Genomic DNA, 121896 nt, shown 5'->3' with positions numbered 1-121896 from the left:
GCTTCAACTCTTCTGGGAAGACTGTCCACAAGGTTGAGGAGAGTGTTTATAGGAATTTTTGACCATTCTTCCAAAAGCGCATTGGTGAGGTCACACACTGATGTTGGTCGAGAAGGCCTGGCTCTCAGTCTCCGCTCTAATTCATCCCAAAGGTGTTCTATCGGGTTCAGGTCAGGACTCTGTGCAGGCCAGTCAAGCTCATCCACACCAGACTCTGTCATCCATGTCTTTATGGACCTTGCTTTGTGCACTGGTGCACAGTCATGTTGGAAGAGGAAGGGGCCCGCTCCAAACTGTTCCCACAAGGTTGGGAGCATGGAATTGTCCAAAATGTTTTGGTATCCTGAAGCATTCAAAGTTCCTTTCACTGGAACTAAGGGGCCAAGCCCAGCTCCTGAAAAACAACCCCACACCATAATTCCTCCTCCACCAAATTTCACAGTCGGCACAATGCAGTCTGAAATGTACCGTTCTCCTGGCAACCTCCAAACCCAGACTCGTCCATCAGATTGCCAGATGGAAAAGCGTGATTCATCACTCCAGAGAACGCGTCTCCACTGCTCTAGAGGCCAGTGGCGGCGTGCTTTACACCATTGCATCCGACGCTTTGCATTGCACTTGGTGATGTGTGGCTTGGCTGCAGCTGCTCGGCCATGGAAACCCATTCCATGAAGCTCTCTGCGTACTGTACTTGGGCTAATCTGAAGGTCACATGAAGTTTGTAGCTCTGTAGCAATTGACTGTGCAGAAAGTCGGCGACCTCTTTGCACTTTGCGCTTCAGCATCCGCTGACCCCTCTCTGTCACTTTACGTGGCCTACCACTTCGTGGCTGAGTTGCTGTTGTTCCCAAACGCTTCCATTTTGTTATAATAGAGCTGACAGTTGACTGTGGAATATTTAGGAGCGAGGAAATTTCACGACTGGATTTGTTGCACAGGTGGCATCCTATGACAGTTCCACGCTGGAATTCACTGAGCTCCTGAGAGCGGCCCATTCTTTCACAAATGTCTTGTTTCACAGTCTGCATGCCTGAGTGCTTGATTTTATACACCTGTGGCCAGGCCAAGTGATTAGGACACCTGATTCTGAACATTTGAATGGGTGAGCGAATACTTTTGGTAATATAGTGTATGTGGAGGTGTTGTTATGCTGCTACTAGGCAGTTGCTGTGGTGTTCCTGATAGTTGCTTAGGCATTGCTAGGTGGTTGTTATGGTATCTGGGGGTGTTGCTATGTGGTTGCTAGTGTGTTTGATTGCCTGGATGTATTGGCAGCAGTGCTAGTGGCCCTTGAGACAGATCAGGAGAAGTACAGATAGTGGGGCAGATAACTGCATTTTTTCATGGAAATTGTTCAAATGTGGTTACAAGCGCCAAAATTTGCACAATTACTCAATGGATATTGCTCTTTCAATAAAAAACATTAGCCATCGCAGAAACCCCTCATAACAGCCACAGCAGCCATTTTAATTTCTTCCATAGCCAAATTATATGTTTTGCAAAATATCGCCTGAACAAAACATCATAACACATAAAGGATGATGTCTACACATATTTTGATGGGCAACGATTACAGTGATACCATTGACAACATCAGTGAATGCCTCTTGACAGCCATGGTGGCCATTTTGCCTTCTGCCATAACTGAATTATGTATTTTGCCTCATATCTCTTGAACCAAACATAATAAATTAGAAGTGGTGATGTCTACTCCCATGTTTTGATGGTCAAGGATAACAGTGATACCATATACAACACCATAAACTATTCAGATCAATACATAATTCTACTGGTGGGGTCTAATGATGCGGGATGGAATTCCTAAAATTATTTAAAAGCCTACATTTTTTCTAAGGAATTTAAATAGAAAAAAAAAGTATTTTTTTTTTTTTTTTTTTAAAGAAATTGGATTTATTTTGCCTTGTATGTCCCGATCACATTGGAATGCCTTGAATTGATGTACTGTTTCTTGTAAAAAAAAAAAAAAAAAAAGGGCGTTTCTCTTTTGGAGGCGATTGTATGAGAAAGTCTGAGGTAAGATTTGTCTTACTTTTAGATAGCCTAATAATTCATGTTTAGGGGCCCTGAGTGATGGTAGGAAGCTCCACAGTGCTCAAAAATCTCAGCTGGCTGCCATCCTTGAGTCTCTTGTCAAAGTCTATGACACTGAACCAGATGTACAAACTGTCATTATTGATGGCTCAGCACTGGTCAACAGTTTGCCTCCACAGAGCTCAAAGACATTTGACGACTACGCCTTATTTGAGTTTCTCCCAAACACAGAGGCGTACTCTGTTAAACACAACATAACAGAACTTCCTTAGAAATGATGACAACAAAACTGAGCTGTTCCACTTCCTTGCTGACAAAGTTGCACAAACCGTAATAACAAATGTGCTTATAGTGACCAAAGAGGATCAAGTTGTGAGCAACCAGTCCATCAGCCTAGATGAAGTAAGTCCATGTATAAACCTCATGGTCAAAGCAAGCCAGACAGACATCAGACATCCTTGTTATAGCAGTCAGTGCTCTGACAGTTCTTCAGGAGGTAGGTCTACAACAAATGTGGATTGCTTTTGGCCAAGGAGTGAATGTAAGGTGGATCCCTGTACATGACCTCTATCAACATATTGCAAGGCAAAGGAGTAGAGGACTCCTCTTCTTTCATGCCTTCACAGGCTGTGATGTTGTTTCAGCCTTCCGTGGTAAAGGGAAGAAGACTGCTTGGCAAACATGGAATGTATTCGATGAGGCCTCTGAAGTCTTCAGCAAACTCAGCCACCATCCTCCAAGAACTGATGACAGTGACCTGAAGATTATAGAAAAGTTTGTAGTCCTGATGTATGACAGATCCAGTGACGCAGCCAGAGTTGATGATGCCAGGTTGGACTTGTTTGCCAGGAAACAAAGGCCATATGAAGTCATTCCTCCCACTCAAGCAGCATTGCTACAGCATGTGAAGCGTTCAGTCTGCCAGGCAGGCTGCATTTGGAGTCAGGCCACTGTATGCCAACCAGACATAGAGAGTCCTTAAAAGTGGGGATGGACCAAGAAGGGTGATCTGTGGCAGATCGTATGGACCGAGCTATCACCAACTGCAGAGAGTTGTCAGCAGCTGACCAAATGTGGACGCAAGGCGGAATGCAGAGGAAGATGCAAATGCTACCAGTTTGGTCTTACCTGTACAGCACTTTGCAGCTGTAAATGCCAAGACTAGAAACTTTGGCCTTAAGGAATATATATCCTCATATTCACATATTTAATGTCTTAAAAACAAAACAAAACAAACAAAAAAAAAAAACAGAAAACCTCCCGTTACTTCAGTACATTTCATAATAAAGTTTTTTTTTTCACGTTTTATGCTGTTTTTTTCACATTATTCACTAGTAATGGCAGCAAAAGACTTTCAATAATCCAGAGATATATGTATCTGATGTTCCTACAGTGACAAAAATGGGTTATACTAGTAAAAACATATTGAAATTTGTCCCATAGGCAAAATTTTGTGGCAACATATGTGTTTCCAATGGTGGAATTGGCGGCCATCTTGAAAAATGGTGGCCATTTTTAAAATCTAAGTGGCTAACGTTATTTTTCATATTAATGGCCTAAACATAAACATAAACATACCAAATTTGGTGCTTATATCCACTTTTGAACGATTGTTACCATCTGCCCCGCTAAGATCCGTGTGTGTATCTCTGTGTCAGGCCCCTCTCAACATCCCGCCATTACTTTGTAGTGCATACTAAAATCAACATTTTAACTGGATTTGCAAAAAATGTGTATGTTGGATAGCTTAGAAAATTTACATTCCACTTCTCCTCCACGAGACGCACTATGAGGAACTATGAGAAATCAGTAAGTTGGGTTGCTTATAAAAGTAGTAGCACACTTCTCGGAATCACACCGCACGTTTTTCATGTCATTCTGAAATTTGTCCGGTTTACACAAACACATAAGCACACACGCGGGATGCCACTTCTGTCAGCTGAGAACGGGAAACTGAGGCAGTTTCGCACGGCCTCACCAAAATTGTACAATAGAAGATTGGAAAAACGTTGCCTTGTCTGATGAGTCTCGATTTTGGCTGTAAAATTTGGATGTAAAGTTAGAATTTAGTGTAAACAACATGAAGGCATGGATCAATTCTGCCTTGTATCAACAGTTCAGGCCGCAGCTGCTGCTGCTGCTGCTGCTGCTGGTGTAATAGTGTGGGGGAAATTTTCTTGGCACACTTTGGGCCCCTTGGTACCAACTGGGCATTGTTAAATGCCACCTGAGTATTGTTGCTGACCATGATAACCATGATAACATGCCATGTCACAAAGCTCAAATCAGCTTAAACTGGTGTCTTCAACATGGCGAGGCGCTCTATCTGTCTATCTATATGTACATTGTGTAAGTTTGGTGGAGGAGGCATACTGCTCTGGGCTTGTTTTTCTGGGGTTGGCCTCGGCCCCTTAGTTCCACTGAAGGGAAATCTTAATGCTTCAGCTTACCAAGAAATTTTGGACAATTCCAATTTCCAACTTTGTGGGAACAGTCTGGGGAAGGCTCTTTTCTGTTCCAGCATGACTGTGCCCCAGTGCACAAAGCAAGCTCCATAAAGGCATGGCTGGGTGAATTTGGTGTGGAAGAACTTGACTGGCCCCCACAGAGCCCTGACCTCAACCCCATCCAACACCTTTGGGAAGAACTAGAACAGAGATTGTGAGCCAGGCTGTCTTGTCCAACATCAGTGTCTGACCTCAAATGCTCTTCTGGATGAAGGGGCAAAAATTTAAAAAGTTCCCACAGACACACTCCAAAATCAACTCCATATTGATGCCTATGGATTTAGAATGGGATGTAGGTGGTCGGTGGAGGATGTAGGGGGCCCAATGCTTTTGTCTATGTGTGTGTGTGTGTGTGTGTGTGTCCAGAATTGTTGTCCAGGAGTACCAGAACAAATTTGTACTGGAATTGTTACAGTCTCTTCTTGGTTGTCAATTTTATTGTTTTGACAAGCTGTTTTTGTTTTGCTACTTAAGCTCTATGGTGGAGTCAAGGGAGTAGTGCACTTATTTTATGATGACATCATGGAAAGTTATCTAATTTGTGTAGAAATCCTGACAAAACCTGAAATGCAATGGCATTATCTGTGTCTTGTGGGGTAATCTGTGGCTCTTTTGCAAAAGTTAGAGTGAAAATACACTTTTAAAAACAGCCTTTGGTGCTGTAGTCTGCATTTCTGGGTCTTTTGTTATTCCTAGTGTTAATAATGTGGCGCCAGATTGAGACAATTCCCATCTAAAACAGTAAACTCAGGTTTTGGAGTGAGTTGCTTCTTAGTCGATTGAACATCCAGTCACACGGAGAGGAATGCCAATTTCTTCACTGACAGGAGTGTCAAGAGACAACAGAAATGTGCAGCCCCTAGAAACGCTGCATTTTGAGTAAGGGGTGCAGCTCTAGCTTTTTCCTGACTGGAAAAACTTGCTTTCTTGCTGTGGGAATTTTCCTTCCCACCTATAAAAGCTTGCTGCTAGGTTCTACAAGTTGAAACACATTCTCTGGGGATTGTTGAAAGGTGTTTTGGGGTTATGGAGGAAATCAATAACCACAGTAGAACAGGACAATGCGAGATGAAGACAGATGGGTGCACAATATAAGCATAACAGAATTGCAAATAGATATGTAAATGTACTGATCTTGTTATAGAGTAAATCACATTTTGTGGGCCTACATGTAAACACTTAACCCTCCTGTTATGTTCAGATTTTACTAACATCCCTTATGTTTGGGGTCAATTTGACCCCAGCAGTTTAAACCTCAACAAAATTATTATAATCAAAATTGTTACCAAAGTTTATGTGTCAGGTACTTTATGTTTCTTTGTTGACTACCTAAATAGTCCTTTAAATAAAACATAACTCCCCCCCACCCCCACTTATACATCCAGTATTCCTATTACGCGACTATGGAAAAATATGCAAATCACCATAAAATCTCACTGATTGACCTAAAATTGGAAAGAAATATCTTTTTGGTGTTTTAATGGCTATCTATTATTTCTAAGAACAGATTTTTGTTATTTATAACATTTGGAAAGAAAATCAATTTCTATTATCAAGGATAGTAACATGTCTTATGTTCGGGGTCAATTTGACCCCAGGAAAAAGAAACACAACTTCTGAGTGAGTAACCCAATGTAGGCCTGCAAATGGGTCACATCCAAGTCTTTCCAGCTGTCCCCACACACACCTCCCCTATAAGTTTGTCATCACAAGTATATCCCCACCTGATGGTGTTACAAAGGGCTCAAATGCTGATTTTATGTCTTGGACATGGCTGACAGCTTATCTGCTGGAGCCTGGAACCATTTTGATGACATTAGCAGCACTGAGTCTACCCTGTTGTTCATGTGGGAGAGGGACCATGATACCTCTCCATTTTTGGAAGGTAACGTGTCTGCTGGTGGTTGAGAGACAACAGGAGGGTCAGAACTGAGGGTTTCATTCTCATCAGAGGATGCCTCATAACCAGGGTCCTCCTCAACATGATCCTCTGTCTCAGACACATTCTCCTCTGTGTCACTTTCACTGTCAAAGAGCTTTGACAAAACCTCACTGGCAGAAAACCTTTGCTTTGCGTTCATATTCAACTGAGAGAGAGCATAAAGTGAGTAAGAAGAGAAATGATTTAGAAGGCTGCTGTGCAAGCTTCTATATGTTTGCTCCCCCCCTCATGTGGTGGGAACTATCAATGTCCTCGTAGGAACCATATTTCCCCACCCTCACAGCATGGGAAATATTGAAGTTCTTGTAGGTATTATGTTTTCCCCTCCCCAATATCTCCCCCCATATCCACCCATGTCAGTGGTTCCCGTACTACTTCAGGTATGGTTATGTTAGGTTAGGGCCCTAAAGCAGAGGGAAGTTTTTTGAAGATTATCACATTGCATGTTACAGTGACCTCATTTTCATCCAAAACAACCAAAAAAAATTGTGTAAAACGGTGTTTTAAACAGCTAAAACAGCCTGGGGTCAAATTGACCCCAAACACCACCGATGCGTACAAAGTGTGTACAGGACACTGAAAACATATCATCATGTGAATTTCATGCTTACCCGGTAGTATCCATTAAATTAGGAAAAGTCATAAAATATGAAGCAAAAAAAATGATGTTAAGTATGTATTTAGAGACGTTAAAAACTGAATGGGGTCAAATTGACCCCAAACATAACAGGAGGGTTAATCACTGAACTCCTGCAGCATCATGAATTGATAATAGATGCTATTGTCAGAATATGAGGGCTGAATGAGATTTTATCCAAACTCATGACACTAAGTACTTTTATAAGTGAGGCATGACAATGACTTCTAGGCTGCTGTATGGCAAGGTTACCTGAAATAGAAAAGTGTTCCTAATGTAATGTAATTTTTGGAATTTTATTTCATGTCCAAAGAGTGTATGATTTTTCTTGTTTATTCACCAAGTGAGTATATTGGTAAAAAAGCTGAAAAAGATAAGTCAGATTAGGGTTATATTTCCCCCACTGCTCAGGGTTCAGTGTCTAAGTCCTGAAACACTGGCCATGAATACAAGTGCTTTCCAGTTTGCTTCTCTGTTGTAAATACTATTTTGTCAAACTTTATATGACATAAAAATGTACAGTTTTTTTTTTTCTAGGGTGTTTTTGTTTTTGTTTTTGTTTTGAGGCCTTTATGATGTTGGACTAGCTGACTCATTTCACAAATTTGGCCCATTTGACTCCTCTGGAATTGTTAGTGGCCTCAAGATACTATAAAAAAAAAAAATCATAAAACTGACCGCTGGCATTCACCTAAATATGACTCATCCAGCTGCCTTGGGAATAGTCGTTTAGTTTGTTCACAGTTGATTTGATGTCTCTCATGACTGTCAAGACCAGTGTTTATTATGGAAGACAGATTGTGAAACAGTTCATTTTAATGTTAGTGTCACCACCACAAAATAAACTCCCTCGTGAGCTGAAACTTTATTTTTGTCTCTTGCTCATGAACAATGTTGGGGAGTCATCTCTGAAAAAGTTTTATCCAAACTTTCCTTTATCTTGCATCATGCCTAATCTTAGTTTATCTGAAATGATATTCACAAATTGTCTCATTCTCAAATTGAAATTCTTTGCAAGATATTTTTCTTTCTTCAGCTGAATACACTAAAAGCCCAACTACACCCTCTAATCAAATAACTCAGTCAGCCAGGCCTGGAATCTGTTGACACACAATTGTTAGAAAGGGTTCATTCATGGGTAACCTGCTCTACTCACTATTCAACATGGTTTATGGCTCAAGGGGGAGATCACAGATTTAAAAACGGTCATGACACATATAGACATATATAGTGCTGTGGAAATATTACCAAGTTGTTGCCGTGCTTTAAACCCCGAGCGCTGCTCTGATATGCAAAAAATCAGTGGCCTGTTGCTTCAGTAAATCTGGATTTAAAAAAAAAAAAAAAAAGACAGGGTGTCATGAATAGTAACTACGGAATAATTAAATTGTAGCGTAATTCATCGTCTATACTGATTTCTGGAGCAAAAAGGAATTTCACTGTGTGCCAAGTGACATAAGCAGCGGGGAATTTTCGGTGAGCGCAATGATATTCCGAGTCATGCGGTCGCAGGTTTGCGTCTGCGGGCTGTTTTACTACGACTGATCGCGTAATCCAGCCAATCCCTACTGGCTCTCGGAACTATCTGTTCTCTAATTCATACTTTCAAAACATTTACGCGTGTAGTTGTGGGCTGAGTCCAGGCGCGTTGCATCACTGAGAGTCATAAAAAACCCAGTCCCGGCTCACCGGCAGAAAAGCAACACCTCACACTGTGGGAGACAAAAGCCCGAGGATCCTCACCCACTTGGACAAGCCATCGACCAAAGCCATGGAGATCTATCCCTCCAAAGACATGAAGAGGCCGAGATCAGTGTTTTGCAGCATAAAGGTAGGCATCCGTGTTTGTGAATGAATTAATGCAGCCTTGGGTGAAGTGCAGAAATTTAATCTGTAGAAGATTCTGTAGCCTAATCTCATGCTGAGACATGCAACACTTTGCTGCATTGTTTATGTAACCACGTGAATGAGGCTTCTTTTCACGACATTGCATAATTTTGCAGACATGAGTGATGATGGAGTATTAGTTCAATCATGTTAAGAACTAGGCTTACTATGAACTGTCAGTTCACAGATATGCGCTTTCTCAGAAAATCCTCACAGCCCCCTCCTGCAAGCGCTCCTGATTAACTTTATTAAGCTTCACCGCAGAGTAACAGGTATCTAACATAATGCCAAGTGTGTAGTCAAACCACAGCTTAAAAAGTTCCTCCAGGTCAGATTTAATTGATCGTTTTTAGTTTACATAATGTGCTCTCTCAAATGGGCTGACAACACAAACACAGCACACAGCATTACAAACCTTCCTTAAATAATCTAATTTTCCTGAGGTAACCTGTTAAAAAAAAAAAAAAAAAAAAAAAAAAAAAAAAAGGTTATGGTGAAACATGCATTCACTATCTTTTACATCAAATGATAAATGTCATTATTATCTTTTATATTACCTTACATAATAAGTTGTAATTGTGTGTATAACTGTCCAAATTCCATTTACAGCTGATTGCTGTTGCACCATCCTGTCACTAAACAGCTTTTAATGTACTTCAAATATTTAAAATTTAAGTTTATCATCTGTTTAATGCTAATTGTACTTTCTTCAATTGATAGTGCACTTTACTTAGATAAAATACAGGACAAATGAAGGCTTTCTCTGACTTTTATTGATTTTTTTTTTTTTTTTTTTTTTGGCATGAAATGAGTCCTTTGTAGTGACTGCTGCAATTTTTACATAACTTACAACAAGATCCAGCACTAATATTGGTATATTTTGAAATTGCAGTTCAAAGATTCCAGTGAAGGACAAACACTGACAGCATCGAGGGCCAAATGGGGCAGTTAGTGCGTCAGTACTATGGCTGTCATGACTTGTGATTGGGACAAACACCGGTTGAAGGGGAATGAGTAATCCTTTTTTATACTGATGTTTGCAAGTTGCTTTCAAACCTCAGCGAAAAAAAAGCCTTGCCGTCTCTCCTGGCAACTATGTTGTGTGAATGAAATATGACCCATTAACATACACACACTTAATTTTGCTTTGGTTGTGCGATTGTTTCAAGAACCATCTAAGTCCAGGGGGGAAACACTAATGGTTATGTGAATCTTTATATTGTCACCTATATCTGTTTGAGTGCTGGCTGCTCTGCCCCTCTCTGCGCTTTGCATCATCATTTTAATGCTCATATTTTGGATGCAAAACAGTCACAAATTAATGGTAAAGACATCATCTGAAGTATGTTAATGGATGTATGTCTTGTTCAGCTTGAGTGCCGTTTACAGTGAGCCAACATGTCTGCATATAGCACAATGCAGATTTAATTTTAAGATAATGTACTGTGCACCTTTTCTGGCAGCTCCAGATCAGCTCAATCAAGCTTTTCTCACATTGGTGATGTGGAGAGGCAGAGGAAGACCAAATCAACAAAACTGTCTTCCAACCTTTTTTTTTTTCATCCTCTGCATGTTTGTTCAATTATGTTGCTTCAGACTGACAGTTATGGACTTTTACACTGGCTCTGATAATACGCGTAACACTAGAACTGTGATTACTCTTGGCCTGTCACATAGAAATTGCAACAAAGAAAATTGGCACGGCTGCTTTTTTCACATGAAACTAAATCACTCTGCAGTCCAAGTGCCAGCAGGTCAACAAAGCTTTCATTGGAAAGTAATCATGACCATCCATCTTTTTCCTGACGCTAGAACATGCTGTTCAGCGATCTGTTTTTGTGTTTATTTAGTTTCATTGGGTCATTCTGTTTTCACAACTTTGAACTTATCTACTGTAGGCTACACCTAGGTTGCACGTGGGAAGGTGTGCCACTGAATTCTCTTAAGGAATTTGCTCTGTCACCGTCCTGCTGACAGCCACGCCACATGTTTCTTCATGGGTGCTTGCCCTAATGCAACAGCATAAACAGTGGTTACGCGCTGTGTTTTTGGTGAATGTTCAAAGGCGGTGTCATGCTGCAGTCCGCTCAGATCTGCCCTCACCTCGGTTTACTTCATGTTTGTTTTCACTTCTTCAAAGCACCTGAGATTTCTCAGAGCATTTTGACACAACCGTTCTATGCAAGTTCATGTCGTTTCATTGTCTCATTTATTTCTTTATTTCTTTATTTATTGATGGGTTGCATTTCACCATAATAAGAGACGAGGATCCTTGGCCCTGAGAGGTCATTTTTTAGGCCTTTGATCATGATGCCATTGTGTCCTAGAGCGTTTTATGTTCTCTCCACAAGGAAGGAAGTTATTCTGTGGCTATAAGTGGCTTCTTTCAAGTATATTGAGAGACTCACTGCAGAATTTTGTCCCCCGTTTTTTACAGAAAGGGTCAGAGTTTTAATTTTATGTCGCAAAAACAACTTCCTCATGGAAATCCATGGCTGTCCAGCCCAATGGCTCCAGCACGTGTCCTTGAAATAAAAGCACTTTAATTTTAAGTCTGGACTTCCCTTAATTCTTACCTCGCAGCAGGTCAGAGGGCTGGAACAACAATGTCCGGAGAGACGGAGGGGAGAGTGTTTATGAGGCGTGAGGATGTCCATGAGCCACAAAGAATCCAAATCGTTGCAAAGTTTAGTTTGAAATATGATGGTTCATTGACAAACTTGTCTGCTGTTACAAACAACAAATGTGTGTTAAATCACTTATATGGACAGTGAAGATAAACAATGAGACCAGCGTATTTTTTTGGAACCATGTCTAGCTTGTCAGAAGTCCCCTGCTGAGGTCTTGATGACATCTCTGGGTGTTGGCCCAGTGTTTTTATTTTGTCATATAAGGCGTAGTGGAGTGGCCAGCATCATGAAGATGTTATCAGAAAGATGATATACTGAACTTTCCAAAACTTGTTCAGGATTTCTCTTGGGCACAATTTCTCACATCAGTATCTCAAATTTGAACTTTGTGTGACATTCCTGTATGAAGAATCACTGACCTAGTTTACTTTGTCATTAAGATCAGACGGATAAAGGTGCACTCCGCTTGTTCCATTTTCTTATCTTAAGGTTAAATCCACGCTAATGGATTATGTGCTTCTTAATCGATTTCATTGTCGCAATGTTAAAGCCAGGCTGTAAAAAGCCCACAGAGCTCTGAAACATGATATTTATGTGATCCCTTTTCTTAGAACTGTAAAATAAAAACATTTTACTGGAGCCAGTTTCTCAGGAGGCTAAACTGGATATCAGCTCAAGCCATGGCTGTGAAAGAGAAGGGGTTTCTATATGAACTGATAGCTGTTTGTTGTAATCTAAAGAGTAAACAAAGAGCTTGTTTGCCTGCCTGAGCAAACAGGCCCCCTTGAAACATTTCGATAATTGAAGCCCATTTGATTCAAAATGAGGATGAAATACTAGCAATGCTGTAAAAGCGTCTATTGTGTGTGCTAACAACCCATAAAGCCAAGCTTTAATAGGAGCATTAACTGTTCCAGAGTCGAGTGGAGAGTTCATTCTCCCTCAGCCTGCCTGGCAGCCGCTAAATAACAGGGCGCTATGATTTACTGCTCGTATTTTCATAGCAAACTCACACCAAATCTCAACGTGTATCTTCATGCATTCGTCCTGTGGAGTGGCTGAATCCATTTGAAGTTTATCAAACAAATGACTCTGTCCATCTGTCAACACACACAGAGGTTATTCTCCTTCAGTCAGCTGGGAACCCGTCCAGTGGCTGACTTTGATCTTTGCATGTCTCTGGGTGTCAGAGAAAAGCCTCAGAGGCAAAATTACATAATAAAATGAAAACATAAATTTCTTGGAGCTAAGTAAGTGGGGCAACAATGACCTCATGCCGAATCGTACATTTCCATACTGTTTATCAACAATCTACACTCAAAATGATTTCAGCTAGCCCTAAAAGCACACAAGAATTACTAACTTGCATTAATGTGTACATTTCGCTTGTGGACAGTGACACCTCAGAGACATCTTTTCAAACACAAAGAATTATTTTGAATCTGTTCCTCTGCATGTGTGGAGCCAAAATACTGTAGTAATGTCAACTTTTCAAGCTGTCTTGTGAATTACCAGTTAAAAGCAGCATGACAGACACACAGCATACAGCATACACTGGTGACAGGTATTTTTGCTGGAAATGGCAGGTATCTGATTAAAAGAAAACAGGCCTATATTCTGGGTAACAAGACATATAATGAGCTCAAGGTGGCCCTATTTATATTTTAGAGACTCTCTCAGTGTAAATGTGTTTGCCTTTTATGGCCACTGCAGCAAAATCCACAGTAGTTTAAATGTAGCCAGGGAAACTAAATGAAGTAAGGCACAGGGCGCTTAGCTCCCATCCCCTCAGAGATTTCATATTTCTGTAACACTCATTTTCATCTTGTCTGCTAGTGCTTTATTTTCTCCTGGAGATTATCTGACACTCAGTCTGTACTCCCCCCCTCCAGCTCTTTGTTCTGTGCCATGGCCTCCTGCAGCTCTCCCAGCTGCTGTACAGCTCCTACTTCAAGAGCACCATCACCACGATTGAGAGGCGCTTCGGCCTCAACAGCTACTCCTCAGGAACCATTTCCTCTCTCCACGAGGTAGGAGCCAAGCATAACATAGCCTCACAGCTTAAAGTCGTGATGGATTTATTTCAGTGGTACTGATGACAAAGAAGGAACTGCCAAACAATCAATCTATCACAATCATATTTCCTGACAATGCATGTGGGACGTGTGCGTTTTGGAACAGTTTTGTTTCTGATAACGGGTGAAAGGCAGCCAAGAAATAACGAAAGAATGTGTACTCTAGTGGGCTGTAGGCTGAATATCACTGATAAGTCACTGTTTCCGAGTGTTTTCAGCTTTCAAGTGTGCATGGCCATAGTGCGCTTTGTTTGCATTTCAGTACAGTTGCACTCGTATTTGATATCTGAAACCTGTCTAGAAAGGATCAGATTTTACAGAAACGACTGTCCAAACTTGGCTGGGAAATGTTGGTTGTGTATCTGTTGTAGCTCTATTTAAACCTGTTTGTATTTCTTATTGCCTCCTAATTGCTTTATTGATCATGAGTTTGAATATGAGTCATGGTTGGATTTTGTGGAGACTATATTGATTTTCAATTGCAGTGCAAGCCTGACTATATCCATATCTGGTTTTGAATATAAAGTATCAATACTAGCAGACTCAGAGACCTGTTAATGCTGTTCCAGTGTGACCGGATCATAGAAGTCGCACTGAAATGACGTACTGTAGGTTTGCCTTAGAAACTGTGATGGCTCTCTGTCCTGTTTGAAACACGAATCTGTGTGTGTGTCTCAGGTTGGAAACACCGTGCTGATCGTGTTTGTGAGTTACTTTGGAAGTCGGGTTCACCGACCGCGACTCATTGGAATTGGAGGACTGCTGATGTCCATCAGTGCCATGATCCTGTCCTTACCTCACTTTTTATCCGAGCCCTATGAATATGACTCTGTTTTACACGGTAAGTCAAAATTTCAACCAAGCCCTGCATATAAGCAGTGTTGGGGAGGTTATTTTTTAAATATAACATGTTACAGACTGCTAGCTACCGTAATAAAATGTTATATCACTATTTTAATTACTTCATGAAATTAATTTAACTGATTACATTTGATTTATTTTTGAATTACTTTTAAACAAAATTTTTTGTCTGTAAACAAGCTTTACACTGTGCAGTAACATTAGGGCCCTTTTATGAAGGAAAATATTGTTGAGTTTACAGCAATGAAAGGTGTTCTTGTCCAATGACAAGGCCACCAGCCATGGCAGACTTGTTGCTCAGAGCAATGAGCATCGATTTGACTGGCAGATGAGAGGTGGTGCAAATTTGAACAAGATAACCAATCAAAAACAATGCTCCAAACTGGAGCACATACTGCCAAATGAATGGAGCCTGTCTGGACGAAGAGACGCTTGTACCCTTGACAGAGCTGCACACAGATTTGTCCCAACAGATTTGCTGGACCATGCTCTCCAGAAATCTGCCAAAAGAGGGCATTCCTGCACAGTGAAAAGATGCAAAGCAACAGAGGAAATGTTATATTCTGTTTATATGCAACCCCTTTGTAATCACCAACATTTTGATTAATAACTACAATTTAATTACATTTTTCTCAGTAAATGTGATGGATTACAAATGCATTTATTTTGTAATTTAATTTCCTGTAACTAGTCACTACCCAACACTGCATATAAGGCAGTGGTGTACAGTGCTAGTCTGTGTTCACTGGCACTGCTGTGACAGTTAATGTAACTCAGTCCAGAGCAGAAGACTCGTGAATATACAAATATGTCACTACAATTTATGAGACTCTACACTAAGATGTGTCCAGAAATGGTTCAGTAGCATCCAAGCGGAGTCATACCAGTGTCTGCTGTTTGGCTCGCTGTGCTGCAGAGCAGAGGGACGCACAGGGGTTTGGATTCTTAAGAAAGCCTGCAGGTGCTCTCCAGCTGAACCCCTGCATAAATAAGATGGAAATTCGTAATCTCTATGCACTTGAAGAAAAATAAAGAGCTTATGATGATCTCCGGGGCATTTAATTTGTTTAAACATTCTCCCCCTTCCTTCCTAAATTTTGCCCTGAGATAAAGTACCTTGGCCTCATACAGAGTGCCGGTGAAGGGTCACAGAAACCTCAGGAAATTAAAGTAGTTTGCCCATCTGCATTCACTGCCTTGTCATTAGTCTGTCCCTGTCTGTTGTTCTTATCCTCATGTGCCCTGTGGTGCAGATCGCCACGACATTTGCAACCTGCAGGTGAACTCAAGTACCCCAGAGTCCTGTGGCCGTGATGAGACCAAGCGTCTGGCAGACACCAATACGCTGTGGCTGCTCATGGCCAGCGCTCAGCTGCTCTTCGGCGTGGGATCTGTGCCTATCCAGCCATTTGGGATTTCCTACGTGGATGATTTTGCTGGGCCTGGCAACTCCCCTCTTTACATAGGTGAATGGCCTGTAGTACAGTGGAGGATTGATTCGTTTAGATAAACAAATCTCAATCCAGAACAAAATCCAACCAGTACAGCCTTGGCGCTGTACTGGTTGATTCTGCAGGCCAGCATGTAGATAAGAAATAGTGAGGGAATACATGGATTGATTGAGGAATAGTGAAATCTAAGTGATGTATATGTTCACTTTAGCTTTTTGTTTGTGGTGCTAAGTCTTATTAGTTCTAGTAAGATACTGCAAAGAAATCTTTGATTGAGCAAGCTGCTTTTAGATATGTTAAACATTTATTTTTGAGAAAGGGCCAAGTTATGTAAGATTTTCTTCTTCTTGCTCCTTTCCATTCATGATGTGTTGATTGATTCAGTATCACTAAGATGAGAAAATTGTTTTGCCTTGAAATGTACACTGAAATGATTAAAATCTCTGAGTGAAGGGAATGAATGAAAAAGGCTGACAATATCCTGGTGAGATGCGCATTATAAGTATCTGCCTGGGACATAATGGAAAAGTTCAACAGTATTTCATAACTGCTGCAAATGCGGTCCTTTGCCTCACAGCCGTTCTTTGTCATCCACAGCCATTCTCTTTGCAATATCTGTGTTTGGGCCTGCCTTTGGCTACCTGCTGGGTTCAGTCATGTTGAGGATATACGTCGACGTGGACAGAACTGGCTTAGGTAATGGTTTTAAAGTCTATAAAGCTGTTGTAAAGGTGTTGATAGCCCTATTAAAGCAGAATGAATGGCACTGTGCTATGTATGAGCCCACTGGTGCCTCAGTATTCGCTCTCTGTCTTGCAGTGGCCAACCAAGAGCTGAGCCCCAGGGATCCCCGTTGGGTGGGGGCCTGGTGGATGGGCCTGCTCATCTCATCCGGCAGCCTGGCTCTAACCTCCATCCCCTATTTCTTCTTCCCCCGTAGGATGCCTATGGAAGGCCATGTAAGTCACACAGAGATTTTCCAATAGATAACAGCTCCATTTTTTACTAATAAACATTCATTGTTGATTACATGGAACATATAGTCAATATCTGAGGGAAATGTAGTTGTAGACTTTATCTCTCGTATTTTACTGACATCTACTGGCTTTAATCAGCATTGCATAGGTTTGGTTTTCCTGCCTTGCTCACTCAAGGCACTCAACCTAAGGTATGCATTATATTATGAGATGTTGTAATGTTACAAATCCAAATAATCCTACTCCCCTTTCAAACAGGCTGTGAAAGCTTGTAAACACAAGTTAAGATAAAATCAGTGACTCAAGGAGATCTCACTGCCTTCATTTTTAAAATAAAGTGTTTTGGCCCACCCAGTTGTGACCAGGAATTGACCTGGCAGTACTATGTTAATAACGGGGATGTGAATTTCTCCATGTGTGACCAATGTCAATTCTGTGTCAGTATGAATCCATTACATGAAAGATACTGTGGTGGAAACTTGGACTCTCCATACTTATTTTTATATTTTCATATGTCATTTATATTAATTCACATTACAAACTCACACAAGATAATTGTATGACTTGTTTCTAAGGATAATGCAGGTGCAGGTTAGGTGAATTGGAGAAGCTAAATTGCCCCTAGGTATGACTGTGTGTGTGAATGTCAGTGTTTGTCTGACTGCCCTGCGATGGACTGGTGACCTGTCCAGGGTGTTTCCTTGTCTTCGCCCTATGAGCGCTGGGATAGGCTCCAGCACCCCCCCGGGACCCTAGTGAGGATAAGCGGTTTAGAAGATGAATGAATGAATAATTCGTATTGTCCGCTGATAGGAAAGTTATGACCTGAAAAAGGGATGAAGCCACATATATTTGTATGCATTTATTCTGTCATGATCAGTCTGTAGGCCCCTCTCTGTGACCTCTGGGCCTGCTAGGAGCAAATTGTGAGCATTTCTCCATTTAGGCAACTTGAGGACACAATATGCCTTCAATGGACATGTGTTTAATGGAAATGTGTTTAACTAACTAACAAACATGAAATAGGGCTGATACCTCCAACAAGAGAGGGAGGAGAGCATCCTTTGATCACCTCAAGGACTCTATATGATTGTATGAGTTTTTCATTTGATCTGATGCGATTCCATTTGACTCCATGAAGAGCAATGAGGCATTACTTTTTTGTTAACATAGCTGACATAGTAGGTGATGATAATGTAGTTGTTAATGTTGGGAAATCAACGTTGACAAGTTTGACAGATGAGCCAGCCCTCCCAGGTCAAAACTCACCAGTTTCCACCGAGTCCCGCATGTTTGAGTTGGTGGAGCTGCACTGCATAGCTGACCTGACCTCCCCAGTTTGAACCAGATAATCATTACATTCTTGCTTGCTCTTGTTTTGGTTATGGTAACATTTTTGCAAAGTGAAAGATAAAAACATTTAATGCTGAAACAATGAGTTGATTAAATTAATCAGTTATTATTGTGATGTTTTATTGTTCATTTTAGTTGAAGAATTACTTGCTGCGCTCCACTTATGTCATTCTAAAATGAAAACTTACCTGAACCTTTTTTTGGCAGCTGGTCAGACTGAGGAAGCAATCCAAATTAATCGACAGTGAAAATATTTGTTAGCTGCAGCCCTAAAATTACTCATGAGTTCTTGCTCTCTGCAGTAATTAATGTCTTATTTTGTAGGTGATTGTGGTTGAAACGGATGCAGATGAAGACTTGAAGAAGCCAGAGACCTCTTTACTTGATTTCCTGAAGAGTGAGTTTATTATATTCAGACTGGTGGGCAAATATAGGACCTGACACTGATTTATAACAGTGGCACTGGCTGTAATAATTTATAAACCTTAAATTTAATCTGATTTGATCATGTTAGGTTACACCCTCTTTACACTAATCTATACTCTTATGGTGATTTGATGCTACAGTTGTATGATGTTGACAATACAGCGGGAGGATTTTCTGAAATTGTGTCGGTATCAGTAAAATAATCAGACCATTTTGTGTCTGTGTATCTCTCTGATCAGTGTTCCCAAGAATGTTTGTCCAGCTGCTGTTGAGCCCTTTCTTCCTGATGCTGGTCCTGGCTCAGTGCTGCTTCTCCTCAGTGATGGCAGGACTTGCTACCTTCCTTAATAAGTTCCTTGAGCGCCAGTATAGCGCTTCAGCCGCCTACAGCAGCCTGCTTATTGGTAAGCAGAAGCACAAAGAGCTCTTTTAACACACCACTGTTGGCCCCATTCATTTTTTTTCTTTGCCATTACCATCAGCTGTTAAATAAGGCAAGAAATAGTACACAGTTTTATTTTAAAACATTTTAATGGACACTGTAGAGGCAAATAAGCACTCATTATGAAATAGTCTATTAAAATCATTTATTGGGTACGCTGGAAGGTTTTATCCCAGCCATGGCCGCTTGCCAAAGAATAAACATTTAAGTTTGCTCTGTCATGTTTCCCCAAGCTGCAATGTTATTTGCATTTATACAAACTTTTAGAAAGTTAGTTCTTTTTCTTCAACTACTGTGGCAATTTCCCCTCTGCAGCACCTGGCAGACGGCACCAGTCATTTCTGTGTGCGAAATTGCTGATGAGCTGATGTTAATTAGCCAAATACTTAATGGGAATCCCCAAGCTGAAAGAATACTGCAACTAAATGCAAAATTGCTTTGCCATAGAGACTCATTTCTTCTTGGAAAGGATGTATAAGAGTAGTTTTGGAAGTGTGTAGAATCTAATACAATCCAACGCAACTGCTCTGCTATTAAGGTCACTTTAATGCTGCCTATAATGCTCAGGTTTTCTTTTTGTCACAGTAATAGAGGTGTTCATTCAGTTCTATGTTTGGCATTGAGCTCATAGTTAGTGGTGCTGTTGTACTGGACTTCATTTTATTTAGAGGTGTTTCCACTATTCTGTCCCCCCTCATGTATATAAATATGGAGGACCAAAAATTAGAAACACTTCAATATAATGTTGTCCAGTGCAAGACCTCTGCAAACTACAAGCTCCATAATAAAATTAAATTTACACATTCTCCATAATGTCAACAAAAACTGAACATTATGAACTTTCTTAAAAGGTAGACTTTATGGTAGAGCTGTTGCACTGAACAGATTGAACATATGTGTCATATATGTTAGATATATTTGTCCATATATGAAAATGTACTTAATTTGAATGTTGCCTATAAGGACATTTATTATGGACATATATACCATGTAGGGACATTTCCTATTTGTCCATATTGTCACTGTCTGATGAAAACACTTATTTCCAATTTTGGTCTTTTTTTGTTGTTGTTGTTGTTGTTGTTGTTGTTGTTTTTGTTTCTGTTTAATTTAATCTTTTACCCTCTCCTCTATGGGTTGAGAGGATTCTACAACCTTTTTTCATTGGACGGCGACAATATATTACATTTCTGTATGGAACTGAATGTATGGTCAGCAGGAGCAAAGGTGTGTCCTGGCTGCAATAACTTTGTTTACAAACCAATGATAAAAGTTGTCTGTGAGGATTCTCAGTCATCCAGGCCAAGGTTATCCAAGGAGAGCTGAATCGAGGGCAGCTGGACTTGTTTGTAGATCTGCAAAGATCTGTGGCTCCCTACAAAGATCTACAAACAAGTCCAGCTGCCCCCGATTTAACTCTCCTTGGAGACTGGTAGAAGTTCCTACATCAGTTGTTATCATGCCACAGACATCGCAACTTAAGTTGACAAAAAAGTTATTTTATAAGAAAGAGATTTTCATATGCCCCTTCTTTCCTTCTACACAAGCAAAACAACTGAATAATGAGCATGTGAAGCCCATCTTGAGATCTCAGAGGGCTACGAGATCTATAACACCATCTGTGCTTTGGGTTGACTGCGCCCTCTGTTGTTCTCAGGTGCTGTGAACTTGCCATCCGTCGCAGTTGGAATGCTGCTTGGTGGGGTGATCATGAAGAAGAGAGGTCTTTCCCTGAAAGCCATTCCCCGCTTCTCTGTTGCCATGCTAACCTGCTCCACCCTCCTCTGTATACCTCTGTTCTTCATCGGCTGTCCCACCCAGAAGGTTTCAGAGGTCAATCATTACCAAATTGGACAGTATGGGTGAGTGAGAAGGGAGAACGCCTTGCATATTCATATTTTTTATATTATCATGCTTTCATGGAAGTAGCACTATTTCTCAGTAGATAGAGCCTTTGCGTACGCCTGCTGTAACAAATTGGGTGATTGGTTTGAGTGCTGGACCAGAAACACTGTTGCTGTACTTGTCTACTTTCCTCTGAAAATTCTGGCTGCTGATACATAAACAGTTCCAGAGATAATAGAGCTGAACTCGAAATTTTCACAGAGTAAATTTATTTTGGCTGACAGACCTATTAGCTGCAGCTGTCCAATTCTCAGGGCTATCCGTTGCCTAATGACTTGATAACACCTTAAAAAAGATGCCAGTAGATCATGCACACATTGGAGCTCTGATTATTTTTTATCTATGAAACAATATAATGAGGAGCTATTATTCCACTGTTCCACCACCAGATTTATGACTCAGGTGAAACTCATTATCAAGTACTTTTAAACTGAGCAACTATCGTAAGACTTTTTATTTGCTTTCAGTTCTCTTTAAAATGGAATTTTCTGTATAGGTCTGTATACACAGTCAGCTGAATTATGAGAAACTGAATTTTTGTAATGTTAGAAAAACATATTGGACAAAAGTCTTTTGACTGGCTCAGTGCCACTGGCAGACACAAAGTACTCAGATGTTGTCATTTCAAAAGCAAAGAGATGCTAATGAAACACAGACTACACAAACAGTAGTTCTGAACTTCAGCCCCTGCTCCTTGTCTTTGTTTGGATTTACTGCCTCCCCACAGCTCTGTGGCCATGTGTTACTCCAATTGCTCCTGTCCTGCCAGTGCCTTCAACCCAGTGTGTGGCTCCGATGGAATAGAGTACATTTCTCCTTGTCATGCAGGCTGCACCAACTTCACAAGAGACCCCAACAACACCTACAGGGTTCAGGTTGGTGTCCATAGCTTTTAGTGTTCACTTCAGGCTTGTAGCTACCACTTTTATCTTGAGGGACCTACAACATGCACAAGAATTATCTCAAAGGTACACTTTGCAAAACTGCAGATGGTTGATTTAAGTGAGGACCCCTCAGGCTCAACTGACAAAAAATAAGCACATCATATACAGTATGGACCATCACATAATCTATGCAAAGCATGCTTATGCAAATGCAGAGGGGGTTGCATCACTAAATGTGCAGCTGGAAATTTGTACTGCAATGCCACTTGTTTCAGCTTGGGGCACTTGTTTCACTAAATGAAAATTGCTATTAAAGAGCAACTGCATTAACAAAAGGCAATGGTGGTAGACTGGCAGAATTAATTCTTACCATGTATTTTTGCAAAACATTTTGGCGTCAGCAGGCCATCATGCAAAGCACACATTCCTCCACTGTGGCCATTTTCAAATCTCTTTTCCAGGATTGTGTTGCCTTCGCTTCCCCTGTCTGGAAAAAAATATGTATAACCTGAGACTGGACCTATGGGAGTTGATCTGTGTGTATTTACTATATAAGCAAACAGCTTGTACGGGTCAAGCTTGCATTTGTGTATGCCTGCCTTTGCATAGACTATGCCATCAGCTAATCAGTTGCTACGGTTACCAGAGTTACCTGAGTTTAAATGTTTAAATGTACAGAAAAGCAACTAAAAAGAGACAAAGAAAGAATAGTCAAGGAGAGTTTCTTTTCCTGAAAGCAAATCTGCAGGCCTCTCTGCAGATTATCATTGAGTAGCCTCCACTGCACAGGAGGTCAGAGCAGGCAGAGAAAATGCTGTGCTACTAACACAACGTGGCTGGTTCATAATCAATGTCCGATCAATGCCTAATTACCCACAGGGCATATAGGAGGTGTTTTAACAGGGACAGAACTGCAATACTTTAAATGTGTTGGAGCTTGTGTATAATCAACTAGCAGCTAGAGTATTAGTCAGTTTGAGTCAGCATGTGAGCCTGCTATACAATGTGTTGTGCAGTCACAGACAGCAGTGGCTACAGCAAGCTTAATGGATTAATCCTCAGCAATCTCAGACTAATTATTTTCCCTTGCTTGCAGACTCTGAGACACAGGAAATGTTAAAGGTTAGACCCAAGAGGCAAGTAATTTGCAGCAGGGGTTCTTTTCTGGGGAAATGCCATAGGGCAGGTTGGCTAAACAAGTTGCACTACAGTGCTCAGCCCTGTGCTGGTGGTTTATTCAAACTCACTGTAATTGTTGACAAAGACAGGTAGCTCAGGGAAATGAGTCCCTGTGATGGAGGAGGCTAACAGGGTCAGGTTTTAGAGTATCGATGCCAGTTCCCAGCTTTGGTGGAGTGTTTGGCATGCTGCTGTTTGCTCCTGACAACTGGGGCAAATGGATAATGAGTTTTAAAAGACAGCGGCTGCTCGTAAACTTATGTTTTCCAGTGATTGTGGCTGATCTGAGCTTGAGCCCCTATAGTCACACACTAACTCACCGCCTGTATCTAAACATAATGAGTTCTTTGGCGAGTAATAAGGAATGGGGAGAGAGTGGCTTCCCAGATCCTGAGTGGCCTCTGTGTTCAGACGAGAAGACAAGATAAGACAAGAAGTTTATTTATACAACATTGTCTAGTTCCTGCATGCTGTAAGTCCATCAGGGTCCTGCAGTTTCGCTTAGACTTGGTTTGGATGTTCACGCAGTTTGCTTAGAAAGTTCCTGCAAGATTTATCTTACGGGCACATAAATACAGCTATGTCAGAATGTTTGTAAAACAATACTCTCTCCTGTTTTATGTTGGACCAAACCTGTTACTTAAAAAACCTGCTGACACACTTACACCTCAGTCCCCAGCCCAGACATCACTAGCCTTGACTCAAAGGATTAGATTATTGCTGTAAATGGAAATAAAATCTTTTCAAGTCTTACATTGTTGTTTCATAGTATATATGGTTCTTTCTTCTTTCATTTTTAATATCCAAATGTGTTTTGAACTTTTGTTAAATGTCATTACTCACAAGTATTTTGAGTGACGTGTTTCAAAGAAAACACGTGGTAAAACACAAAAGTAAAATATGTGCGGTTTATTTTTACAGGCAATAGCAATGTATTTACATTCTGTCATCTTACTGTAGAAACAGTCGTATACCAGCTGCTAGTTTCAAGTAAAATAGGCGCAATAAAAAAGTGAAACACAACTGCCATTCATTTTACAGATAACAGCACTGTATTTACTTTGTTCTCTCTGTCCAACAGTCATACACCAGCTGCAGGTGTCTGTCTGGCGGCCAGAGTCAGGCCCACCCAGGTTCTTGTCCAAACAGTTGTCCTCAATTTCTTCTCCCGTTCATGTTCATCCTCTCGCTGGCAGGCCTGATTGCCAGCCTCACCCACAACCCCATATATATGATGGTTCTCAGGTAAGAGATTAGGAAATCTATCATAGAGTATGTCCAAATGAACAAGAATGACATGATAGACATGACAGAATTGTTGTTCTAGATGATTAGCATCTTTGTTTGCCATCCAACCCAAACACCAACCTTGTTGAATCTTTTAATCTTTTTCGATCTGTGCTTGTGTCTGCACATATTAAGCAACATTCCCTTGGCTTATCGTCTTCTGGGCTTGGCCAACATAATGTTAAAGATGTTTGGGTCCAACCACAAATCTGCTGTACTCAGTGCATTTTTGCCTCAATCTCCCCTACCCTGTGTGCACCTCTTTCCTGTTTTTAACTCTATCACTCCTAAGAAACTATCAGAGGCTTTTATGACTGCTGCCTTGCCATTAACAGCTGCAGATGTGTAATAAAACACGGAGGAGCTGGTCTCATTTTTTTTTTAATAGTACCTACCAGACTGTTTTTGACACTGTTGTCCTTATAAAGTTGTGAAGCCAAACAGAAAGATACACAAAAAGTTCATAAATGAGAACATGAGGTCCTTAAAGAGGAGGTGAGGGAGAATAAACTGAAAACGGATTACTTGTCCTTTGTGACATTTTGGAAAATCTTATGAGCAAATATCAGAGGGTGATTAAAGATGCTAGAGCAGCTTTCTTCACTGATCTCATATTCAAGAAGTGCAATAATTCAAGGGTGCTGTTCAATGCAATATTCTTTGTCATCAACGCCTCCCCCAGTCGTACGTTAGTGGCCCCAGAGAACAGCAAAGACTTTACCAGACAAAATGGGCAAATTAAGATTTGAGATCGCTCCCTCTGAGCGTCTCATATTTGTTAATATATATAATATTCTATGTAGCTTTAATTGTTCTGTTTTGTTTTTCTTTCATCTCTCCCCCCTTGGCTTTTGTTCCAACAAAATTCCTGCATGACGTCTTTGATATAGCTGGTGCTAGGCAAGTTATTGATATTGATATTGATCTGTAGCTCTCTCTTACCTGCCACTTCCATTCCCCTTCCATTTTTAATTAAACTTGCTGTGATTCAACTCTTCATTAAAAAAGAGAAAGCTGGCTTAGCACTACCTGTGAACATGTTGGTGAATGAAAACATAGCAATGACAAATAAATCCAAGAATTTATTTATTTATCTATTTATTTATTTGGATCGCCATTGGCTCCTACTCTTACAGCAACTACTCTTCCCAGGGTCCACACAAAATAATACAAAACATTCTATCATAATTACGGACAGACGACTATAACAACAAAATTAGAAAGAATAAACTCTTAACTGGAGATAATGCAAGGTGTCCCTCCACATAATCCTTTATTTCATTCAAGGGTCAGTAAATCATAATTAAGCAATCAAGATTTCAATTTGGAAAAACAATTATCCTTCAATTCCCATGCTTTTATTGTTTATTTTGAAAGTTATGATCTTCAGGTTATCCGGCCTGGTATCAAAATGTGCTCATTTGTGTGAAACACTGCAAGTATAGATCTGAGAGAATTTTTTGAGCCATTTTCTGGCAGTGTCTTTTCTGGCAAGTATTTTAGCAAAACACGGAACAAGGATAAATTGACCTTTTCTCTAAAAAACAATGAAAAATCAGAGCTGAAAAAAAAAAAAAAAACTTCCCAGGAAAGCCAGCCCCTTTAAACTCAAGGCAAATATCCTATAATTGATAGATCTGCAATTACACATCTACAATTAGGTTAGCAATAAAGAAAATGATTTGCACCACATTACTGTCAATCAATGATGAAAAACAGCAGCAGGGCAGGTGAGGTGAGGAGAGGCAGGAATTCACCTTGTCTGACTGTCAGCCTGACTACGAGAGCAGACACTCTGGATAGATTGCTTAACACAACACGGCACTCAGCAGTGACAACTTCGAAAGGAAAAACCCTGACTCATTTTGGCAAGTTGAAACATTATGGTTGAACTTATCAAATCTGTTGCCAGAGAATTGTACAAGGGCTGCTGAGGACTTTAACCCCCACCCCCCCAATTGATGAACTGATTCTCTCATTCTGACCATTGCTTTCACTGGAACCTGACAGTGTCTTTTCTAAAAGCAATAAACAACAAACAAACCAGTGTCCAGTGTCAACATAATGAAAGGCAACTGGGCTATTTCTTGTTTGTTTGCTTTTAGTTGCCTCGGGAAAAAATCAGGTTACTCGCACAGGCATGTCAAATATGTGCAGTTCAGCAACAACGTGAAACCTGAAAACCATGACGTCCTCTAAGAACCAGGCGTAGATCCCTTCAATCACACCAATTACAGGAATACGTCCAAGCTCGTTTCCAAACTTTTCATCTGGGTTTTAAAGAAAGTTGCTTCAGCTCAACTATCTTTTATTAGTCCAAGTAACATTTTCAAACATTTCATTTCTGGTTGTACAGCAAAGCATAGAGAGGCCTCCTCATTAAAGTAACCAGTGGCCTTGTTTTAGCTGCAGATTTGGGTGAGAGTTCAGTTTTAATCCTTTTAGATCTTAGTGCAGCTTTCTACACAGTCGACTATGCATTTTAATTGACTGCCTCGTTTTCTGGGTAGGTAGTGTTCACATTTTAGCCCCAGTGGAAAACCATTGTCCGGTGACAGGCTTTCATTTGGTCATATCTTTCACCAGCACAATATTTATTTCCTTTGCTGATGATCTACAGACATATCTGGTTCTGAAACCTAGTGACCCGACTGGCTGAGCCGCTCTTACAGAATGCAGTGGTCAAAAATAGCTGGGGGTCACCAAATTTTCTGAGCTAATATATTAACAACACCCCTTATTTTAATCACAAATAATCATTTTTCAGTGTAATGAGTATTATTTATGTTAACAAGATAAATAGGCACTAAACACAGCATATTCTCTACACACAGTATGGCTGCACTTCACCTCCAAGCTATAAAGAAGGAAACATTCCAGTTATCTAAAGCTGTTTTATGCTTTAGATAACTGGAATGTACCTGCTAGCATGAGAGCTAGCGCAGGCTTTGCTGCACTCAGCTGTTGTTTCAGAACCACGGACAGCGCCGATTGTTGGGTGTAGTCATTCATTCCTCCTGGCGACGGGTCGTGGGCGGTGTATTGCAGGCTACCGAAACATTGTTGTTGCAATATCGCAGACATGTCGAGAAGTCCCAGGTTGTTGTAATCCACTTGATACAGTTGTTGTGCAAGTAGTGGGTTGGCAACTCATGCTTGTTACCCACTTACCGTTTGGAATTTATTTAAAAATTTAACTGATTCATCATGACCCCAAGCTAGTTCATAGGCCCTTAAACCTCGATAAGCCTGTGTGCAGCCTCAAACCCTCAGGCAGGACCTTTCTAACTTGAAGGCCAAGTTGAGCAACCTGCCTGAGGAGTTCAGGCAAGTCACCTTTTAAATCACTGAAATGCATTTTTGCTGTTGTTCTTATTGCCTATTTTGTTCTTGGATATTGTGGATATTGTTCTTGATTTAATGTACTTCTTGAGTGCAACGTTTGCTTTTATTTTACTGTTAAAGGACAGATAAACAGATTTCATTAACCCTATTATTAGTTGTAGTAGTGGCAGTAGAAATTGTAGTATTTGGAGGATTCACAGTTTTACAGATAATAACACCATTAGTTGGGTCTGTTGTCAATCACTGTCTCCTGCGACAGAGGCTACTATCACTGTGTGTTTTTGTTACCGAGATATTTGGCGGGTGTTTTGTGCAAATTCAGCACTGACTGAAGTCCTCCAGTGTCTGAAAATGTCCCTTTTGTTTGAAATATAAATTGCTATCAAGAATGGCATAAACCATTGAATGACACTGACAAGTATTCTCTTTAAAGTGTCAATTTTTTTTCTCCTCATTTCAGAACTGTTCCCTATGAAGAGAAGTCATTTGCTATAGGAGTGCAGTTTTTACTCATGAGAGTGCTTGGTAAGTGAATACTCAAATACTGTGTGTGTGTGTGTGTGTGTGTGTGTGTGTGTGTTTGTGTGTGTGTGTGTGTGAGTGTGTGAGTGTGTGGTGCTGTGCTTATACCTTACTATTACACAACCTTGCTTGTCATTCAAATCATTTCACCCATTTTAACATGGTTTCCTTTGAACAAAATGTTAGGGCGCCCTCTAGCGATTCTAGCTGGTAGGAAACCTGCTGTGATCACAGGTTGTATCCTTAAATCGCTCTCTCTCTCTCTCTCTCCTCTCTCTCTCTCTCTCTCTCTCTCTGGCCAGCCTGGCTACCAGCCCCTGCTCTCTTTGGGATGGCCATTGACACGTCGTGCATCTGGTGGAGGCATATGTGCGGCAAGAAGTTAAGCTGTGGATACTATGACAACGACTTTTTGAGGAACCGGTCAGAAAACTTAAGAATAAGCACCACGGACACATAACTTTGCCATTCAGTGTATCTGTATCGCCTCTGACACTAACACTGACTCTGTTGTCTGGCTTCTGTAGGTACTTGGGCTTACAGGTTGGCTTTAAAGTCATGGGGATTGTCCTCCTAGCGATGCTGGGCTGGAAGGTGCAGCGGACAAAGGAGTACAACCTGGAGAAGAGACCAGACGGACTCCTGTGACCCTGCAATCTCTCGACACGTCCTCTTGATCTGAGCTCCTCTATTTCTTAGTGCTTTCTTGAGGTGTTTAAGTGTCAGTCCACATTTTTGAAGAACTGTGTTGCTGGGCAAATATGTATCAGTGAAGTGGAAAAGCCACGGTCAAGACTTGCCTACTCTGACCTCAGCTCACAGGACAAGCACCCTACCTGGGGCTTCACTGGCTGGAGTAGGGATATGAATTTTCCATTTTTTTTTTTGATGCATTTCATCAAATGCCCTGAAAGTTAAGATGAGAATTAACTTTGGCAACACAAACCACTCTTTACAAGTCGAGACAGGGCTGGAATCAGCTAAACCTTCCTGTGTGGTACCTCACAAAAATTTGACTATGTCTAGTGGGCATGATTAAAAGACAGTGAAAAGCTATCACACACAGGATAATGCCTTTGGTTACTAATTGTTTGTTCCTCTGCCAGAAATCTACCTATGCAGGTTTCTTGTTGCAGTGGGAACATAGCTAACTCTAGCTTAATATTTAAGTATATTTTTTTAGGTGTTTGTCTCATACAGTGAGGCATAAGTGGCAACATTATTACCTGTTTGATATGTTAAACACTGTTAATCACATATTATATGACACTTGATTTAATCATTATTCAGTGGATTTACAAATATCAAAGACACTGTTACTCGTAAATGAACTGAGTTACATGCAGTATATCCAATATGCTACCATGGTTCTCAGTTCTGATGTGTAGCCTACCATCCAGTTATCTGGTTACTATTACAATGCAGTAAATGAATGTGTAAATATTACAGGACAATAAAAAAGTTTCAGGCTTTTATTAATTTCTGTCAGTCTCAGTCTCCATACAGAAAATAATACCTGTACCTCAAAACATGCTTGGAGATGGTTTAGATGTCGAAAAATATCCAAAAATGTATTTGAGCGTGTATATCTATCTATCTGTCTATCTATCTATCTATCTATCTATCTATCTATCTGTTGTTAGTCTTTTTAACTTTGGAAAAGGACTTCAGCTGAAAAATGATTGACAGTTTATGGCTATGGCAAAAGAGCTTGGTGAATTCGTCCTCTTTGAGTATTATCGCCAAACTGCAGCTAAAGTGAAACTCTCTAGGAAGGCAGTACAACACACATACATTTTTTCTCTACCCAAGGCATTTTCACTCAAAGCAAAGCCAGGCAGACCATAGTGACCACACCGTCTGAAAACCAGCGAGCCTATATCACGCATGGCATGACATAGATTCATGACAAAAAGAGGTAAAAAAAAACAAAACAAAAAAAAAACAACTTCTCTGTTCAAGACTGGTACAAAGTCATGTCCATCTCTTCTGACTGAACGTTGTGTATAGAGGAGGATTCATTTTCCAGATGAGCAGTGAGGGTATAAACCAGGACTATTTGCAGGAAGAGCAAGAGCTGACATGCATGGCTCTCTTCACAGTGACCAGACCTCATTCCCACTGAACATCTTTAGGATCACAGGATAAAGGCGGAACATAACCTATTATGTTTCATTAACTTTGGTACGCTCCAGAAGGAAATATTGAGAACTATCAAGTTCAGAAAAAAAAAAAAAAATAGAATTGATGCTAGTCTGAATGCAAGCTGCTATTAAGACAAACTATACCGTAGACATACCAAATACTGAGAAATTTTGAATTTCAGTAGGTACTAGTCTTCCTTAGATTCAGAATCAGATTTAGAAACCCTTTTATTGCTTTGTCACAGTTGTTCAATTGCTCAACACACAGTCAGGAAAGAGAAGTAAATAGCTATGTAGTCAAAAGGTATTACAGAAAATTATGCAAATCCAGTATGTACAATAGTACAAAAATGGAAAAACATGCAAAGTAGAGTAACAGTATTTTAACAGTAAGATTAAGCATAATGTACAAAAATTAACCATAATGTGCAAGAATGAAGAAGTGTAATGTGGGTCAACAGTAATGAACTTAAGAGGACGTAAGTAAAAAAAAAAGACAAGTATTTAAATTGATGGTGTGTATGTGGTGCAAAAATGAAAATGTGCAATGCAAATTAGATGAACAGAATTTAAGTAAACCATAAAAGGCAAAGGTAGCTGAGTGAAAAATGTAATGTGGGTCAACAGTAAATTAAAAGTAGTTTAACAGAGTCCTAATGGGGATGTGCAGATGTAAGTGATTTACAGTCATTTAAAAGCAACTTAGCAGGAATGGCAGTAGTTGTGGATGTTGTAAAAATGTTAAAATTCAGCAGAAACAGGAAGAATTGTACAACTGGATGGCCACATGAAGGAGGGACCTCCTGTGGTGTTCAGTGGAGCACTTAGTTGTTCTGAGTTAGTGGCTGAACATGCTCCTCTGGCCAACCAGATCACTGTGTAGAGGGTGGGAGGTGTTGTCCATGATGGAGAGGAGTTTTGACAACATCCCCTTCTCCGTGACAACATGCAGAGGGTCTAGCTCCATTGCCAGGACTGAGCAAGCCTTCTGAATCAGTTTGTTCAGTCTATTGGTTTCAGCCACCCTCAGGCTACTATCCCAGCAGACCACAGCATAGAGAATGGCGCCGGCCACCACTGACTCATAAAACATCCGCAGCATGGTTCCACAGACGCTGAGTGACCGGGGCCTACACATGAAAAAAGAGCCGGCTCTGGCCCTTCTTGTAGTCCGTTGCCGGCTCCTTTGTTTTGCTGATGTAGAGCCGCAGGTAAGCTCTGGCAGTAAGCTGAGGTTAATTAAAGTAGAGCTGGAGTATGACACACAGCTGGGGGTGCAGGCTTTGAGCACCCTTAGGCTGGTGCGGTCAGGGAGTGCAGCCTTTGCCGGGGGAGTCTACTCGGCACCCTCCTCACCTGGTCAGGAGACGGTCAGCAGACTGGAGGTGTCGTTGTTGCTGTGTGGCTGTTGATCAGAGTGGTCAGTGTGAGGCTGCATGTCAAATCTGTTGAAGAAACAGGTCAGCTCATTGGCTCTGTCGATGCTCCTATCAACTGGTTGACTGCTGGCCTTATAAACTGTGATGGTCCTCATGCCTCTCCGGTGTCCTCCTCCTGCAGCTTCCATCTAAAGGCCTCCTTTCTGTCTCTAATCTTCACTGACAGCTGTTCCTGGACCCTCTTTGCTGCCTCCCTGTCCCCTGACCTGAACGTCCTCTTCTTCTTGTTCAGGAAAGATTTGATGTCCTTGGTGATCCAGGGCTTGTTGTTGGGAGACAGAGGTGTCCACAGAGAAGTTGATGCACTCAGTCAAACAGTCTGTCAGTCCATCTATCTCCTCACCATAAGGCATGAGAAAAACATCCCAGTCTGCGCATTGAAAGCAGTCTTGTAGAGTGGCATATGTCTCCTCAGACCACCCCCCCCACCTGTAAATGGGCTGAAAGTGGACCAGGTTATGGCGCTGTTTAGGCCTCTTTAACATTTATCATAAAGCAGGTCCATGATCCTGCTTTCTCTGGTGTGAAAGTAGGGAGAGTCCTCTTCAGTGTCAAGTGACTGAACTCCCTGGAGATCATGAGGCATACTAGTGTAAAGTAAGTAGGCCTAATCCTGCTTGAGAAATATCACCTGGCTCATTTATTTATTTTTAGCATTTTTTAAGCACCAGTGAGGAAACAAAACACTTCTTCGTTTTGGACCCCACTGTTTATGTGTTTGTACTATCTTCTTATTTGTTTGTTGTTTTTGTCTGTTGTATTCTGGGTCTCTCACCCACCACACCTGCCTCAACACAGGTTAGCCATTCAAACTGATATCAATGTGTTTATTTATCAGGGGTAGGATATAAAAAAAAAATGGATGAAAGGCAGCTGTAGTAGCCCACATTTTTTCCTTCTCCTCTCCTCTCATCCTGGTTTCACATGACGTCATATTATAGAACGGGTAACAGTATTACAGGGAACGAGGAGAGGCCGCGCATGCGCAGAAGCCATCGGAGAAAAAAAAAAAAAGAGAGAGAGCAAGCCCTCGCGGTGCAGCAGTATTCCCATCACGAGGAGCCGGCTGAACGGGGAAGAGACATCTTCGCCTTTTCCATCCAGCATCTTCATCCTCCAGAACCGAACTAGTGGAAGCTCACAAACACACCGGACCAGCCTGTCGTCAGAGATACACAACCACCCCCCGAAATGTCTGTGGGTAGTGACTTTGGGAACCCTTTAAGAAAATTCAAACTCGTCTTTCTGGGGGAGCAAAGTGGTAAGTCATGCTCAATCCTCCAGAGAAGTTCCTGTTGGGCGATGTGAACCCGTTGCACCTGCTGCGTAGCTAATTAGCAAGTTAATGTCAGAGAGACGGACATTTTTTGAAGCGTCTTATGTTTGTATTCGAGTTGCTGTCTTTGAAATGGGAGGAAAAATAATCTCCCCCGTATTGTAAGAGATGAGAAGTTGAAACATGTGTGCGTGTGCGCGCGCGTGCCGGGGGTAAGGGTGGAGGTGGTTTTGGTGGTGGTGGTGGTGGTGGGGGGGTGATTTTAATCAAATTATTAGGCTGTAGCACAGTGGGCTGTCTATTGTGGGCTTAAGATTTACAGTGAAAATGCTATTGCACTTACCTCTACCTTAACCCTTACCAATGTATAAGCTGGTTATTGATAGTTTGAAACAAGCCGGGTTTATTTCGCTTGTGAGGCACATAGTTGTGAGCATTTATGCGCATTATAATAGCAAATAATTTAAAAAAAAAAAATGGTGTTCATAATACATACGCCTATTTTTTGAACATATGTGGGTCTGAAGGGTATGCATCCTGTCACAGCTGTGGTGGTGTCGTGCATCTTTGTGTGGAAGAAATAAGTTGGTAAATATCCCTGTGTGTTGAGACACACCCAGGTTTCAGTGGCGATGAGATAACTTGTGTGGCTGCAGTCTCTGCCCTGGTATTGTTTCCTCCTGCCTGCCGAGGCTGACGAACTTATCTGTTTTTTTTTTTTTCTGCATGCTGACCTGCTCTATGAAATAATGTTTTTTTGTGTGTGTAGTATCTACTTCGCTATAGTGTGTTAACATAACACGAAATGAACGTTTGTGTGACATCCCGAGCAGCCTCATCTATGATTTATCACTGATTTATCTCTGCCTCCATCCCAAGCTTTTACTCGCCCACACCCTGAGACAGGCAAAGCTTCTCTTTTTCTTTGCACCAAAATTGTTTACAGTAAGCCTCTAAAGATTACACTGAACTGGGTGCTGCTGATTATGAGATGTGATGAGAAATTTTAAGGTTTACTTTGTCTTTTCTTTCACACTGATGAATAAGCCAAAATGCTATTCCTGGTCTTCTTCAAGCCCATCAGCAGTGAGTGTGTCTGGGGCACTTACATTAACCTTTAATCATCAGTCATGGCCCAGTCCTTAAGTAGTTCCTATTGATCTTGTCCAGTATTGGGGATGCTGTGTTACACAGTATAGTGTCCCAGTTATACACACGTACCACTGTAATTAATGATGTGCCTAATTTGGAGACTTCATGCACATTTGATAACATTCAGTTGAAAAGCGGTAAATCATTGACTATATTAAAGCTGTTATTCCCAAGTTCATAAACGTGCTTTCTTTACAATAGGCTTCCTTGAAATCTAAATATGATAGGAATTACTTTGTCTAATTCAAATGTGCCTTAACATCTACTATAATATGTCAGCTCATGGATTATCTGTGAAGTATTACAACTGCTTGACAATGTCTGAATTGAATTTAAGGGCATCCTGACCGTGCTTGCCGTCCATTGAGGATGCAGTACAGTACCCTTTGTTATTTTGGGCATGGTACATTTGAACATAAAAAGTTATAAAACGCAATGTGGTGGTTCAGATCAGTTTTTGTGGTCTAAAAAACTTGGCACTTTTCGCTTTCTTTGGTTCACAGTGAGGTGTGTCCATTGTTACATCTCTCTGTGTAATACATGTACACACAGGCAGGCTGCAAGTCTGCTAGGTGTCTGTACTCAAGGGTTATTATGCGATATTAAGTACCAAGCAACAAGCCAAATGGGATTTGGGCTCATAAACATAATATCAGGGTGTGTACTCTATTCACCAGACCACTGAGCTGGCTGAGTCTTTGCCACGGTACATACAGTATTATTGAAACATGGCAAACAGAGACATCAACTGTTGCCTGTTTGTATATTTTCATTACAGGGAAAAAAGAAAAAAAACATGAAAAGGTGTTATAGACTTAAGAACTAAATATTAGAAACCAATGAAGAGGTTAACACATTGATCTGATTGCTGGTATGTAATGTTTTTGAGTGCATTGTGTGCCATTTCAAGTGATGTTGTGGTGTCTTGCTAGCCCTTCTGATTTATACGTTAAATTCCAACATTCACCTCTTTTCTTGATGAGATTATGGTGAACGACTGGTGCTACGTCCTGTGGCTTGACATATGAGCTACAGCCACACCTGTGGGAGGGACTTAACAGTATAACTTGTGTTTTTATTGCATTTCCTTGAGAGATACATTGATGTAAGTAAGAGTTTACACAAGTACACACAAGGAATTTTTGGACGTACTTTAGTTGTGCATTCATTTAGCAGCAGCTCACACTTTCTTTCTCACTCGATGACAGTTCTTCACTCGGTCACCATTGTTCTTCGGCTGTGTGCTCTGGCAATTTTAATTGTGTCAAGATTGTTGGAAATGTGGCAGCTACATGGTGTTTGATATCTGGATGAATTACTGACACTGGTGTGTCATATGTGCACATAAACTGATTGCAGCTGACAGTGGGTCTGAATTATTGATGAAGAAAATTTCTTATCAAACAAGTAATGGGCCGCTGATTTCCTGAATTAGACTGATGGAGGAACATCTCTCTTCTTCTCTGTCAGCAGATTGAACCCATTTGTTATTAATATCTGGGAGGTATTTTCTTTGCAGATTCCTACATTGGCAAAGTAATTTTGGTAATTATCAATAGCCGTCTATCTATCTATCTATCTGTCTGTCTGTCTGTCTGTCTGTCTGTCTGTCTGTCTGTCTGTACATCACCATGTACACAATTCTACATTTCCCATAATTGCAACTGCATGATAATTGATGTGATATTTCATCAGTGAAAATTAAAATTTGGCAGACCGGGGTGTTCCTATTAGTCCTGGAGGTTTGGAGGTTTTTGGAAACTGAGATGGCTGGCCCTCTATCTGCAGTCTTTGGTGCTGTTCCAGTAAAATTGTCTGGGTCGTTGTTGAACCACTGAGCCACTGGAGACCCTAAGGTGAAATAAAGTCTGTGGTTGAGAGGTCCCTACCAGTCTGGAGGAGCTAAGCGTACAGCAGAGAGCCTGTGCCTGTTATCACGCTCAGCACAGCCCAGTGCAAAGGGACTTTATTTTTCAGCTAGTGCTCATCCAGACAGTGTTCCAGCCTCCTGTTTGATTGGGTCCTCTCCGATGAAACTGTGTCTCTCTGACATGTCCTCTATAATTGCAGCTGGTGCCCAGGCAGGCGTGAATCCCGTCAAGTCTGCCAGTATCATTTATTAATGTACATGACTGGACTGAAGTATGTCAGGAGCAGGGGCATGAGTTAGCAGGCTGCTGAGACAGGCTGCATGTTTTGCTTGATGAAGGCTTCATATGTTGAGTAAAGACCCACTGGTAATGGTGGGAATGCTGGGAAACCACAGAGAGCTGGTAAATTTTCATTTTGTACAAAAACTGTAAAAACTGCTCTTTAATGAAATCCATTTTGACCTTTTAAAGTTGTAAGCAAGGTGTTTCTTTCAAGATTCAGACATTTTTTTTCTCTTAAAAATGACTGTAGTAGTATAAGACATTGTAATAATAACTAACTAACTATAATAGGAATTCACCCTGTTAAGCATTGTAAGCAAATATTTAACGTTAACTGGAAATGATGAGGATTACACAACATTTTGGTCAGTAATCTGTTTGAGCCGTGTTGCACAGCAGTAAGATTGATCGTTATTTCAACCATGTATCAGTACAGTATATTGCATGTATTGTGAATGTACATTTTGGCAATGTACAAGCTGGCTTTGTGTCATGCCAAGTATCACAGTAAATATGAGAGGTGGAACTTCTTTGTGTCAGACAACATGAAGTTGAATGAAGTGCTTTTTTCCAAAAAGTTAGTTTTCTATAGCCTTTCACAACTGCACTTTGATTTCATTTTCATTGTTCACTACACCAGGCAGAAACCGTGTCCCAAAAGCCTACTACATGCTCATTCTTACCAAGTTTTGAGTGTGTAGGTGTTCACACTGTAGCAGCATGAAAATGAAAATACAAAGAATGTCAAAGTACAGACTCAATTGGCTCAGTATTTTGAAGGGGCAGTCACTGCACACTATTGTCCCATAATGCAGTGCACTGCTGAAAGGGAGGAGCTCCTCAGGGGGCAACAGCAAAATGAGAAGTTCCTGAAAACCAAAAATAACCTGGGATATCTTTTGAGATGCTTTTTTGGGGTACTTGTGCACTAGCTTGTTTTAAAATTATAGGTTGGAAGGTAAGTAAAAATTGGTGGAGGATATTGCATTTCTGTGATACTAATCCAAGGAGATGAGTATTCCCTGTGTGCTGTTAAGTAGATATTTTGTAGTGTTTTTTTAGGACACAGGGAGAGTCTGGGCACTGTTTAGTTCAAACCATTTAGAAAAGGGGTGGCATCAACAGGTGCTGACAGAAAGTCATAGCAGGTGATTGGATCAAGCATCTGTCTATCATTAGCTAAATCATCCAATCCCACAAACAAACCACTGTTGTAGTATGAGAGCAGAGCACTGATGCTAAGCAAACAGCAGCAACTGTGAATGTGTACAAACATATTGGTAAACATATTGCTGTTTTGTAAGGAAAATCTACACTGATGTCTTGTTTGTGTTTTTTTTTTTTTTTTTTAATGATACAATGAATTATAACCTCTTGCTGTCATTACCAGCTAAAGCAATGGCTGTAAAAGGGGCTCTGATTGGCTTCCAGTAATGCTTTGGTGGTGTGCGGTCAGATGGTTTTACTAGTCAAATCAAAATGAACAGGCGACATCACCCTGCTGGTCAGGTTAGGTCTTCCCTTTAAAGCTGTCATATTTGAAATTTAGTACCATTGAATCACAAGACAGATTCTGTGCTTCCATTTTGGGTTTGTCTTCTGGAAGAGTAGTAAGGTCATACATTTCTTGGCACCAAGGTTAATAGCCAGTCTTGAGCACAAGACATTTAACTTGTGAGGGCTGGTTGTTTGGATATGAATTAAGCCTCTGACATGAATTCAGCCTAGCAATAAGCTGAAGCTCAAAACTTTCCACCAAGGGAGATTTCCACTGAAAATCAAATTTTAGTCTAGTACCAGGCTTAATCTGTGTCCAGGCAACCAGCCCATGGTGTTTGCACAGAAGTGACATAAGGTGTTTCCTTCTCTAAACTTGTATACGATGGATATCTGGCATGATATTCTTTTCTTTCTTAGGTATTCTGAGGTAAAAGAATCAACTAATGTCAGTGATGTGGGAGCTCCAGATAAAGTGAGTGGAAGTTTAACCTTTCATGCAGGCAGAATGTTAAATGAGCTGTCAGGAAGTCTCTCCTCCTGGATGCTTCTTTGGGCGCCCTCTACACTGCCTGTACAAAGGAGGCTTGCTATAGATTTCCTGGACAAAGCCGAGGGCTTTAAGCTGGCAAATCAGCTGTTTTCAAGTCTGTGTGCCCACGCTCACTGCGGAAGCAATATTTTGCCAGCTCTAGCCTCTGAGCAATCAACCGGGTTATTGTTAGAGCACCGCAGATTACTAGTGCTCTGCATTTTCTTATTTATTGGGTCATAAATGTTTTGCCATAGTGAAGTTTTGAAGAGGGCAGTACTGCATGGTACTTTCTAAAAGCCAATTGTTTGGAGGTAATCCCCTGTTGCATGCTTCATTTCACCTCAGACAAACAAATGGGAATACATTTGGTAGATGCATCAGCATGTCTGCCATGAGATTCTGCTCGCTGAATCTAGATACTATCTTCCATTTTTCACTGCATAGAGATTGCCATCACATGAAATAGCGCTGGCTTCAAAATAATGCTGAATCACCGGACAAATATGCTATAAAGTAGGTTTTGGTTGGTTGTCTAGTGCATCAATCATTGTGTCTCCAGGCAACGGCTTTCTGAGCAAATGAAACTCTGGGTTTTGGCTTGGCTGGACACGGAGCAACTGACACATTCCTCCCTGAGTCCATAAACCACAGATACAGCTCCTACATATTTATTCAGTGATGTAGCACTCCCCGCTAATGCTCCAACTTTTCAATTGAAATTGTATATTGTAAATCAGCATTTAAAAGCAATTGCTAAAACCCTAATGCAAAAAATAAAATACAGTATATCAATATTCTAGACAGGTAACTAATGCACAAATAAATTAATCCAAGTAAGGACTGTAATTTGATTGTCTAAACTTTTTGCAGGTGGTTTAGGAAAATCAAATTCTAGGCTAGTTTGTAATTGATGTAATTGCATTTGTGAATATGTGTGGCTTTAGGCTTGCCTAGGCAAAGACACGTCAAGTTTGATTTGAAGCCGATGGTGAAAAACTGCTTCTGGAACTTGATGTAGACAGTGTGCACACATTATGCATGCACCCATTTCCACACACAGTTTGAGATAAATATTCAATGATGGGAATATTTTACCAGCGTGAATCAGAGGGGATTTGAGATGAAAAAGGTTGAGAACTGCTTTCTTAGCAGTGCTGCGATTTTAATATCAGGCATAAATGTAGAAAAATTGTAATGGCGTTGCATCTGGACATAATCCAGATGTAGTTTATGTCCGGTTTAGAGTTTGCCTCAGTGATGCATGAGCCTTGTGATCCTTTTGGTGCTCTTCTGCCTCAAGTGATACATGCATTTATTGTTGGCTGTAGTCCAAACATATTGATGAGACAAGTAGGTGGCTGGATGTGAAACTGGTGTGTAGGACAGGGTATAGAGAACTGACTCTGAGTTTGAACTGGTTCCAAATTAACAAATTCATTAAGATCCGCAACTTTTGGTTCTGCTTATTGGTTTGTGTAACAAATTTGGTTGTGCATGTTTGCTGTAGATGGCACCTGCTGAGTGTACAGGACATGTGCTTGCAGTGTTGGCGTGCAGAGCAAATCAAGCCTCCATAGCTAGTGTTGATGGTTAAAGCTCAGGTAAACAGAGGTGAAAATAGGCTGGTACTATTCACCACTTTCTACCACTAAAAGATTCGGTGCTAGTGCACAGTATGAGGAACTGCCTGCCAACAGTCCCCTGCAGCCTCAACATGTGATTGCATTTCCAGCAAGAAAACACATCTACCAGGTCAACAAAACTAACAGCAAGCTAGGCTACTTATTTCTACTAATTGCTTATCTAGGGTTCCAGTGTTTTTGCCGAGAATAGACCTGTTTGTTTTTAATCCATGACGGAGATTAGCTGTGTATTTTTATGATTGCAAATAGAATTGCTGTAAATTCTGTATGAATTCTGGATCTAACAGTAGTTATGTTATGTGTGTGTAATTTGTTTCATTATTATTTATTTCATTTATTTATTTCAAGATTTATTCACACTCACGAATACTAAACTATTTGAGACGATGGGAACATCTTGTGAATCCCTTTTTAGGGTTGGTTGATCCTCAGATAACTACATAACTTCAATAACTTAATTACGTACCTAACAGACTTTGATGTTTCAGACTGTTAGGTTTCTTTTCTTCTATTTTTGTTAATTTATCTTTAAACCACCTTGTATTTTCAGCCAACAGTATCACATCCCTCTGAACCTTCTTCCTCTCATCTGTAGCTGTGTTGCTATTCTTCTTTGAAGATTAGCCTTTTGTAATGGGATATAGTTTAGTTATCCCTCATTCTTTTCATTTGCCCAGTTTTACTCTTCTTCTCTCTTGCATTTTAATGAGACTCACATGCATGTTTGTTTTGTCTTATCTGTTCCAGCTCCCTGAACCTCTAAATAATGGCTTGTTAATCTGGATTGTGCCTCTGCTCTGTGGTCAGAATCATTTCATTAGTCAGCTTGTCAAGTAATTATCCTGTATTATGTTTGCTTAATATTTTGATTTAAATCTTGGTGTAAAATAGGTCATTTCAAAACTGTCTGGCAGTCTTATAGTAACAATTATTTAAAACTCGTGGCCCCAATATCAGCACCTAAGATTGTGCAACACCAGTGGAGACTGAAGCAAAGTGACGTTGGCCAAATCTAGGGCTAGGTGATAAGGATAAAATCAAATATCACAATATCTTTCACTGAACACCTCCATATCCATACTGTGACAATACTGCAGGAATGACTATTGGTGCTCTCACAGAATATTTATACACAAGACATATTGATAAGCAATCAGTAGTAATGTGAATATGATGACCAAACAGGTAGAGGCTGCAATACGGTTATAACACCTCTTAATACTATATCATGATATTAACATTACAGTATCTAACATCCTAGATCAGGGGTGTCAAACTCGTGCCATGGAGGGCCGAGACGCTGCAGGGTTTCATTCCAACCGAAAACTCCACCAGGTGATTTCACTGATTAGTCCCTCCTCTCTGCTTGGAGGTGGGGTGATCAGTGAAATCACCTGGTGGAATTTTCGGTTGGAATGAAAACCTGCAGCCTCTCGGCCCTCCATGGCACGAGTTTGACACCCCTGTCCTAGATGATATCTAGTCTCATATCACAGTAACAATGTTATATCAATATATCACCCCCAGCCCGAGCATTGCCCACCTCACCTTCGTTTTTTTTTTTTTTTTAATGTTTAAAAGCACTTCTGAGGGAACTAGCCTAACTACATGTAACTAATTATCTATCTGCTACAAATCACATCACAAAATGATATAATACCTTACACAACCAAATAAAACACAAGGAAACAAAATCACAACAAATTAGCATGTTTAAAAGACAAAATGGACCGATATAATAAAACTTGCAAAGAAACCCATATTAGGAAAAAAAAAAATGAAGGAAACCTTGCGTGGGCCAGTTCAAAGGGATCTGCAAGCAGAACAACTGAATGTGTGAATGGGCAGTAAGTGCCAGGACAAAACAATAAAATGGACAATAACAGCTTGAGCATTGAAATGATAACTGACATTAAAATTTCTTCATCCAATCATTTCAGTCCCCAGCTGAGCCAAATTACCTGATAAAGATGGAAATCTTGCACTTAGGGACTGAACATAATGACTCGGCCAACCGTGTAATCAAAACATTTAATGAAAATAGGCTTATATCATATTAGAAAGTATCACGCTAGAAAATGTTTGCAATTTCAACAAGTGATTTCATGAATCACTAAAGCCTGAAATGCATTAACCCGTTCCAACACAACATTGGCTTGGACTACAGGAAAATACTGAATATATAAAAATCCTTTTCTTATTTTAGATTTAGCTAGCCTACGGATCATAATACTTCAGGAAATTATTCTGTGGATAATTGTTTCTGTAAGTCCAATTTGTAGACCTCCATACAAAATACTTCCCTTGAGTTTTAAGATGAAATATTTCCGCACTGGATGTTCTTCAGTCAGCATATAGAAAGTGCATTGGGCCATTACCTTGTTACTCCCTTCAGTTGGTGCTTAATATGGTGGTAAGGCTTTTCATAGAATTATATTTCATAATTTGTTCCATATTTCATCATTAGTTTGAAATCCCATGCTACACAATGGAACATCAGGACAGTAGGACTAATCATAGAGATTTGACACTAAATTTGATATGCACATAATAAACACATTTGAAAGAAAATGCAGTGAGAGACTGAGCAGTGGCTTAATGCATGCTTTGGACTGCTGTTATGTGTTGGCAACTGTATCAGCACTTCTTTTAGGAAACAGCTTCTCCAAATAACAAATGCTCTATCATGCAATGACTAATGATCTGCATTAGCTTTGGGAAGCAGAGTGTTGCCATTTTCCTCTCTCTGCCCATCGTGTTTCATCCAACAATTTGCAAACATTTTTTTTCTTTAAACAATCATGCTGAGTCTGTATGGGAAGATTAGAGTGTTTATGTAAGTTAATGTGTATGTGCAGGTGGGTGGCGAGTGTGGTACATAAACCTTGAATAAATTAATAAAAAAAGAAAAGAAAAGAAACAACAACAAAAAAGGAAAACATTTCAACAAACAGAATTCACCATACTGGTGTTTGAAATGTTTTTATGATAATGACAATGATTTTAAAAAAATCAAAACTTGTGTGATGCTCTCTGGAGAGCCTCGGGGTACTAAGGGTGTAGCTGATGAAGCTTGGTAAGCATTGCAGGTTTAGAGCCTGGTAGAGTCGGTCACAGTGCTTGACAGGTGAGCTCTCTTGTGCTGCTGACCTCTGTCCCTGGTCTGAACCTTCACTGGCTCCCTGTCAGCATGAGAGGTGCCTGAGTCTGTGAGCTCCACAGCCACACCAAGATACCACATTTAGTGAACTAAAGCAGTGGTTATTGTTCAGGAGTTAAATGAAAAGATGCTGTCATTGGGAAAACATGGGGTTGAATCGAGAATAAGACCTGCCTTCATAATATATTTTCTCTTGAAACCTCCCTGTCTCCTAAAATCTGCTTTTCCAACATCGCTCATGTTTGACTAAAGCTGAATCCTTAAATGTGGCCAGGCCAGCGAGCTGTGAGGTAAATAGAGTTAGCAGCTGGTAGGATTTCCCCGACTGAGGGATTGAAGATAGGCTGTCGATATTGACTTGACAGAAGCTTGATGTGTGTGTGTATCTGTTTGTGTGTGTGTGTGTGTGTGTGTGTGTGTGTGTGTGTGTGTGTGTGTGTGTGTGTGTGTGTGTGTGTGTGTGCATGACAGCAGGGACATTGAAGTCTCTGGGAGTCCTAGTTACCTACCTGGCACAGCAGCTTTCTCACTTTAACACGGGGTAATCTAGCTGCATCCAAACATAACTGGTCATCTCTTTCATTTCACATCTCATTGCATCCTCCCAGTGAGTGTGCTTCTTCTGTGATGGATTGGGGGAAACAGCACCCTGACAGCTTTGATCTGCTATTGATCGACTCAGCTGCCCATTAATGGTGGGTAATTGATCATAAGTCCCAGTCCCAGCAACTAGCCAGCCTCTCCCCTGCATCCATGGATTTTGGGCAAGCACAGATGTCCTGAAGTAGGCATGCAATTTCTCAACCTGGCAGACTGATACGGGCATTTTTATGAACTATATGGAAGAGCCTGGTCCCATGTCACAACCCTGCAGCTGCATATACTAAATCTATAGGTTTTTGCTGCTTTTAAGTCATAAATAGCTCAAATATGTTGTGTGTTATGAAATTGTTCCCTGCAAAGACAGCAGTTATCTGCACAGAGGAGTTCTATTAGGTGCATCATACTACTGGGATAAATTATACAGTCCACACATTGAAAGGGAATTTTGGATGCATCGTCCAAAATTAACTTTTTGGCTTACTTGGTAGATCGAAAAAAAAAAAAAAATACCAGCCAGTCAGATTTTTACTGGCCAAAAATAATAAATTGCTTTTTACTAGTAAACTTTTTACTAAATTTGCTATTATTACTATTGACCATGTCATCTTGGTCTTATATGTGATTTCTCAATTAATTAACAGTAGTGTGCAGTAATAACATGAACACTGACTATATGCAGAAATATTAATTAAACAGTTTCAACAGTGTAACATATCTGAATTAATAAATCCAGTGGTATCCACCTTCTAAGTACAAGAAGGATAATTTATTTTGGAGCTTAAGGGGTTTCCACATTTAAAGGAGCACCACTGTATCACCATATCTCACAAAATTTCCTTGATGATAGTGTCAGTGGATGAGACGAGGAGGAGATGCTAGCACTGGCCATGTCTGTTTGCTTTGTCTTTCCTGGGTGCTCCACTCCCGTAATCAGTCTCCACATAGCTGTGTTTTTTTTCAACTGCTAACAAACATACATTTAGTTAAATTTTAGTTTGTTTTGTTTTCAATATGAACAGGTGTGTTTTCTGAGTGTGAAGGGGTGCACTCAAGCCCCAGTCCTGCAGGAGTATAATTCAGCCAGGGAATACCAAGCAGAGTGGCACTAGCTGTATACATATGCTGCACAGCTGACTGGGTGTGTTCCCAGAGGCCCATGGGAAAGCACTGCTTCACTTACACACTGTGCCCAGACTAAAACAGGATTGCAAATTTGTCTGCTGCAACAGGCAGTGATGTAGAGAAACTCTGATTCAGTCTATCCCCCACCATGCACCCATAGAAGTATCTTACCCAGTTTAGTCAGATAGAGTTGTGGCAAAGTATTGCCTCTGATTTTGTGTCTTAGAAATAGGATTGGGTTTGTAAATGTGGATTTTTTTTTTTTTTTTTTTTTTTTTTTTGCTATGGACCAACAGAGAGTGACAGACAGAGAGACAGACTGGGGAAGACTTATTGTGTGTATGACAGACAACAAAGAGAGGGGGAAAGAAAGACTGAGAGAGAAAGAGAGAGCATCCAATCTTAAACAGAATCCCATTTGCTTGAACAGCTGAACAGCTCAGTGAATAAAATCCCTGCTGTGAAGGATGGCTGTCTTTTACCCAGTGTGGGACGTGCCACTCCACTGAGTTCAGCAGGTCTCCATCAGTATTTACTCCCCAGATGAGCCCTCATCATGGGGCTGCTTCTGCCTGAATTCAGCCTGCTGAGGCCCTCACTTCACTTGCACACAGGCACATAGGCACATGTAATTAACAACCAATTTCTTTTCAGTTTTAATAAGATTACAGAGACAGAGGCATATGTCTGCTCGAAGTTGTGTGACACTCAGTGGATCTTGATGTGACAGATGTGGATGTGTACTTCAGGTGCAATGATCAGGGGCGCCGTATATGGGGGAAAAGTTAGGACAATTCCAAGGGCCCTTGCCTGACAGGGGCCCCAAAAAATAGGTAAAAACTAATATAAAATTATTAAACTATCATCAGAGTAAATACATTTTTTTTTTTCATGGGGACCAAAATTCCTGGCAGCGCCCCTGGCAATGATTGATGCTGGCCACAACCACACCCACTGATAATTTATTCCTCCTCATTGCTGCAGCAACACTTCTAATCACAAAATTGACAAAAATCTGTTGATCCCACCAAAGCAAGCAAGCTTGTCCCATGAACTTATGCCATTCCTTTTTTAAACGTTTATTTGGACAGAGACAGCACACAGCAAAACATATGTCTTAAAAATAATAAGAGATGATAAGTTGTGCTATCCCATATTTAGCTAACAGCAAGCATCATCTGTACTTTGGCAGGTAGGCATTAATGACACACTACAAAAGAGACTGAAATACACAGTTAAACTAAACTTGTACCTTAATTCGTGAAATAGGGCTCTAAAAATGCTGTTTTAATGCCACCATCACCTCCCGCATAGTAACAGTTATGGGTTTCTTGTTTTTTCCTGTATATAATGGTGCAGTTTAAAAATGGATGTGGCTGGATCCAACCTCAGCTCAGTTCCAGGCAGCATTAATCAAAACACTTTGAGATGAAAGGAGTAGAGTGCAGGAGGGTCAGTGCCCTGATGAGATATATATGTTGACACATGCCACTGTAAAGAATAGAGTGTCCCATGTAGATGTTAATGTAAGGACCATACAGAGGCTCCTGAAAGGATTTGTAGAGTGGAGGCGAGCTAAACCTTTGTCACTCCGGTTTAACATAGTAAGAAACTACTATGAAGAAACTAACTCAGTGGACAAAGGGATGAATCACTACTAAATGACTTGCAGAGAAACAGGTGCTACACATGCCCTGGAGCCACAACACAACCTACAGTAATATGACTCATGATGTCATTCACAGGGCAGCTATATATATGGAGAGAGAGAGAGAGAGAGAGAGAGAGAGAGAGAGAGAGAGAGAGAGTTCATACATTTGTTTCTGCTCTGTTTGTAATCAGATCTTGAGTTTTTCTGCCCAACTAGATCTCTTTGTAGTGTTCATCATGTCGAGATATTTAGATACAGCAGGAGACATTTCATTTTTCTACAGACTCAGGTCCTTGCTTTCATCTGTTTCCTCTCTGGGACCTGAATTATTGTTTAGGTGAAAACTGTTTTTAAGCATTCTCTCAGCCGTGGGACAAATCCCAGGACCTTTAGCCCTTCAAATCTAGCCAATCTAAGCACAATGGCTACAGTGTTCAGTTTATCCTGACTGTGGACCATACATTCAAAGTGAAAGGCAATAAACAGGCAACTTTGAAACACAAACAAAAAATGACTTGTACACTTTGCCTACTTGCAAAGACACAGCAATTTTTAGCCATATTTCTCAACATTTATTCTTACCTCTAATATCAAAATCAAATTGCGTTCCCATGTGGTTTAGCTTATCCCAGTTAAAAATGTAAGTAATGGGGGTTTCATTGTAATTAAGGTCAATACACTGTGTGTGTTTAGTTATTCCTTTGTGTTTATGGGGTAAAGATTTTGCAGTGAATAACGTATTGACACGATAATGACCATCTGCAAATACTGACAGACCTCTGGCACCAATTATGTTCTATAATTATTTGGCAGACTTGAGGAGATGGAGTACAGCCGTCAATAATCACCATCCATGTGAGATCCTCACTTACAGTAATGACTAAGCTGAAAAACTAAAATTAGCTGCTATTCACTCCATCAAACAAATAACCATTAAACTGGACAATTTTAGCCTCATATTTGTTCACTTTACATGGATCATTATATGCAACTCAATATTTATTTCATTCACATAAGCAGAAAATATGTCAAATCAGTTGAGTCATTCCTAGTTCATTATTGCGATAGGTGGAAGATGTGCAATATGCACCAGTTCAAATCAGGAATCAATGGACTGACAGTGAGCCAATGAACTCATACAGACAAGTGACAAAGGAAAAAACAGCATGAAGGTAGCTCTGTGCTGGTACTTGTTTTTCCTCTAAAGGCAAACGAAGGGAAATGCACTTTAAAGGTGAAGAAAAAAAACAGTGTTCTGAATTTCTTTGTAATGCAACACGCTGATGATCGAAATCCTCGTTGACACAGCAAAGGTTTTGTTGAATATATCGAGTAATCATTACAGCCCTAGCTGGATCAAATAATCTATTTGTGGTGTGCATGTAATTTCACAATTGACCATTTGTCTTCTCAGTGAGAGAAACCAGAGTCTGCATTTTTACATTTACCTCATTTATCAGCATTTAGTTAACAGAAAGGACTGCTGATTTTGCATACCAGATAGCTTTATGCATTATTTAATTTTCTAGGGACCCATTGTGACTCCTGGGAGGAAGATGGAAAGAAACTGGGCTGCAAAATGTGGGCTTGTGTGATACAGATATTTGCATTTGAAGAATTTTACAAGTTTCCATTAAAATTAATGAAAATCATGCGCTAATTGTACTTCTGTTTCACGCATAGGCATTGGTGTCTGGTGATAGAAAATGAGAACTTGGCATATATCCTAGAAGGACATAGTGATAACCATTGAAAGTTAATGTGTAGGGCATCACATTATTATCTGTATGTACAAATTAAATTAACCCTACATTTCAGTTGTGGGGAGCATGGGGACTTATGTTTGAATATTTTTATAGTTTCTCAGATGCCATATTAACAGTTACCTTGATCATATATGACTTCTAAATGAATGTCCAGTTGTTTCGTAGGGATATTTCTTCAGTGGAAATGTCCAGCAGCCTTGTTTTGGCCTCCAGCCTATCTACAGTGTTACATTTTGGGCCTCCAGCCCAGTGTGTTAGAGATATTTTGGACTCCATATCTCTGCTGGACGGGCAGCTTGGGAAGTTGGACTTGTCAGGTGGAAGCTTTGTTATCATTTTCAAATGAATGTGCATATATTTAGTTGGGGGTTTGTAGACAAATTAGCCTGGAAGTCCAGTGTACTTGCAGTTCACTATTTTTGTCAGACCAAATGCATATTTTATCATTTTGTCCATGATCAATTTTGCAAACACTTTTTGTGGTAAATTAAAAATCTGAGAGACTAACATTTCAAACATATTGCACAATTTCTGTCTAGATTTAAGAATTTGCTTTTGGTGGCTCAAGACAGATCTTTCTCAGTTTGCATTATTCAACAGTGTGGTGAACAGTAAATTTGAATGATGCTGTTAAGGCCATAGATGACCAAGAGATTGATTTATTTATCACTTTTTATTCAACACAGTTTTATATAGAGATTTAGTAGGTTCAGTATTTCTTACATGAAGTGGCCAATTTTAACTGCACTTCTGATATTTCAAGATGTTTATTGTAATTGTGATTTTTCATCTGCTACATTCAACACTAAGAACGTGCCGTGTCTAATAACAGAAATAATAAAGCAAATGTCTAATATAGGAAATGAAAGCAGCAACCGAAAGGAGAGTGCTGCTTTCATTTCTGCAGCCTCCCAGCAGCTCTTTGCCCAGAAAGAATGGAATCTAATTTAAACATTAAAACGTCAAGCTGGCCTCTCTCAAGCCCTCTGGCCTCAAATGGCAGACATATGACTTCTATCTCCCCTCCCAAGGCAATTGCAACCACCGCAAGAGTCATATTTTTCAGAACTAGTGTCACACCTTGGTGGATATGTCACAGCATGTGCAGTGTGTGTGTATGTGTGTGTGTGTTTCTGTTGCTTTTAGTCAAGTAAAATGCCTCATTAGACTGCATAAGAGCTGAAATGGCTTTTGAGTGCTTGATTTGTGCAGGGGCGCTTCATCCTTTGTTGGGTTTGAAAGCACGCTCATCCATTATTCAGAAGTATTGGTAAATGGATGTGTCCTGGTAAGAGTTCATCATATTGTATTTGTGCCATAGACACAATCCATGTCACACACATTGTTAAACAATCAGTGGGACACAGTGCAATAAAAGAGATGCATTCTTTGTTATATCATAATTATTCTCCTCATATTATGGTCATGTAATTCCAATTAGTTAATTTTTCTTAAACCGTAAGTTTTCTCTTTCTAATATCCATGTAACATTAAGTGGAATAGAAATGGGTGAACGACTTGCTGCTTTAGCTCCAAACATTTTTTTTAACTGAAAAAAAAAAAATCTTCATTGCAAAAAAATGATGAAGAGGAAGTCAAAACTCCCAAGTATTTTGAACAAGTTGTGACAAGGGGTCTTTGCAAATTAGTTGGTTTATTCATGTTTTCATCTTATCGCTGGTCAGATCAGTCTTGTGACGCAGAAAGAAAAGAATAGGCAGCTGTATATCACCAAGTCTAGAGTCAGTCTGTTTGGGCTTCTGGCTGAGACGCTGTCTGATCAAATACCCAGACCGGCTGAGAAACTGTAGGTGGGGAAATGAATAAATAAGACTTTCCTGTTCCACTGAAAAGCCCTTGAGCAAGGCACTTAACTCCCAACTGCTTCAGTGGAGATGCTCACTCAGCAAAGTCTCTGACTGATGAGCAGCTGTCAAGTGTTAGTACAATGAGGGTGTTGCTGGAAAACAGGAAGGGTGCATGTCAACTTTCCCTAGATAAATAAAAACGGAATAAATTAAAATAGATCAAATGTAGCCGCAAACGGCAATTTTAGGGATCCAGCCACCATCTCAGTTTAGCCGACAGTGAGTTACAAGAGAAGAATTAGAAATCTTATTTAATTTGTTGGGATGTAAGGACAAGCAGTGTTAAAATTGTCAGTCCACTGTCTATCAGGAGAAAGTTAGATAACTAACATTGCAGTCTAATAATGAAGTCAGGCCATTGATCAAGATAAGAACTCAGGTTTAATGTAGTTTGAAAATGGGACAAGGTGAGATTTGCACCATTGATCTTCTGGTTCAGAGACAAATAACTATCCCAGTGAACTAATGCTGCTTTTCCCTGGCTGCTCTGGAGTTTGGCTCTGAACACCAGTGGACAACATTTGATATTTGGCATCTAAAGACTTACTCTATTGCTTTTGGTAACACCTCAGTGAATACAGTCAAATAATGAGGTTGGAGGAGACCACTAATCAAAAGAGGATGTCATATTTGAAGCTTTCTGAAAGTGGGATATAACTATAACTGTGTCATTCTGAAGCATATATTCTTCCACTCTTTCATTAAAGCCACATCAGCTCCACTTATGAGACAGACAGATTTATGCTTATTGCAAACAAACAGGTATTTGACCTGTTTCGCATTTTTCGTTTTACTTTGCTTTTGACTAACTTTCTAGTGAGCTAGCTAGCTAGTAACCGTTGCAAGTGATCAGCCAGGCTGCTGATAAGGTCGTTAGGAGGAGGAGGAGGAGGCAGGTGTTTTGTGGTGCTGATAGCACAGGAAATTGAAGTGCACGCTGGGATTTGTAGCATCTGCATTGTGGCAATATGGAAACGGGCCAGTATCAATAGAAAATCAAAAATCATCTTGTGGGCTGGATATAATTGTGCCATGGTCCATGGGGCTTGAATTTGACATATGTCATCAAAAGAATCTCTGTTTGAGTTATGGTAACATTTGAACAATGCCTTGTTCAGATTTATAAGTTAACTAGTTTTGCATATTTTGAAAACTATAAAGTGACAGACTTCTGAATTGACCCTAGGTTGCAGTGAGGCAAACTTTGTCACATATCAGTGGATGTGCTGCAAACTGTAGGTTCTCAAGGACGTACAGTGTAATTTTAATAATTTTTAAGATTTCATTTTATTTTATTAGCCTATTATTTTTTTTTTTAAGTTTTGACTGCAATTTTGATTTCACTTTCACTATCCATGACCAGATTTTCCACGATCAACTGGAAATGGCCCAACAACATGGACAATGTTAACTACAAATGCCTGCAGCTTATTTCCTAAATATAAACTTATTACTGTTATAACACCACCTGTAGTTGGAACTGGAAGTGCAATTAGATGTTACTCAGTCAAATCAGTTAATAGTCTATAAGATAGAATCAAAAAATCTTTTAAGTGAAAGATTCACACACCTAATGACTACCTTTGAAAATAAGGTGTTGTATACTTACTTTTTTTTTTTTTTTTTTTAGCTCAGAATTGGCTAGTCTGTCTTTTTTTTCTATTCATGGAAAGTAGTGATTATAAATAATGTGTCAAAAGTAGTGATGAAATTAGAGGCCCTGTCAAGTTTAATCAGAGCACAATTTTAACAGTGCTGTTAAAGGTGGCACTTCCTTTGGATTTCTTAATGTGTGTATATTTCATTAATTTAAACTGAAGCTAATACATTTGGGGGCCATCTGCTGCATGGCATTTCCCTGTTAGGGATCTGTATGTCAGCTGCTATGACTATGAATAAATAAGTTCACAGATGCAAGAGTCAATATCCCACCCACTGCTGTGTCTCCTCTCCAGGTTTCTGTGCTCTCCCTCCTCACCAAGCAGTCATAAATATCCACTTAAATTTTTTTTTCTATTCGTTCTTTTGTTGATAAATATTGGATGTCATAGTGCAATGTGCAGTGTGCCTCGCTCCCATCCCTGTGTCATGTGAAGGCAAGGGATGCCAGCACCATTTTATTTTTATCCATCTCCTTGTGAGTGGGAGTTGAGCCCAGGAAAAGCATCCCTAAGATCTGATTGGCTCCCATGTGCCCAAGGGTATTCCATGAGGCCTGTCGCCAAGTGACCACTCAGGACTGGGTTTACCTGGCTGCTTGGCACACACACAGCAGTAATTACTCAGCTTTTTGCAAAATGTGTTGGTTCAAAAGTGTATTATTATAGGTGAGGGGACTTAAGAGGATGAGAAAACATCCCTTTTTCCAGTCCATACATCAGTAGCCATCTGAAGGGAAGTTCTTTTAAGAAATTGGAGGCAGGACAGGACAGGACACTCAATTATGGTTGGACTAAAGGGTGTAAATCTGCATGATATATCATTTAAATTAATTTCATTTACTCAACAAGCTTGAAGAGAAGACAATGTGATAAGAATGCATGGAAACGTTACAGGGTAAATTGAACTGAGCTCAGGAGTCAAGCATAATTAATTTGCTTTCCTGAGCAAAGCTAAGTTTAAATTGAGGTGTCAGTCGGAGAAAGTTTTATGCACATACTTATTAACAGACCTTAATAGCATGGTATATTCCTATGAATTTACACATGTAGACTGAAACATCTTAATTATCTACTCATTTTTGAAAAGCAAGTAATTTATTGCACCTGTAACTTACTCCCAGGTCTGTGATCAAAGCTTGCACTTGCTCAAAATGTTCTCAGTTCAGTTTATCCAAGTTCTTCATCGCTTTAGGAAGTTGTTATAATCAAAGGTTGTCTTGGAAAAACTCTAAATCTGCTGTTACATGCACACACACACACACACACACACACACACACACACAAACACACAAACACACACACTCACACATACAAATTAAAATATTGTGTTAGCACTGACAAACATCAGCTCATACAAATTTTTAAATTGTGTCAGCTGCCAGCAAGACCCTGAAATACTTGCGTAATAAATGCGTAGTAAATGACATTTTTTCCGAGGATGACAACAGTTGCCTATTTTAGACCAAAATTTAGATATATGGTCACCAGGTAAAACAATTGGCTTCCCAAATGTGGACCCATTGTCACTCTCGTTCCTTCAGGCATCTGTGTAAAACTTGTAGCCTCAAGTATCTGCTGTCAAAAAATAGCTTGTTACTTACAGAGAGAGATGCTGAAATAAAGCCCTGTAAAATTGTTCACATTTCCACTGCTAAAATCCATGCCAAAACATGGATCATACAGCCAGGATTTTATCTCTGGGGCTTCTTCGCAAAGGGCTTCTTATGATGTAATGTTGGGACAGGAGATAGATAATAACTGGACTAATGAAAGCCATGCCCATTGGTTGGTGAGGTAAACAGAGTTGGGCCATGAATAAAAACTGTGGTGCAGCCCTTTTGATTCTGGCCTCAAAACTGTGTGAGATATCTGTATTAAAGGGACATTTTCTTCGGCAGAACCAGCTACGAGTAACTGTCATATTTCTGAGATATTAAGAAATAATAACATAGGGTAGCATTCTTTCAATATTGATCATAAAGAAGAATTAGTTATTAATACTTTGTTCAGAGGACGGAGCAGAATCCCCAACCAGTGCACCTCGCAGTTACTGTTCACAAAATATCAGGAGGGGGTCTGCTCTGAAATGAGCCCCACTGTTTGCGCCCTTTAACGTGCCATGAAATTGCACTGTGAACTTGTAAGGAGTGCCTTGATCAGGTGTCTCCTGGCTGTACACGGTAGACTCCTGGTGGTGAAAAGTGCGGGTGCTGCAGCAGCAGGTGCTCCTCTCTTTCTGTTACTGTAATTGGCCCTCGTGTTGCTAACTTGCACCGCAAAGTCTTTGAAGCATCACACAGCGCACAGTCTTCATTAAAACACAAGCTGTAATTGGAAATCCACAAGGCAGGAATCCCCTATCCATGCTCTTTTTATTAAGCTGTCTATAAATTGACTACATAATGGATCAGCAGTGTGAGGCCAGCTGAGGTTGTGTTCAGTGGTGGTGCTACACATCTGCTAAATGTTATCAGCAGTGATAGTGTGTCTGGTTGGTTCATTTTGATGTTCTGCACTGTGTGGACCGGAGGCATATGCATCACTGAGGATGGAAAAAGTCTTTCTTCAGCTGTTAAATACAGACAGCATTGAGTTTGTCCTGCGTGGCATCGTTTTCAAGGAAATAAGAAAAATGTAATAGACATAGAGAGCTGCTCACTTCTAAAACAATCTAGATTTTTTTTTTTTTATGATAGATAAGACAACAAAGCAATAAGGCTGTGGGTTACATCAATGAGTTTCCCGTACAGATATTTGTACTATTGATGTACAAATGAAGAAAATAATTCCTCTAAGGCTGGAACAACAGACCTCTTCTCACTTACAGCCCTGTCAGATGGTACTTTCTATTTCTATGCCAGTTCAGCATGTGGAGTTCATTTTACTGCAAGTCTAAACAGATGACAGTGTCCTTGTGCTCACATACTGTACGGTGGTCCATTAGTACATTAATGATTTAAATGCCTTATATAACTCTGCTGTAAATTCATCCTCTCTAACCCCTACTGCAGCTACATAACAGAATAAAACACTCCTGGAAAAATAGCCCAGTCAGTTTAGTTTTGGGTAAAAACTATGGTTTACCTAAAACATCATTATGAATCTCCAAAATAACCATACACTGCAGCATACAAGTAAAACAAAGTGCACTGTTGCACCCATTCCAAAACATAAAGCAGACTTGTAGCTAAATAAAGCTAAATTGACAGTCTTCCAAATGCATGCATCCTTTTTCAAAGACGTGCTCTGAAGTGGCAGTGCTAACAAATCACAACAAACAATGTAGCACCCCGTCCCTCCACAGTCCAGACACGCACTAATTATGGTAGCACAAGAGGAGCTCATTAGCATATGCATTTTGAGGTCTTCCTTTGAATCTGTTGGCAGATTACAGCTTAGATGGGCTGTTTTCGCAACAACCCTGCTGGCACTTTATTCATAGCTGCAGGTTAGCTTGGATGGTGAGCTGCTTCACCGCGCCATAAATGGAGGTGGTTTGGAGGTTTTAGAAAAATATTGGTGTGCTTCTGGTACGGGGAGGGACATGCCGATTGATCTTCCTTTGCGAATAGGGGACAGCTTTTTCCGATCATTTGGACTTTCTAGGGTGGCTGTTTACTCAAGAGGACCTTGTTACTTTTTCTGTGTCTGATGAAGGCAAGTACACTCTCAACATTAATTAGACTTAAACGGCAGGCAGTAAGTGTCAGACCCTGAAATAAAAAGAATGTTATTCAATAGCCCAGATGTCAAGATGAGACAATTTTGCACAGGCAGCCTTGGGGTGTTTGGAATCAGTTGGATAACACTGTCATTAAATGTTTCATCATTGCTTTCACAGCATACATAAACACAAGTCAACATCTATAAAGTGCAGTTTTACACTGAAACAATAGATGTGCTCTTTTGAGGATCAGTGCATGACAACAGTGGGGGGAATAGTCATTACTGCTGGCCTTGGTGCAACTGTTGTATTTTTGATAAGCACCAACTGAGCTGCCCTTTCCTCTTGGCTATTAAATGTCTTCATGTCTCATCTAAATCTAATCAAAATTATGTTTTGCACAGCTCTTTCACTACTGTTTGATCATGTTCGCTTAACTATTAACTCATAGACAGAGGATTTTAATTGTGGTTGAAGTTGAGTTAGCTGATAATTGTCCTTTTGAAATGTAAAAAGTTACAGTAGCATGCTTACAAGCTTTGTAAACCGTGCCTCTGTTGTGAGTGTAAAGAGGCAGTTGCTTTTTTTCCTGCTGCTGTGTTCGATTCAAGTTTGATCGCTTGAATTCAGTTATATCCTAACATAAATCTGCTGATAAATGTCAGTGGAAGAGAGGATGACAACTTCATGGGGGAAACTGAAATTGAGGAGCTTATTGTGAGAAATAATAAAAAATCTGACTCTGTATTCATTTCTTTTTTTGCTTTGCAGAAAACTTACTAAATAATTGCAGCCATGAGCATACCTAAGCTTCCCTTTTCAACCATGATAATTAATTTAAAACAAACAGACCTGGAGACATTATCCACGGCCTGACTGAAGATATTGATAAAAGCTGAATAGCACATTGAATTGTGATTCATCCTTTAAGGAGGAAGCTAGGTTTGAATGTGACATGTTTTGGAGCCCTATAATGGTTTTGTTTGACACATGAGCTTATGTAATTCATTATCCATTTCACACAAACTCAAACAAAAGCAAAGTCTGCAATAATGAAGGTGCGTTATTACAGGCTTTCTTTTTGTTCGAGTTTTCCTCAATGTTGAATGAATTCAGGTGCCCTTCAGGATTACTTACCGTTCTTTATGTAGACTCAAGAAGCTGCTTTAGTTCAACATAGAGATGAAGAGCTGCTTTCTGTCCCTGTCTTTTGAAGCATGGAGAGCGCTGTTGCTTAGTGGTTGAGGGGGATGAGTCAGCAGCGAGGATGTTGGGTGAAACTCTCCATCCTAATGTTCTCCCTGAATGTCCTTCTCTCTCATGATGTTAACCACTGAACCACTGGAGGCTCTTCATTCAACGCCTTTTTGTACTCTGAGCTGTATCTCCTCCCAAAGATGATAAATAATATTCATTACTGGTGTATGTGTACAACAGGATTTAGGCAAATGTGAGCTTCTGTTTTGCCTTCAAGTTGTGTTTATTTTACTGATTTTTTGTCAGAGGACAGCGCACGGTGCACACACCTAAAATGTGGAGTGTACTAGACTATAAATGATGCAGTTTCAACAGAACATGACTGAATTACTCAAACATATTAAATTGGTTGGCATGTGTGGATAAAGTAGGACACCTCTTAAGCTAAATAAGCTACTGTATATGATATATTCATGAATTAGCAGGAGATAATAATCATAGTCAGTGGGATATGCATTAGATTGTGTGTTGCAGATATGGGAACACAATGGGAGGGCACAATGAATGTAATTTGTCTGCCTGATAAAACTTTTTCTATAAAGAGATGCTGTATAACTGCAACTGGTTGCAGTTATACATTGGACAAACAACAAATTAGCAAATAGTTTTTATTTGGCTTATGTGCAGGCTTGTCCATTATGGTCTCTCATTTTTGCTGAGCAGCCCTCGAGGAACTGGCAGTATCAGTCGTTCTCTTGGCCCCGTTTGATGGTGCTCTTGGCACTCACTGAACTTTGGATTAGATTTTCCAGCCAGTGGTCTTATACTGTAATTATACAAATTGGTATTATTAAATGTAATAACAAATACTAACACAAACATAAATATAATATCACTGTTTCATAGTGAGTTTACGCATGCTCTATAATGGAGCTGAAAGTGCAAGGCTTTCCTTTATTAGAGGTAATAATTTGCTGCAAGGATTGTTATGGAACCGTGTAAAACATAAGTGTCAAGCAACTTGTCTTCCTAATTGCAAGTCAGGGGGGATTTTAGTTCCACTTGCTAAACAGAGTGCACTATTATGCCCTGCTTCAATCCTTAATAAATTCCTTTGCTGAATTTCTACAAAGCTATGCTTATGATTGATGTGATTATGAGGGATTATTTTTACATGACTTTATAATCTCACCTTTGTGAATTTTTGGACTCTAAGCAATTTAATGTTTAATACAAGCAAAAGTATTTCTTCTCAGCAGTGTCCCCAAGGCAAAATAATTTGAGATGGGAGTCTCAAATTGCTCAGTGAAAGTCAACTTGGGGATCCAGAACATGAAAAAGTTTGAAAATACCTGTTTTAAGTAATGAAAAAAATCTGCCCACCTACAGATTTATCAGCTCATTGATGAATCTGACTGACAACTGATGTGTTATAAGTAGGTAGTGACATGGAGCAGTTAAGAACATGGTCAAAAACAATTTTACTTGTTTTACTTTGTTTTACCTTACTAAATGCCATTAAGGCTGCACGTTGGTTTGTTGGGCCATATACCGTGCTTCTTATACATGCTTTCACTTGGTGACATAATCTGTTGGCATGGTAGCATTTCCTGCAAGAACTTTCAAGCTCTAGCTGGGGTTTTGGTGGTGGTGGGTGGGGAGAGTTATTAATTTTGCATGAATTTCTCAGTCAAGCCACTCCGTACTCCTTGTTAAGGCAGCCCACCTTGGCTGCAAAGGGCTGCGAGGAACGCTGCATGGCACCACCTCTCAGTCACGACAGCCCATGAGGCCTGTATCAATGACACTGAAGATCTACTGCAGATGTCTTTCTTTATGCCATAATTGTAGCTGTGTTACAATGTCTGTTAAGGAATGGTACCTGGGAAATCACTATTGAGGATGTTTCACAGAAAACGTCCTTGAACTGTCCCTCAGGTGTTCCACTGACAAATAATTTACAATTTCTATGCGTCTCCCTGTCTCCCCGTGTAATTTGTTAAATAGGAAATTTCACATGAGTGTTTTGGGAATAGACGTAATGCCAGCAGCCGCAGCACTGTAATTACATCTGGACCTGATGTCATTGATGACCCTCTGGTCACCCTCACACCCAGTAATGAGCTCCCTTGGTAACAGTCACAGCCATGGCAGCAACCATAATCGACACTCCCCCTGCCACATTGATTGAATATTTGAACGCAGTAGGTTGATGCTGCTTGTCTCTCATTTTGTCTTTTCTGTCTTTTTGTTCTCTTGCAGTTGGAAAGACGTCTTTGATCACACGGTTCATGTATGACAGCTTTGACAACACATATCAGGTAGGTTCTGAATTGTGTCTCTGTCAGTTGATAAGTGCTCGTGTGCTGTGGGCCCCCCCTGCCCCCATAGCGAGACATACATCCGTATGAAAAGAAATCCATTTTGAGGAAATGAAGTGACTTTCAATCAAAATTTTTCTGCTCACATCTGAATGTGTTGGATTGTCACGTTTTAAATTGTTTCATCAAAGCCGCACTTTGTGAGTGGGACATAGGTGAAATAAGTGCTACTATTGTATATGTATATATCCGTGCCTATGTGTGTGTGTATAAGGGTGGGGCGCTATACCTGACAAAAAAACAGACACCTTTGAACTGAGTAAGATCAAGAGCAATGTGACCCCTCAGGCTACTGCTATTTCTAGGCCCTGTAAGTTCTTCACTGCAGCCTTATCTCATCCCTCATCCTAAACCGAGGATATTACTTATGTTGCTACCATACTTACAGGGGTCTTTGCAAGCTTCTGCAACCCCATAAAGACCTTTAATAAAACTACAGGATTATTGCTTCCTAAGCAAAAAAAAAAAAAAAATGTACGTAGGTATATAGTAATAAAAAAGGAATTAAAAAGAAATCTCACAAAGCCATTCCTGCATTCCCACACATATGTAAATTGTGTGTGTGTATGTATGTGTGTGTGTGTGTGTGTGTGTGTGTGTGTGTGTGTGTGTGTGTGGGTGGGTGGGTGGGTGGGTGGTTGGGTGTCTTTAATCTTTTGGTACCTCAATTGGCCATTATTGAGGAAATTATCCTGTGCAATGTGCAAGAAGTATAAGGAAGGTAGTTTAGGAAGCTCTTTTCACTGAGCCTAATTGCATCTGTGTGCAATGATACGAAAGGTTAGGAGTCTGTGAGAGATAACTTCATTCTTCTGGTAAGCCGAACTTCAGCTGAACTTAAGTAGAAAGAAAGATCTCTCATGTTTCTCACGTTTTCTTTCTAGGTGTATCATTTCTGTCTCACTGAGTATACCAAAATGGAGTGTGTGGCTTGCATATTTTGTGACTAAAATTTAGGTTAAAACAATATAAGAACATCTTTGCTGTCTTCAAGGATGTCGACAAAAACAAATACTACCTCAGGTCTCCATTTGAAGGTATTATGTGCTTTAGGAGTACTGCTGTTCTTATCACCATGAAGACTATTTTATTGCTTTAGGCAGAGCACCCAGTTTGGAAACACTGAGGAGCACACTCTCCTCTTGTATTTTTGTTGTCTTGCCTGTAACCTGTGAAACATCCCAGCTGAACTACTGTGTTAGCTAGCTTTTACTGGAATAATGAATGAAGCAGTTGCTGCAACCAGTTGTGAGTTTTTTCCAACATGCAGGCCAGGTGGGTGGACCAAAAAGGCTTGGCACATACTGCTTTGGGGCAAATACCGGAAATATCACATTTTCATAAAGTATTCTGACCCTTTGTCATGACACTTGAGATACAGATGCCTCTTGTTTCAGCTGATCATCTCTGAGCTGGTCACATGATTTAGAAAGATTCACACTTGTCTTAAGTCCCGCAATCCACAGTTCATGTCAGTTTAAAAATGAAGCCATGAATTGCAAGGAACTCTCTGTAGACCCTCAGCATACTTATTGTGTTTTTTACAACTAGGCTTTTGATACGTAATATAGTAGTGAGGCATTTCAGCTGAACTCAGTACCATGTAGGTACCAAATTTCAAAGCTCAGCCCTACAAATAATATTTTTAAGACTGTCCAGTGGCTGTAATGGAGGCTTTTTTTCATGAGGAGTGAGAGTTCTTGAGAGTTTGGTAAGGCTCTTTTTATCCTGTTTGCCTGTTATAATGATGATATTATAATGATAAAGAGAGGTCTGTGCCTGTGGTGTCTGATATTTGTTGGATATCACCAATTTGAAACTAACTAATCACTGTCATATCCGTAGCTGTTAATGTCGCAGATTGAGGGGCAATGCGCTTTAAATTGATTGGCAGGTGAGGGGATGTTGCAAATTCAAACATGAGAACTAGTCAAAAATAATGCTCAAATTATGAGTGAATACTGCCAAATGAATGGAGGCGATCCAGACTAGTAATGAGAGCTCTTTGGTGTCCCACATGGTTGACATCAGCCAGGCTAGATCTGGGGAAGGGTATAAAAAAAAAAAATCGCTAAAGCTTTGGAAGTTTGTGCGAGCACAGTGTTCTCCATCATTGTAAAATGTAAGAAGTTTTGAACGATCAAGACTGTTGTTGAGCTGATCATCCAACTAAACCGGACAAGAAGGGCCTCGGTCAGGACCTGCCAGAAAGACAACCATCTCTGCCACTCTCCATCAGGCATGTCTCAGTGATAAAGAGGCTAGATGTAATCTGCTCCTCAGTCAAAAGCATATGTACTGTGTGTTAACCGGGCTAACACCATCACTACATCCCTGCCATCCCATGGGGAGTCTTCTCAGTGGCAGAGGCTTGAGGGGGACTTAGGGAATGATGAACTTAGGCAAAACTTCACCTTTTAGCTCAACAACCCGCACACAGATGAAACAGCACTGGAGTGGCTGTGGGACAAGTCTCCTCATGTCCTTAACTGTCACAGGCAAAGCCCAGACTTGAGCACCAGTGAAACTGTGGAGAGTGCCCTGAAGATCACGGTTCACTGATACTCACCATCTAATCTGACAGGGTTTGAGAGGATCTGCAATGAAGAGTTAGAGAAACTTTTCAAATCCATGAGAGCAAAGCTGGTAGAAACATGCTCAAGAAAACTTGAAGCTGCAACCACCGCCAAAGGTGCTTTTACAAAGTAATGAATAAAGTGTGTGAAGTCTATGTTAATGAGATCTTTCTTTTTTTTTTTTTTATTCTCAATACATTTGCAAAAATTTCTGAAGACATTTTTTGGGTATAATTTTTTAGGTTGATGGCAAAAAAAACTTACTTTTAATATAAAAAAAAATGCCTAGAACAAAAAAAAAAAAGGTAATGGTTTCTGAATACCTTCTAAAGCTACTGTGTTATTGTTGCATAATCCAGTTTGTGGAGCTGTCTTGTAACTTTTTTTAATCTCCACAACATGTCAGAACACTTAAGTTAATTTCACAAAATTTTCTGAGACTGTGTTAGCTTGTTGGTCTCATTGGTTGTATCTGATCTTTAATATTACTATAATTGCTCCTGCTAATGGCTTTTTTACCCCAGCCCTGTTATTCATCAATAAACCATTCACAAGAAAAGCCGTTTCTTGTTATAGTCTATAAATAACCTTCAACATTACTTTAAAGGAATCTGTGCATAAATGAGTCTATACATGATCATCAGGCACATCGTGTACCGTCCTGCCTTAGTTTCTAGACAGCTTGCTAGCAAAGCTAACAGCTGGCAAGCATGTTGTTAGTGCTATTTTTCAGTTGTTTATAATACTGTCATGATAAAAAAATGTGACTTGCACAGCCCTGGCTGAACCACATTTTTTGTGTGTGCCAGTGTCTCTATTTTAATTTTAGCTTTCACTTACAAATATGAATGAGTCAGAAAAAAATTACATCAAGTGAAGACTGGCCAGAAGGCCCAGTGGAGTTTATAATGTTATTACTCCTCTTAGTCTTTCTAAAGCCTGGGACATGGGGCGTCAGTCCCATAAGCCCATGTGTTAATCTTGATCTGCCATTGAAACATCAACAGAGTCCCTTAAGATTTCCTCTGCTTTTGATCCACGCCCTGCCTTCTTCTCGCCCCTTTGTGCTTCTTTTTACCTCTACTTTAATTTTTTTTTTGTTATATTTTCATAGAATCAAGATTTCCTTTCAATAACCAGGAACGGGAGATTGTTTCAAAGCATGGACAACATAAAAAGGCAGTTTTTTGTATCTTGCTGTTTGTATTTGCTACACATAAAATGAAAATTGTGGGAAAAATTCTTCAGTATTTATTCAATTAATACTGTTTGAAACTTGAAAGACTTATTATCAGTGTCCTTAGAGCTTTGGCTGAAATAGTACAAAATCATGCTTTCTTTAGCCTTACTGCGTCTTGCTAACCCCAAAGAGAAACCATTCTTCGATGTTCACACAAATACTGTGCTGTGCTGTAATGAGATTTGGATGGTGCATTGTTTGTGGATTAAATGGTTTGTCATTGCTCGGTGACGCTGTGCTTTCACAATTGCCACTGTATCCTCTTATATTTCTACATTCATAAGTCATGAATGATTACAGAGCCAGACGCTCCAAACTGACTGTTGAGGTTCATGTCTTTTGTGTTTTTAAGCTCCTGAATCTCTGTGATGCATGGATATGTCTCCTTAAATATCATCTCACTTACAAATTGCTACGGTGGTAAGGGCTTATATTTGGGCAAACCTGCCTTTGGAGAGTTATTAACTTTTACTCTTTACTCTTCATCTAATACTCAAGTAACTTGTCACTGACAAGAGAGCAGATTAATTCAGTCATTATGTGTTGCTGAAAGTGGAGAGTTGTTAATGGATATGCAACATTTTCTAGAGCTCTGCAAAAATTTGCTTTGGCAGCAGAATGGAGTGACAGTGCTTTATTGTGAAACTGATTGTTGGCTTATGTGTATTTTATATGCGCTAGGTGGTAGCCTGGAGGGAATCATGCATGTGTTCATGTATATCTCTCTGTGTAACTACTGGGCCTATCAGCGTAATATTTTTTTGTGCACAGTTCTAACTGTATGATCATGCACCTTTTGTGATTGCAGTTATTCAAAACCTTTGAAAAAACTGTTTTATACTGCAGTTGAGTGCTAACTATTCAGCTGTTTTTTTGACAAGCACTGGAGAAGAGGAGATGCGCAGGGAGTGTCTCTGTATTTTCCCTTCTCCCAGAAGGCAAAAAAAAGGGTTGTTTTTTGCCCAAGTCAAAGCACCGGAGAAGGAGAGATATACCGGATGGAGATCTGCACTCTACTGAGTGCACTCTTCTAGTTAAATATGTATTCTGCTTCAATTCACACTAGGCCGTTGTTTGGGTTTTATTCATAACTCATAGTGTTGTACACTCATAAGTATCACAGTCTTTGGTGAATGGAGGCTCCAGTGGCTGTCTGTGGCCTGTCTTGCTCCAAGGCCACTGTTGTAACTCTCAGCCTGAATGCAGCTGGATAAATTATGCCTGTGAAATCGAGCAGCCGTCAGTCAGCACTATGTGCAGTCATTCAGGGGAGCACGGGGAAACGTGGTTTTCTAGACAAATGGTTTTCTGCACTGGTCTAATGGTGATGAAGGCTAGAGGGACAGAGACTCTCTTCACCCTCTGTTCTCATCCATGTCCCCCCATTTTAAGTGTATAGACGGCATGTTGGGCAGACAGATGCTGGACAGATAGCATCTGCCCATTTATTAGTCTGTCCATATGTTTTTAAGGCTTAAAATGTCAATCTCCACCTCGTATTTTTGTAACAGCCTGTGCCCCGAATGATAATGGCTGCCTGTGAAGAATCAGATGGTCATTTCTCTCTAAAACAAAGCCATTTATATACACCACTTAACCCTAGACTCAGAAAACAAGCCTCTTCATTACCTTCTCACAGCCAGCTCCTTGTTTTTTTTTTTTTTTTTTTTTGTTCCAGATAGTGGATTAATGATTTTGTTATGGGTGCCACAGCCTGTGCTTTGTAGCCATAGATCAAAGCCAGCGCTCGGTCTCACTCTCCATTATGTGTGTCCTCTACTGTGTATTGGTTTGTATGTGCATGTGTGTGCACGTGTGTATTTTGCTATGCTGTCCCCCATGTCTTAATGTCACTTCTTTGTGGCTGGCTCAGTGACAGGTAAAGCTGTAAATTATTTCGCAGGCTTTTTTTCTAGTTCAACTTCTCAGACCTTTGAGTATTAATTAAAATTCTGCATGCATCACCTCATTTATAATGTTTGTGCTGCTGTGTAGAGCTGCCCAGGACGGATGGAACAATAAGCGAGGGTACAGGGGATATTTTTCTCATTTAAGAACAGATGATTGTGTATATATAAAGCTACAATTCACGCAGGTACATGTGATAGCATATTACAGTTTTCATCTGCAGCAGCTTCTGGTTATTTAGATCTGAAAAGATTCAGTTTGACCGTATAAAGGAAGAACAGCAGTATATCTGGAGACCAAGGGCCATTAGAAAGATGAAACCGAGCATGGAAGTGGCTCAGAAGGATGTGAGTGAGCCGAGCCAGATTTGCTGCCTCTAAAGCAGCAGACTCCCATCAAGCAGCCACCCAGCCGAGAGAGACAGAGGCAGGCGTCCTTACTGCCTGGCAGCACATGCTAAAGGGCTCAGAGGCCTCAAGAGGCAGAGAGCTTTTGTCAGCTACGGTGGAGCTGTCAGTCAGGCCTGGCCACCAGGCTGTGACTGCATCACGTCACAGCTCTGGAGATGTCTGTCTGCTCTTCCCAAATATTCTGCCACTTGTATACCTGTTAATCAGCTGACTTTTGTTATTATACTGAATTAAACAATTGTTCACCAGTAAAGGTATACTTAAAATTTCAGTGTGTAGTATTTCTGACCACATTTTAATAAGCTAGATGAAGCATAGATATGGTTTTTATTTAAGTTAATTTAATTTCATTCCTTTATTACCTTTTTTTAATTAATGTTCTCTGACTCACACTTAAATGCTTCTGTTCTTTGCCACAGCAATGACCCAATTTCCTGTCATAGATCAATATCCAATATTGTTAGTGTTGTAGTGCAGTAAAAATTTACCCATAATGCTGTGCGACATGAGAAGTGTGAGCTAAATTGACCAAAAATAGATGCATATTAGCGCTGCTCATCAGCATTGTTCACATTTAGTGTGCTGAGAGTGCTATATTTGCTACTATCAAATTCAGCTTGCTGTAAGGCTTCTGTCTGATAGATACTGACCCTTTTATGCTCCATGACCTCCACACAGGTGCATCATGAGTTGCACATCTCTAACTCTCCAGTGGATGCTGTTTTGCTGACTGGAAGAGACTCCCGTTGGATTAGGGGTTGTTTTGGAATTACCAAAGATGTCATCTGTAGGAGTTTCATTGATTTTGACTCCTGCCGTCACCAAAAAGTCACAAATATCCTTTCCCCTGACCTTTTTCTGAAAACCCTAGTCTATCAAGTCAGTATTGTGCCTCCTGCTGAAACACTGTCATCCTACAGCCAGCTCTGTGAATTGATTGAATGAATTGTATTTTGAGCAATGCTGGGCTGTGAACATTTCCAAAACCTTTTTTTCTCCACATACCAAAAAAAAAAAAAAAATCAATATACCCTACTTTGATATCATTTATATTTTTTTGGCCAGATAACGTATGAATTTTATCTGTGGTTTTCCTGATGATGCGTCTCATCTGTCAGCCCAGTAGTTTTACTTTTGACACCAGATGAAGTTAAGTTACTAGACAGATGTTGTGTCCCCTCATGTGGTTAGACCCATATAAAACGAAAGACCCATATGTTGAAAACAGTATGTGTGCTGTTTGTCAATTTTACAATCAATGTTGGATTCTCGCAATACGAGTTGAGCACTGCCTTTAGAGTTTGCACTAGGGCACTGTATCACTCTAAATCAGATGTCCATGCTCCTGCTAGTATGATGTCCACGCCTGGCCTTTTTTTTGCCAACCACCATCCCGCCTCTGTTATCGGTTGCCATGGCAAATCACAGCTGTGGTCTGGTCACAGCCTCGAACCATGACTCTGCCAGCACACTACAAACTACCTTCCCCAACCCCCGGCAACAGAAACCTCCACACCCACACAGCAGTCGTCAAGGGCAGAACTGGGTCAAATAGTAGTGTATGCAAATAAGTGTAAGCATTTGCTTTAACCTACTTGGAGGTGTTTACAGCATCAAAACAAGTCATAATATCCCAAAGTAGAATTCTTGGTTTTATGATGAAGAGATGTCAGAGGATATCAAATAATGAGATGTGATGTGTAATAATCTAGTCTCCTTTTGTGGATTTGTTTATGGCTGGAAAATCTGGGTGGGGATGGGTTGGTGAGTGAAAGGGAAAAGTGAAAATCTTGTGAAAACGTTTGTTAATTATATATGTTGTTGATTTTTTTTCTAATCTGCATTAAAAATCAAGTCTACTTGGCTTTCATTTTTATTTTCTGTTAATGTCTAAACATTCTCATTGTACTTGTATATACAGGAAGGAATGATGTTTGTAACATTTGAATTCTGGATGATCAGTCATATTGTGAATTTTGATACTCAGTTTTATAGCATTAAATAGTAATTGAAACATCTGGAGAAAAACTGTAATAAAGTAATTAAATCACTTTTCTCCCTTTAAAATAATGTTCTTTTTCCTGAAATCATTGGTAGAGCAGGCCAGGAAGCCATGGTCTGCTTTCTAACGACGTGTGCTAGTTAATTATTGAAGTGGATATTAATAATTTCTCCGGATCTAATCTGTTCATGTATAGCTGTCTGTGTGGGATTCTATATATAAACCGGTGGCCAAAGGGTCCTACAGCACCTCTGCCTTTCAAATAAAATGTTATATATATATGGAGTTATCACAGTTTTCTCAGGTGACCTAAATTTTCACTGGGGTTGCTCTGAATGTGAAAGTGATTTTGTGGGCTACTGTGTAGGGTAATTTACCATAATTACTGTTTTTTAGGCAGATTCTAGCATGCAGCAGTTTATCCAGCCTATCCTGAATTCCACTGACACATGAAGGCATGTAGCAGCTAACAACTTATGAAGCTGATTCTTACAGCATTTTGGGATCTGTTTTGATGTTCCAGACACAACAAGGAATCCTAACCTCTCTTTGCTCTGTGCAGTCTTTTCCCTCCTCTTTGCTGTATCATAAACACAATTATATTTTTTGAGGCTCTCTGTTTGCTAGTTGATGTGACTGAGTGAAAGGGAGACTATAAATGACGTCCTGTTCTTCATGCCAGTCTCTCTAAGCTTGTCCGCTGCAGTGGCTGGCATTGCCAGGGAAACAAGTGCGTGATCAAGCTGCTGATGCCCAGTTCTGTCAAAGTAGGCAGTGGGCACCCTGCTGGTCTGCCGAAGCCAGACACCCACAAACACGCACACTCACTCACTCACTCACTCGCTCACTCACTCACTCACTCACTCACTCACAGATGGACAAAAATATGTCAGCATGTATTTTGGTATGAATAATACTGCTCAAAATGCATCAAAATAAAAAATCAGACTGCAAGTGCTATGAGGACGCCGCCTCCTCTCAGCTGCATTTGGCCTGTTGAGGTCACACAGTCAGTCTCCGCACAGCTGGAGCATTTGCTGAAGTGGGCCTGCCATGCCATCATTGGTCAGTCCTGTATGCCAGCTACTAACTAGCTGTGGACACCTTTGACCACAAACACACACACACACACACACACACACACATCTATATCTATATCTATATCTATATCTATACTTATCTATCTCTTTCTCTCTGTCTGTCTCTCTCTCTCACACAGTTCTATGATGATCAGTTCATTTGCTCTGCTGTCCCTGTTTAATATGAATTCTGTATGTTTTGTACTTTTCAAAGTGTTTTAGTAACTCTTATTCTTATTGGAATGTAAATTGGTGTGTTAATTCAGTCAGACTGTAAAACATTAATAAAACCTATATAACTACTGCTACAAATTTACAACCCAATACAATCCAATGTTTTAAAAAAACTGGAAACACACACACACACACACACACACACACACACACATACACACATATCTTAGAGTTCCTTGTCCTATTTACAAAACTGAAAAGGTCTGGCATCAGGAGCCAGAGCGCCTGATGATATCACAGCACGCAGCGAAGGGGAAAGTCATGGGCTTGGCTGTGGAAAGTAAACATCCTTGAAGAGAACACAGTGCCATCTGCCCTGTTACACACTAAGCGAGTGATTATATTACTATTATGCATGACTACTGTATAATAATACATTAGCCATGTATAATGACAAATATAGAAATTATATTTTTAAATAATACAATTATTCCCTTTCATATCAAAGTGAAATATGTACAAGCAATTAGGTTACAACCAGTAAATGATCTAGATTAAGCACATTTCACAAAGAGCTGGCAATTAACAAACCACTTGATTATCCACAAAAACAAAACAAACAAACAAACAACAAAAAAAAAAAAACACCCAAGAGTTTTAGACTGCATGCTAGCCAAAACATTTATGAAAAAGAGAGAGTAAACACACACATAGATTGCAGGTTCTTTCAAAAAAGCTCTGTCATTTCATAGTTGATCAAAAATTCAGCAGTAGCCAGTTCCCTCTTGAGATCAGCATGATTTTAATTTTTTTTAAATTTTTTGCCTACATTACACCGTTTTTCCACATTAGTCAGAAATTATTACCATTCTTTGCTTCTCATTTTTTCTGATATTTAGTATTTATGTAATTTATTGTTTTCATTGTCAAAGCCGTTATGGATTTGCATTTCATACAGGAAATACTGTATCTGGACACAAGAGTCTTACCTGTGGTATATGATACCAAAGTACTTAATTGTTTCTCATTAGTGATAGACAATCATAGTTACTCTGGAGGAGTCAGTTCAACAGACTTAATGCCTTTTTTAAGCCTAATAGGAAAAAACACATTTGTCTACAGTGCAGCAGCTACAGTGGCACAGAGCACGTTCAAAGAGGCCTAAATGGTTACAAAGTATCTTGTAGCATATTCAATTTTAATTCTGACTTTTTATAACTAACATAATACAAACATGTTGACATAGCTACACCATTGCCTGTTACTTATATGATGACTGTATACGCCTCACTTGCAGTCTTGTTGTTGTTGTGGTGGTGTGTTAAGTGTTATACTAGAGGACTGCAATGGAAATGAGCCTCTGGACCATTTTGTTTTCGTCCTTGGTGATTTTTAATGTCTGTAATGACTGCAGTGCAGTGTTGTGTGTTTTTTTTACTCATCAAATGTATTCATTCACTCATTAATTCATTCACCTGTATGTATTCCATCTCATTTGAATTACGTCATTGCATGCCTCAGTATGAATGACTCCCTTGAGCATAAATGTATTATATCCAGGAGAACAGAATATTACTGCAGCTGTGATATTGATACAACCAGGAATGCATGGGACGCCCTTGGTACCTCCCTTGGTTGTGACATTACACATCCTGCAACTGCATCAGTTTGCGTAATGCTATTTATTATTATTTGCTTTTGCATTTTTTGCTGTTACATTACATCCAGATCAGATGGACACAGAGGGAATATGGATGTGGGAATAAACAGGCAGACACTGAAAAACTTAATTAGTTTTATTCTCAACAGCTGTTGAATTTGCCAAATAGAGGTTTCAGCTGTCAAGTAGTTATGGCTAACATTAAAATGTCAAATTAAAGGTCTTGTCCCATTTGTAACTTAAGGCTTCATCAACACGTAATAGATATAATACCGACGTTATTTTTCTAGAGATGTTGATCTGCTTTCTAGCTCTATTATGTGTTTAAAGTACCTTATTTATCTCCATAATGAATGCTCAGTGTTTGGCTTCTCTCTTTTTTGACTCATGTATGTCCTCTTTCTTTACACTAGGCCACAATTGGAATTGACTTCCTGTCGAAAACCATGTACTTGGAGGATCGAACGGTAAGAACCTTTGAACAGCTGCACAATGTCATGACAAACATGTAAAATGTTTAGAATATAATGTTCTGAAGTGCCTCTCCACTGTCTGCCTCAGCTCCTCATCTCAGATAGAAAATATAAAAAGCAAAATGTAGGATTTGTGGTCCCTGCAATAATGCCTTGCATGCATTCATGTTACACCAGTGCTTTTGATGAACAGCATGCCACCTCTCTAGCTTATGATATGTAAATTTATACAATCAGACCTGTCTACGCTGCATGTGTGTTTATCTTGGGAGATCTTTGATACAGCAGTACGACCTTGGAAGTGTCAGCACAGGGAGTCTTCTTACATTAATATCTGTGTGTTAATCTTGCTGTGTGTGTGTGTGTGTGTTCACTGCTGCTCACGTCCAATTTTGAATGTTGGTGTCTGTGAGTGGATCAAGGTGTGTATGTTATTATATACTGTATGTCTGCTGTATGTTTGCATCTCCGAGGGAGCCAACTTTTTCCAGGCTCTCTTAACAAGCTGAATAATCTCAGCCTGTTCAGCCCTGTCTCTCTGAACCCCAGGTGAGGTTGCAGCTATGGGACACCGCAGGACAGGAGCGCTTCAGGAGCCTCATTCCCAGTTACATACGGGACTCCACTGTGGCCGTGGTGGTCTATGACATTACAAGTAAGTGTCCCAAATGGGATCATAATTTTTAAATACAAATTCATGAAATGGAACTGATCAGAAACTGTGTTATGCACAAAAACAAATAAGTTGATATCATTAGTGCTAAAAGTCATACACACTTCAAAGCAAGAAATAGAAACAAATTAGGTGTGGTAAAGCACCTGCACTATACTTGTGCCTCAGTGTCTCTCAAAACATAGATCGGCTATATCTGCTACATCAGTCCAGCTGCTGTGTCACCTCTTTTTCTGTCATGTCTGCCAATATTCAGCTGTTATCATACTTTAAGCTCCTATTTAGGCCAATTAGCCAACCATGCTGTCTATTTTCCCCATGTTACTATCAATGCAGGTTGCCAAAGGTAATTTACCAGTCACTCTAATGGTCTTCTGCTGCCCCGAATTGTCAAGCAGTGTAACATTAGGAATGCCCAGTGGAACAAAAATCCAACATGAAAATTTAGAAACATCTCTTTCATTTTCCCCATAAAGATCCATTGAGCCAGTCTACCAAGATTTAATGCATTGTCTCCCAAAAATAAACACACAAAAAACTGATGTTCTGATGTTGCACTCTTAATTTGTATTATTTAGACCTTATTACAGCATCCTCTCTATGTATCCAAGTATATGAAGAACTGACTATTTTTGTTGCACTGTGGCTTTTTAAAGACCCCTTTTGAGGCTATTTCAGTTCAGTTTGCTTGGTTGTTGGTAATGACTCTTTTAGGGGCCCCATTTTCAACAAGAATTACATGGTTCGGGTTTTTAGAGAATACAACGCCCAGCTACAGTGAAACAGAATTATACAGGCACAGGCAGCATAATGTAGTATTCAGAGGTCGTCCTTGTTCAACCACAGCACTGCAACCATGTAAATCAGTCCCCTAGGTTTTATGGAGATTGTTCTTCATTTTTCATGACAAAGGGTGACATTATTATTTTCTCAAATCCATCAGTGGCTTAAACATAATAGTTTATAGCAGTCAGAACCAAGGCACTTTAACATCACTGCCCTCTGGAGATGAATTTTACACCAGATTTTATGGAAAAACATGGTTCCCACCCCACAAAACAGTGTTCCCTTTTCACCTTGAAACTGATGTGGGGTCCCTTTAATGCAACTCCCAGCAAGAAGAATACGATACAGCCCTTGGTCTGCATGCCAACAAGCCTGCATGCTCAATGAAAATGACAAGGTCAAATGGATTTGTTAAAAACCTTGCAATTTTACAGAGCTTGGACTGTCATAAAATATGATTTCATTGTTTACTGCAATGCTGCATGTTTCTTAAAAAAGCTGTCCTCTTGAGATCATCATTTAAGTATTTTAGATGCATGTGATGTGTCCGATGTACCGATGTAACATGTAGGATTCAGTCTAAACATATCATCTTCAAATTAAATGTGGTAATGACCGTTAGAGCCGTGTTCTACAGCCTCTCTTACTCACTTCATATCAATATATTTCACAGTGTCCCCTGCCAGCTGCCTTTGGTGCATAATAAATGAAAACACAAAGCATATCATCATTCATTCATTCATTAGGTCTCCTGGTCGACATCACGAGTGGCGTCATGCGTAGAGCCCATCAGGTTCACCAGGCCTCTCCATTTGGGTCGATCCAGGGCAATAGGCACAGCTTCAGTCAGTGGTAGGCCCAGTTGTTGTAGGTCCCTGGAAAGTCCATCCATCTCGTGCGGGGTTTACCACGAGGACGCCACCATCCAGCTGTTTTTGGATTGAAATGGAGGATTGCATATGTGGGGTGCTCGGGGGGGAGTCTTTTGATGTGGCCGAACCAGCGCATCTGGCGCTGTGCCGCCAGACAGGATGCTGGAGGTTGTTGTGTTTGTTCCCGGAGTATTGTGTTGGAGACTCAGTGATGCCATTTTATACCCTCAATTGTGCGTAATGATCTGGAATCAAAGCCATTGATTCTGGCAGCCAGGGTTTTGTTGAGTGGCCAGGTTTCTGCTCCATACAGTGGGACGCTGTTGATGGAGAACCAGGTGGAATCCTTGGAGTTTATGCGTACGCAGCTTTCAGCATTGCTGTACATTCTTTGAAAGAGGGTGGTGATCTTTCTAGGGGCTCCAAGGAGTAAGGATCTTCCAGGGGGAGGCGTGGTCCACCGTATCAAAGGCGGCCTTAAGATCCAAAAATGCGATGTAAAGGTGTCTCTATTGACGGTATTCCTGTGCCTTCTCAATGATGAGACAAAGGGCAGAGATCTGGTCTATGGTGGAGCAGTTCGGCATGAAGCCCGCCTGTTTGGGTCGTCTTTTGCTTCTGATGGCTGGGAGGGCCCGGGAGAGGAGGATACGGGAGAGGAGGATATGGGTGAAGATCTTTCCTGGGATGGAAAGGAGTGTTATGCTTCTGTAGTTATTGCAGACAAATTTATCTCCCTTGTGCTTCCAGAAGGGCAGGATCACGCCTCAGGTCCAGTCCTCTGGGGGGGCACTCGGTTATCCAAATCTTGTTGATGATGTGGACGAGCCATTCGATGGTGTGGTCACTGCCCATTTTCAGCATTTCTGCTGTTATGTTGCAGATACCAGAGGCCTTGCCATTTTGTAGTTTTGACAGAGCCTGTACGACCTCTTCTTTGGTGACGGGGTCGACATTGCAGTTGGGGTTTGCACTGGTGTTGTCAGCTGAAAGGGTGAGGGTGGGGTCGGTTTGAGGCAGGGGGTGGTGCAGAAGGTCACTGAAGTGCTCCTTCCACCGGTTGAGACAGTCTTCCTCGGTGTTGAGAATGCTGCCATGTGTGTCTTTCACCAGGTATGTCTTCTGGTGACAGCCTGTTTTAACTTGTGTTGAGTATGGTAGACATGGGTGTGGTTGTTGCTGTTAGCAGCAGCCTCTGCCAGAATCTCTCTCTGTCTTCCTGTATAGCGGTGTTGTGGATACGATTCAAGCGGCGATATTCCATTAAATCGCCCCTAAGACGTGCAGCTCTTCTGCAGTTGATGATTTCCAGCATGCTGGGGGATATCCAAGGGCACCTAGGTGTAGGCCAGGGGCAACTGATGGAGTCAGCAGCTGCCTGGTTTACTGTTGAAACAAAGATGTTCCAATTGGAGAGTTCTTCTTGCGCCAGGGCACTATATCTGTTGGAGATGGAGCATGCATACGCCGTGGTGATGGCAGGCGCCTGGAGATGGAAGGCTCTCAGCTGGGGTTGAGCCCGGTTAGGAGGAGTGGCCTTGAGTTTTAATCTCAGCTAGGCGACCAGTAAGCGGTGGTCCGTGTTGCCCAGTTGGGCTCCGCAATACACACGGCAGTTGGTAACACTGGATTTCCAGCGGCTGGAGATGATGATGTGGTCAAGGGCTTTCCGGGTTCTGCCATCGGGGCTGTACCACGTCCATTTGTATATATTCTTCCTGGGGAACCATGTGTCCATAATGGATAGGCCTCCTGCTGAACAGAGGTGCAGGAGACGGTCTCTGTTGTTGTTGGTGATAGGATCTGGGGATTCTGGACCGATGATTTTGCTTGTCTGGGAGCAACGAGAATCAGATGAAGTGGTGGCATTGAAATTGGCTAGCACAATGGTGATGTCATGAGGGGGTACCTGCTGGATGACGAGGTGAAGCTGATCGTAGAACGCATTCTTTCCTTGATCGTCAGTAACCTCTGTTGGTGCGTAGGCCACGATAACTGTTAGGTTGCCATGGTGGTGGTGGAAGCGGGCAGTCAGTAGTCTTTCGCTGATGGGGGTCCATCCAATGAGGCATTTCCGAGCAAGGACAACGTCATACAGCCCACTGTCGTCACTTGGGCCACTCCAGATGTAGCTATGGTCACATTCTGTTTTCTCACCGCTGTCGTACCAGCGGGATTCGCAGAGTCCCGCGATGGAGATGTTATACCGAGACAGTTCATGGGACAGAAGGGTGGTATGTCCTGTACGTCTTAGTGTTGGCACGTTCCATGTAGCAACATGAGTGGGCTGTCAGAGGTTGAGGGAACGTTGATCGGGGGCGGGCATGGGTCAAGTCCAAGGGTCAGTCCAGCTGTTTCTGACTGGGTTCGTAACAAAAAAGATTCTCCGGAGGGGGGTGTTGGCCCCCTGCCAGATAGTCAGCTGGGGGGACTGCCCCCTTTGGGCCTGCTTACCTGCCCCGAACCATTCTTAGTCTGGCCCCTCACCTGAGACCAATTTGCCATGGGGGATCCTACCAGGAGCACAAGGCTCCAGACAACACAGCTCTCAGGATCATGGGAACGTGCAAACCCCCCCACCACGATAAGGTGATGGTTCCCGGAGAAACCATATCACTGTTTGTCAATTCAAATGAAAGGTTATTGTTTTTCTAAATTCCGAAAAGCAGGGAGCAGTGTCAACTCAATGAATGTCAAAGCAATCACACAAATTGCGTCTTTGATTTAATTCAGCCGTGTTTCTGCTCTTCCTCAACAGATGTTAATTCATTCCAGCAGACATCAAAGTGGATTGATGATGTGAGAACGGAGAGAGGAAGTGATGTCATCATTATGCTTGTGGGCAATAAAACAGACTTGGCAGATAAGAGGTATGTTGATACTGCTTTATAGCTCTGAACCCCTGTACAGGTTATCTTTTAATAAATGCTTCTTTTTCCATGTCCTGTTTGTATGATATGAGGGACATAATGTTGTCATGGTGATGTGTGTGTGTGTGTGTGTGTGTGTGTGTCTGTCTGTCTGTCTGTCTGTCTGTGTTTAAACACATTCTTGTGAACACAATAACTGACGAACAATACATGATAGAAAAGTTTACACCATAAATTCCCAATATTGAGGAGAAGATCTGATTATGAAGCACCTTGCTGTGCAAAGCTGCATCTTGATGAGGAAAAACACCTTCTGTTTACACTACTGTTACTCATTAATACCTTAAGATGTGGACTTTACATTGATAGTTGCCATGGTTTATGTGATGACAAATGCGTTGACATACACAGGAATATTTGCTAATTAATGCATTGCAGTCAGGACACTGTCATCAAGGTACAAAGCAGTTATTTTAATTTAATGGTGTAGCTTTGCTCATGTGATGCTCAAGAGCAAATCTGCAGAATCAGGACACAGACTTGACTCAGCTTACAAACCCCATGGCACAGCCTAAGTGATACATATTATTAAATGCACAAGACAAAAGACAACAAACCATGCAGGGCTTTACTTTCGTGGCGAAGCGCTAGGCATTAAAACCCAGCCATATCTTCTCTGGGGTGTGGCTAACTTATTTTTGCAAATTTCGATCCTGGTGTTATATTGGAAATATCTTGGCATTATCTGGGGAGAGGGGGTTGGTGCAGGAGTCAACACCACTAGTAGGAGGATTACATTGTTAACAGGTGGAGTTTGGGTTTGGAGTTTGAGTTTGGAGTTTCAGTCATTAAATCAGCTTCTCTCATCCCTTTTAAAACCAGGGCACTCACTGCTACATGACACACAAGAGACAGGAGGTTCGACTGTTTACTGACTTGAATTTTTATGAGTCACTCGTGAAAGAGAGTTGGGTTTCTGAGTTACTTGAGTCACTGGGCTCTATTTTCCCGGCGCAGCGCAGGGTGGCGCAGTGAGGCGCACCCCGCGCAAAGCTATTTTCGACCAGCGCAACCCATGGGGCGCACAGTTTCTTATTTTCCCAGACCGAGGTTCGCCGAGATGGGAGTGGCGGCGCAGCAGGGGGAGGTACCGACAGATTCAGCTAGGCGCAGTGACATTTTCGTGCCAAAAGGCTTCGCCGAGGTGCGCCAAAAGCTCGCCTCCTGAAACCACGTCTACTTTCGGCGCAAGGCGCAGCGGGACCGGCGCAGTGGAATTTTGGCTGGCAGGCGGGCAGTGCGCACACGTCACCACAACCTCACAGATTGTCAGGCACAGTAACAATGCAATAAATACCCACAAAAAACACAATTCAATGCTATAATCTCAATCAGCACATAAATGTATCCCCATATCGACTGTCCCGACACAACTGATGTCAGATCAAAGGAGATTGGCACCGTTTGGCATGCGCAATGGAAACCCAACCTGATCACCTGTCAGTCAAACAATGTGTCCAGTACGGTGATGTCTTTTTTCCAGTCATGGTGTCTGGCGCTGCTCGTGTTAACTACAAAGTTCTTCTTCCATATATATAAATATTCCACACTGGGTTTCCGTTATCCGGTGATCACCGGACTTTGACTGGTGGCCTAAAATCAGCCAAAGTCCGGTAATTTTTAAATGCCCGGTGAAAATATTCCCTCTAAGCACAATTTGAATTTTATTAAAACAGTCAATTTTCACGTAATTTTATTTATTTATTTATTTATTTAAAAAAAAAAAATAGCCTGCGTGATCCCTGTCTCCAGTGTACCAGAGAGAGAGAGAGAGAGAGAGGTTTTTCTCTGCAGAAAAGCGCAGCGAAGTCGCCTGGGGGAGAACAAGGTCACAAGACTGATGCGCATTGCAAGTTGCGGAGAGACACTTGAGACTTTCGATTTTAATTCAGCTGCTGAATTTAGTTTTTATTGCATCTATTTGATTTCAAGTTGGCAGCACGCAGCGTTATTAAAATGGTATGAGCCCGTTTTTTTGTTTGCAAATTGTAGTTGCATTTGTTTGCAATTGTATGCAATGTTCATGTTAAAAGAGCACAGGCTTGTGCAATATTAATTAATTAATTAATTAATTAATTTTAGACGTTACGCACGTGAGTCAATTGACGGCACTCATTTTATTTGATATAGCCTACTTTTCAATAAAAAAATTACGCTATAAATGGACATGCCTTGATATCATTCTTATGTAGCCTGCTTATAATTTTAAGCTCAATAAATTCAGATAATATTTGACCGGAATTTCAAACATTTGTCCGGTAAATTGAAAACCTGCCGGTCACATTGTCCGGTGCCAATTTTTTTTCTAGGGGAAACCCTGATTCCACACATATAGAAAATGTAAAATGCATTGGTTCCTTGCCAGACTCTGGGCGTTTAGAACAGCAAATGTAAAAGCTTTCATGAACCGGATTTTGTTTTAATCTCTAGTATGTCCTTGCATGAGTAAGTGACGGGAGTCAAAAGTTGCAAAACAAACATGTATTTATATGAATACGGAGAGGATTATCATTTGAGGTAAAAACATTCATCAGTTAAATTTATATTTGCTTGTAAAAATCAATAACTTGAACAGACGGTGACAGAGCTGGAAAAAAGAGATGCGAGGCAGGTAGGTAATGGAAAGACAGGGGACTCAGGAAGACGAATGTAAGGATAGATGCATGGATGGATGGATGGATAGACAGATGGATGGCAGGTAGCTCCAGCTACATTCCAGCAGCCAAGACTGGTCTCTTTGTCCTTTGTGTGTGTTGCAGCTGCTCTCTTCCTCCATGTCAATTGTGTGAACGTTCATTACGCCTTCGCGCAGCGCATTTTAAAGGCGAAGACAGGGGCTCATTTGATTGGTTTAAAGTGAATCGGCTGTGTCAAACCCACACCACGCCTTCTCTCCTCCCTTGCGCCGGTAGGAGGAACGGCGCAGTAGTTGCGCCAAGGCGCACGGCGTGCCAAAATAGCAAAATCCACTTGGCCACACCCAGTTGGCGCAGCGCAGCTCGCCTGGTCTGCGAAAATAGAGCCCACTGAGTCACACAGAGGCCCCACTCCCGCACGGGCCAAGCTTGCTAGTTCTGCTTTAGCCCCTCTCCACTAACTTGAATGTGATAAAATAATTTAATCATGCAGCTCTTATAGACTTTACTGGCTAGGAGAGCAAGTTACTGAGTGAATGAATGAGTGAGTGAGTGAGTGAGTGAGTGAGTGAGTGAGTGAGTGAGTGAGTGAATCATGCAGTTCATTCAATTTGTGCAGTTTGTTGTTTTTACTCACAGGGCTAGGTTAATACATTAATTAACTTGATGATTCATACTTTTCCACTAATACAGTAAGACCAGTGACCCATTGTCTTGCTGCTTTTTCTCAGTTTGCACCAGCTATGTTTTATTTAAAGGGCTATTTAGGTAGTCAACAAAGAAACATAAAGTACCTGACACATAAACTTTAGTAACAATTTTAGCTATAATATTTTGTGGAGGTTTAAACTGCTTGGGTCAAATTGACCCCAAACATAAAAGATGTTCGTATATTTGAACATAACAGGAGGGTTCAGAACTCTTACCTTGAAATGCCTCCGGTGACTAAGTGCCTGGTCATGCCCAAGCAAGTTTTAACCATGTGCAAAAGGTTTTTTTTTATTCTCTTATATATCTGTGTGTGTGTGTGTGTGTGTGTGTGTGTGTGTGTGTGTGTGTGTGTGTGTGTGTGTGTGTGTGTGTGTGTGCGTGCGTGTGTGTGTGTGTGCGTGTGCGGATGTGTGTTTGCATACGTGTATATACATCAGATGAAGGAAGAGGTGGAGTTAAGTTGGAAAATGAAAAGAAAATGGACAAATTGAACTGAGACGAGGATGTTCAGAGAAACAGGGTAACAAGGAGGCACACAGCATAAAACTGGAAATAAAGCAGAAAAACTTGCTGACCCAGTGCCAAATATATCAATGATGCATATATACAAAATATATGCTGACACTTTTATTCAAATTGTTGAGATACAATTGATGATTTAATGACAAAAACTGAACATAAGAATAATGACCATGTTGCTTTGTAGACCTGTGTCATTATGTAATCCACCACCAAGATGTTATTGACGACTGAGGACCTGGTGGTCCTGCATACCAACTGTTGCTTTTTTGTTGAAATGTCACATTCCTCAAGTCCTCAGGAAGCGTATGAAATATCTCTGAATTACCACAATGAATTAAGCCCTGGCATTTGTGACTGTGTGTAATGATGCACAATAAATGCTTTGGCACTTTGGAAAGAAAACTGCAAATATTTTCTGGAAATTTGGAGATCCTGCCATTTTGCTGTCCCTTTATGAGCATACTTTGTGATTTTCCTTTTATGCTGTGTTTACTTACTTTCCTTCAGTGGTCATGCAAATATTTATATATCTCACTGACTTTTTAAAAATTCAAAATCAACTTGACAGTTATACTTGTTATTTATATGGAAACAATATTGTGGATATATGTAGTAAGTTTTAATTATTAAAAAACAGACAGACATGCATGTCTCCACCTTTGTGCATACACATTTCAGTTGTTGTTTTCCATCTGGCACCTGGACCTCTTTTTTCTGAAAACGTTTCTTACACATTAATTAAATGTTGCCATGTAACTATAAGAGCCTGTCATGACTCTAAGTTGTAAACATCAAGATCCTGTTTTTTCTGCCAGACTAGAGTTGTAATTTAAAATGTAACATGTAGTTAAACTATTGGTCAGTAGAAATGTACCTTTGCTCATCTGCTGATGTAGCCCATTTCTAAGCCCAAGTTAGGGGGCCAATGGGTAATTGATATGTTAATCTACTTGTCTTAATTATTGATGGTCTTATGTTGTAAGGAATGACAGTCCTCTCCTCTGCTCCTTGCTTAAGTTGTTGTTGTGTTCTGGTCCCTGGGCCAGTTCCATACTGCTGATGTTTCTTAATGAAGCCAGTTCTCTGCAAAAACAGCTGACCATCTACTCTCTAAGACTGACCTCAGTGTGATTTTTACTCATGACTGACACACAGCTGACCATGAGAGACTACAAGGGCTGTGGTGTTCAACTATATCAGTGTAGGATTGTTCTTTGCTTTCTTTACCTCTCCAGTATGCAGCCACATCAAATGTCAGGTTTGAACAAGTATTCAGGATAACAAATACAAGTAACTGCGCATAAATTCCTCACACAAGCTCCATTGTTATTGTCAACATTATTTGCTTGTACAATAGCAATAACATTTACAGCGTTGTTAACATGGCGGTGTTGAGGATATACACTGTGCTGCAGAACAAATTCCCATTTGCATGCTTGCATCTTAGGCCCAAAAGGTAATTGATTGCAAGGGAGGCAAGAAAAGTGCTGGTGATGGCAGTTTCCTGAATGTGTCTGAATGGATCAGTCGATAGTGTTTCATGGCTGCCATAACAGCAGATGAAGCTCTGGTTTTGTGCTGCAGAGAGCCTCATAGGTAAAACACTGATAAGACTACAAAATGACACAGTGCATAGCCAAGCAAGTATATGCTTGTACATTTTTATTACATGCTAATAATAAATTGTGCCATCTGTTTTTCTGTGATACATTGAACAATATTTGAAAGATGCTACAGTGTAAGGTAGACTGAATAAAATACCTTTGGTTAGTTGGCCATAGCCTGTTTTGTTTTGCCTAATCACATTTCGCCATCTTAGCCCTTATATAAAAGCACCGAATTAGGTTGGGTGTCAAGTGAAACTCTTCTGAAAATGTGGCATTTAAGGGGGAAAAAGTCTGCTGAAAACTGAAGTATGTCTTTTCCTATAATTTCTGGGCATTTTATCTTTAATACAATTCACTTGGGTTTTTAATATTGCCTGGAAGTTAAAACCCAACTAAATGTTCCTTTATAAAGAAGTAAAGGCTCATTTTGAATGCATTAATACATCAACAGCCTTTCAGCACTATCCTTATTGTAATTTACCTCTTAGTAGAGGTAAATCAACCTTTTGTGTATATGAGCCTTACAGTTAAGGTTTTTTCTCAGATCACTGCAGAAAAATCGAAAACAGCCTTTGTCTGCTGCTCAGATTACCCTACAGCATTTCTCTGCTGTAGTCCCTGTCATCATTAGTCGTACCTCACACTGGCGAGGCATCATTTTAATAATTCTGAATCATAAAGACAATTCTCCACCACTCCTTTTTGCAATTTATTAAAAGAAAAGGTAAATCATAGTGACACTCCCCACCCAGTGTGGTTGAGGATGTCGGTGAGCAGCCATTACAGTTATACAAACACAACTTGGTGAGAATAATTTTTGTGAGTGTGAAGTCTGCTGTTGTCCTGCTGATGCTTCAGGAGGGAGATTCAGAAGTTAAATTGAAAGCATTTGGATGTATTCTGTGATAGCAGAAAGCTGCATAAATGAAAAAGATCCAACTCTATGTTCAAGTGTGTGACACAAAATGCAGATGATATATAATGTGTTCTGTGATGAGATGACTCGGCACAGGATCTGACATTAATGTCCGTTATCTCACAGAGAAGGTGAGGTTGTCGGCAGGGCCATTTTAAACTGGCCATGGGCCCCTGGGCTACACTGTCCTGTAGGCTCTCAAAACCAACCAGTGTAATCACTCACATACTCACAGACACACACACCAGACTGGAACTGAATAGAGCAATAAAGAAATATTACCATCTGCAAGTATTAACACTTTAACTAAAGTAATTTTAATAGACCAAAGCAATTAAAGCACTTCAAAATCCCAATAAACTTATTTCAACAGCACACTTTGACACAACACACAAGGAAGCAACTGGTAAGTCACACAAGGAAGCAACTGGTAAGTCCATGTCAACTAGGATCAATCTCACTAATGACCTCAAGAATACCCGTATCATTTCTGTTATCAGCCCCTCCAAATATCTCACTGTGTCCTCTAATAGCTAGTCCACGTTCTGCTAAAAATTTGACAGCTGTGTCCACTCTTAAAAACTTCAGTCAGATATTCATATTGTACATCAAACTGCTTTTTTCAGCTCAGAATCTATTTGTCCTCTGTCTGTGGCATGCCTGATATAAGAAAGCATTGTGTTTCTGTGAGGCTCTGAGCGCTCATTCGAGAGAGGGCGTGTGGTGCAGCTGCTCACCTGTGTTTTATCAGCAGGCAAAACAGAACACGCTTCCTCATGAGGGAGAATACAGACACCATTCTCTGAGAACACGCTCATCATTGCCAATAGGCCATTCCCATTGCCATTGTTAATAGGCCTTTTGAACAATACTTCTTTTGGTGTTTGTTAATGTCTGCTTCTTTAATTTGGCTCCCCTCCAGAGGCATTTTAACCCTGTAAGCCCTCACATTGTCGTCTGTTTTGCCCTGATGCACAGGAGTCGAGCTGTAGGAATCCCCAAGGACGTTACTACAAGCTGGATGAGAGACAGGTGTACTGGGCCTGGTTGATTCCTCCTCCTGCGGCTGTGTTTCTTGTGTGCCCTCAGTTTCCATGATTTGGCTTGTGGAAGCCACTGGGCCTGAAGCCAGGCTGTTGGGGCTAATGGGGCTAATGTTGCTAAAGCTAGTGGTGGCGGCTGTAGCATCACTTTTTGTAGCAGGTAGCTGCTGGCTCTGCCTGATGTCTGCAGGTTTAAAATATCCACTGAGCTTTGGGATCTCTTGTCCCGGTCACGATTCTCTCTCTGTTTATGCAAGTTTCACCTTTGTACCCCACCCACTCCACTCATACTTTCATGTCACTGACATATTCCTCTCACTTAAGCTCCAAATACTCATAACAAATCAAAGGAATATACACTAATATACACTATCTTCCTTCAGCAACACCGACACCTTTTACCCTCCCATTGGCATGTTTTTGAGTGAACAAAGATTCATGTGTTGTATTGCTTTTCAATGGTGCCACATGATTACTGGATGCTTGGGAGGAGCACTTCTTTGAAAGCCGGGTTCTGTGTATCTGATTGTTTGAGCATTTTTGTGTGTAACGCTTTTTGCAGTATGCAGTGCTTAGGGGAATTACAATATTCATTGTTCAGGAGGCACAGAGCCTTAAGAGCCCTGCATTTGGAAATGCATTGTGTGCTTGTACACAAACAGCAACCGGCTTGAGGTTGGTGAGCTGTATAAACCACACACCAGGTAGTTTCTTAGTGATTTTCAAACTGTAGTGTCCAAGCATTTTGTTCAGCGCTTCTCTTGTGACAACACTGGGCTACCGCAGCACGTTGGTATTAACAGGCTCAGTTTTCAAATTCAGTGATGCATGATTTCTCATGGCAGTCATGCATCCCTCTCAACTCAACCCCCCTTCCCCTGACCACTTAGCACTTTTTTTTGTAGTAGTAGTAGTAGTAGTGTGTGTCTCAATTTAAAGAAATAGTTCAACTAAATATTAAAATTTTGGCAGTATCTACTAATGTCAGTTGAAACCCTGTTGCAGTTGGCACAGCTCCATGTTTCTGGACCTAAGCAGGTCGGAAAACGTGGATTATGCCTTGCGTTATTGATTTTATTGTCACTATTTTTTGCCGTTTTTGTAACTTTGACTTGACAGTCTCCATTCACTCCAGTCATTCTGGAGAAAGCTTATATGGAACTACGCCAGCTAACACATTGACATTGACATAACTATATTGACAGACAAGCCTCAACAGTGTTGCAGCTAACACCAGGGTGAATAGTTAATGACAGCATTTTCATTTTTAGGCATCACTTAATTCTCTACACTTGTAAAGAAAAAGAAAAATCTGTTAAAGTAAAATTTTCTTGAGGTTTTAGTTTTATCAGGCCAATAAGATGGAGTCATCATGGATCTGTACAGGCTGCCTCAATTTATACCAACTTACTAATGATTGAGTTCTTCTTTTGATCTTGAATGGTGATGGTATATCTCACTTGCACCTGTTGAAGAAATATAAGTGATGATTTGCACATTAAGTAAGTGCTGAAAGGATAACCTTTGTAAGGACAGAGATGCGCAGAGCCTCCAAACGCCCTGCATGAGTGTTGCTAGGAAGCCACATATTGTCTATCCATTATGCAGTTTTCTTGCCAACTGCTTGTCTGATGATGAATAAGCCTCAGTGTTGTTTAAGTTGGAACTCAAGGCTTGCATCCAGAAATAGCCGCAGCACTGGTGCAATTCTGTCAGTTGGTGTTATTATGTAAATACGTCTACAGTGCAGTGCTTTTGTTCTTGCTGTGGAAACTTCCTTTCATATCTCACAGAACCTGAATTTATCTTTCCTATGTGTTGTTATGCTTAGGTAGGGTTATCTTGTGGGAAGGAGGTCAGTCAAATCAGATGCTGATGTGTTTGATGCCTCAGACAACAGGATAGGTTGATGTTGTGAATATGTTTAAGCAAGCGTTGCAACCACTTAGGAAAGTAAAGAAATGGTGTTTTTGGTTAGTAAATAGCTAAGATTCTCTTTGTGTTAGGAGGAACAAAGGAGCCAGACTGATTACATCATGGTTTTCCCAGAAGACCAATGGCAGTATGATTTAAGCTACTCGTATTAACAGACTTGCTGGTTTTATGAGATGTGCAGTCAGCAGGACTACACTGGTCTTTCTGTTTGTCTTAATAGACACCTGACACAGTCCCTGTTTCTGAGAGCCAAACATTGACTGCAAGATTCATTAAAATGTCATGCAAATTGCCTGTTATTAATTTTTCACAGCACAATGTAATTAATCATTTTCACTCATCAGATAATTAGGTCTGCTGTATCCTTACTAGTCTAGAAGGACAGGAGGTTCTGCAAATACTGTGGTTGGCTGTGATTCCTTGTTGTGTGTTGGCACACAACAAGGTGTCAAGATGACAAAATCAATCTCTATGTTCTAGGCAGACCACAGCGTAATATGATCTTCGATATAATATGACGCAGTTGTTTAATGATGATTCACTCCTCCATTTTTAGGCAAATCACAATCGAGGAGGGTGAGCAGAGGGCTAAGGAGCTGAGCGTCATGTTCATTGAGACCAGTGCCAAGACGGGTTACAATGTCAAACAGGTGAGTGAGTTTTCTCCACATGGAACCGGCATGAGAGAGACGCTGCACTGCTGAGTGACTTACCTGAACTCTCTTCCAAATCACTGGCCATGCCAGTGATTTTGAATGTTTGACCCATTTAATACAATTTCCCCACATTTTACATTGCAACAAACCATTTTCAAAATCATGTGGGAGGGTACTATAATTTCACAACATATAGTCAAAATCCCTTGATTTACAAATATGAATTTTTGGTTGAAATACCCACCTTATGATGTTCTGATTCCACAGCTAATAATGCTGTCGCCAATTCATAAACCACACACTGATAATTTGCTTTTTACAGCAAACATTTCCCTGAGGGCTTTTCCGGTGGAGGAACGGTATCACGCGGCCCAATTTTAAGGCATGACATCACAACAGTGCAACAGCTTTTAGGAAAATTAATGTGGAAGACTTTGTTATGGTGATGAAATACTGGTGTGAAGAAGCCTCTGAAAGTTCATTTTCATACAGCTGGATAAAAGCAAGGAAAAATGACATCACAGTTCTAAAAACAAACAAACAAACAAAAAAAAACAAAAACGCTTGCTTTAGGAAGAGCATGTGTATCTCAGTCTGCGGAGTAAAGATATGGAATGACTTGACTGAGGAGGTTAAACATAGTATTAATATCATACAATTTAAAAAACGTCTCAAATATAATATTCCGGCTATTTTTTTTTTTTTTTTGCACATGATATGATGGCATATAATGTTGCCGCAGTGTGTCTACACACAGTGCACAGAGTGTAGACATACTCTTGTCAAACACAATAACACAAGAACAATACAACATGCTTCAAATTTACTCTGGAGCTTCCCTACAACAAATAATCTGATTGGAACTTGGCAAACCCTGCTGCATAAATTTACATATTAATGAGGAAAACTGATTTCATGAAATTATTGCAACTCTTCAATGTTTTAATGTACAGATTTAATAATAATACTAGAAATGGGTGGTATTGGTAGTAGTATGGATGGTTTTTGTCCTCATGTGGACATTTATTGTAAGGCAAAATTGTAACACAGGGGCAGCAGCAGCAGAGCCATGTCTTTCTTTGTTTGAGTACAAATGTGTTGACAAACAGCCATTTGTTAGTTAATGCAGTTAATTAGGTTAATTAATGACTTCATTAGTTTAAGTTATTATGTTTAATAATAACAGTAATCATAGCGGGACATTAGACAGTTGAAATGCCTCTTGTTTTACATCACTAGGAATATCACACACTCAGAGCTCCACTTGTGGTTTTTATTTGCCAGTGTTTCAGCAGGCAAGCTGTCTTATTCATTGTCCTCTGATTAAAAAGCACAAATGGAGCTTTGAGTATGTGGTATTCGCTCCTATGCAAGTCCATGCCAGCACCAAAACCAGCACCTCACTAAAATTGGTGAGACGTCGAGAAGATTCTGCGGTTGCAGATGCAACGAGTGGCCAGGGTTAACAGAGATAATCTTTTTCTAAATAGATCTTTGTTTTGGGAGGGAAAAAAATTCCCTTTTAACTCAAAAAGTTGTGAGATGGAGGCAAGCTGCACGAAATAACAACCACAACAGTGGAGCAGTATTGTGTCTGTCAATGAATGGTGCTGCTGGCAAGCTGTTATCCTCCAAGCCTGATGCATTGCAAACAGAGGGTCCTATTCTTCACTTTACTTAAGGACTGTGGATACTAAAAGGAAAATGCAAGGATGGGACAGAATGGTGTGAAACATAAAAAACAAAGGTCACAGTCTTTTCCTCAAAAGCTTCAGTGCTCGCGCTGCTTGACCGTGTCCCCGCCACACACTGAGATGTTGTACGTGCCAAAGGACTAATTTCAGGTGTTGGGCATGAAATGCACCATCACTCATGAAGATTAATGGGTACCATAGCAACCCAATAAACCTAATTGACTTGTTTTGCGTGTTGGAAGATTTCTGTTGACACCAGCAAATGTTGTAAATGTTTTCCATTAGGACTTCACCATGGAAAGATACGATATTCCAAAACATGTGTAATCAGCTTTTGAGAGTTGTTTATTAACTGCTGTCTCAAGTATTTAAAATTATGGTTCTTTATGAAAAACAGCTGCAGGCAAGAATTCATCTATTTTCTTCAAACTTGTAGAATTGAACAAAATGTTATCTTATTTAGTTGGAAACCACAAACCCCAGAGAGGCTAACTGACTAGTGATCCGTAACAGTGTTTTTTTTTTTTTTTTATGACTAAATTTTCAAAGCTAACACTTAATTGATATTTTCATCCAAAGAAAAAAATAGTAACGTCTATTTTCTCAGTAATCCTGAAGCAAAGTGATGTGACATTTGTTTTGACCTTTACCAGCGTCGCGGCGCCTGCTCGGAGCTGGACGCTCCTTATGGCCCTCATGGGTAAAACAACACCAGCTAGAGCCAGTGACAGCCACAGAGCCTGAAGAAAGCAGTTTACCAACCATAATATCATAACAGGCCAGCCTTGTTATGCCTGTAATGTTCATGATACGATGCTGTAGACTTTCTTGTAACGAGATGGAGGCATGTTACAACAATTAATATAGATGTTAATTTAGTAATGTTTAGTAATGTTTTTAATATTTGCAGTATTGATGCAAATTGATACCTCTCTCTGTGTTCTTATTATAATGTCGCATTAGCCTGTACGCTCAATATTGTAACACTGTAACAGTTTCAGTTAACTTGTTATACAATGTTTTAAACAAAAGAGTGTGTGCTGAATGGGATTTCTGTTTTTTCTGTGGTGTCAAATCGGTTATTGAGAATCTTTTACTGGTATCGGTCTACCAAAACTCTGGTACTGTCATATCACTAATCAGAATGTACCATGCTAACCTTGCCTCAGAGTTTTTAAGGCAGCTGATACATAACATGTTTTTTTTTTTTTTTTTTGCTTTATTTGATTTGACAGTAGAGAGAGACAGGAATGGCCTGGGCTCGGATTTTATTTTAACCCAGGCCGCTGCAGTAAGGACTCAGCCTTAATAAGTGGTGCACGCTCTCCCAGGGGGGCTATTGGGATGTCCCATAACATTTTTTTCAAAGGAAGGATTTACAGTAACCTCCTGAGTTAGCAGGCAGTGGTCTTAACATAAAGTAAGTGTTGTGATGGAAAGGCTCTGCGCTACTGGCCACCATCCAACACATTTACATGAGAAGATGCTATTAAGAGCAGGGCCGTGATGCATGCTGAGAGTCTCCTGTTTGAGTGAGCTGATTGAGTCCTCAGGTGCAGACAGAGGATCAGTTCTCCATTTGAAGAGTAGCATATGATTCAGTCGAGAATTAAAAGTGTCCTCATTCTTTCTTTCTTTCTTTCTTTCATATTTTTTTTCCAGCTGTTTCGACGTGTGGCGGCTGCTCTTCCGGGGATGGAAAGTATGCAAGAAACAAGCAAAGAGGGGAGTATCCTTTGACCGACAGGCAGACACACTGTCATATGATGAAAAACCAACTTGATAATAAAAAAACAGTCCCATCTTTTTTTTTCTTTAGTAATAACACGGAAGCAGACTGAGCAGGGCGAAGACTATGCTTCAACCTCATTTCAGTCCTGCTGTGATCGCATATTTCTCTCTTCCTCTCTTTGCAGGAATATTGGATTTAAACAGGTCAGGTGCTTGTCCAATTAAACAAGTTTTTCAGCATGCCACTCCTGCTAACTGTGTTTCAGAGCTGAAGCCTGACAAGCGCTGAGTGAGAGGTTATAGCTGGCAGGCTATGCAGTTCTTTCTATGGTGGCGAGGCAGGCCTTGGATGTTTAATTTAATGCAGTGAAAGGAAATGTCCACCTTCAGTCATCAGTCATCAAGCCACAGAGGCATAGCGCTCTGCTAACTGGCACCTCATATCTGCTGGTGTCACTTGAGCGAGTCACAGTCTTACCTGTGGAGGTTTTATCAGCGGCTGCAGCTTCTCCTTTTTCCTTGTGTTCATTCTTATAAAACAACCACATAAATAACAATGTCTTTTCGCCTTTGCTTTGGAAGTCGTGTTTAATACAGCAAAACAATGCGTATTAGCCTACAATGAAACGCGTAACTGTGGAGCATAGCTTTTATTCTTCTGTGATCTACAAGCACAGAAGGTTCTTATTGTGATACCTGCATGTATCTAGGCAGCTGCTCTGCAATAAGCTTCTGTGATATAATTTCACTATCTTTCCTTTAGAGACTTTTTTTGTTTGATGATAAAGGAGACTTAATACAGCAGGCTAGACTTGTGCACAGATATTTCAGTCATAATGTCATTTTGTGTGAAGTAGTTCACTGTTTGATTTTTATATCTGCAAATATATCAGGCACGGCAAGCAATAAGACAGCATTTGTGACTTTTGGATTCTTTTTGTGACCAAGATAGAGCAGTTTTATTAAGTATGCCTTCTGTGGAACAACATGGCATCTTTTCTCTCTCAGCATTTCAGTGAGACTCCCTTTTTTGACAAATTACCAAATCATCCTCTTTAAATAGGTATTTCACACATAATACATTTGCACTTCCATTTTATCCCACCATTGGAATAAGATGATTCTGAAAGAAAGGTTTTTACTATAGATGGTTAGATATTTGACTGTTTTGTCATGAAATTTTAGATTTCTTTATCTACCATACTAAGGATACAAAATGACTTATTTAAAATCTTTTCTTTACTGCAAGGCTTTTTTCATTTTTTCATTTTCAGCATTTCACTGAGTCCTATTTAACCTCTCTCATCCTCTAAATGACAACACTTGGTACTGGATACTGGACTAATTTACTCTTATTAACTCTCAAACAAAATGAAGACTAAATATTTTCTAGATCATATGTATAAATCAGCTGTGTTTAATGTTGTCACTGATTGCTCCGCTGACAGCGCCAGTCTTTCATATTCCTTTCAGCATACAAAATAGGGTGCCATCTCTATGGTAACTGTGGGTGATTTATGAAATTGCCTTTGATTTGAATGCGTGCATATATCGCTGTCATTATTCCTTCCATGTGAAGCTGTCTGACAAGGTGTCCTGATCAGCACTGTGGCATTCACCTGCTGCATTTATACTTCAGCATTTTCAAAGCACAAAGCAGATTTGGACCTTGGGATAGTTTGCGAATGCCTGCATCTAATCTTCCCTGTGCACTTATAAACCACCAATCATTGTTTACTGGGCTAGTTGTCCAGCGTTTGCTAAGTGCGTTGCCTCATATTACACTCAATAATCCAGCAAGGCTCTGAGCTGTTCACGTCACCCTTTTGTTTTTATTGCAGTCAGCTAATTATCCTGGGCGTAACACATAACTCACGTTCAGCCAATTAGCTTTATCTCCCTTCTTGTCTTTTACCCATGTTTTAATGAGGCGTAATAGGCATGGGAGTAAGCTGTATGAGGAGGAGAGAAGGGATGAGGATGTAGTTAAGGTTTATGACAGTTTATAAGGGTGATGGATGGCAGGTGATGACAATTTCTCAGGATCTCTGTGCCTCTGCCGACATCGTCAGTTAATGGAGCAGCTCCTCTGTTGATATTGCATCCTGCACAATATCGACTGCACTGGGAGAGGGACAAAATCCAGTCCATGCTGCTTAGATGTAAGTGCACAGCCTGAGAGGGCCTGCAGAAAAAAAGTATCATTTAAATCGGTATCAAGCATGACGCCATGGAATATTAACGTTCTTGCTCAAGTTAAATAACATTGCATAGATATAAATTGGCAGACATTTGAAGGCAAAAAGTGGGTGACATATAATGTGTAGACAGACAAAATTTTCAATATGGCACATGCAGAAAACAGCTATGTTTCTATCAATTCAAGTTCCTCTGGTTTATGTCAGAGCATGAATCCCTCGGTGATGATTGGATTAGAGGTTGAATTTTCAGTAGATATTTTCACAATATTCACTGTATGCTATCTGTTCCCAGTAATTGCCTGTTTCAGATGGGTGATGGGTGGGTCACACTGATTTATAGTGGATATCAAGGCCTGTGGGGCACAGTCTTCTGCTTTTTCTCTGTAGAACAATTTCCTACCTAGTCACAGCATATTATCTCCAATGCAGTTGTGAAGATAGGGAGAGTAAAGAGGGTGCCAGACTCAGATCAAGTGGAAGGGTCATTCATGTTGATAACAGAATGAGGAGAGGGAAAAAAACACTCAGCAGACTCATGTATTTCCCAACGCAGAAAAAGCACCAGGTAGCAGACATGGCATGCCACGCCTTGATTGTGTTTACAAATTAATGAGATTTTTTTTCTAGGTTTTCTTTGTTCAGGCGGCAACAACCCATCTATTATGAAACACATCATGTCTGTCCCATTTACGCCACTGTCAAGGCAAGACTATATAGCCTAGATATTGTCGACTCTTAAGTGAGACTGATGTCCTGTCACTGGTAGTATGTTAGGTGTGTTCCTGCAGTGTCCAGCATGCATCACTCCAACCTGCTCTCAATCGGACCCCATAGATATGCCCTGTTTCCCAAAAAGAAGTTCAGGTTAACTGACTTTTCTGAAATTGGGAAATCCATGTCCAGGTTTGTACAAATGTGTGTGTTGCATGTGGTTTACAGAGGTCAGGTCATATGAATGTGAGGTATTTAAATACAAATTTTTCAAAGAGCTGTCTCAACACTATTTGGAGCAGTCAGCTTGTGAACGTACCTAGCACACCTTTAAGCTATCCATCAAATGTTTAACAGCTATTACAAGCTTTTAACCTCATACGCTATTCTGGCGTGCCCCTACAATATGAGAAGAATGACATTTTTCAGCACTCACTGGTGGTAGGGAGTAAGTGGATCCATTTCTCACTGTCCAGAGGGCAGGTCTTCCTGTCCCACACTGGTCACCTACACATACAGGGATCAGGAGCCAGCTCGTTTGGTTTGGTAATATTACGTGCTGTGACAGGGTTTCCATATTCCCTTTCCTATGGGAATGCTCAAGCATATGTAGTATTCAGACTGCCCTTCAAATGACACCAGTAAATCATAATAACATGGCAGCATAAAGAAAGAAAAACATGCACACACACACCTCAGCTGCAGCATTTGACAGTTTGCTCCAGCCCCAGTGCCAGAGCCCCATTGTAGGATGATCACACTGTCCATATTCTCACATATTAAAATGTAGCCCACAGTGTTTGTTGGGCCCAGAGCTGCATTCATAATATTAATCAGAAAAATGAATGTGTCTGCTGCCAGGCTGCCACATTCATTGAATGGTATATAAAAGCGTTTGCAAGCACTCAATCATGAATCACATCTTATCTCTAGAAGACACAGGAAGTGAACGCTACGTTCTCACAGCGTCAGTCAACAAAATGTGACTGAATAATCAGAATGCTGTGAAGAAGGACCTTATGTGCATCATGAAAAGAAAGACTGAAAACATGTAAGATGATCCACTAGCAGTCCTAGCGCTATTAGCCAACGTCCATTCTTAGTTTGGTATTATTCCACTAAGACTAGAGGAAACAGTTGTCTTTTGAGTTGACAGAGTTGAAACATTTTGTATGTCCATGATGTCAGCTAAGCAAAGGCAGGACATTTTCTCCTAGTTTGCAAGTCAACATTGACTGCCCACTCCACAGTATCCTTTCTCCCCCCTGATAGGTTGCCAGGCTCCAAAATGTTCAAAGTCATAATACATTAATTTAAATGAGTTTCATCCTGGGTTTCATTGATTAATTGCATAGATATTCAGGATTTAAGAGTTTTTATTTGTCACATACACTGTAATACTTGTACAACATGCAGTGAAATGTGATTTCTGGTTGGTTTCCAGAATGTGCTAGCAAAAATAAATACTAAAGATAGAAATATACAAGATACAATGTAAAAGATAAAGATAAAAGTAGAAAAGATGTAGAACAATATTTGTTGCAGACTCACATAGTAGTTGTCTTGATTATTTTAACAGTCAATTGGAGATTTATAGAAATAAATTCATAGGAAATAGCACCATCCAGTGGCAGAAAGGCCACACTGCAACGCCCCTTTTTAAATACGGGGCTTTACCTGTGGGGGCACTGTTCTGGAAACAGCTGATCTCAGGGCTGACGCTGTCTCAGCACATTATTTGGCATGCAGTTAATCCTCTGCAGTATTTGTGTATGGGAAATAAGTTCATTCAGCTAGATTACATTACAACAGCTTCTTGCTCCACATGCTTCCTTAACATTTTTCTCCAGTGATTGACATCAAGTTGGACAAACCACAGGAGCCCCCAACTACTGAAGGCGGCTGCTCCTGTTAATGGTCAATACCACACTGGAAAACATCATTTACACCACATGCTTCTTATGTTGCTTCCCATTGGTTAACCTACGGTTGAGTTTGCACCTTGAAAATTGGCCTCTTTACTTGATTATCAGTGATTGGTTGGAACTAGCAATACATGAATTTGGTTATAAAGTAGTGTAGCCTACTTTGTTGATGAAACTGCCAAAAAGTCTTAAAATTTGCACACATACACAAAAAAAGAGAGATCAACATGTGAAAAAGGTCCCCAGTTTGCATATGTGTATACTTTTTTAAGGAAAATGTTTCCACATTTTCTTTTGTATTTTTGTATATTCAGGGAAATCTCTCTGGAAAGTTTTTTGTTTGTTTGTTTGTTTGTTTGTTTGTGTAAATGCCGATAACCAAGTTCTGTATTTGAGAGCTGGATTGAAACTGACAGTCTTAGAGGTTACAGGACAGACTGAAAAGTAACATCTGAGTATCTAATGCATGCATAGTTTTTGAGCATAGGTACTGTCTACCAGTGTACACAAGTTTGAATATATAAATGCTAATATTACACCAGTGACTTAATGCACTCTGATAATGACTAGTCAAAAGTCCATTGTTTATGAATACTGTTGAACTGGATTTGTATACTTGACTTTAGAATATCTTTTGTCATGTGTGTGTAAATGTATGCTTTCTGTATAGGCAACGTTAGAATGCAGTCATAGAGGGCCACTGCCAAGTCGTGTCATTCTAGAAACTCATGTTCTTGCCACATTACTGACAGACCTTTGTCACCATTTAGGTTATCATTTGTTTGCAGTATGTCATAGGCTTCCCCACTCACATTTATGTGACATCTGCTGTTGCATTGTGTGATGTCTTAGTAGCTGTGATTATGATAGTCCGCATACAACATGTGAGCAGTGGACAGTGGGACTCTGCCTGGAGAGTCAAAGCCCTTGCCTTGCCTCACAGGGGAACACAAAGTTCCTTGTGTGGTGATCTGTATACTGTAATTTATGTTCTGTGAAAATCAGACCTTCACATTTTGAAGATCAGCGCACCATTTAAACCTGGTGATCTTGATGTTCATAGCTGTTCATTGAAGTTTCATTCCTGTCAAACAAAGAAAAGACTAATTTGCACATGTAGACCTTTCAGGTTAATATGAAGTTATGAAAAGCTTCATTGTAAATATACAGTCACATATATCAAGTTCAGTTGTCATACAAACTGTCACGTGATGTGTCCCCACTAAGATGAGGTTTACTTTGCTGCTTGTGTTAAAATTGTTACTACTACTAAAGTTGGCATTATGCAATGTTGCAATGTTGTTTAAACTGAATCTGGTCTTATTTTTAGAGCCAGGTATCTTAATGTACTGGTAATAAGGACAACCAGTGTTGAGAACACTACTATGATTTGAATCGTCTTTGAAGTGATATCTTACTGCACTTTTTAAGAACATGTTTTAGAATTAGAGTGAAAAGTGTAAGTCTTACAAACACGGTAAAATTACCATTATCTCCATAATATTTGGAGTACTGTGTGTTGGACGTTAGTGTAGAATAAAACATTTATGAATTCTTCACACATTTCCAAAAGAGGAGCACTCTTGTGAATACTAGTGAACCTTTCTAACCCATGTAATGAGCCAAATAGTAAGAGGCTGAGTTGGATCCAACACCACAGGAGATCTTAGCTGGAACACACACTCTTTTGGTGGTTTGGGAATGACAAAGACTGGTTGAATTGCAGACGCTGAATTATAGAGCAACCCCCTTGAGGTGAACAATTGACGGTATTTAATTGATTTTTGTTTTGCCACTAAATATTAATACCAATGCTCCTTGACAACTGTTTGATGTTATGTGAAGAAAGATCTGGAGATGACTTTTAAAAGAGGCTGCTTTAGATTAATATTAGCAAGGCGTTTGTTTGCAGACAGCCTAGGTTGAATGTCCCACCGAAATTCTCAAAAATTGAATGGGCAAAAGAGTTGCAGAGGCACATGACTATTCATGTTTGGGCACCAGATGAACTACAAAACGTGAACTGCCATATTTAGTGTACCTACGAACGCCTGCTCATATGTACCAAAACAAACAGGTGTATCATTGTGTATCAGAGCTCTGTATTGCTGCCTCATCTTTGTCTCTTCTGTTTCTGTGCAGAGTTATTTATTATCCTGAAACAGGAATGTATTGCTCTCACTATTGACCACAGAGCCTTGTAAGAAGAACACTTTTGGGGGGAGGGCAAGGTAATGGGTATTTATTTTTAATTACGGACAAAATGATTGATCAGTTGCTATATAAACTTGTTTGTATTTGTACTTGTTTGCAAAGCCCCTTATATGAGAATTGAATTCACCCTTGTTTCCCACAAGAATAGGACCACTGTAACATTTCTGTGAATGGACCAATGTTTCAGTGATGCAGCAACAAATGTCTTTGCGTGTTGGGGTCTACGTTTGAGGGGGGAGGCCACGGCCATTCCTTGAGAGTGTGTATGTTCTGTCACAGCTCTGCACAGCAGACCTGATTAATTCAGAGCTGGCTCTCCATTCACACTGTATAGAGATCAAGCATGTCTCTCCAAATGATCAATAAAGATGTCTTATTACCAAAGTCATGCAGAGTTTTTTTATTCTGTGACTTTTATAAAAGGCTTTCCTCTTCAGCTACATGTGTGGAGTGAGGATTTGTGCTCAGTCTTTGGGGTGCACCATGATAAATGCAGAAACATTACACTGACCCGTCAAATTTAAGATGCCCTAAAAACATAGTGAAACCAAGTGAAATTTCTCGTTATTTTCTCCGTTTTAGTGTTTTCACATAGCATAACAACTTGATGAAGAATGTAACTAGATGAGGTTCACCACATGTCATGCATTAAGATATGGTTGGATCAACTGCCTCAGAGACAAAAGACTTGAAGGAAGGAGCGAGGACTGGAGCACACTACCCAACGTGTATACCTTTATGGTGTGTTGAAATGTTACTCTGGAATTTGCTTGCACAATAAAAGCTCCAGTCCTCCCTCTTTCCTTGACAAAAAAATTCTTTTTGGCCTGAAAATAAAAAACAATCTGGTAAAATCACCCTTGTCAATGTTAAAAAGTGAAATGACACCTAGCCAAGAAGAAATGATCATTTCTTTACTTTTGCATTGTGATTCTGTACATTCTGTACGTTGAAGCAATAGTCCATCAGTGTTAAACAAGGCTTTGTACATGTGTGGGCATGCATGTCCTGACACACTGAGCTGTTTTATAGTTTGACACAACAAATCTTCATGTAAGATAGAGTTTCCACCAGTGATTACAGGTGATGTTTCATCATACATGTGTGCCATCATATTTCCCTTCAGGTCTGTTGTGCTTCAAATCTGGAATACAACGAGGTGAGCTATGGAACAGTTTAAAGACATGCAGGTGGGTTAGACATTGGGATTCCTGGGAACAAAATAGCCACACATACATTTCTACATACCTGTAGTACCATGGGAACTCAAGTTTTCAAGTCACTGGAACAGGCATACTCAAAGTAATATGCAGATGCTTAGAGAAATGGGCAACGTGGCAGGAAGTGAGTTGTGTAATTGTTCTGCTATGTAGGCTCCCCACCAGAACTCTGCTTTCAAAAACATGTTTGTGGCCCCTGATCTGATAATTGCCACACAGGCTTTGACACAATCTGACCAGAACAGCCTGGATTGGGAGTTTTTCCCTGCTCTGCTCCACCCTTATTCCCATGATTGGCACTGCCAGGGCTATCCTGGGCTTTAGTAAATAGACTGAGAATTGGAGAATCGTATTATGCAATTTGTACAACTGTCTTTAGCTCTTTGTGGGTTTTTTTGCCTTCATGTTGTATTCCAGGTTGTAGCTTTGACAGGCAGTGTTGTTGATGCCAGTTCATTCAGAACTTAGATGTTGCTCCATCCATGGATAGCATTATGGAGAAAGAGGTGAGGTTGGGCATAACTTACTGGAGTCCAAATGGTATTAGAAGGCAAAATCACACACCATGTATCAAAATATGACTAAGTGTATCCTGCTCTCCGTATTTCACAGGCATGCAGTTCAAAAAGCCTCTTATAGCCTGTTGGCCACCAAACCAGCATGACAAGAAACCAATTTCTTGCTTCATTCAGCGTGTCTGTAAATAACAGCCAAATAGAGCAATGCCCTTACTAGTGACCTTGTTTTGAGATTCCGTTATTTTATCCAACATATGGCTACTTTCTGTTCCTCTTTGAATGGTAAGCACGACTGTGCCAGCATATGTGCATATTAAATGGTTGAGGATTTAAGTACAAAATGGCTGTGTAAATTTGAACTGATCTGTGCCTATAAGGTAACACAAAAGGAGAAAGTCTATTTCCATATTATGATGACCTGATACTTTATTCTAATAACCTCTTACATGGATTACTGTCCAGATGCTCCATGAATAGAGTTCATAATCCATTTTCATGGATGGATAAGTCTATTGTGACATATTATTGTTCTTTATCATGTCCAGAGAAGTAATATTCACCACATTACAGTATTCAGAAATCTTCAACTGACATCAGTTTTATTTTGTCACTTTAATACTTACTGTGCCATGAATGATGTACAGAAGAAAGTAGAAAATTGTCACATCTTTCCCTATTCAGTTTTTGAGTTAGGTGTCTTTCAGATGACATTGTCATGTCCATATTTTTAAACCATGACAGTTTGACCTTTGGGTTCTGGCCACCATATTATCACCTTAATACTACTCATAATACTAACTACAGTTATTCAAAAAGACAAATAAATACTCACAAATTAATTTTATTGAACCGTCTGTCAACTAGTGAAGTGATCATAAATAAAAAAAAAAACTGGTAATAAAATAAATATTCTATGTTAATCTAAGTATATGTGGAAGGAAACATCGTCAGCAGACCATCTGTCACGAGGGGGGTCGTGACTACTATTGGAGCGTTAGTCCCACTGGGACAGCTGAACCAAATCCCATAGCACCAGCTGGGGGAATTAAGCCTAGAATAAATAATGAGGAGACACAGCAGCATTGGCTGTAAATGCAACAATGCCTTGTCAGGATCATAGAGACAGGGACTTGGTCCTGGCAGTTTCAACTTTCCATACAGGGACTGTTAATACTGTATCCAATGCTCAAACAAAGACGTTTTATCCTGAGAATCAAGGCTTGGCACATAATTGTTGATAAATCCAGGTTTTATATCGATCTCAAAAGGTCTCTTCTGTTGAAAGTCTGCGCCAGGATTTCATCTCCCTTAAAAAAAGAAGGAAAAAAGTATTGGTTGGCATTATATCAAAACATACTATTTTCTTTAACATTTCTTTGTATGTTGTACCATAAAGATTATAAATAAATTCAGCTGCATTACACATTATGTTTTAGACCGCTTCTCACATGCTCACAAACAGGGCATGTGTCCAGGTGGAGAAATGACTTGTTGATAGTTGTGAAACATCAGGAATTAGCCATTCTTTCACAAAGTCAGAACTTACACACTGCCACCAGGCACAATCTTCTCTTGGTGCTGCTTTGTTAGACTGAACTTCCTGAAGAATGCTGGAAATTTGAGCTTTGTTCTGGAGTACCTGGAGGAAAGGCTGAAAATGACAAGACAGTTCATGTGTTAGACAGTTTATTACTGTAAGAGTGCAGCAAGCTGAAGCTCTGCAGTGCCACGCCGCTGGTGGAGCACATCAACACAGCTGCGTCAAAGGCTCAGAGCAGCACTTCGATAAAGCTTCCAATAATTCAAATTCAGTGCAGCTCCTTACACAATGCTTTTTGATACCTTTCTTTATTAAAGGAAAGCACATTTTAATATTTCTAAAAGTCATGCTATCCTCAGGTGCAAATGAGGAATTTTGCCAACATTTCATTACATTTCAACAAAACTTTTTTTTTTAAGTTCATTAAAACATATATTGATACTAATAATAACTGGTACAATGTTAAGTAGTGTTTTTCAGTAACTCAGGCTAGCTGTCTTTTTTTGGAGTATCTGTGTGTGTGTGTGTGTGTGTGTGTGTGTGTGTATGTGTGTGTGTGTGTGCGCGCGCGCACGCATGTTTGCCCTGTTGAACCCACCATTCTGCTTGACATGAGGGTTGTTGTTTAGCTTCAGTGGTCTCATCCTCAGCTTCTTGTTTGAGTGCCTCCTCTGCCTCGGCCTCCATGTCCTCTGGTATCTGGTCCCACAGCCTGCTGTTGACCCACAGTGCTTCCTGCAGGCTGAGGCCACGTCCTATGCAGGTCACCCGACGACACAAAGGGCAGCTCACAGTGAGCAGATCAGTCTTGGCCTGTGACATGGTGTCCAGGCAGGGGTCACAGAAGGTGTGTCTGCAGTGCAGCATCCGGGGGATCCTGTCCAGCCGAGAGTAGGGCAGGTAGCAGACACTACACTCCCTGTCCTCGCACAGGACCATGGCCAGGCCGACCAGGAGCTGAGCAGAGAGTCACGGGTCCAAGACCAAAATAAACCTTTCTGGGTGGGAAATGCACTTAGGAACTAGGTTGACAATCTCAATGAAAAGTCTGAACTTGCACTCTCCAACAACTGGTTATGCCAGTTACAGGGGCTTGGTGACAGTTGACAGTTGTTTCCACTCCCAGGCCTCCACTTTGCTTCTCTCTGTTAATTGAAAAGTGAGTGAAATGGTCATGGCTGTGCACTGAAGGAAAAAAAAAAAACAGCGATCTGGGTCAAATTCTGGAAAATTATCTGTGAATTTAAACAGAATTGTATTGGTCAATCTCCTATACAGGATTATCAACTGAAATAAATTATCTTTGCTAATTAGAATTTTACACCAATAAATCTCAGATGAGATTCACTCTTCTTTTGTTATTTAGACTTCATGAATAATAAGATGTAAATAAATCAGATGAGTCATCTCAATGGTCAACACTGGAAGAGTGTCTAAAAAACTTCTCATTTGCTAAACTTGGAAATGAAACAATGAAAACAAGACTAATAGTCCTGGATGTTATTATGGCATTAAAAGAATCCCCTAATGGCTGATGTTAGACAAGCTGTTAATCTTTCAATTATGCACTCTTCTATCAGAGAGACAGAATACAAAATAATCAACTACAATAACAGAAGAATTTATCTACTGCTCAACATCATGTTAATGGGAATGTATATATAATACTTACATTTTCATGAACTGAATATTCCTCCCAATGACTTGATGTGCCTTTAGACCTCTTTCTAAGTAAATGTTCCAAGAATCACACTGTGGAGAACACACAGAGGAAGAGCCGGCTCGGCTGCCGTCTGTTAGGACTGTCAGCGCGTTGTGGGGGCGGGACAGTTTCATCTAACAACAGAGACAAGTCTCTCTCGCCCAACCCTCACAACAGCTGGGGCAGCAGGGCAGCCGAGACAGTGATAAGCAAAAAGGAGGTGGGGGTGAGAAAGAGTGTGTGAGAAGAGAGAGAGAGAGAGTGTGTGTGTGTGTGTGTGAGCGCGTGAGAAGGGGGGCATTGGGCTTTCTCGCTGGTTTAAACTCTCAGTCTGGCTGGCTGTGGGCTGATTCTCTTTGTTGTGTGTTTGACAGGGGGCAGGTGGAGAGAGGAGTGTGTGTGTGCGTGTGCGTGTGTGTTGGGGAGGCTGAAGGGAAGCAGGGGGGTCAGAAAGTGCAAACAGTGGTATAGCAAACTGACTCCCATGTTCAAACAGGGAACCTCATGATGATGAATGTAGATATGAATCAGTCTGCACTGCCCATGGTTTCTGTTGGTGCAGTGACGCAATGACCTCAGTTTCAGTCTTTTTTGTTTTAACAAGCAGGCAGATAGACAGATAGCCCTTTGATACATTTAGTCTACTGTCTTTTCATACAGATATAGGAGGAGTATTCATTCATCACCTAGTGGATTCGACTTCCAAATGCACTGCTGCGTAAAAATACACCAAAACTGCACTACACACAGAAGATACAAAAGACTGGGCTCGTCCGGGATTTGAACCCGGGACCTCTCGCACCCAAAGCGAGAATCATACCCCTAGACCAACGAGCCACGCTCTGAAAACAACTGTTATTTAAAAATTTCACCATGTTCATATACCGTCTCGACATTTTCATTTATTTCATTATTTTGTATGTTTGCGTGCTGTTAATGACTTAATTGTATGTGTCATAGCTGTCGCTCAGCACGTGTCAGTGGCCCGTGGCGCATTTTTTAAGGCCATAATCTCATGAGTATCTTCATGGCGAGTAACGTTTAACGTGGCTACGTCACCGTAAACACGACCAGGCGGATTTCAGCTAGGAGGGGTACAAATGGGACTTTGTCATATTTTAGACCTTTTTTGCGTGGTTGATTTCTCAATGTCCATGGTACGCCGGAGCGAACCAGAGAGCTCCAGCGGGTGGAAATGCCCTCGCGTGTCCACCACGTAGCCCAGTGCCGTGATATTGGTATTTATAAGACACTTACACTACTCACAAAAAGTTAGGGATATGAAATTTATGTAAAATGTTCACGCTACAGTGATATTATATCATGAAAGTAGGGCATTTAAGTAGAAGCATACACTGGTGATTTCCTCATCTCAAACAGTTTCTTGAAACAAAAGCCAACAACAGTGGTGGATATACCACAACAAAAAATGTCAATGTCTCAATAACTTGTCATGTGCCCTTGAGCATCAATTACAGCTTGACAACGACGTCTCATGCTGTTCACAAGTCGACTTATTGTCTGCTGAGGCATGGCATCCCACTCTTCTTGAAGGGCGGCCCTCAGGACATTGAGGTTCTGGGGTACAGAGCTCCGAGCCTCTACACGGCGACTCAGCTGATCCCATAGGTTTTCTATGGGATGCAGGTCTGGAGAAAGTGCAGGCCACTCCATCTGAGGTACCCCAGTCTCCCACAGCCGTTCCCTAATGATACGACCTTGATGAGCTGGAGCATCAAACACCTGATGTGAATTTTGCCGTTAAACTCCTTGTTAGAGAACAGCAACTTGTGCAAAAAGTACTGAAACATTGAACAGTTGGACATGTGCATTCAAAAGTTTACAGAAGGTCACATTAAGTTCACCTGTAAAGGTTAGAATGCATTTTAGGTTCATCCTGAAATTTCACCCGAAAACAGAATATCCCTAACTTTTTGTGAGTAGTGTATATCCATTTCATTTAGCCAGCGTACAAAAACTGTTCTGCCTGATGACACACGAAAATCGGTTTCTTTCGCAATTCTTTTCCCAATATACTTCATTATCTATATGACACTCGTTTCACCATTGTGCCATTTTACAGTGATCTTCAAGGATTATATCATTCTGCAGCTTCGCAGCATTCGATCAAGACAATCTGGAGTTAAAGTAACGTGCAGTAACGATCACGATAATGTTGGGCTCGTCCGGGATTTGAACCCGGGACCTCTCGCACCCGAAGCGAGAATCATACCCCTAGACCAACGAGCCACGTGCTCAAGCTGTGGTACAACCCGCTTATCAACCCTGCTCCTCTTCGACGCCTCGTTAAACTCAGAGCTAGCTACAACATCCTCAAATCTAACGTTAGCTAGAGCGTTTTTAGTAGCACCTTAGCGACCTAAGCTAATCCGCTAGCAGCTGTTCATAACTGAATGAAACGTCTGCAGCGACTAAATACGTCTATCCTCACTGTGAGATGGACAAGATACTTTATAGACAATAATGGATATTACTCTTGTCTATCATGACAATCTCCTCGGACAACGTTAGCTAACTTTGTCACCAGTCTCCCCCTGGTTTCCCAGTACAGCAACGTAAATGTCGGATTGATTTGTGGTACTCACAGAGTTGGACTATACAGAGAGAGGCGGATGCGTCATTTAGCTCTCGTCAAACATTAATATTGATTATATTCTGTAAGTTAGGCGTGATGAGATGAACCTCCGAAAATGATTTAACTGCTCATGGAAATATACATCATTCATTATATTGCGTGGCAATGAACCAACGGATGTACGTTACCATGACACTGTCTACAGGCAGCATACAGCATTCTGATGAACATTATAGCATGCCGTATCTAAACAAACAATTACCCCTAAACACACTCCCGCTATTTTAATGGAAATATCAAAATGATGTGGCAGCCATCTTAAATTCAACGGAGGAGATTACTACAGAAGAGTAGCTCCAGACAGGAAATCAGATCTATTTGATACAGTTCTATAATGTACTGCTAGTTCAACGACAAACGTAAACACACCGTAACGTCAGCTAGAAACTGGGAAACTACCTATGCTAGCTAGCTACGAAGCTGAAGTATCTTAGAAACTTTGCACATGTGCTGTTGCTGTCCTTTGAACTATGATCAGCACTTACCGCCGATTCAATGGCACAGAAATATTGCAGCTAACTATTAATGTAGTTTTATAGGTGTCATTAGCGACGAGGAAATGTTGCTAGGTTTGGTTAGTTAGCTAGCAGCTAGCTAAGGCAAAGCGTTGCCCACACAGTTATCTAGCAGATAACGAATTGTAACGTTACTCTACTTAACAAAGCTTGGGAAAACTTGTGTAAAAAGTGTCACCCAGTAGATGGAGACTTCTTTGGGATCTCTGCAAAACCTAGACTTAAGGTAATATTAACGGAAGACAAGCAGAGGCTTGAAGGAGTTTCATTAAAGTTAGCTAGTCTGACTCAAGAGTATGAACATAGCTTACTGTGAGATAGTCCACACACTAACTTTAATTAACTTATTAATGACACTGACACATAGTGATCGTGAACTGTTTCTTTTTAACTGATAAGGTTTTGTTATACTAAAGAGCCAGGCCCATGGTTTGTATATTATGTAGCTAATAACTTTTCCTGCAAGAATAATAATTGCTGTTTTCTCTCACTTAACGCTTGCACTGTCAGCTCGGTCCTATCGTCATGTGAGCCAGAACTTCAAGAGCTTATGCGACAGATTGATATTATGATCAGTCGTCATAAGAGTGAGTGGGAAGCTGAGATCCAGGCTCTGGAGCTTCGTCTGAAACATGGTGAAGAAGAACTTGTGTCATCTAGGAACCAAATTGAGCAGAGGGACTTGGAGGTGCAGTAGAAAATCTTTTTTCTCTTTTGTTTCCCAGTGGCAGCAAGTTATGAATGTCGAATACGTTTAAATATCTGATTTTTCACTCTTGCTTCATCCTGAAAGATGCACAGAATCAGCCAGGTTATAGTGCCTCTGATCGACCTCAAAGCCTCTGAGTTTCAGATCTTAAACAGGTAAAGGAGAAGAGACTGATGCAGGTGAACCGGAGTGCAGCGTCTGTCAGGCTTCTCTGTTTGATTGTCAGGTTCTCATCTCCTGTTTGAGTGTGAGCTGAGCTGGGAAGTGGAGATGAGCAAACTCATTCAGTCGTTCAATCAAGCAGACTGATAGAATAGAGTGGAATGGAATAACTAATGAATCACTTTTTAATTTGGGAAAAACTGCACTGACCATGATCAAACCAAGTTTTGGCATGGGGAATTTAACCAAATCGGGGGCAGGAATTGATTGTTTGCTCCTGAGTTTTGAAATAAATTATGAAATGAAGAGAGAACGAAATAGCATCTATTTCCCTGGTGGAATAATGTTTGTTTGTGTAATAGCACAGTTAGGACGATTTTACCATGCATTTTCTGCATGGCAGTACTGTGATTATTTATGTTGTTATGGCGGTGTTTTCCCTACAGTCAAGTTTTAAACAGTACCCTGCTGTCTTTGCTTTATTGACCATAGATTGGATTGCTCAGCAAGCAGCTAGAGGACACCCAGACTGCTAGACAAGAGTTAATTTCCAAGTATGAAGAACAACTTCAGAATGTCCGTGATGAGGTGAGAGAAGCTGTGAATCAGTAAACCAGTTTGTCAGTGAATAAATAATTTACGTAAGCAATTCAGTTTTACATTTTTTCCATAGTGCTTCAATTTGCCCTTGAAGTTAAACAAAATGGGAATCAAACAAACACCCCCAAATGTAGCTTAATTATTTTGTAATTTTACAAACTGAACAGTCTCAAGTTTGGATATCTGAGCTCCAGATGACATTTGAAACATTTGATATGAATCACTGATAAATCCCTCGCCACAACGTATTTGTCATTGTGTTGACTAATATAATTTTCAAGATCACTGAAATCCTTGAGCCTGATACTTCAGTAAATTTAGGAACCCTGTGTGACAGATTTTTAAATAAACATGAACTTGAAACACACAATTTAAAAAGAAAATTTAGTAATTTTTTTGTGGTTAGGCATGCTTGATAACGTTCTGCACACATTTTTTTCTTAAGTTAACTAAATTGAAGAAGAGCTATCAGAAGCTTCAGCGGAAACAGCTCAAGGTGGCCAATGGAGGAACAAATGACAAAGAGAGAGACGATTCAGAGGTGACACGCCTCACTAATACGATTCGGGTATGATAACTTTGATCCAGCTCTCTGTGGTTCTTCACTCTGCCTCAAGTCAATCACACATTGCTCTTTAACGCCATCTACTGGATAAGAGGAGAACAATTATCCTTGCCTTTCTCCTCAGGAATATCACCAGCGTTCCAGTGCATGGGAACAACAGAGAACCCAGTATCAAAAACAGCTGGTGACACTGGAGGCCCAGAGGAAGAGTCTAGCTGATCAGCTTGCACACATGAAAGTAATAACTAAATCAAAATGCTAACCTGAATATGTGATGTTAATCAGAGTCACACAAAAGGGGACACCAAGACGATATGCCAGAATTTGCACCATCGATTTCATGCAAATCATTTGTCATTTGATCTCTGGTCTCAGGAGTCATCCTGGCAGAAGGAGAGGGAGGACAGCAACTGTTACTCAGAGGTGCAGCATCTCCGGATCCAGTTAGAAAAGGCTCAGGGCACCTTGCACTCACAAGAGCTGGAGCTGGAGCGCCTCCGACACCTTCAGGTGAGGCTCAGACAGTCCCAGATTGAACAGCAGGTTAGTGCCATGGTGGGAACCTATGCAGGTTAGAACAGGTGCAAAGAATAGTATAGAATCTGCAGTAGGCTGCAGTTTATGGAGCTGATGCCATTAGGTGTTTTTCTCCGAATCTTGTCTTTGGTATCAGAGTTATGTTAGATCCAGGAATATTCAGTTACAGGCATTTGCATATTTTATAGGTGAATATCACCTTAACAAACTGGCCATGACCTTGTTGACAGCAACAACAGATTTGAAATTATGTTTTGCTACTTAAATAGTTACCACTCCTCCGCAGGTGCTTGCAGAGGAACGGGAGGAGCTCCACGCTACCCTGGAATCCCAGGATGCTTTCTTACAAAGAACTGGCCTTCAGCGCCAAAGGCTTTGTAATGAAGTTGAGAGACTTTGCCAAGTACTGCAAGCCAAAGATCAAGTCATTCGGTGGGTGATTTTTTTTTTCTGTATAATAAAAATTGTATATTGATTTCATTATGACACAGTATAACAATAAAGCCTGAGGGAGCATTTTTACTGTTATACAATGCAAAGCTTATGAACTGTCCGAAAAGTTCACGAAAAGCATACATAAAAACAGAACAAAATAAGAAAGCCTGCGAACTAGCTCCCTGGTTGCCACAAAAAATATATATATAAACCAGTGAAGCATGTCATTGCAGTATTCAGTGGATGTCCCTGTATATGCAGTTCTCTGGAGGATTGTCTGGCAGTGCAGGGCTTCGCTGGTGTGGGAAGCCTCGCACAAGATCTGGAGAGGACTGCAACCAAGCTGCACTCTGCCCAGGCCTTGGAGGTTCATCTCAATACTGAACTAGCACAACTCAAAGAGAGGTGATCTCTGGCCTCTTTATAAGACCACTGTGTAACTATATTCAATTTACAGTATGCTTGACCTTTATGTTTTTATATTTCCGTTGCTGTGAGGATACAGAATGAAAGTGTGCTTATATCCTCAGACTAGAGAAAGTGAGCAGACAGAAAGGCAACCACTCAAAGACAGAGCAAGATCTGAAGAATATTAAAGAGGAACGTGATCGCTCTGTTGCTGAAGTGAAAAGGGTGAGAAAATTGCTCTTACTGGTTGTGTTGCAGGAGCTGCGTTTTTATTCAAACATATCATTATCTTAGTCTTTATCAAATGCTGACATGATTGATGTCTCTAATTTTACTAGTTATCAGCCTACATGCCACAACTGTGAATGCCTTTTTTAGCTCCAGGAAGAACTGCATAGGGCCAAGCAGACCCGTACTGGCGAGGTGGAGGGAATGAGAAAGGAGGTCTCAAAGTTGACCAGTGAGCTGCACCAGCGTGACGTCACCATTGCCAAGCTGAGCAGCTCAGTGTCCAGCACTGAGCGGCAGCTTTGTGGTGAAGTGGAGCAGGCAGAGCGTAAGGCAGCTGAACTGAAGGTAACCAGAGGAAAATATTTGAAATTGGAAAAAAGACAGAGGGAGAATCACTCTAAAATGCTCAAGTCTGGTCTAAAGCTAAATTCCAAAATGAAGAAAACACCAACATATATTTGCCCTAGATATTTGATGACTTTAAGATGCCAGCTTTCAGGTTCAGTGTGCTTTAGCTTTGATTCTCTGGGCCTCTGGAGGTGTTGTGCAGAGATTCAACATTCATATTCCAAGAGCATTTCCATCAGTTAATGTTTTTCTGATTGGGTCAAAAATAGTTTCAGTCAGGTGTTTATTACAATTAAGTTTAGATCTGGTGGTTTAGATCAAGCTGCTGTGTGGCATGGGTGCAGTTGCATATGGTTTACATCATTTGCATGCTCATGAATGCTGTCATTGATCACCTGTGACTCCTGAACAGGAACATTGTAATCCTGGAGGAGGCCAGTTGAGAATAGAGATACTACATCTTGTAGCATATTGGCATTTCCCTTACATCCATGAGTTGATGAAACCTATATCATGCTAGAGCACCTCATTTGCTCAGGTGCTTCTGTTGTGAATGGTGAAGTTATTTTTATTTTTTATTTTTCCTGCTCTACTAAGGTCACTCAGGTGCAGCTGGAGACTCTGAAGATTGAGAACCAACATCTAAATGATCTACTACAGAGACTGGAGTCTCAGTCACCCAAGGTTTGCCCTGTTTTGGCTAGTCTTTACTCTTTAATTAATAGACTGGACCAGACAGGATTTTCTTCTTAAATTGGACTGACTGTGTGTCTCCCGGTCTGACTCATCTCTTTTGGTCTTTTGCTCTGTCAATCACTTTGCTCTCCTCAGAGAGGGGAGTCCGTGCTTGCATCCCTGAGGGAGAGTTATGTGTCATCTCTGAGCAGCCTTGAGCAGGAGAATAGGCAACTAAGGCAGGATCTAGTCGAGATGTATACCCGGCTTGAGGCAAACACCCAGACTTGGTAGGACAAATATGAAAGAGCCATACTCAGTGACACTCTGCACATGATGGGTACAAAGTAAACACTCTCATATACACAAAGAATGAAGTATGTGAGCCCTTACACAGGTTATTGTTTTATCCTGCAGTAATGGAGATACTAGAGATCACAAACACGGGGAAGAGGTGCAGGCCATCAAAGCTAAAATGCAGGGGAACACCACTCGCTCCGAGGGGGAGATCCATAGGCTCCTTAAACAGCTGGGGAGGCTCTCCAATTCCCCTGGACAGCAGCACTGCAGCCAGGCCAAAGACAGCAGCTCTAATTCTCCAGCCTCGTCATCCTCGTCCTCATGCTCCTCAAGCAGTAGGAGTCGACTGCCTAGGACAAACTCGGTGCCTACCGACATTCCTAGTGACTCTGTAGCTGAGGGCCAAAGCTCCAGCTCTGAAGAAGCTTTGAACCTTCTGGCCAGAGAAGACATCGTGCCAAAGGTGAGGGTGGTCACATGCAGCAAGCTCAGTCCTTAACTGGGTATATCAGGATGTTATGCAGTCAGGATAGTTCTGCATTTTTACCAAAGTATCTTACAGTGGTGTGTTTTGTGTGTTCCTCTCTCTCAGGAGCTCAGAACAGCCTCACCTGCAAATGACATGGTCTCTCATTTCTTGGAGGAGGAAGGTTTGCACTCTAAGGAGCTTCTACGAAGACTGGACACCCACATCCAGGGTATGAGAGAGGACAACATCAAAACAGTGCTCAAGTACCTACCGAGTGACTCAGGGCCTGGCTCTGACCAGGCTTCTCCTGTACAGAAAGCTCAGTGACCGATAGCATGAGATATATATGAAAAAAGTGCCTTCAACTGCACTCTAACTGGAGCCTTTTTTGTTTTAGTGTGCTCAGCTACACATTTGAAATCAATATACCAGCCAAGGGACCTCTGAGTTCACCCAGACATTTCTTAGTGTAGGCCAAGTCATATGAGGTTATGCTTATGAAGGATTGTATAGTTTTGTAGTTTTGAGCTGATTTGGTCAGATTGCTGCTGCCAGTGATTTTCTCTTCTCCTGTTTTATAAATATTGAAATTATCTGTAGGCAGAAGATGAAATATGATTTTTCTCCTTTTGGGGGTTTGCAAAAGAGGTCAGTTAACTTGTCGCATAGCTATTGATATGCTAATTGTTCTTCTGCCACAATCAGATGTCCATAATGCCTATCTAATATCTGTCCAATGTTTTTGCCTGTTGCTTCAGAGAACCCTAACTATAAGTAAAGTGTGTTTCCATTACTGGCCGTGCAAAAGATGAGGTAATTGTGGGCTTAAGTTCCCAAGGATGAAGATCTTATTTTAATACAAGCTTTGCGTTAAAGCAGATCTGCACCAGAGAGAAAAAACTTTAGTGAACCAAAGGTGTGATCACCTGTCTGTGACCGGGAGAATCCCACATATGTCCATGTCTATCCAAAGATAACAGCGGGCAGGGATGGACAGAAGTTCAGCTTATAGCTCTCCTCATTTTCCCAGCCACCCACCTCCCCACCTTCCTGCTTCCCTAACAAAGTTTCAATGGAGGAATGTGAGCACCATGCCAATGCCGTCATGAACCTTCCCCTGCGGCCTGCCTCTTGTTCATCATGAGAAAACTTATGGAATGTTAATATCAACCATGTGGGACACTGAACTTCAGAAATGCTGAAAGGCCAGGGGGAAATACTTGTATTTTATTGATTTCTTAATGCAGGACACACTGGTAGAATAATTGTATGGAATAAAGGATAAAAAGTGCCATTTCTCAAAGAATATATTGTGTTTTTCTGTTGTTGGTTTTGTAAGATTAGAGCTTTGAAAATATGTTTAGCTGATCCTGTCCAGTAGTGTTCACTTTGGTATTTGGTAGCCCTTTTTACTTGCACTGCGAGTCCCAACAAACAGGACTGAGGAATTTGGCCGGGCAGGCATTCCTCTGCCTCTCTCTGGAGTGAGGTGAAAAGGTTTTGATATGTGGAGATTCCTTTAAGGGGCCTAGTGTAAGGGAGGAATAGCAAGGCTGTTTTAGGTCTCGGGAGAGTTTGGATGGCATACAGATTACAGGCTTAAATTGTAGTAACTTAATGATCCACAGGAGAAATTTGCTTTAGGCTACAAGATGATTGAGTAATTGCTACACTAAGTGGTTTGATAAATTAAATTTACCCCCATTAAGCTCTTACCATATCAGTACAAATGTTACAACCACAACTAGTGGTATGGTGCAGTAAAAGAACACTTTTATTCCAGGGGATTCTCAGGTCTAACAACTTAATGACTGCCCTCATTTTTTGGATTTCCACCCAGATTATTGCTCTCATAATAAGCATGTAGGGACCTGGAAGCAAATGTTCTCAAGTTATGATGAAGGTCGTGCAGGGCCCTGTGCAGGAGCTTTACAAACCTGACAATAAGAATTTTAAATACAAAATATGAAAATGCGGCTGTATCACATTGTGTCTCATGTCTGGTGAGGTGAAGTTATTTCTGCCGATTTAAAGAACATGATTAGATGGTTAGACAGGTGTAAATGACAACAAAAAAGAAAAAGAAAAAAGAAAGCTTTCCAGACACACTGATAGGTTAATATTTATTTTGTTTCAAAGTGAATCTTGGAAAAAAATCTCATGAATAGCTCATAAAATAGCCTGATAAATAATGAAGCATTCATAAATGGCTCAATAAGCCTGTCCCTTTTAAGACCTCACAGCCATTTATTTAGTTTTTTTTTTTATGACAGAAGCATAAACATCTTTATCTTCAAACATGCCTATCAACATTTACTGAATTATTGTTGAGAAAAGAGCTCATGACCTGAGATGCTCGAGTCCCCTATTGCTTTTCCTGCCCTGCAGATTGCAAGCAGCAGAGGGCGCAATAAAGTGTCGCTCTTAGATTAAGTTCAACCACAATGAATGAATTTCCCAAGAGGCAGATTTAATTTACCAATACTCCAGAAGTTATTGTGTGGTGCAGCCACATGAATCTGAGCTCTAGCAGCCTGGACTTTGGTTAGATGTCTTGATTAAGAAGGCAATATTCATAGTAATATTCACCTAACTCAAGACAGTTTTCATGAATATGGATTTGTAAAAATAATACTATGACACAGTTTTCACAGCCTGATAGGAGGCCATAGCGCAGGATCAGATACTGAGCTCCTTCTCTTGATCCTGCAGGATGTCTTACTCTCAGACATTTTTTAGCAGGGCAGATGCTTGCCTTGCCTGAACCTGAGGCCTCTGGTTGAAAGATGGTTTTGTTACCGCTGCATTAAAACAGAAATGCCTCTCCAGCATTATCTAACACTATCTTGAACGGCTGACTTCATGAACTAGACTTCCTTCAGTGAGTGCATTTACATCCAGCCAAATTGTCTATCAACCTTACCTCAGATGATCTGACCTTATGTGAACTTCACTAGACATGATTAAACTGCCTGCAGGCCAGTGGAAACCTAAGGCTCATTCTGTTTTTTTGTTTTTTTTCCCAACACAAAGAGTTAATCCAGTGTAGTAGTCTGACCTCTTTTCAACTGGGCTGGGTAAATAATATAGTTAAAGCCATCATGTAACTGTCACCAATGTGCATATTTATTCATTCACCAAGATTACATTAACTGGATCTAGATGTGCTGCAGTCACGCTAAGGCATGTTGGCTTGTAACAACCGCCTCGTATATGAACCGAATCATTGAATGGGTAAAATTTAATCAGCACTGAATGGGGGAAATTTTTCACATCTTCAGAGAGGGAAATGCACTCGCTTAAGTATTTGTTTGAGGAATTTCCCTAATCTTCAAGATCATAGCTAGTCATGTGGATCACGAATGAAGCCAGATTGTTGTTGTGGACTGCTCACTTATCTCTCTGAGCTAGAGTGGCTGAGATCCCATGCAGGTTGATTGGGTTGCAGGGGATTCCAGACCGTGGGCAGGAAAAACATCTCTGATGCTGTGAGGGATAGTTGGATTTTCAAGACAAAACATAAGGGATTTGGATCATCAAACGTTTAAACTGTGCGCATATTCCACAGCAGTTAGCATGCTTTCCAGTGCGTTTGTGCCTTTCTTTAAACTCATTAGGGCCAGCAGCATATTTCAGTGTGCTTACGTTGTTTTCATAGTTGCCCAAAACGGTAAGTAATATTTCTTCAGCACTGTTCATGTTGCTCCTGAAAGATGGCCCCCTCCACTCACAGGTTGTTGTACCTTGATGGACCATGATAAGCGTGTTTTGATTGAATGGTTGAACTTCCTTAACAAGATAAGAAGTGAAAGCCACTTTTCCCACGATTGTTGCTGCCTGCGTGCATTCTTTGTCGCACATTCCATGGCGGGGCCTCAGAGAGCATGCCTGTCGTGCTTTGTGTCTGTCCATGTCCCACTTCTAGCCCCGACCATGTCTCTTGTTTGATGGGAATGTCTCATTGTTCTTAAGTCTAAACATGCTCGAGGATGGGGACGGAGGGGGCGTTGAGGGAGTGGGCGCAGGTTGGCTGGACGGGTCTTGTGCGCTGGAACTCCAGACATTTCGCTACAGGATGCTTGGAATGCTGCAGAGACAGTGGGGCGCGTTCTTATCAGCCTGCATGTGTGGCCAAGAGGGTCCGCTCTGTGCCAAGGGAACCCTGCCAGAGTGGCCTAGAGGAAAAGAGTCATTCCTCTAAAATGCAATGGCCTGTGACCAAACCAAAGACTATGCAAGACTATGTGTTCAAAGAGGACATCCCAACAGTGGTACCCCAGTGACTCCCATGCCTCGTCTGAGACCGTGTCGACTGTAGAGGGCTGTTTTGGTGTTATGTCCGCACTACACAACGCCAGCGTTTTCAGCCCATTTTCCAACACCCGTTTCAGCGTTCACACTGAAACGCCCAAAAAAGTCCCCCAGTCAATCATGATCTGCACATTTTTCAATCAGTCATTTTTTTTTTTAGATCGCATGACAGTCCTGCATCAGTGTTTCCCAAAAGCTCAGTTCATCCCCTCCATGCATGACACTTTGAAGAGCGTTTTCAAAAAGGCCAATTTTTGCAGGCAGGAAACATTTATTTAGTGCAAACGGGCAACCAAAGTGGAGGGAAATAAATGTGCTTTAAAATTCACCCGACTTTATCTCTCTCAGAATGACATCTCCTGTTTAACCTTGTCCAAAGCAGGAGAATTCTGTAAAAACCTCGTTGATTGAGATGATGAGGAGCAACGTGGAATCTGGTTTCTGCTCAGCTGTTTGTAGCCCCATCCTTTTTTCGACTGAGCTATGGTGCATCATTGTGGTTTATTTCACTGAGCGGTACCTTTTCTGTTCGAACAGAAAATGACTGGGTGATTGCAATTAATCAGATATCTACTGCTCTAAATTAGGGGAAAACTAGAGGTCTGTGCTACTCCAAGTCAACTGCTCTTGAAGAATAAATAATGCTTGAAATTGAAGAGGTGGGATGAACTCTCTGATTGTATGATAAGCTTGACTTCCCCCTTTCTTTTTCATTTGGCCCCGAAATCTTCGCTTTTTAGTGCCACATTTTTTTTTGCTAGTCATGATGGGAGAGAGAGCATGTTGTAGTTGACACAGTCTGTGATGCTGTCAGAAGAGGAATGCTTTGATATAGACTTTCTGCATGTATGCTTTGATGTAGGGTCGCGTTATGTAAAATCTGTTTAGAACTTTCCCTGCTCATTCATGGCTAATGAGGGCATCCATTTGGATCGTCTCTTGTAATTAGTTTGGGGCTGCTCTGTAACCACAAACAGGCTAGCCCCACTCTCTCTGTGCCTCGGTATTATCACCTGTTATGCAATGACATACAGGAGTTTAATTGAGCGTAACCTTTGTGCAGTGTTTTGGGGTTTCAAGATTGCGACATTAACCATAACATAACACTGTATACAGCTCAGTGGACTTATGACCACTGGGGTTATTTGTTTTGGATGTAAAAAAAAAACATTCATTAGTTCTGCAACAGAGTAATTGCTTATAATATGATATAGATTATAATCACAAACGAGATGATTGTTAGAGATGAAGTGTTAGGGATGTTTGTTTTAAGTAAATGTTTCATATGGATGTGCTTGAAAAAGGCACTACGGAAACGGAACAGTGTAGAAAATGTGATTATAATCTACACTCCTCAAGCATCCCAGGATACACTGATGGATTGATGAAGGGAAAAGTAAGTTTACATTCTTTCAGAGGTACTGACGTAAATAGCGGAACATGTTTTGATTTGTACGTCTTTTCAGCAGAAATGCCTGAAGAGACGCCCTTCCTCACTTCCAGTTTCAACAACATTCTGATCTGTCCACGACAAATGTAATCGGTTAAACTTGTCACCGCTTGTAACTTACACAGATCTTGACATTAGCCTCATTGTATTGTCACAAATTATAGTTAGCTGGTGTATCTGCCTCTATTCTATTCTTAATCTTCTAACCTTGGATGTTGTGAAGGATATCCTGGACTAATAGCTTTGGTCTCATGAGTTTATCCTGCCCGTCTCATTCTCTACATCAGTATGTTTTTAACTTTTGCTGCACCATGGAGTTGGTTAACGTGTGCTTCAAGACTTGGTGAAATTGCACAACCTTTACTACAACAATTATTTCATTGCAGTGAAAGTCAAATAATGTTTTGTTTCAGCGTTCGCTCATTTGACTGTCAGTAACTTTCTCATGTCTTCTGTTCCTGTTCTATCATAAAAGATATCATCCGATACTTTACAGCAATAATCAAGTTGATCTGCTTTGGAAAGTTGTTCTCCTATCGAAACGTACTGTGATACATGAAGAAAAGGAGAGCCATGTAAATGACGATGCACAGGTATCAGGGATGCAACAGATGAATTTTAAATGGTTTCTTCCATTTTTGTACCTCTTCCTGGTAGAGTTTGTGCTAATGTCTGCTGATACTAAACTCCAGTGATCTCTAGACATGCCATCAAGACTTAAACTTTTTTTTCATTCAAACAAAATACCGCATCATTTATCCACCTACATCCTGCCTCTAGTTGAAAATTAGCTGAAATCAGCTGGTGCAGTGTTTAGCTCTGATGGCAATCTGCATGTTTATGGTCCTTGATGGACAACTGTACATATGGATATGTTGTATGGGAGAAGGGGAGGACTCTTCACACTTCAGCGCTTTCAGACTTTTAGTCTATTCATGCAGCTGTTGGCACTTCTGAAGGATGGGGGTGAGGGTTGGGGGGGGGGGGCAGGGATCAAAACTATGCTCAGTCAAAAACTGATATATGCTTCCCTTTTTGTAGCAGTTTTATTAGTTTTTTTTTTTTTTTAAAACCTTTACATGATCAGATAAGTCAAGTGAGACATGAGTACATAAAAATATTAATAAAACAAAAATATTTACAAGCATCAAATTAACCAGACCTGAGATATGATCAAAGCAGCAACAATAATAAGAATCAAATAGAGCAGTTACAAGTATAATTGAGGACATCCTCCTCCTGATTACCACTGAGATATGCAGGAATGTCTGTATACCCTCCTCCCCGTCTCCACTACCATGACAACACCGAGTAATATGTAAATGTAATGTGGCTCATGTTGAAATTATCACTACATTTAATCTCTTCTACAAGGTGAACAAAATGGTGGCTTTGGGTTCCTAAAGCTTGATGTAGGTGTTTTTCCAGTGGCACAAGCAGCTTCCCCTAATTTCATGCCTGAGTCAACTGTATTCCTTCTGTGTTTTAAAGACTTAATTATTCAGGCCATAAAATCGTCATTGTCGATGAAGATCAGAGAGGAAATTGTCATCACCTGTGGTGATCACTCTGCGGGGTCGCCATGTCATAAATCAGCAGACCTGCGTAAAAGAGTGTTGATTTAGTGAAAGTGAAAAGGCAGGTTTAGTTAGAGGTATCGGTGGATTTAAAATACTCATTCATGAAGGAACACTCATAGACAAAGTGGTTTGGGCACGCATTTCCAAAGAGTCAGTTTTGTGGGTTGTTTTTTTTTTCTTTTTGTAGAAGTAACAAAGATCCAAAATATGCAGTGAGAGTCCAAAACAATGAATGGCATTCATTACACAAAAATGATTGGAGTTCTGGTGTTTCGAGTCATGTAATGTCACCATAACACACTGGATGTTTTGAGTGATTCTTCATTTGTCTTTCGATGTTGTCTGGCAGTAACAGATCTACAGTGTTGCCAAAATTTCAAACTGCAATTTGGATTAGAAGACACAGGATATTATTAACAGTTGTTCATAGTTTCATGTAGAATAGTATATGTGTGTATATGTGAATACAATATGTGTTAGAAAGACATTTGAAATTTTAAAGTAAAGTAAACTCAATCTCATTTCATACTGATTTCAGAATGCAACAGGAGTTTTTGGCCTATCTAAAGCAAAGTCCTGAAGTCTATGCTTGGTTTTTATAAATACACAATTAGTTTTATTTTTAGGCAACAACAGACTGTCGTACTTCTAATTCAAGGTTTGTTTGACTCAATTTAACATTTTACCTAGCTACTAGGGTTTCATACTCTCCTGTTGCCGGGTTTTATTTTCCTCCAGATGGCCACTTGTTCAGATCCTTTCTTGATGAATGGTCCTGCTGGACTTGACTTATAGGGTTTTCCTTTCTCTGTCCTCATCTGTCTCTGGAGTCAGGGTCTGTGGATGTCATCAGGCACATAATGACCACCTGACGGTTTTTGCTATCAGTGGACGACAGGTCCTCTCTCATGCCCTTAACACCCCTCACCACTCAAGCTGCACATGTTGCCTGACCAAAAAAGAGGCTGAATTTACATTCAAATGATACCGTTTCCTGTCTTCTATCTGTTGTGGCCACGGTAGGATTTCCTCATTCCTGGCCGCTGACCCCTCCTCTTCTCTCTGCTGGTCCCTTTAACCCCAGTCTGCCATCTGGAGATAGGGGTTATCCCAGTCATCTCGAGGCTTCTTAACTGGTGTTTGTTCAGCCAGTGCCGTATTTGCTAAAGCGCTGTCCTGGCAGAGATGGAGATATCTTTAGCGAATATTGTCATGTGTTCTTTTTGGTCAGAAATTAAGAGACTCTTAATAACAGTGTTGTTATTTTCATCTCTTTTCCCTTGTGTCACCCAAAGCAGATTCTGTGTTTACTATTAGATAAGATCCTTTGTGACTTTTGAAAAACTCTAACCTGCCTAAATGCCAGATAGAGAGCTCAACATACCTGTGCCTCACACTGGTATGGAGCCCTGGTCGTGTCGAGGCTGACAAACTTAGTCCACCATTCTAGGAACTGCTCCTAGTTTCAGGTGGTGAACAGTGTGGTCATTGTCCCCAGGGGCATGGAGGCCTGCCAGCCTCAGTCCTCCTTTCATTGAAGAAATGTTGCAAAATGAAACAGTTTCCACAACAAAGGGAGAAAAGAGGGCATGTTGTTGTTTAAGAAAAAAAAAGTCTAGGGATATTTTAATGACACCATTAACTCATTGTGTTTATGGTATGTTGCATTAAAAAAACAGGTGAACAGCTTTCAGGGACACAGCTACAAAATATGACACTCAAAGTTCACAGTCACAGTTGTCAGTCAGTGTCTGTATGTTGAAAGGAAATGTAGATAGGTAGTGTAGCGTTTGTAGTAGTTGCCTTTTAGAAACAGAAATAAAAAAAAAAACAACAATACTATAGTAAAGACTTATTAAGCTCAAATAATTAAAAAAAATGTTTTTCTAAAGTTGTGCGAAAAAATTTAAATTTTTATCAGATTTTTTTTATTCAGAGAAAGATGGGCTTGATTTACTCCTAGTTCATGACAGAACCACAATTAGTTTTAGTATTTTCCTTCACAGAAACACCCATTTCGACTTTTTTTTTTTTTTTTTTTCGATTTGCCAGTGTGGTATGCAAACAAATGAAGGTGTCATTATTGTTTAATTAATTATGGTTTATTTGATAGGGACCAATACAGTGTACATAGACAACCTGAAAACAGCCATCCTGTGCAAGTATTATTCCCTGTTATTATTGATTCCAAACTCGTTTTTTTTTCTTTCGTTATTGCGTTATTTTTTTCAAAGATATTTATTGTTAGTAAATGTGTACAAAGTAAGTGCCAGTTTTCAATATGTTGTTACTATGTTGTTACAAAAATATAGTTTTGACAACCAATCCAATCCAATGCAGACAGCAGACACAATTAAAGGTTAGGATATATGCTTTGCGTTCACTTGTGTGTCTGGTCGGAAACACTTTCCCCAGACACCACGGTGAAAATGGCAGAAATTGGCCTCAGAAATCCAAAGAAACATCCGTAATTTTAGAAAGGAATGTCGCATTCCTTTGCAGTTGACTGAGCCCAGTCTTCCAGAGTACCTCCTATCAGGAAGTGCTGCACAATGGGAGCAAATTGCCAGAAACACAAAGTCAGACATTTGGGACAGAGGTGGGGGCAGACAGAGGAAACTGTGTCAGGGAATGCCTGCAGAAAATAATAGTCAAATTATAACCATTACTACAACACTTAGATTTAAAAAAAAAAAAAAAAAAAAAAAAAAAAAAATCTATACTTACATGCATGAATTCGAACAGTCCTTAAATTAATATTTCAGTGTAATATTCACAAATGAGATGTATTAGTTGCAATACTACATAATCCCACTTTTGTTGTGTCTTGTTATTATTTCTTACTTGGCCCAAAGAATCTGTTAGAAAAAGGGCTCTACCACACAAAACACTATAGTCATTCATCTTCAGATTGATTGACAGATTTGGTTGCACAAAGACTGAAAGCAAGTGCCAACTAAACAACTGAGTTGATTTAGCTGGGACAGGATGAGAGTTGCAAAAGCTCATATTTCATCCACAAGTAACATTTTACATATTGCGCTGTCCTACCTAAGTGGCCTTATTCAAATAATGCTCATTAAATCCCCAGATACAGATTGAACTTTTTTTCCCCCTCGTTTTTGTGGTTGCTTTTTGTTTTGTTGTTAACCGTCAGCCTTCACCTCTTTCTTTTGCAGTTTTAGAAGAGAAACCTTTGTGTTTAACCCTTGCCTTCCTGTAAGATGGTTGTGAGGTATTTGGCCTCTGTCCCAGAGGTCCACCACCTGCCCTCCGTCTGAGAGAGTGTCGTTTCTAGGCTTCGGGCACAGAGGAATCCATCTCATTTCAATGGCTGATGAACAGATTGGGGTTCCCCAGTCAGCATGGCCCTAGGAGACATCTTTATTTTGGCCTGGAAGCAATGGCTTACCCAGCCATCTGCTTCCTCGGGGGCTGCGCCACGGCTGTCTGCGTGGTGAGGGGGCAGGCAAGCTTAAATGCATGTGCACGCAGGCATGTTTGTAACCTGAGATTCTTTTTTCAGACTTGTAATGGCTATCATTTTAGATCCAAGAAATGATTAGCATGGTGGTGTGGTTTGTAATGGCAAGTTTCCTAAATTAGAAACAAAGGCTGGCTTGTACAGTTAAATATCATCTATTGGCCTTTTGTTCAGAGCTGTGTAAGCTGCCTCCAGGTGATGTGGCATGAAATGGTTCTCCCACCTGCTCTCAGCATAATGGCGTTTGGAATTTGTGCTGAAGAAATGGACCTACACAAATTCTCATTGTGTTAGGAAAACAGGTGGCAGGTAGACTATTTACCACAAGTGGAAGTCTGCACTTTTGAATGAAATGCTTTTCTGCCCCTTTCTTGCTCTGTTTTTTTTTTTTCCCCTTGTATTTATGGATTGTGAACTGGCGTGCACGCTGTTTTGTACACAATACATTGCGGGTGCGCTGAATTTATCTGGCATATGGTGGGGGCTGACAGGTGCATGTGCCTCTAAGCCTGAGGGCAAGAGATAGCCTGTGCTATGCCTTTGTTTGCCCAAAACATCTGCCCCATAGCCTGAAACCCTTTATGTGATATCCTATATACTGTTCTTTTGGAAAAGCTAATCGGAAAAGGGACGACAAAAGTCTTTAGAAAATATAAATTTTGAACTGAATGTTATGTTGATTTGTGAATTATCAAATGAAAATGTACTGTTTTTCCCTAATAGGTCTTTGTTAAACATATTAATGTACAATGAGTAAACCTCAGTCAGTATTTGGTGAAATTCTCATCAGATTCTACTCTGAGAATATATCACTTGTTTCCAAAATATTCTTTGAGATAAGGTTTTTTTTTTTTTTTTTTTTTTTAAACTAAACATTGGGTAAAAGGAATGTTTGAGTTGTATATTTACACAGGATTTCTGT

General features: G+C 40.5%; 4 protein-coding genes and 2 non-coding genes across 7 annotated transcripts; 3 read left to right on the top strand and 3 right to left on the bottom strand.

Annotated features, from left to right (window-relative positions):
* Window positions 1-8676: 8676 nt before the first annotated feature.
* On the top strand, window positions 8677-29824 carry slco2a1 (solute carrier organic anion transporter family, member 2A1). Its single transcript, XM_030049604.1, has 14 exons — window positions 8677-8969; window positions 13548-13685; window positions 14409-14571; window positions 15845-16057; window positions 16640-16738; window positions 16862-17001; window positions 18697-18769; window positions 19038-19202; window positions 20898-21102; window positions 21873-22020; window positions 24290-24453; window positions 28301-28365; window positions 28665-28785; window positions 28890-29824. Exons 1-14 carry the CDS (start codon window positions 8910-8912, stop codon window positions 29008-29010), a joined length of 1875 nt encoding a protein of 624 aa, XP_029905464.1. The 5' UTR covers window positions 8677-8909; the 3' UTR covers window positions 29011-29824.
* A 3173-nt stretch (window positions 29825-32997) lies between these two features.
* rab6ba (RAB6B, member RAS oncogene family a) lies at window positions 32998-96947 on the top strand. 2 transcript variants are annotated; one of them, XM_030050122.1, is made up of 8 exons: window positions 32998-33206; window positions 59156-59214; window positions 70737-70790; window positions 71346-71451; window positions 75886-75997; window positions 85984-86077; window positions 89440-89506; window positions 94271-96947. In XM_030050122.1, the coding sequence occupies exons 1-8, from the start codon at window positions 33137-33139 to the stop codon at window positions 94333-94335; spliced, it is 627 nt and encodes a 208-aa protein (XP_029905982.1). In that variant the 5' UTR covers window positions 32998-33136; the 3' UTR covers window positions 94336-96947. The 2 variants fall into 2 exon arrangements, with proteins under 2 accessions (XP_029905982.1, XP_029905983.1); XM_030050123.1 differs by lacking the exon at window positions 32998-33206 and adding an exon at window positions 55454-55689.
* A 2241-nt stretch (window positions 96948-99188) lies between these two features.
* LOC115358149 (RING finger protein 208) lies at window positions 99189-101588 on the bottom strand. Its single transcript, XM_030049999.1, has 4 exons — window positions 101510-101588; window positions 100436-100982; window positions 99844-99948; window positions 99189-99604 (listed from the first exon to the last, which is right to left on the bottom strand). The coding sequence occupies exons 2-4, from the start codon at window positions 100774-100776 to the stop codon at window positions 99559-99561; spliced, it is 492 nt and encodes a 163-aa protein (XP_029905859.1). The 5' UTR covers window positions 100777-100982; window positions 101510-101588; the 3' UTR covers window positions 99189-99558.
* A 716-nt stretch (window positions 101589-102304) lies between these two features.
* Window positions 102305-102376, bottom strand: trnap-ugg (transfer RNA proline (anticodon UGG)). The gene has a single exon. It is a non-coding gene; the product is annotated as a tRNA-Pro (tRNA).
* Window positions 102377-103717: 1341 nt separating this feature from the next.
* On the bottom strand, window positions 103718-103789 carry trnap-cgg (transfer RNA proline (anticodon CGG)). Its single transcript has one exon. It is a non-coding gene; the product is annotated as a tRNA-Pro (tRNA).
* A 427-nt stretch (window positions 103790-104216) lies between these two features.
* Window positions 104217-111449, top strand: cep63 (centrosomal protein 63). Its single transcript, XM_030050462.1, has 14 exons — window positions 104217-104936; window positions 105221-105398; window positions 106074-106169; window positions 106627-106749; window positions 106871-106984; window positions 107122-107256; window positions 107570-107715; window positions 107980-108123; window positions 108249-108351; window positions 108505-108702; window positions 109303-109389; window positions 109537-109670; window positions 109798-110143; window positions 110273-111449. The coding sequence occupies exons 1-14, from the start codon at window positions 104896-104898 to the stop codon at window positions 110474-110476; spliced, it is 2049 nt and encodes a 682-aa protein (XP_029906322.1). The 5' UTR covers window positions 104217-104895; the 3' UTR covers window positions 110477-111449.
* The last annotated feature ends 10447 nt before the right edge of the window (window positions 111450-121896 follow it).

Source organism: Myripristis murdjan, chromosome 4, assembly GCF_902150065.1.
Source record: "Myripristis murdjan chromosome 4, fMyrMur1.1, whole genome shotgun sequence".
Taxonomy (NCBI): Eukaryota; Metazoa; Chordata; class Actinopteri; order Holocentriformes; family Holocentridae; genus Myripristis; species Myripristis murdjan.
Note: the sequence above shows the minus strand (reverse complement) of the source record. Positions and strands in the feature narration are given on the sequence as shown.

Bases quoted from the DNA above. Each gene is read 5' to 3' on its own strand.
- cep63 (XM_030050462.1), top strand. From the start codon at position 104,896: ATGGAGACTTCTTTGGGATCTCTGCAAAACCTAGACTTAAG. The intron at 107,257-107,569 runs GTGAGGCTCAGA...ACTCCTCCGCAG, and splicing joins AGCGCCTCCGACACCTTCAG to GTGCTTGCAGAGGAACGGGA. The intron at 109,671-109,797 runs GTAGGACAAATA...TTTATCCTGCAG, and splicing joins GAGGCAAACACCCAGACTTG to TAATGGAGATACTAGAGATC.
- rab6ba (XM_030050122.1), top strand. From the start codon at position 33,137: ATGTCTGTGGGTAGTGACTTTGGGAACCCTTTAAGAAAATTCAAACTC. The intron at 33,207-59,155 runs GTAAGTCATGCT...GTTCTCTTGCAG, and splicing joins CTTTCTGGGGGAGCAAAGTG to TTGGAAAGACGTCTTTGATC. The intron at 75,998-85,983 runs GTATGTTGATAC...CTCCATTTTTAG, and splicing joins ACAGACTTGGCAGATAAGAG to GCAAATCACAATCGAGGAGG.
- LOC115358149 (XM_030049999.1), bottom strand. From the start codon at position 100,776: ATGGTCCTGTGCGAGGACAGGGAGTGTAGTGTCTGCTACCTGCCCTAC. The intron at 99,949-100,435 runs GTGGGTTCAACA...TGTCATTTTCAG, and splicing joins CCCTCATGTCAAGCAGAATG to CCTTTCCTCCAGGTACTCCA. The intron at 99,605-99,843 runs GTAAGTTCTGAC...TCTTTTTTTAAG, and splicing joins ATTGTGCCTGGTGGCAGTGT to GGAGATGAAATCCTGGCGCA.
- slco2a1 (XM_030049604.1), top strand. From the start codon at position 8,910: ATGGAGATCTATCCCTCCAAAGACATGAAGAGGCCGAGATCAGTGTTT. The intron at 16,739-16,861 runs GTAATGGTTTTA...TCTGTCTTGCAG, and splicing joins CGTGGACAGAACTGGCTTAG to TGGCCAACCAAGAGCTGAGC. The intron at 19,203-20,897 runs GTAAGCAGAAGC...TGTTGTTCTCAG, and splicing joins CTACAGCAGCCTGCTTATTG to GTGCTGTGAACTTGCCATCC.